Source organism: Phyllobates terribilis, unplaced genomic scaffold, assembly GCF_046119375.1.
Source record: "Phyllobates terribilis strain yellow unplaced genomic scaffold, ASM4611937v1 Scaffold_10__3_contigs__length_209671492, whole genome shotgun sequence".
Classification (NCBI taxonomy): Eukaryota; Metazoa; Chordata; class Amphibia; order Anura; family Dendrobatidae; genus Phyllobates; species Phyllobates terribilis.
In genome coordinates this window covers 200,954,544-201,098,722 of record NW_027362770.1, presented here as the reverse complement: position 1 = coordinate 201,098,722, position 144,179 = coordinate 200,954,544, and the positions used below count along the sequence as shown (strand labels likewise).

The 144,179-nt window shown below is 53.4% G+C and overlaps 1 protein-coding gene across 9 annotated transcripts; it reads right to left on the bottom strand.

Moving 5' to 3' along the window:
- Nucleotides 1-36,557: 36,557 nt before the first annotated feature.
- On the bottom strand, nucleotides 36,558-111,884 carry C2CD5 (C2 calcium dependent domain containing 5). 9 transcript variants are annotated; one of them, XM_073650540.1, is made up of 28 exons: nucleotides 111,774-111,884; nucleotides 111,500-111,607; nucleotides 108,516-108,602; nucleotides 108,270-108,441; nucleotides 104,872-104,967; nucleotides 104,523-104,678; nucleotides 104,131-104,329; nucleotides 100,477-100,628; nucleotides 89,397-89,585; nucleotides 87,614-87,699; nucleotides 77,660-77,768; nucleotides 64,653-64,767; nucleotides 63,737-63,925; nucleotides 62,617-62,811; nucleotides 61,592-61,778; nucleotides 61,123-61,290; nucleotides 60,796-60,936; nucleotides 58,686-58,749; nucleotides 50,560-50,621; nucleotides 50,281-50,379; nucleotides 49,645-49,734; nucleotides 49,490-49,571; nucleotides 48,580-48,666; nucleotides 47,649-47,693; nucleotides 47,416-47,517; nucleotides 38,200-38,390; nucleotides 37,703-37,849; nucleotides 36,558-37,568 (listed from the first exon to the last, which is right to left on the bottom strand). In XM_073650540.1, exons 2-28 carry the CDS (start codon nucleotides 111,587-111,589, stop codon nucleotides 37,449-37,451), a joined length of 3,420 nt encoding a protein of 1,139 aa, XP_073506641.1. In that variant the 5' UTR covers nucleotides 111,590-111,607; nucleotides 111,774-111,884; the 3' UTR covers nucleotides 36,558-37,448. The 9 variants fall into 9 exon arrangements, with proteins under 9 accessions (XP_073506641.1, XP_073506634.1, XP_073506639.1 ...); XM_073650533.1 differs by lacking the exons at nucleotides 89,397-89,585; nucleotides 100,477-100,628 and adding an exon at nucleotides 102,730-102,854; XM_073650534.1 differs by lacking the exon at nucleotides 89,397-89,585 and having other exon boundaries at nucleotides 36,629-37,568; nucleotides 47,416-47,487.
- Nucleotides 111,885-144,179: the final 32,295 nt, after the last annotated feature.

Sequence of the window (144,179 nt, the reverse complement as noted above, 5' to 3'; positions counted from 1 at the left end):
AGTCCAGAACACGAATGTAGTTCAGTAACGGGATAAATGTCCCGGGAGATGAGAGTCCAACAATCCGGCAGACAGAGGATAAAATAGTCCATATGCTTCTCCGAATATATGTATTTCCAAAGTCATCCAGGTTTCTCCCATTCCCAGTGAGCTAATTGAATTGGAAGGTAATTGAGACTCTATACAATATGGGGAATGCACGGAATGATATAGGGCAAGATGGGAACACTATGAAAATCAGTAAAATATAACTATACACCAAATGATACCTACACACCATCACACCACCTATGCGGCTATTAGAGGTCCCCTCAGCGCCCTCGTCTTGGATGAGCCGTTAGCAGCACAGGATAATATATCCTGGACACCAGAGGCCGAGAGCCGTCTGTGAGCTGAAACAGACCGTAGTCAGCTCCTCAGTGCTGGGACTACGCCAAGCCCATTTCTCAGACAGTCGACTGTAAGAACGGGTACATGACATCTGTACTTCTGCAAGAGTGTGGAGGCAAGAACAGGCCACTGGCCTACTATACCTGGACACAGTGGGGAGAGCCCTGCCCCCATGTGTCCAGGCTGTAGTGGCAGCCCTAACCTTAACCCTAATCGTAATCTAATCCTAACCTAACCTTAACCCTAACCTGATCCCTAATCTTAACCCAACCTTAACCTAACCCTAACCTAACCTTAACTCTGACCTTAACCCTAATCCTAACTTAATCCTAACCTTAACCCTAACCTTAACCTGATCCCTAATCTTAACCCAACTTTAACCTAACCCTAACCTAACCTTAACTCTGACCTTAACCCTAACTTAATCCTAACCTAACCTTAACCCTAACCTGATCCCTAATCTTAACCCAACCTTAACCTAACCTTAACTCTGGCCTTAACACTAACCTTAACCCTAATCGTAACCTAATCCTAACCTAACCTTAACCCTAACCTGATCCCTAATCTTAACCCAACCTTAACCTAACCATAACCTAACCTTAATTCTGACCTTAACCCTAATCCTAACTTAATCCAAACCTTAACCCTAACCTTAACCTGATCCCTAATCTTAACCCAACTTTAACCTAACCCTAACCTAACCTTAACTCTGACCTTAACACTAACCTTAACCCTAACTTAATCCTAACCTAACCTTAACCCTAACCTGATCCCTAATCTTAACCCAACCTTAACCTAATCCTAACCTAACCTTAACTCTGGCCTTAACACTAACCTTAACCCTAATCCTAACTTAATCCTAACCTAACCTGATCCCTAATCTTAACCCAACCTTAACCTAATCCTAACCTAACCTCACTAACCTTAACTCTAACCTTAACCCTAACCTTAACCTAACCTTACCCTTAACCCTAACCCTAACCTTAACCCTCATCTTAACCCAACCTTAACCCTAATCTTAACCCAACCTTAACCTAATCCTAACGTAACCTCACTAACCTTAACTCTGACGTTAACCCTAACCTTAACCTAACCTTACCCTTAACCCTAACCTTAACTCTGACCTTAACCCTAACCTAACCCTAACCTAACCCTAACCTTAACCCTAATCTAACTCTAACCTGGCTGTGAAATCAGCCTCACTGGTACTGTTCGCCCCTCTACCCTCAGGGTGCACATGATGTAGCCATCATATATCTACAGAACAAGATTTCATATCTCTCTCCCTCCAGACATCTTCCTTGCATGACTCCGTTACCATCACAGCTGCAACTGGTGATAGAGAGATGCCCCACACGATTGCTTAAGCTTCATCTCGGGAAGGTCCTGCCCAGAGCAGATCTTAAGGATACAACAATTCCAGACAGCAATCTAGTGCTATTTGTAGACGGTGCTTGTGAAAAAAAACCCAGATGGTACAGATGGCCCAGGATACGCAGTAGTGACTCTGGATAAGGTCCCGAGAGCCAAAGCGCTCCGGAAACACCTATCAGAACAAGAACTTGTAGCACTCACAGAGGCTTGTAAAACTGCTAAGGGCTGAATTATGACTACACCGGCTGCTAATACGCCTTTTCTACCACACACTGGAAGACTAGAGGTACTGGTTACCTCCACGGGTAAAGGAATTAATCACAAAAAAACTCATTTTAGGACTATTGAAGGCGATACAGCTTCCCAAGAAGATAGCCACAAGGAAATGTGCAGCATATACACGTAAGGACGACGTAAGGACGACGTAAGGACAACCCCAAGGGGAAAGAAAAGAGGATACAGCAGCAAAACAAGCGGCTACAATGGAACTCTAAATGTTACAAAAATCTAATGACGAGAACATTGAGCTACAGGTTCTCCGGGATATGCAACAAGTATCCCCCAAAATGGAGCAAGCTAAGTGGATAGCTAAAGGAGCTACCCTAACTGATGACTTATATATACAGTATCCTCTGAAAATAAATATATCCTGCTCTCCAATCTCTTCATATATGCTGCAGTATTGAGCCGTGTCTGAACAGGAGGGAAGGAGCAGATCAGATCTCCTGCGGCTTTAAGAACTACTCAAAAAAAAAAAAAATTCTGCTCGACATGTTTAGTGTGAGCCAAAAACAATTCTCACGGCAATAAAAGCCCGAAAATGGGTCATCTGCAACACCCACAGTATCTCTTACAACAGATCTAGATGCACTTTATTGTACTGAATAGATGTGAAGGAAAGAAATCCTGTCTGGTAAGAGTAGATGCATTCAGCAAATGGGTTGAATTGTTCCCATCCACACCCCGACTCAACGATCCACACCCCGACTCAACGATCCACACCCAGATTCAATGACTGTAGCAAAGGCGCTTTTTAAAAAAAATAGCTAGATTTAGTATTCCAGAGAGAACATACAGTTACAATGGTCCACACTTGTGAATCAAGTAATATGCCCGATCTATTGAATTAAAGAACCATTGTGCCTTTAAGCCTCTGTGTGTACTCTGCACTCCTGCCTGTGGGAGTACTGTGCCTTTAAGCCTCTGTGTGTACTCTGCACTCCTGCCTGTGGGAGTACTGTGCCTTTAAGCCTCTGTGTGTACTCTGTACTCCTGCCTGTGGGAGTACTGTGCCTTTAAGCCTCTGTGTGTACTCTGCACTCCTGCCTGTTGGAGTACTGTGCCTTTAAGCCTCTGTGTGTACTCTGCACTCCTGCCTGTGGGAGTACTGTGCCTTTAAGCCTCTGTGTGTACTCTGCACTCCTGCCTGTGGGAGTACTGTGCCTTTAAGCCTCTGTGTGTACTCTGTACTCCTGCCTGTGGGAGTACTGTGCCTTTAAGCCTCTGTGTGTACTCTGCACTCCTGCCTGTGGGAGTACTGTGCCTTTAAGCCTCTGTGTGTACTCTGTACTCCTGCCTGTGGGAGTACTGTGCCTTTAAGCCTCTGTGTGTACTCTGTACTCCTGCCTGTTGGAGTACTGTGCCTTTAAGCCTCTGTGTGTACTCTGCACTCCTGCCTGTGGGAGTACTGTGCCTTTAAGCCTCTGTGTGTACTCTGCACCCCTGCCTGTGGGAGTACTGTGCCTTTAAGCCTCTGTGTGTACTCTGTACTCCTGCCTGTGGGAGTACTGTGCCTTTAAGCCTCTGTGTGTACTCTGCACTCCTGCCTGTGGGAGTACTGTGCCTTTAAGCCTCTGTGTGTACTCTGTACTCCTGCCTGTTGGAGTACTGTGCCTTTAAGCCTCTGTGTGTACTCTGTACTCCTGCCTGTTGGAGTACTATGCCTTTAAGCCTCTGTGTGTACTCTGCACTCCTGCCTGTGGGAGTACTGTGCCTTTAAGCCTCTGTGGTACTCTGCACTCCTGCCTGTGGGAGTACGGTGCCTTTAAGCCTCTGTGTGTACTCTGTACTCCTGCCTGTGGGAGTACTGTGCCTTTAAGCCTCTGTGTGTACTCTGCACTCCTGCCTGTGGGAGTACTGTGCCTTTAAGCCTCTGTGTGTACTCTGTACTCCTGCCTGTTGGAGTACTGTGCCTTTAAGCCTCTGTGTGTACTCTGCACTCCTGCCTGTGGGAGTACTGTGCCTTTAAGCCTCTGTGTGTACTCTGCACTCCTGCCTGTGGGAGTACTGTGCCTTTAAGCCTCTGTGTGTACTCTGCACTCCTGCCTGTGGGAGTACTGTGCCTTTAAGCCTCTGTGTGTACTCTGTACTCCTGCCTGTGGGAGTACTGTGCCTTTAAGCCTCTGTGTGTACTCTGCACTCCTGCCTGTGGGAGTACTGTGCCTTTAAGCCTCTGTGTGTACTCTGTACTCCTGCCTGTTGGAGTACTGTGCCTTTAAGCCTCTGTGTGTACTCTGCACTCCTGCCTGTGGGAGTACTGTGCCTTTAAGCCTCTGTGTGTACTCTGCACTCCTGCCTGTGGGAGTACTGTGCCTTTAAGCCTCTGTGTGTACTCTGTACTCCTGCCTGTGGGAGTACTGTGCCTTTAAGCCTCTGTGTGTACTCTGCACTCCTGCCTGTGGGAGTACTGTGCCTTTAAGCCTCTGTGTGTACTCTGTACTCCTGCCTGTTGGAGTACTGTGCCTTTAAGCCTCTGTGTGTACTCTGCACTCCTGCCTGTGGGAGTACTGTGCCTTTAAGCCTCTGTGTGTACTCTGTACTCCTGCCTGTGGGAGTACTGTGCCTTTAAGCCTCTGTGTGTACTCTGCACTCCTGCCTGTGGGAGTACTGTGCCTTTAAGCCTCTGTGTGTACTCTGCACTCCTGCCTGTGGGAGTACTGTGCCAAAAAAAACTCTGTTCTATGCTCCTATGTGGCGCAAATGGTTCATGGACCCACTGTGCCACAGACCGGACTTACCCTAGAGGGGCGTGACTTAGCAGCTACCTTGGTATTCACTGGAGCCTCTAGTGGTGAGGTCAGGCTTGTGCAGCAGGTACCTGCCAGGTGTCACTCCAGGGCTGCATCCAGCAATAGCTGCAGACCCCAAACAGCAGAGACGTCACTTCAGATTCTCAACAGGGCAGGACGGCCACTGGGACAGGTTCACACTGTGCAGACAGGATGGCAACTGGGACAGGTTCACACAATGCAGACAGGACGGTCACTGGGACAGGTTCACACAATGCAGACAGGACGGTCACTGGGACAGGTTCACGCCGTGCAGACGGGGCAGCCACTGGGACAGGTTCACACTGTGCAGACGGGGCAGCCACTGGGACAGGTTCACGCCGTGCAGATGGGACGGCCACTGGGACAGGTTCACGCCGTGCAGATGGGACGGCCACTGGGACAGGTTCACGCCGTGCAGACGGGACGGCCACTGGGACAGGTTCACGCCGTGCAGGTATATAGAAGACACAGGATGACAAGCTAACCCCCCCAGTGCAGGTATATAGAAGACACAGGATGACAAGCTAACCCCCCCAGTGCAGGTATGTAGAAGACACAGGATGACAAGCTAACCCCCCCCCGGTGCAGGTATATAGAAGACACAGGATGACAAGCTAACCCCCCCCGGTCAGGTATATAGAAGACACAGGATGACAAGCTAACCCCCCCAGTGCAGGTATATAGAAGACACAGGATGACAAGCTAACCCCCCCAGTGCAGGTATATAGAAGACACAGGATGACAAGCTAACCCCCCCCCGGTGCAGGTATGTAGAAGACACAGGATGACAAGCTAACCCCCCAGGTGCAGGTATATAGAAGACACAGGATGACAAGCTAACCCCCCCAGTGCAGGTATATAGAAGACACAGGATGACAAGCTAACCCCCCCAGTGCAGGTATGTAGAAGACACAGGATGACAAGCTAACCCCCCCGATGCAGGTATATAGAAGACACAGGATGACAAGCTAACCCCCCCCCGGTGCAGGTATATAGAAGACACAGGATGACAAGCTAACCCCCCCGATGCAGGTATATAGAAGATACAGGATGACAAGCTAACCCCCCCCGGTGCAGGTATATAGAAGGCACAGGATGACAAGCTAACCCCCCCCGGTGCAGGTATATAGAAGACACAGGATGACAAGCTAACCCCCCCGGTGCAGGTATATAGAAGACACAGGATGACAAGCTAACCCCCCCGGTGCAGGTATATAGAAGACACAGGATGACAAGCTAACCCCCCCCCGGTGCAGGTATATAGAAGACACAGGATGACAAGCTAACCCCCCCGGTGCAGGTATATAGAAGACACAGGATGACAAGCTAACCCCCCCGGTGCAGGTATATAGAAGACACAGGATGACAAGCTAACCCCCCCCCCGGTGCAGGTATATAGAAGACACAGGATGACAAGCTAACCCCCCCAGTGCAAGTATATAGAAGACACAGGATGACAAGCTAACCCCCCCAGTGCAGGTATATAGAAGACACAGGATGACAAGCTAACCCCCCCCGGTGCAGGTATATAGAAGACACAGGATGACAAGCTAACCCCCCCGATGCAGGTATATAGAAGACACAGGATGACAAGCTAACCCCCCCAGTGCAGGTATGTAGAAGACACAGGATGACAAGCTAACCCCCCCAGTGCAGGTATATAGAAGACACAGGATGACAAGCTAACCCCCCAGGTGCAGGTATATAGAAGACACAGGATGACAAGCTAACCCCCCCAGTGCACGTATATAGAAGACACAGGATGACAAGCTAACCCCCCCAGTGCAGGTATGTAGAAGACACAGGATGACAAGCTAACCCCCCCGATGCAGGTATATAGAAGACACAGGATGACAAGCTAACCCCCCCCGGTGCAGGTATATAGAAGACACAGGATGACAAGCTAACCCCCCCGATGCAGGTATATAGAAGACACAGGATGACAAGCTAACCCCCCCGGTGCAGGTATATAGAAGACACAGGATGACAAGCTAACCCCCCCAGTGCAGGTATATAGAACACACAGGATGACAAGCTAACCCCCCCAGTGCAGGTATATAGAAGACACAGGATGACAAGCTAACCCCCCCAGTGCAGGTATATAGAAGACACAGGATGACAAGCTAACCCCCCAGTGCAAGTATATAGAAGACACAGGATGACAAGCTAACCCCCCCAGTGCAGGTATATAGAAGACACAGGATGACAAGCTAACCCCCCCAGTGCAGGTATATAGAAGACACAGGATGACAAGCTAACCCCCCCCGATGCAGGTATATAGAAGACACAGGATGACAAGCTAACCCCCCCAGTGCAGGTATATAGAAGACACAGGATGACAAGCTAACCCCCCCAGTGCAGGTATATAGAAGACACAGGATGACAAGCTAACCCCCCCAGTGCAGGTATATAGAAGACACAGGATGACAAGCTAACCCCCCCAGTGCAGGTATATAGAAGACACAGGATGACAAGCTAACCCCCCCCGGTGCAGGTATATAGAAGACACAGGATGACAAGCTAACCCCCCCGGTGCAGGTATATAGAAGACACAGGATGACAAGCTAACCCCCCCCGATGCAGGTATATAGAAGACACAGGATGACAAGCTAACCCCCCCAGTGCAGGTATATAGAAGACACAGGATGACAAGCTAACCCCCCCGGTGCAGGTATATAGAAGACACAGGATGACAAGCTAACCCCCCCAGTGCAGGTATATAGAAGACACAGGATGACAAGCTAACCCCCCCCGGTGCAGGTATATAGAAGACACAGGATGACAAGCTAACCCCCCCGGTGCAGGTATATAGAAGATACAGGATGACAAGCTAACCCCCCGCGGTGCAGTTATATAGACGATGTTAGGGATAACAGGGATGTGATGCAGATCCCACTGCTGCCACCAATGTGTCAGGAAAACACAGTCGGCTGCCTCCAATCATCAGAACAATTGCACAATTGATTGACAAGTGATTGGATGAGGCCGCGGCTGTTTCCTCTACTAGGCCGGTTATTGGGGAACTCACAGTGAGCGTATGGTGTATACACCTCCGATTCCAACGAATGGAATATTATATATATATATATATATCCACAATAACAAAAAGAACCACTAGCTGCCACCAACAATCGTTTATACAGGCTGATAAGATGCCCGTTACAGGCAGCGTATGGCTTCAGGATGCGGTTTACAGAGCAAGAGGAACAGAGCTATTAAATATTATATATTTATTCCGAAAAATAGTCAGTGTTTATAAAAATCTACAAAAGATTTTACAAAATGGAAAACATAATACAGTACGTACAGTCACATAAAATAAAAATAAACAATAGAACCTGTGCCACGGAAATAGCATGGATTGTAGTGGAAGGAAGCATTCCTTTTTTTAGGGAAGCGGTACAGCACCACAGCGCACTGTGTCTTTCAGGACTGACCATGACAAAATACTCAAACCTCTGATTTTATCAGATAAAAACCACAATCACATACCTTTCCTCAGTGAGATCATTTGGGGGCTGGTCATGGAATGTAGCTAGGGTCCCAAACATTAAGAGATCTCCAACTTTCAGGATATCTTCACCCCTGGAAGTCCCAGGTGGGAGATATTAATGCAATAATTCTCATCATGATTTTAGCTATCTATAGACAGAGAACATGGCATAACTATTGTAATCCGATATTACTTTGGAGGTGCTACCGCGACTGTCCAGTGATGTAAGACAACGCATTACGTTTGCCACTTCGTCACAATGCTGAAAATGTCTTTCAGATCTATGCTGTTCATGTTATAAGACTTTTATGGAATTAATTATATAGTCTTTGAAGGATAACGTTTTGGCTCTATTATCGTTTCATGCTTATACCGAGTCACTTGGATGTGGCTGGGCCTAATGTGATTCATGTATAACTAAAGATTTTTATTTTATCTTATTATTTCAGCATCAAGCAGACAGACTGAGGACACGTAGTCCGGAGGGTGCGGTCCGAGTTTGGGGTGGCCTCTGATGGAGAAATGACTAATATTTGGGGAGGTTGAAAGTGTTGACTATTGAATTGATCTGTAGACTGCGCATAAGTGATTAGAACCCAATGATGACTTTAAAAAAAAATATCTAATCATCCGCAGAGACAGAAAAGATTTTACCGTAACCATAGAGGTACAGTAGTGTTCAAAAGAATAGCAGTGAGTTCACGAACCTGAGTTATCACAATCTTTCTCCTAGTTGTTATTTCCAGCATCGGGGATGTCGCTCGCTGTTTTCTAATTCACAACATGGAGTGAAATGTAGATGATTTTTAACTACTTTACAGAAAATAACAAAAAAATGACCATTGTTCTGTTCTAAAATATAGCAGTGTCTGCATTTGTCTTTACAAACTCACAATATGTTTCTTCTTTTTTGGAGGATTTCACATTCCTGTGAATCACTAACCTAATATTTAGTTGCATACCCACAGTTTTTTAGAGCTGCTTCACATCTATGTTGCATAGAGTTAACCACCTGTTATTCCAGCCCAGGACACTTTCACTACATCACACATTTTTTTGGGGCATTTCTGGGCTTTGCCTCAGAAACGGCATTTTTGATGTCACCCCTCACAAGCGTTAAATCGGATTAATTATTCAAATACACAGACTCAAAATCCTGCAGATTATGTTCTATGCATTCGGTTTAGCAATCAAAACCAATTGAAATATACCGGGAAACTGACGACCTACTGAGATATTGTCAATGTTGTGTCCACAGTGTAGACCATTGTTAGTTATGCTCCCCCCTCTGATGATGAAGCTAAGACCTACTGAGATATTGTCAATGTTGTGTCCACAGCGCAGACCATTGTTAGTTATTCTCCCCACTCTGATGATGAAGCTAAGACCTACTGAGATATTGTCAATGTTGTGTCCACAGTGTAGACCATTGTTAGTTATTCTCCCCACTCTGATGATGAAGCTAAGACCTACTGAGATATTGTCAATGTTGTGTCCACAGTGTAGACCATTGTTAGTTATTCTCCCCACTCTGATGATGAAGCTAAGACCTACTGAGATATTGTCAATGTTGTGTCCACAGTGTAGACCATTGTTAGTTATTATCCCCCCTCTGATGATGAAGCTAAGACCTACTGAGATATTGTCAATGTTGTGTCCACAGTGTAGACCATTGTTAGTTATTCTCCCCCCCTCTGATGATGAAGCTAAGGTTGCTGAAGGCCATATAATCAGATTCATACAGGTGTTGACTCTCTAAGCCGCATACCCTGAATGTGTAAAATAGGTCGCTAAACAGGAGAGGAAGTATGGATTTTCAGGGAAACTCACTTTGAGTTGGTGTGAGATGTTGGTGAAGGAACTTGGAAAGTGCAGTAGTAAGGACGGGCTAGATAGCGCGAAAAAGAGAAAATCAGAATCCAAGGGGTCACGTTTCTCATTGTGGAGAGTGACATTTCAAGCCTGGCATGCCAAGATGAGGAGACTTAAGTCTAGAAAATATGCAAATTGTCTCTTCAGAGAGGAAGAGGAGTAGAACTCTAGAACCACCTGCAGGAAGTAGCAATCCTAAAAGTCAATATCGACTCTCTAACGAGCCTTGTCACATGACTTAGCATAAAAGTCAAAACCAAAATATTGATTTGCAGACACTGTAGTAGCGCCCCTCGCCAGTGGAAAGTGTGAGATCTGGTTTGGCTGAGTGAGAGGTTGGTTTTGGCTTTTACCCTAAGTCATGCGGCAAGGCTCGAGAGAGTCCCATCTTCAGGAACAATGACAAATTTTGATAAATGACTCCTGAACAGTAACAAAAATTTTGGGAATATCCAGATTCCCCATGGTCAATGTGACCAACAGATGTGGGACTAATTAAAGGTACAGAGCCTGTAACCATAACCCACAATTACACCTTTAGGCCCCAAACCAGTCACTAAAAGACAAATTAAGTCCTTTTTAGGTCTGACTCATTTTTGCAGGACCTGTAACGCGGTCCTTCTCCGGTACCACACAATCAACAGAGGAAGAGAAGAGTGAACAATCCCCAAACCTTTATTATAGGCAAAACCGAAAGGTCCATATACAATCCACCACACAGAGGATAATATAGTCCAGAACACGAATGTAGTTCAGTAACGGGATAAATGTCCCGGGAGATGAGAGTCCAACAATCCGGCAGACAGAGGATAAAATAGTCCATATGCTTCTCCGAATATATGTATTTCCAAAGTCATCCAGGTTTCTCCCATTCCCAGTGAGCTAATTGAATTGGAAGGTAATTGAGACTCTATACAATATGGGGAATGCACGGAATGATATAGGGCAAGATGGGAACACTATGAAAATCAGTAAAATATAACTATACACCAAATGATACCTACACACCATCACACCACCTATGCGGCTATTAGAGGTCCCCTCAGCGCCCTCGTCTTGGATGAGCCGTTAGCAGCACAGGATAATATATCCTGGACACCAGAGGCCGAGAGCCGTCTGTGAGCTGAAACAGACCGTAGTCAGCTCCTCAGTGCTGGGACTACGCCAAGCCCGTTTCTCAGACAGTCGACTGTAAGAACGGGTACATGACATCTGTACTTCTGCAAGAGTGTGGAGGCAAGAACAGGCCACTGGCCTACTATACGTGGACACAGTGGGGAGAGCCCTGCCTCCATGTGTCCAGGCTGTAGTGGCAGCCCTAACCTTAACCCTAATCGTAATCTAATCCTAACCTAACCTTAACCCTAACCTGATCCCTAATCTTAACCCAACCTTAACCTAACCCTAACCTAACCTTAACTCTGACCTTAACCCTAATCCTAACTTAATCCTAACCTTAACCCTAACCTTAACCTGATCCCTAATCTTAACCCAACTTTAACCTAACCCTAACCTAACCTTAACTCTGACCTTAACCCTAACTTAATCCTAACCTAACCTTAACCCTAACCTGATCCCTAATCTTAACCCAACCTTAACCTAACCTTAACTCTGGCCTTAACACTAACCTTAACCCTAATCGTAACCTAATCCTAACCTAACCTTAACCCTAACCTGATCCCTAATCTTAACCCAACCTTAACCTAACCATAACCTAACCTTAATTCTGACCTTAACCCTAATCCTAACTTAATCCAAACCTTAACCCTAACCTTAACCTGATCCCTAATCTTAACCCAACTTTAACCTAACCCTAACCTAACCTTAACCCTGACCTTAACACTAACCTTAACCCTAACTTAATCCTAACCTAACCTTAACCCTAACCTGATCCCTAATCTTAACCCAACCTTAACCTAATCCTAACCTAACCTTAACTCTGGCCTTAACACTAACCTTAACCCTAATCCTAACTTAATCCTAACCTAACCTGATCCCTAATCTTAACCCAACCTTAACCTAATCCTAACCTAACCTCACTAACCTTAACTCTAACCTTAACCCTAACCTTAACCTAACCTTACCCTTAACCCTAACCCTAACCTTAACCCTCATCTTAACCCAACCTTAACCCTAATCTTAACCCAACCTTAACCTAATCCTAACGTAACCTCACTAACCTTAACTCTGACGTTAACCCTAACCTTAACCTAACCTTACCCTTAACCCTAACCTTAACTCTGACCTTAACCCTAACCTAACCCTAACCTAACCCTAACCTTAACCCTAATCTAACTCTAACCTGGCTGTGAAATCAGCCTCACTGGTACTGTTCGCCCCTCTACCCTCAGGGTGCACATGATGTAGCCATCATATATCTACAGAACAAGATTTCATATCTCTCTCCCTCCAGACATCTTCCTTGCATGACTCCGTTACCATCACAGCCGCAACTGGTGATAGAGAGATGCCCCACACGATTGCTTAAGCTTCATCTCGGGAAGGTCCTGCCCAGAGCAGATCTTAAGGATACAACAATTCCAGACAGCAATCTAGTGCTATTTGTAGACGGTGCTTGTGAAAAAAAACCCAGATGGTACAGATGGCCCAGGATACGCAGTAGTGACTCTGGATAAGGTCCCGAGAGCCAAAGCGCTCCGGAAACACCTATCAGAACAAGAACTTGTAGCACTCACAGAGGCTTGTAAAACTGCTAAGGGCTGAATTATGACTACACCGGCTGCTAATACGCCTTTTCTACCACACACTGGAAGACTAGAGGTACTGGTTACCTCCACGGGTAAAGGAATTAATCACAAAAAAACTCATTTTAGGACTATTGAAGGCGATACAGCTTCCCAAGAAGATAGCCGCAAGGAAATGTGCAGCATATACACGTAAGGACGACGTAAGGACGACGTAAGGACAACCCCAAGGGGAAAGAAAAGAGGATACAGCAGCAAAACAAGCGGCTACAATGGAACTCTAAATGTTACAAAAATCTAATGACGAGAACATTGAGCTACAGGTTCTCCGGGATATGCAACAAGTATCCCCCAAAATGGAGCAAGCTAAGTGGATAGCTAAAGGAGCTACCCTAACTGATGACTTATATATACAGTATCCTCTGAAAATAAATATATCCTGCTCTCCAATCTCTTCATATATGCTGCAGTATTGAGCCGTGTCTGAACAGGAGGGAAGGAGCAGATCAGATCTCCTGCGGCTTTAAGAACTACTCAAAAAAAAAAAAAATTCTGCTCGACATGTTTAGTGTGAGCCAAAAACAATTCTCACGGCAATAAAAGCCCAAAAATGGGTCATCTGCAACACCCACAGTATCTCTTACAACAGATGTAGATGCACTTTATTGTACTGAATAGATGTGAAGGAAAGAAATCCTGTCTGGTAAGAGTAGATGCATTCAGCAAATGGGTTGAATTGTTCCCATCCACACCCCGACTCAACGATCCACACCCCGACTCAACGATCCACACCCAGATTCAATGACTGTAGCAAAGGCGCTTTTTAAAAAAAATACCTAGATTTAGTATTCCAGAGAGAACATACAGTTACAATGGTCCACACTTGTGAATCAAGTAATATGCCCGATCTATTGAATTAAAGAACCATTGTGCCTTTAAGCCTCTGTGTGTACTCTGCACTCCTGCCTGTGGGAGTACTGTGCCTTTAAGCCTCTGTGTGTACTCTGTACTCCTGCCTGTGGGAGTACTGTGCCTTTAAGCCTCTGTGTGTACTCTGCACTCCTGCCTGTTGGAGTACTGTGCCTTTAAGCCTCTGTGTGTACTCTGCACTCCTGCCTGTGGGAGTACTGTGCCTTTAAGCCTCTGTGTGTACTCTGCACTCCTGCCTGTGGGAGTACTGTGCCTTTAAGCCTCTGTGTGTACTCTGCACTCCTGCCTGTGGGAGTACTGTGCCTTTAAGCCTCTGTGTGTACTCTGCACTCCTGCCTGTGGGAGTACTGTGCCTTTAAGCCTCTGTGTGTACTCTGTACTCCTGCCTGTGGGAGTACTGTGCCTTTAAGCCTCTGTGTGTACTCTGTACTCCTGCCTGTTGGAGTACTGTGCCTTTAAGCCTCTGTGTGTACTCTGCACTCCTGCCTGTGGGAGTACTGTGCCTTTAAGCCTCTGTGTGTACTCTGCACCCCTGCCTGTGGGAGTACTGTGCCTTTAAGCCTCTGTGTGTACTCTGCACTCCTGCCTGTGGGAGTACTGTGCCTTTAAGCCTCTGTGTGTACTCTGAACTCCTTCCTGTGGGAGTACTGTGCCTTTAAGCCTCTGTGTGAACTCTGTACTCCTGCCTGTTGGAGTACTGTGCCTTTAAGCCTCTGTGTGTACTCTGCACTCCTGCCTGTGGGAGTACTGTGCCTTTAAGCCTCTGTGTGTACTCTGCACTCCTGCCTGTGGGAGTACTGTGCCTTTAAGCCTCTGTGTGTACTCTGTACTCCTGCCTGTTGGAGTACTGTGCCTTTAAGCCTCTGTGTGTACTCTGCACTCCTGCCTGTGGGAGTACTGTGCCTTTAAGCCTCTGTGTGTACTCTGCACCCCTGCCTGTGGGAGTACTGTGCCTTTAAGCCTCTGTGTGTACTCTGTACTCCTGCCTGTGGGAGTACTGTGCCTTTAAACCTCTGTGTGTACTCTGCACTCCTGCCTGTGGGAGTACTGTGCCTTTAAGCCTCTGTGTGTACTCTGTACTCCTGCCTGTTGGAGTACTGTGCCTTTAAGCCTCTGTGTGTACTCTGCACTCCTGCCTGTGGGAGTACTGTGCCTTTAAGCCTCTGTGTGTACTCTGCACTCCTGCCTGTGGGAGTACTGTGCCTTTAAGCCTCTGTGTGTACTCTGCACTCCTGCCTGTTGGAGTACTGTGCCTTTAAGCCTCTGTGTGTACTCTGAACTCCTTCCTGTGGGAGTACTGTGCCTTTAAGCCTCTGTGTGAACTCTGTACTCCTGCCTGTTGGAGTACTGTGCCTTTAAGCCTCTGTGTGTACTCTGCACTCCTGCCTGTGGGAGTACTGTGCCTTTAAGCCTCTGTGTGTACTCTGCACTCCTGCCTGTGGGAGTACTGTGCCTTTAAGCCTCTGTGTGTACTCTGTACTCCTGCCTGTTGGAGTACTGTGCCTTTAAGCCTCTGTGTGTACTCTGCACTCCTGCCTGTGGGAGTACTGTGCCTTTAAGCCTCTGTGTGTACTCTGCACCCCTGCCTGTGGGAGTACTGTGCCTTTAAGCCTCTGTGTGTACTCTGTACTCCTGCCTGTGGGAGTACTGTGCCTTTAAGCCTCTGTGTGTACTCTGCACTCCTGCCTGTGGGAGTACTGTGCCTTTAAGCCTCTGTGTGTACTCTGTACTCCTGCCTGTTGGAGTACTGTGCCTTTAAGCCTCTGTGTGTACTCTGCACTCCTGCCTGTGGGAGTACTGTGCCTTTAAGCCTCTGTGTGTACTCTGCACTCCTGCCTGTGGGAGTACTGTGCCTTTAAGCCTCTGTGTGTACTCTGCACTCCTGCCTGTTGGAGTACTGTGCCTTTAAGCCTCTGTGTGTACTCTGCACTCCTGCCTGTGGGAGTACTGTGCCTTTAAGCCTCTGTGTGTACTCTGCACTCCTGCCTGTGGGAGTACTGTGCCTTTAAGCCTCTGTGTGTACTCTGTACTCCTGCCTGTGGGAGTACTGTGCCTTTAAGCCTCTGTGTGTACTCTGCACTCCTGCCTGTGGGAGTACTGTGCCTTTAAGCCTCTGTGTGTACTCTGTACTCCTGCCTGTGGGAGTACTGTGCCTTTAAGCCTCTGTGTGTACTCTGTACTCCTGCCTGTTGGAGTACTGTGCCTTTAAGCCTCTGTGTGTACTCTGCACTCCTGACTGTGGGAGTACTGTGCCTTTAAGCCTCTGTGTGTACTCTGCACTCCTGCCTGTGGGAGTACTGTGCCTTTAAGCCTCTGTGTGTACTCTGCACTCCTGCCTGTGGGAGTACTGTGCCTTTAAGCCTCTGTGTGTACTCTGCACTCCTGCCTGTGGGAGTACTGTGCCTTTAAGCCTCTGTGTGTACTCTGTACTCCTGCCTGTTGGAGTACTGTGCCTTTAAGCCTCTGTGTGTACTCTGCACTCCTGCCTGTGGGAGTACTGTGCCTTTAAGCCTCTGTGTGTACTCTGCACTCCTGCCTGTGGGAGTACTGTGCCTTTAAGCCTCTGTGTGTACTCTGCACTCCTGCCTGTGGGAGTACTGTGCCTTTAAGCCTCTGTGTGTACTCTGTACTCCTGCCTGTTGGAGTACTGTGCCTTTAAGCCTCTGTGTGTACTCTGTACTCCTGCCTGTTGGAGTACTGTGCCTTTAAGCCTCTGTGTGTACTCTGCACTCCTGCCTGTGGGAGTACTGTGCCTTTAACCCTCTGTGGTACTCTGCACTCCTGCCTGTGGGAGTACTGTGCCTTTAAGCCTCTGTGTGTACTCTGTACTCCTGCCTGTGGGAGTACTGTGCCTTTAAGCCTCTGTGTGTACTCTGCACTCCTGCCTGTGGGAGTACTGTGCCTTTAAGCCTCTGTGTGTACTCTGTACTCCTGCCTGTTGGAGTACTGTGCCTTTAAGCCTCTGTGTGTACTCTGCACTCCTGCCTGTGGGAGTACTGTGCCTTTAAGCCTCTGTGTGTACTCTGCACTCCTGCCTGTGGGAGTACTGTGCCTTTAAGCCTCTGTGTGTACTCTGCACTCCTGCCTGTGGGAGTACTGTGCCTTTAAGCCTCTGTGTGTACTCTGCACTCCTGCCTGTGGGAGTACTGTGCCTTTAAGCCTCTGTGTGTACTCTGCACTCCTGCCTGTGGGAGTACTGTGCCTTTAAGCCTCTGTGTGTACTCTGTACTCCTGCCTGTTGGAGTACTGTGCCTTTAAGCCTCTGTGTGTACTCTGCACTCCTGCCTGTGGGAGTACTGTGCCTTTAAGCCTCTGTGTGTACTCTGCACTCCTGCCTGTGGGAGTACTGTGCCTTTAAGCCTCTGTGTGTACTCTGTACTCCTGCCTGTGGGAGTACTGTGCCTTTAAGCCTCTGTGTGTACTCTGCACTCCTGCCTGTGGGAGTACTGTGCCTTTAAGCCTCTGTGTGTACTCTGTACTCCTGCCTGTTGGAGTACTGTGCCTTTAAGCCTCTGTGTGTACTCTGCACTCCTGCCTGTGGGAGTACTGTGCCTTTAAGCCTCTGTGTGTACTCTGTACTCCTGCCTGTGGGAGTACTGTGCCTTTAAGCCTCTGTGTGTACTCTGCACTCCTGCCTGTGGGAGTACTGTGCCTTTAAGCCTCTGTGTGTACTCTGTACTCCTGCCTGTTGGAGTACTGTGCCTTTAAGCCTCTGTGTGTACTCTGCACTCCTGCCTGTGGGAGTACTGTGCCTTTAAGCCTCTGTGTGTACTCTGTACTCCTGCCTGTGGGAGTACTGTGCCTTTAAGCCTCTGTGTGTACTCTGCACTCCTGCCTGTGGGAGTACTGTGCCTTTAAGCCTCTGTGTGAACTCTGCACTCCTGCCTGTGGGAGTACTGTGCCTTTAAGCCTCTGTGTGTACTCTGCACTCCTGCCTGTGGGAGTACTGTGCCTTTAAGCCTCTGTGTGTACTCTGCACTCCTGCCTGTGGGAGTACTGTGCCTTTAAGCCTCTGTGTGTACTCTGCACTCCTGCCTGTGGGAGTACTGTGCCAAAAAAAACTCTGTTCTATGCTCCTATGTGGCGCAAATGGTTCATGGACCCACTGTGCCACAGACCGGACTTACCCTAGAGGGGCGTGACTTAGCAGCTACCTTGGTATTCACTGGAGCCTCTAGTGGTGAGGTCAGGCTTGTGCAGCAGGTACCTGCCAGGTGTCACTCCAGGGCTGCATCCAGCAATAGCTGCAGACCCCAAACAGCAGAGACGTCACTTCAGATTCTCAACAGGGCAGGACGGCCACTGGGACAGGTTCACACTGTGCAGACAGGATGGCAACTGGGACAGGTTCACACAATGCAGACAGGACGGTCACTGGGACAGGTTCACACAATGCAGACAGGACGGTCACTGGGACAGGTTCACGCCGTGCAGACGGGGCAGCCACTGGGACAGGTTCACGCCGTGCAGATGGGACAGCCACTGGGACAGGTTCACACTGTGCAGACGGGGCAGCCACTGGAACAGGTTCACGCCGTGCAGAGAGGACAGCCACTGGGACAGGTTCACGCCGTGCAGATGGGACGGCCACTGGGACAGGTTCACGCCGTGCAGATGGGACGGCCACTGGGACAGGTTCACGCCGTGCAGATGGGACGGCCACTGGGACAGGTTCACGCCGTGCAGACGGGACGGCCACTGGGACAGGTTCACGCCGTGCAGACAGGACGGCCACTGGGACAGGTTCACGCCGTGCAGACGGGGCAGCCACTGGGACAGGTTCACGCCGTGCAGATGGGACAGCCACTGGGACAGGTTCACACTGTGCAGACGGGGCAGCCACTGGGACAGGTTCACGCCGTGCAGATGGGACGGCCACTGGGACAGGTTCACGCCGTGCAGACGGGACGGCCACTGGGACAGGTTCACGCCGTGCAGACGGGACGGCCACTGGGACAGGTTCACGCCGTGCAGACAGGACGGCCACTGGAACAGGTTCACGCCGTGCAGACGGGGCAGCCACTGGGACAGGTTCACGCCGTGCAGACGGGGCAGCCACTGGGACAGGTTCACGCCGTGCAGACGGGACGGCCACTGGGACAGGTTCAGGCCGTGCAGACAGGACGGCCACTGGGACAGGTTCACGCCGTGCAGAGAGGACGGCCACTGGGACAGGTTCACGCCGTGCAGACGGGGCAGCCACTGGGACAGGTTCACAATGTGCAGACACGACGACCACTGGGACAGGTTCACACTGTGCAGACACGACGGCTACTGGGACAGGTTCACACTGTGCAGACACGACGGCAACTGGGACAGGTTCAGACTGTGCAGACACGACGGCCACTGGGACAGGTTCACACTGTGCAGACGGGACAGCCACTGGGACAGGTTCAGACTGTGCAGACACGACGGCCACTGGGACAGGTTCACACTGTGCAGACGGGACAGCCACTGGGACAGGTTCAGACTGTGCAGACGGGACGGCCACTGGGACAGGTTCAGACTGTGCAGACACGACGGCCACTGGGACATGTTCAGACTGTGCAGACGGGACGACCACTGGGACAGGTTCAGACTGTGCAGACGGGACGGCCATTAGGACAGGTTCACACTGTGCAGACAGGACGCCCACTGGAACAGGATCACACTGTGCAGATGGGACGGCCACTGGGACAGGTTCACGCTGTGCAGATGGGACGGCCACTGGGACAGGTTCAGACTGTTCAGACGGGACGGCCACTGGAACAGGATCACACTGTGCAGATGGGACGGCCACTGGGACAGGTTCAGACTGTACAGACGGGACGGCCACTGGGACAGGTTCAGACTGTACAGACGGGACGGCCACTGGGACAGGTTCAGACTGTGCAGACAGGACGGCCACTGGGACAGGTTCAGACTGTGCAGACAGGACGGCCACTGGGACAGGTTCAGACAGTGCAGATGGGACGGCCACTGGGACAGGTTCACACTGTGCAGACGGGACGACCACTGGGACAGGTTCAGACTGTGCAGATGGGACGGCCACTAGGACAGGTTCAGACTGTGCAGATGGGACGGCCACTAGGACAGGTTCAAACTGTGCAGATGGGACGGCCACTAGGACAGGTTCAGACTGTGCAGACGAGACGGCCACTGGGACAGGTTCAGACTGTGCAGAGGGGACGGCAACTGGGACAGGTTCAGACTGTGCAGATGGGACGGCCACTGGGACAGGTTCACACTGTGCAGATGGGACGGCCACTGGGACAGGTTCAGACTGTGCAGATGGGACGGCCACTGGGACAGGTTCACACTGTGCAGACGGGACGGCCACTAGGACAGGTTCAGACTGTGCAGATGGGACGGCCACTAGGACAGGTTCAGACTGTGCAGACGAGACGGCCACTGGGACAGGTTCAGACTGTGCAGAGGGGACGGCAACTGGGACAGGTTCAGACTGTGCAGACACGACGGCCACTGGGACAGGTTCAGACTGTGCAGACAGGATGGCCACTGGGACAGGTTCAGACTGTACAGACGGGACGACCACTGGGACAGGTTCACGCTGTGCAGACAGGACGGCCACTGGGACAGGTTCAGACAGTGCAGATGGGACGGCCACTGGGACAGGTTCAGACTGTGCAGACGGGACGACCACTGGGACAGGTTCACGCTGTGCAGACAGGACGGCCACTGGGACAGGTTCAGACAGTGCAGATGGGACGGCCACTGGGACAGGTTCACGCTGTGTAGACGGGACGACCACTGGGACAGGTTCAGACTGTGCAGACAGGATGGCCACTGGGACAGGTTCAGACTGTACAGACGGGACGACCACTGGGACAGGTTCACGCTGTGCAGACAGGACGGCCACTGGGACAGGTTCAGACAGTGCAGATGGGACGGCCACTGGGACAGGTTCACGCTGTGTAGACGGGACGACCACTGGGACAGGTTCAGACTGTGCAGAGGGGACGGCCACTGGGACAGGTTCAGACTGTGCAGAGGGGACGGCAACTGGGACAGGTTCAGACTGTGCAGAGGGGACGGCCACTGGGACAGGTTCACACTGTGCAGATGGGACGGCCACTGGGACAGGTTCACACTGTGCAGACGGGACGACCACTGGGACAGGTTCAGACTGTGCAGACACGACGGCCACTGGGACAGGTTCACGCTGTGCAGATGGGACGGCCACTGGGACAGGTTCACACTGTGCAGACGGGACGACCACTGGGACAGGTTCAGACTGGGCAGACAGGACGGCCACTGGGACAGGTTCAGACTGTGCAGACAGGACGGCCACTGGGACAGGTTCAGACTGTGCAGATGGGACGACCACTGGGACAGGTTCACGCTGTGCAGGCAAGACGGCCACTGGGACAGGTTCAGACTGTGCAGACAGGACGGCCACTGGGACAGGTTCAGACTGTGCAGATGGGATGACCACTAGGACAGGTTCAGACTGTGCAGACGGGACGACCACTGGGACAGGTTCAGACTGTGCAGATGGGACGACCACTGGGACAGGTTCACGCTGTGCAGACAGGACGACCACTGGGACAGGTTCAGACGGTGCAGACACGACGGCCACTGGGACAGGTTCACGCTGTGTAGACGGGACGACCACTGGGACAGGTTCACACTGTGCAGACGGGACGACCACTGGGACAGGTTCAGACTGTGCAGACAGGACGGCCACTGGGACAGGTTCACACTGTGCAGACAGGATGGCCACTGGGACAGGTTCACGCTGTGCAGAGGAGACGGACACCGGGACAGGTTCACGCTGTGCAGACGGGACGGCCACTGGGACAGGTTCACGCTGTGCAGACAGGACGACCACTGGGACAGGTTCAGACGGTGCAGACACGACAGCCACTGGGACAGGTTCACGCTGTGTAGACGGGACGACCACTGGGACAGGTTAACACTGTGCAGACAGGACGGCCACTGGGACAGGTTATCACTGTGCAGACAGGACGACCACTAGGACAGGTTCAGAGCTCAGACCTGGGTATTCAGCCTTCAGGGTGGCAGATAGCTACCGCCAAAGAATACAGATACCGCAGACGCGGTTTTGGGATTGGGACACTGCCAAAGCTGTCACAGGAACTTGGGCAAACTATACTGGACTAACAGGACACAGGATACGGGAAACAGGATGGTTTAAACAGAATAGGGATGGGGGACCTGGCAGCATACAGTTGCACTCACTAACCACCTAACATAACTATAGAGGTTGCTCGGGCGCCTCCCTATAGGGCAGGGTGCCTTTTATACAAGATGCCTCCCAGCTATTGGCTGGGAGACAGCTTGCAGGTGAACCACACATTAACTAAAAGCCTTCCAGCTGTTAGATGGGGGCATTTACCATGTGCGTACGCTGCCCCTTTAGGGACAGGAGAACACATGCACACCAGAAAGTGACAGGAGGCAGGAGCACGCCGGGGAACCGCGCCAAGGACCGGGGCAGTAAGTAAGCCGGTGTCCCTGCCTGGAGGGAAAAGGGGACACCATGCAGGGGCGCTGGCAACGTCGCTACACTCTGTGTGTACTCTGCACTGCTGCCTGTGGAAGTACTGTGCCATAAAGCCTAAGTGTACTCTGCAGCCGTGTCTGCACGAGTTGTAGCCGTGCCTAAAAAGATGATTATACTAAATATTATATATCTGTGCCTTTAAGCCTCTGTGTGTATTCTGCACCGCTGCCTGTGGGAGTACTGTGCCAAAAAGCCTCTGTGTACTTTGTAGCCGAGTAATGTACCTAAAAAATAATGATACTCTGCCGCCGTGCCTGTACGAGTTGTGGGCTTAAAAAATAGTTGTACTCTGCACCTGTGTTTGTGGGAGTACTGAGCGTAAAAACAAATTTTTCTACTCTGTGTCTGTGGGAATGCTGTGCCAAAAAACCTGTATGTTCTCTGCACGTCTCTATGTGAGTACTCTGAAAAAAGCCTAATTGGGGGTTGTGAAGACACGAGGTCTTCCGTGGGGGGTAACGCTACTCAGACAACACAGGGTGAGGGTAAAACAGCGTGGCAATACTTTATGGAACCACAAAGCGGACAATAAACAGATAGACACACCTTTTCTCTGGGTGTTTGGGTTCTGTTTTCTGGCTGCAGTCTGTCTAGCTTAACATGAGTTTTCCTTTGTCCGCCTATCACCTTTCGGGTGCAGCTTTATATTGTCCCCCAGCATGAGTTTCCTGCTGGTGATGAATTCATTTGGATGTTCTGACATTCTATTGCTGTTTGGAGCCAGTCTGTGAGATTCCAGCTAAGGATTTTCGCCTTGCTGTTTCTTTGCTATACTTTGCCCCTCTCTTCTGTCTATCTTTAGTAAGGAGGCAGTCTATTGGTTAAGAGTAATTGCTTTATTCTTTGTTTGGTATTTTGTTATTTACTTTACTAACATCTTTCCTTTGATCAGCATTTCTCCTCTTGTAGGTAATTCACACTCTGCTCTGCCATCCGGTTCTTTAGGAGGAACATGAAGCAACTTGACGCCCGCTTAGGGAGTTTAGGTCCAAGTTGCCATCTAATAGTTCTTTGGTTAGGGCTATCTCTGTACCCGCAGGCACCACTAGGGACTGCGTGTCAGCTATCTAGTCTGTACAGGAACCAGCAGGCCCATGAAAAGCTTTGAGTGCCACTCGGCTGTGAACACGGTTGTTACTCATCCTCCTCCTCCTCCGCCAAAACTGTCCCCTGGATGGACAGTTATATACCTGATCGCTGTTGGTACAGGAACCCACCCTCCGAACCATGTGTGCATGACTGGCCTGATAATGGCCTGATAATGGTGTGAATGGTTCCCGTTTCCTCCTGTGCTACCACCTAATCTATCATCCCTGGAAGCTTTTCTAGAAGTGGTATAATAACGTTCTCTTCAGCACCGCCTGCTGCTGCTGCTCGCACAGTCTCTCCAGCACCGCCTGCTGCTGCTCGCAGTCTCTCCAGCACCGCCTGCTGCTGCTCGCAGTCTCTCCAGCGTCGCCCGCTGCTGCTCGCACAGTCTCTCCAGCGTCGCCCGCTGCTGCTCGCACAGTCTCTCCAGCGTCGCCCGCTGCTGCTCGCAGTCTCTCCAGCGTCGCCCGCTGCTGCTCGCACAGTCTCTCCAGCGTCGCCCGCTGCTGCTCGCACAGTCTCTCCAGCGTCGCCCGCTGCTGCTCGCACAGTCTCTCCAGCGTCGCCCGCTGCTGCTCGCACAGTCTCTCCAGCGTCGCCCGCTGCTGCTCGCACAGTCTCTCCAGCGTCGCCCGCTGCTGCTCGCACAGTCTCTCCAGCGTCGCCCGCTGCTGCTCGCACAGTCTCTCCAGCGTCGCCCGCTGCTGCTCGCACAGGCTCTCCAGCGTCGCCCGCTGCTGCTCGCACAGGCTCTCCAGCGTCGCCCGCTGCTGCTCGCACAGGCTCTCCAGCGTCGCCCGCTTCTGCTCGCACAGTCTCTCCAGCGTCGCCCGCTGCTGCTCGCACAGTCTCTCCAGCGTCGCCCGCTGCTGCTCGCACAGTCTCTCCAGCGTCGCCCGCTGCTGCTCGCACAGTCTCTCCAGCGTCGCCCGTTGCTGCTCGCACAGTCTCTCCAGCGTCGCCCGTTGCTGCTCGCACAGTCTCTCCAGCGTCGCCCGTTGCTGCTCGCACAGTCTCTCCAGCGTCGCCTGCTGCTGCTCGCACAGTCTCTTCAGCATATGCAGGGTGGAGTTCTACCTTGTTGGTACGTTGCATGAGGCGGTGAACGGGAAGGAAGAAGTGACGCTGCAGCGCAGACAAGTGAGCGGCAGCAAGGTGAGCACACTGCCCGCAATTTCAGCAGCAGCTCTGACATATGTGGGTAGGTTTTCAGGAAGTTCTGCACCACCAAGTTGAGCACATGCGCCAGGCAAAAGATGTGCATCAGACAGGCTAGGCCCAGAGCTCCTATGAGATTTTGTCTGTTGTCGCACACCACCAGGCCGGGCTTGAGGTTCACCGGCACCAACCACTCATGTGTCTGTTTGATCCCTGTCCACAACTCCTGGGTGGTGTGGGATTTGTCCCCAAAGCAGATGAGTTTCCCCCTGGTTGTGCTGTCGTTTCCCCCCGGCTGGAAAAGTAGTGGCGGCTAGGAACCACATACTGCTGTTCCCGTGATCGCAACGTATTGTTAGCTCTTTGGAACTCACTTGTGAGGCCACATGTAAAATATGGGATCCAGTGTTTGGTGGGATATACAGCTGAATGGGCCGGTGTGGAGATGCTCGCTGACACTGGTGGTGGCGCTGTTGCATCCTCTCTTTGCGAGCAGCCTTGTGGCCCTGTTACTCAGAGGGGGGAGGAAGAGCCAGAGACTGCAGCAGAAAAGGGAGCAGGAGGAGGCTCAGATCTTTCCTGGTTTTTCAGGTGTGTACTCCACTGAAGCTCGTGCTTTGCATTCAGATGCCTCGTGATGCAGGTGGTGCTCAGGTTAAGAACATTTATGCCTCGCTTCAGTCTCTGACGGCACAGCGTGCAAGCCACCTATGTATTGTCAGGGAGCTCCTTTGGTGTGGTTACTTTATCGGTGCAGTGGCTAGGGGCCGGACGTGGTGCTTCTGCACCCTGCTCCCTCTTTTGCTGTGCAGCTGGGGCAGCGTGACCACCTCCTTTTGCTCCGCATTGCCCACATCACTCGGATGGCCTGGACTTCATGTGGGATCTAGAACCTCATCATCCCATCCCTCTAGTCTGTCCTTAGCTCTGCTGCCCAACCAATCCACTTCTGTCCTCGCTACTCCTCCGCTTCTCCCCAATGCAAATCCCTTCATTGTCTCCCAATTCCACAACATATCCACTTCAAGCTACTAACACTGTTTTACAAAGCCGTCCATAATCTGTCTCTGAACTAACCTCCCAATATCTTCCACCACGTAGTCTCCACCAATACCTCCTTCTCTCCTCGACAATCGTACGTTCCTCATATAGTCATCTGTAAAACTTCTTCCGAATATCCCCATCTTGTAGAATTCTGTGGCTCAATTGTCCCCTACATTCGGAACTTTCAAGTGGAACTTAAACTCACCTTTCCAGAATGGCTTACAGCCTGCAATGAACCCGCTGGCGCCTCTCCAACGCCAGAGCCGCCGCCTCTCCAACGCCAGAGCCGCCGCCTCTCCAACACCCGAGCCGCCGCCTCTCCAACACCCGAGCCGACGCCTCTCCAACGCCAGAGCCGCCGCCTCTCCAACGCCAGAGCCGCCGCCTCTCCAACACCCGAGCCGACGCCTCTCCAACACCCGAGCCGCCGCCTCTCCAACACCCGAGCCGCCGCCTCTCCAACACCCGAGCCGCCGCCTCACCCCTCTTCCTGTACAGCAGCATGGATTCAATGATGCGCTAAAATTAAATAATAAACCACTGCATGATGTTCCACAAGGTCCTCACCCCTGCCCTCCTTGCCAGTCTGCACACAGAAGAAAGCCGCAGCAGTTGGCACCAGTTTCATCATTAGAGATGTGCTGTGGTGGTCCGTTGACCGTGTGCACTTGCCCTGCTACATACTCACCGTCCAACAGAACACTGCACTCAGTCTCGTCCACTTCTGGGGCAGGGGCAGGGCCAGGTGGATGGGCCACGGAACCCCAGACAGCGGAGTCATCAATAAGCAGAAGTGACTGCTGCATGACTTGGGGCTCAGACTGCTTACCTGATATGCAAGGGGGTGAGGTGGAAGCCGGATGACTATGGGCCGCAGGTACAAACTCTGCACTTTCTGCAAGGAACAGGGTGGAGGACAAACTGAAGGACACACAGCCATCCAATCTAAAACCGCCTCTACTTCTTCTGGCCTCACCAATCATCCAGCGGCACATGGGACTACACAGAATGCCCACAAATTTTCTATAGGATTGAGATCAGGGCTTTGTGATGGCCACTCCAAAACATTGACTTTGTTATCCTTAAGCTACTTTGTTATCATTTTGGCAGTATGCTTCAGGACATTGTCCATTTGGAAGACCCATTTCCGCCCAAGCTTTAACTTCCTGGCTGATGTCTTTTGACATGTTGCTTCAGTATTGCCACATAATCTTCTTTTCTCATGATGCCATCTATTTTGTGAAGTGCACCAGTCCCTCCTGCAGCAAAACAACCCCACAACATGATGCTGCTACCCTCGTGTTTCACAGTTGGGATGGTGTTCTTAGACTTCCAAGCTTCTCCATTTTTTCTCCAAATCTAACGATGGTCATTATGCCCAAAAAGTTCAATGTTAGTTTCATCAGACAACAGGACATGTCTCCAAAAATTAAGGTCTTTGTTCCTGTGTGCATTTGCAAACATTAATCTGGCTTTGTTTCTTTTGGAGTAATGGCTTCTTCCTGGCAGAGTGGCCTTTCAGCCCATGTCGATACTGTACTCGTTTCACTGAGAATATTGACACAATCTTACCAGCTTCCGCCATCATCTTCACAAGGTCTTTTGCTTTTGTCCTTGGGTTGATATGCACATGTCGGCCCAAAGCACGTTCATCTCTGGGAAACAGAACCCGTCTCCTTCCTGAGCGGTATGATGGCTGGACATTCCCATCTGGTTTATAGTTGCGTTTAATTGTTTGTACAGATGAACGAGGCACCATCAGGTATCTTGAAATTGCACCCAAGGATGAGCCAGACATGTGCAAGTCCACAATTCTCTTCCTGATATCTTGGCTGATTTCTTTAGACTTTCCCATGGTGCTACACAAAGAAGCAGTGTGTTTCAGGTGTGCATTAAAAAACATCAACAGGTGTGTCTCTAACTCAGATGTTCCCAAAAAACTATCAGAAGCTTCCAAACACATGACATCATCATATGGGCGGTCCAGAATTGTTTAAAGGCATAGTAATCTTAGTGCATGGAAACTTGTGACTTTGAAGTAAGTAATAAAAATGCCTTAAAACCTTCTCTCTCTCTCATTATTCTGGCATTTGGCAAATATTAAAAATTATGGTAAAATCCTAATTGACCTAAACCGGGAAAGGTTTATTCTGATTTCATGTCAGATATTGAGAAAAACATGTACACTACCGTTCAAAAGTTTGGGGTCACCCAGACAATTGTGTTTTCCTTGATACTTTTATTTATCAAATGAGTTGCAAAATGATTAGAAAATATCGTCCAGACATTGACGAGGTTAGAAATAATGATTTTTATTAGAAAGAATAATTTTCTCCTTCACACTTTGCTTTGGTCACAGAATGCTCCTTTGCAGCAATTCCAGCATTGCAGACCTTTTTCTAGCTGTTAATTTGCTGAGGTCATCTTGAGACATTCCCCCCCCCCCCCATGCTTCCTGAAGCCACTCCCACAAGTTGGATTGGCTTGATGGGCACTTTTTGCACCATACGGTCAAGCTGCTCCCACAACAGCTCAATGGGGCTGAGATCTGGTGACTGCGCTGGCCACTCCATTACAGATAGAATACCAGCCGCCTGCTTCTTCCCTATAGTTCATGTATAATTTGGAGGTGTGCTTTGGGTCATTGTCCTGTTGTAGGATGAAATTGGCTCCAATCAAGCGCTGTCCACAGGGTATGGCATGGCGTTGCAAAATGGAGTGATAGCCTTCCTTATTCAAAATCCCATTTACCTTGTACAAATCTCCCACTTTACCAGCACCAAAGCAACCCCAGACCATCACATTACCTCCACCATGCTTGACAGATGGCGTCAAACACTCTTCCAGCATCTTTTCAGTTGTTCTGCATCTCACAAATGTTCTTCTGTGTGATCCAAACACCTCAAACTTTGATTCGTCTGTCTATAAAACTTTTTTCCAATCTTCCTCTGTCCAATGTCTGTGTTCTTTAGCCCATATTAATCTTTTCCTTTTATTAGCCAGTCTCAGATATGGCTCTCTCTTTGCCACTTTGCTCTGAAGGCCAGCATCCCGGAGTCGCCTCTTCACTGTAGACGTTGACACTGGCGTTTTGCGTGTACTATTTAATGAAGCTGCCAGTTGAGGAGCTGTGAGGCGTCGATTTCTCAAACTAGAGACTCTAATGTCCTTGTCTTGTTGCTCAGTTGTGCAGTGCGGCCTCCCACTTCTCTTTCCTCTCTGGTTAGAGCCAGTTTGTGCTCTCCTCTGAAGGGAGTAGTACACACCGTTGTAGGAAATCTTCAGTTTCTTGGCAATCTCTCGCATGGAATAGCCTTCATTTCTAAGAACAAGAATAGACTGTCGAGTTTCACATGAAAGGTCTCTTTTTCTGGCCATTTTGAGAGTTTCATAGAACAAATAAATGTAATGCTCCAGATTCTCAACTAGCTCAAAGGAAGGTCAATATTATATCTTCTCAAATCAGCCAAACCGTTTTCAGCTGGGCTAACATACTTGTGCAAGGGTTTTCTAAGCATCCATTAGCCTTCTTACACAGTTAGCAAACACAATGTACCATTAAAACACTGGAGTGGTGGTTGTTGGAAATGGGCCTCTATACACCTATGTGGATATTGCAATAAAAACAAGACGTCTGCAGCTAGAATAGTCATTTACCACATTAACAATGTATAGAGTGGATTTCTGATTCATTTAATTTTAGTTTCATTGAAAAAAAATGTGCTTTCTTTCAAAAATAATGAAGTTTCTAAATGACCCCAAACTTTTGAACGGTAGTGTGTGTGTGTGTGTGTGTCTTTTTATATAGTGTATGCAAACTTCCGGTTTCAACTGTAGTCTTTGACTATCCAGCATCTGGCTCAGCCTAATCAGCTGATCAAGATGAGCACTGACCACTCCTCTCTGGTTCACAGATGAATGCATTCTGTTACAAATATATTGTGGGCCAGGAGTCTGTGTCCGACTTTAGTCTGTGTCCATCACCTTAAGTGTGGCCATTAGCTGAAGTATGAGAAATAAGAATTAATCCTGAATTGAACCTGAAGTGAACTGAAGGTAACTGGATACTAAGTCACAGTAAACAATGTTTGTCTTTGTTTTCACTCTCACCCCCTTAATCCTTCATCTTTTCCAACCACCCCTAATCCCTACACCTGGTAAGGAACTCCTTCATCTCTCCCTCCATTCTCCCCACCCATCTCACCTCCTCCTCAGAGCTATTCCTCAACATACAAGCCTTTGTCTCCAAACACAGAGAGCCACCTCATGCTCTCTCCTGCTCCCACCTACTAACGCTTTCTCTGCTCCTCCTCACTGCCGGCGACATCTCTCCACATCCTGGCCCTCCTCCCCACATCCCGACAATCACTTCCACCTCCTACCCACGATCTATCCCAAACTCTCGTAACCCTTCTAACCTTATACCCATCCGCCCAGCCCCCGCTTCCCCAGTCCCCCTAACATGAGCTCTATGGAACGCTCGCTCTGTCTGCAACAAACTTTCCTACATTCACGACCTCTTCATCACTAACAAGCTTTCCTTCCTCGGCATCACTGAAACCTGGCTCACCCCCTCCGACACAGCCTCTCCTGCTGCACTTTCGTACGGGGGATTCCACCTCTCCCATACCCCCCGCCCCACCGGCAAGCACGGTGGAGGAATAGGTTTCCTCCTCTCAGATAACTGCTCCTTCACCCATATCCCACTGCCACCCTCAATTACTCTCCCCTCTTTTGAAGTGCACTGCGTGGGCATCTACTCCCCCTCCAACCTCCAACTGGCTGTCATTTACCGCCCCCCAGGATCAACCACAACTTTCTTTGACCACAAACGTACTTCTCATCTCTCATATCCTCCCTGTCTCACAACCCCAAACAACTATTCAACACCTTCAATTCTCTCCTCCGTCCCCCAGTGCCTCCTCCCTCTCCTCTTATTTCAGCCTAAGACTTTGCCTCATTCTTCAAGCAGAAGATTGACACCATCAGACAAAGCTTTTGCCTAAAGCCCCCACAGCCCCTCCCCACACCTACTCAACTCTCCTCCTCCAAAACCACCTTCTCCACCATTACAGAAGATCAACTTTCCTCTTTACTCTCCAAATCACACCTCACCACCTGTGAACTTGACCCAATCCCATCCCACCTCATCCCAAACCTTACCACTATCTTCATCCCAGCCCTAGCCCACCTCTTCAACCTGTCACTAACCACTGGTGTCTTCCCCTCATGCTTCAAACATGCCTCAATCACACCCATCCTCTGTGTCTAGCTATCGCCCCATATCACTTCTCCCCTATGCCTCAAAACTACTGGAACAACATGTCCATTCTGAGCTGTCCTCCCACCTCTCCTCCTGCTCCCTCTTCGACCGCCTACAATCTGGTTTCCGACCGCACCATTCTACTGAAACTGCACTGACTAAAGTCACCAACGACCTACTAGCCGCCAAATCCAAGCGACACTACTCTGTCCTTCTCCTCCTAGACCTGTCCTCCCTCCTCCTCCTGTCCTCCTCCTCCTTGACCTGTGATCTGCCTTTGACACAGTGGACCATTCCCTCTTACTACAAACTCTCTCATCTCTCGGCATCACAGACTTGGCCCTATCCTGGATCTCCTCATACCTAACAGACCGGACATTCAGCGTCTCCCACTCACACACCACCTCCTCATCTCACCCCCTATCTGTCGGTGTCCCCCAAGGTTCAGTTCTAGGACCCCTGCTCTTCTCCATCTACACCTTCGGCCTAGGACAGCTCATAGAGTCTCACGGCTTTCATTATCACCTCTATGCTGATGACACACAGATCTACCTCTCTGGACCTGATATCTCCTCATTACTAACCAAAATCCCACAATGTCTGTCCGCTATCTCATCCTTCTTCTCTGCCAGATTTCTAAAACTTAACATGGATAAAACAGAATTAATCATCTTTCCGCCATCCCATTCACCCCCCCCCAATTGACCTATCTATCAACGTCAATGGCTGTCCACTCTCCCCAGTCCCTCAAGCTCGCTGCCTCGGGGTAACCCTGGACGCTGATCTCTCCTTCACACCTCATATCCAAGCCCTTTCCACTTCCTGCCGACTCCAACTCAAAAATATCCCCCGGATCCGCACATTCCTCAACCACGAATCTGCAAAAACACCAGTGCACACCCTCATCATCTCCCGCCTCAACTACTGCAACCTCCTGCTCTGTGGCCTCCCCCCTAACACTCTCGCACCCCTCCAATCTGCCCTAAACTCTGCTGCCCGACTAATCCACCTGTCCCCCTGCTATTCCCCGGCCTCTCCTCTCTGTCAATCCCTTCACTGGCTCCCCATTGCTCAGAGACTCCAGTTCAAAACCCTAACCATGGCATACAAAGCCATCCACATGTCTCCTCCAGACATCTGTGACCTAGTCTCCCGGTACATACCTGCACGCAACCTCCGATCCTCACAAGATCTCCTGCTCTACTCCCCTCTAATCTACTCCTCCCACAATCGCATACAAGATTTCTCCCGTGCTTCCCCCCTACTCTGGAAATCTCTAGCCCAACACATCAGACTCTCGTCGACTGTGGAAACCTTCAAAAAGAGCCTGAAGACCCACCTCTTCCAACAAGCCTACAACCTGCAGTAACCACCGCTCCACCATACCGCTGTACGACCAGCTCTACCCTCACCTACTGTATCCTCACCCATCCCCTGTAGATTGTGAGCCCTCGCGGGCAGGGTCCTCGCCCCACCATACCGCTGCACGACCAGCTCTACCCTCACCTACTGTATCCTCACCCATCCCTTGTAGACTGTGAGCCCTCGCGGGCAGGGTCCTCGCCCCACCATACCGCTGCACGACCAGCTCTACCCTCACCTACTGTATCCTCACCCATCCCTTGTAGACTGTGAGCCCTCGCGGGCAGGGTCCTCGCCCCACCATACCGCTGCACGACCAGCTCTACCCTCACCTACTGTATCCTCACCCATCCCCTGTAGATTGTGAGCCCTCGCGGGCAGGGTCCTCGTCCCACCATACCGCTGCACGACCAGCTCTACCCTCACCTACTGTATCCTCACCCATCCCTTGTAGACTGTGAGCCCTCGCGGGCAGGGTCCTCGTTCCACCATACCGCTGCACGACCAGCTCTCCCCTCACCTACTGTATCCTCATCCATCCCCTTGTAGACTGTGAGCCCTCGCGGGCAGGGTCCTTGCTCCACCATACCGCTGCACGACCAGCTCTACCCTCACCTACTATATCCTCACCCATCCCTTGTAGACTGTGAGCCCTCACGGGCAGGGTCCTCGCTCCACCATACCGCTGCACGACCAGCTCTACCCACACCTACTGTATCCTCACCCATCCCCTGTAGACTGTGAGCCCTCGCGGGCAGGGTCCTCGCTCCACCACACCGCTGCACGACCAGCTCTACCCACACCTACTGTATCCTCACCCATCACCTGTAGACTGTGAGCCCTCGCGGGCAGGGTCCTCGCTCCACCATACCGCTGCACGACCAGCTCTACCCACACCTACTGTATCCTCACCCATCCCCTTGTAGACTGTGAGCCCTCGCGGGCAGGGTCCTCGCTCCACCATACCGCTGCACGACCAGCTCTACCCACACCTACTGTATCCTCACCCATCCCTTGTAGATTGTGAGCCCTCGCGGGCAGGGTCCTCGCTCCAGCATACCGCTGTACGACCAGCTCTATCCTCACCTACTGTATCCTCACCCATCCCCTGTAGACTGTGAGCCCTCGCGGGCAGGGTCCTCGCTCCACCATACCGCTGTACGACCAGCTCTATCCTCACCTACTGTATCCTCACCCATCCCCTGTAGACTGTGAGCCCTCGCGGGCAGGGTCCTCGCTCCACCATACCGCTGTACGACCAGCTCTATCCTCACCTACTGTATCCTCACCCATCCCCTGTAGACTGTGAGCCCTCGCGGGCAGGGTCCTCGCTCTTCCTGTACCAGTCGCTGTCACATTGTGTTCAAGATTATTGTACTTGTTTTTGCTATGTATACCCCTTTTCACATGTAAAGCGCCATGGAATAAATGGCGCTATAATAAATAATAATAAAATAGACGACACACGGGATGACGCACTAACCCCCGATGCAGGTATATAGACGACACACAGGGCGACGCACTAACCCCAGATGCAGGTATATAGACGACACAGGACGACGCCCTAACCCCCGATGCAGGTATATAGACGACACAGGACGACGCACTAACCCCCGATGCAGGTATATAGACGACACACAGGACGATATCCTAACCCCCGATGCAGGTATATAGACGACACACAGGACGACGCACTAACCCCCGATGCAGGTATATAGACGACACACAGGACGATATCCTAACCCCCGATGCAGGTATATAGACGACACACAGGACGATATCCTAACCCCCCGATGCAGGTATATAGACGACACACAGGACGACGCACTAACCCCCGATGCAGGTATATAGACGACACACAGGACGATATCCTAACCCCCGATGCAGGTATATAGACGACACACAGGACGATATCCTAACCCCCGATGCAGGTATATAGACGACACACAGGACGACGCACTAACCCCCGATGCAGGTATATAGACGACACACAGGATGACGCACTAACCCCCGATGCAGGTATATAGACGACACAGAGGACGATATCCTAACCCCCGATGCAGGTATATAGACGACACACAGGACGACGCACTAACCCCCGATGCAGGTATATAGACGACACACAGGATGACGCACTAACCCCCGATGCAGGTATATAGACGACACACAGGACGATATCCTAACCCCCCGATGCAGGTATATAGACGACACACAGGACGACGCACTAACCCCCGATGCAGGTATATAGACGACACACAGGACGATATCCTAACCCCCGATGCAGGTATATAGACGACACACAGGACGATATCCTAACCCCCGATGCAGGTATATAGACGACACACAGGACGACGCACTAACCCCCGATGCAGGTATATAGACGACACACAGGATGACGCACTAACCCCCGATGCAGGTATATAGACGACACACAGGACGATATCCTAACCCCCGATGCAGGTATATAGACGACACACAGGACGATATCCTAACCCCCCGATGCAGGTATATAGACGACACACAGGACGATATCCTAACCCCCGATGCAGGTATATAGACGACACACAGGACGATATCCTAACCCCCCGATGCAGGTATATAGACGACACACAGGACGACGCACTAACCCCCGATGCAGGTATATAGACGACACACAGGACGACGCACTAACCCCCGATGCAGGTATATAGACGACACAGGACGATATCCTAACCCCCGATGCAGGTATATAGACGACACACAGGACGACGCACTAACCCCCGATGCAGGTATATAGACGACACACAGGACGACGCACTAACCCCCGATGCAGGTATATAGACGACACACAGGACGACGCACTAACCCCCGATGCACACTTGAGACTGATATATAGATGACATAATATACGCACTGATACACTGTAACAAGCTGAGGCTTTACGATTTTCAGGTGATGTTTATTCCTCTAGAAATCTCTGTCTTCTGGCACAAATTACATATTTACATTCAAGTGCTTCCATCAGGAGATTTTTGCCTCCGGTGACCGTCGCCTTCCTGACCCTGCAGGGCTGATGAGGTGGCGCCCCCTACAGTTCGCTGTAGAATTAGATACACGTGCAATGCATTATGGGTTGGCAGCTGGGGATAATGTTCTGATAGAAAACAGGAAAAAAAAATCCAGCAAAAAGTCCATAAAAGTCACGTTTATAGAAGGTCCATTAGAAATCCACCAAAACGCTGAAGAGAGCGACTGTACTGACGACCGCTTCACATGACGTCTTCCCACCATCTTGGCACGGGGTCTCCGCAGCCCCTTATTGCCCCAATGATCAGGACGGACGGCCGCCATGAGCATCCGCAAGTTATAAAGCGGCAGCTGGAAGATTTATATCAATAAGCCGGTCCGATGTAACAGAGGTCGCTGCTCGAGGGGGGCGCTGCAGACAGTCAGATGGTCTCGGATCGGTCAGTGAGTGTGTGACCACACGTCCTCGTCAGTCAGAAGCATGCTGGGACCAGTGGTCCTTCACATCGGCTATAAGTAATACTGAGGCACGATCTGTCACTTCCGATCAAGCTGAAGCGTGCAGATCTCAGGGGGCCCTCCATGCAAATAAGGGCCACAGGCATAATGTGCACCGTGAGGGTGGGAGGAAAACTGACGGACGAGGGTGGGAGGAAAACTGACGGACGAGGGCGGGAGGAAAACTGACGGACGAGGGCGGGAGGAAAACTGACGGACGAGGGCGGGAGGAAAACTGACGGACGAGGGCGGGAGGAAAACTGACGGACGAGGGCGGGAGGAAAACTGACGGACGAGGGCGGCAGGAAAACTGACGGACGAGGGCGGCAGGAAAACTGACGGACGAGGGCGGCAGGAAAACTGACGGACGAGGGCGGCAGGAAAACTGACGGACGAGGGCGGCAGGAAAACTGACGGACGAGGGCGGCAGGAAAACTGACGGACGAGGGCGGCAGGAAAACTGACGGACGAGGGCGGCAGGAAAACTGACGGACGAGGGCGGCAGGAAAACTGACGGACGAGGGCGGCAGGAAAACTGACGGACGAGGGCGGCAGGAAAACTGACGGACGAGGGCGGCAGGAAAACTGACGGACGAGGGCGGCAGGAAAACTGACGGACGAGGGCGGCAGGAAAACTGACGGACGAGGGCGGCAGGAAAACTGACGGACGAGGGCGGCAGGAAAACTGACGGACGAGGGCGGCAGGAAAACTGACGGACGAGGGCGGCAGGAAAACTGACGGACGAGGGCGGCAGGAAAACTGACGGACGAGGGCGGCAGGAAAACTGACGGACGAGGGCGGCAGGAAAACTGACGGACGAGGGCGGCAGGAAAACTGACGGACGAGGGCGGCAGGAAAACTGACGGACGAGGGCGGCAGGAAAACTGACGGACGAGGGCGGCTGCTGATGGACGAGGGCGGCTGCTGACGGACGAGGGCGGCTGCTGACGGACGAGGGCGGCTGCTGACGGACGAGGGCGGCTGCTGACGGACGAGGGCGGCTGCTGACGGACGAGGGCGGCTGCTGACGGACGAGGGCGGCTGCTGACGGACGAGGGCGGCTGCTGACGGACGAGGGCGGCTGCTGACGGACGAGGGCGGCTGCTGACGGACGAGGGCGGCTGCTGACGGACGAGGGCGGCTGCTGACGGACGAGGGCGGCTGCTGACGGACGAGGGCGGCTGCTGACGGACGAGGGCGGCTGCTGACGGACCTCAGTGGATGAGGACAGACACAAATAGAAGGTGATGTGAAGACTGACCCCTGCGGACGATAACGGATCTCACTAGATGATCTCAGATCCTCATGGATGATGACAGATCCCAATGACGGATATCGGATCCTCGTGGATGATGACGGATCTCAGTGGATGATGACGGATCCTCGTGGATGATGATGGATCTCAGTGGCTGATCTCGGATCCTCGTGGATGACGGATCTCAGTGGCCGATCTCGGATCCTCGTCGATGATGACGGATCTCAGTGGCTGATCGCGGATCCTTGTGGATGATGACTGATCTCGAATCCTTGTGGATGATGACGGATCTCAGTGGCTGACGGATCTAGGGTACTTCTATGTGCTGTGGAATTATCCGGATATGAACCTGTTCCAGACAATGACAGAACAGCGCGGTTTCCTGGATTCGCACCATCCACGTCACCGCGAGCTGAGCGCAGACCCGGCCCTCACGTGGCTTCTCCTGCCGCCTGATTTGTGTGCTGCTGCAATATGGACGACGTCACGTCTGTCTCTGATTCTCGGGTGAAGATGACGGCGTCTCCGCTGACATTGATGAGACATTGAGCCTGAGAGAGAAGAAAAAAATCAACACAAAAGATCAACCCCGCATTAAAGGTCACGTTCAGAATTAAGCATAACAAACAGAAGAATACGGAGCGCAGCTCTGGAGCACGGCATAGATTCTACCCATGGCACTCACCTGGTTTTTATTTGTGTTCTCCATGAAGACGCATTGCTTCATAATGTATGACACGACAGCGTTGCCCCCCAGAGCGGCGACGTGGGCGCGGACCATGGCAAACACTTCACATATGAAGGCGTGGAGGAAGCCACTCACACCTCCTTCCTAACAAAACACAATGAGGAGCTGGTGACGCCCCATCCAAAAAGACGGTCTCCAATCAGCAAGAAAACTACAATCTGTCACATTTTTCAAAACCTCCGCTTGCGGACAGAGAATAAAAGCCGCCATTGTTAACATCCAGACCAGAGAAGAGTCCTGCTCACACAGCTGAGGGCTTGCTACAATGTATCAGTGAAGTGTAATTTCTCCTACTGCAGCAATACACTGTAACAAAGCAATCTGATGTCAGCCATTTATTGTGAACAAGCCGCGCTCTCTGCTTGCTGTCAGTGAGTTGCACGGCGCGGACCTCTGGGGCGCGGACCCCGACGGCGCGGACCCCGGCGGCTCACCTCACGTAACGAGGTCGTTTCTCGGATGAAGAACATGTTGATAATGCCGAGATATTTGGTTATTTTGGCCCCTGGTATAAAGGAGAGCGGTGTCATCTTCACTACGGTGACGGTTGGAAAACCAAGAGCGCCAACGGGGCGGTTCCTCAAGTGACCCTCGCCCAATGGACTCGCCTTATCCATGGAAGTCACTGGAAGAGAAGAGAATTGTGAGAAAGGAGCGACGGAGCGAAGGAGAAGGCGGCGGGAGGTCTGATTGTCAGCGACGGCAGACAGACGCCACAGGGTGAAGCTCAGGCAGAAGTGACAAGAGACATCGATGGCGGAGTCATGCAGATCATGCCAGCGCAGGAGGAATGATGGCGGCGCCAACACAAGAGGCATTCCTGCAAAAGAATCACGGATGGAAGGAACGAAAAGCTGAAAAGAAAGAAACGATGGAGGAAGCGAGGAGCCAATAATAATCATCGTGAAGAAGGAGAAATCACTGGAGGCCGAAGAGTGAAAGCCGAAAGGTAGAGTGTGCTGCTCATATTCTCCAACGTGGGGGGTGGACCCGCTACCGACTCCGGGACCGCCAACACGCTGACTGCAACCCGCTACCGACCCTGGGACCGCCAACACGCAGACTGCAACCCGCTACCGACCCTGGGACCGCCAACACGCAGACTGCAACCCGCTACCGAACCCGGGACCGCCAACACGCAGACTGCAACCCGCTACCGACCCCGGGACCGCCAACACGCAGACTGCAACCCGCTACCGACCCCGGGACCGCCAACACGCAGACTGCAACCCACTACCGACCCTGGGACCGCCAACACGCCGACTGCAAACCGCTACCGACCCCGGGACCGCCAACACGCTGACTGCAACCCGCTACCGACCCTGGGACCGCCAACACGCCGACTGCAAACCGCTACCGACCCTGGGACCGCCAACACGCAGACTGCAACCAGCTACCGAACCCGGGACCGCCAACACGCAGACTGCAACCGGCTACCGACCCTGGGACCGCCAACACGGAGACTACAACCCACTACAGAACCTGGGACCGCCAACACGCAGACTGCAACTCGCTACCGACCCCGGGACCGCCAACACGCTGACTGCAACCCGCTACTGAACCCGGGACCGCCAACACGCTGACTGCAACCCGCTACCGAACCTGGGACCGCCAACACGCAGACTGCAACCAGCTACCGAACCTGGGACCGCCAACACCCTGACTGCAACCGGCTACCGAACCTGGGACCGCCAACACGCTGACAGCAACCCGCTACCGACCCCGGGACCGCCAACACGCTGACTGCAACCCGCTACTGAACCCGGGACCGCCAACACGCTGACTGCAACCTGCTACCGACCCCGGGACCACCAACACGCTGACTGCAACCCGCTACCGACCCCGGGACCACCAACACGCTGACTGCAACCCGCTACCGACCCCGGGACCGCCAACACGCTGACTGCAACCCGCTACCGACCCTGGGACCGCCAACACGCAGACTGCAACCCGCTACCGAACCCGGGACCGCCAATACGCAGACTGCAACCGCTACCGACCCCGGGACCGCCAACACGCTGACTACAAACCGCTACCGACCCTGGGACAGCCAACACGCTGGCTGCAACCCGCGACCGCCAACACGCAGACTGCAACCCGCTACCGAACCTGGGATCGCCAACACGCTGACTGCAACCCGCGTCCGCCAACACGCTGACAGCAACCCGCTACCGACCCCGGGACCGCCAAAACGCTGACTGCAACCCGCTACCGAACCCGGGACCACCAACACGCAGACTGCAACCCGCTACCGACCACGGGACCGCCAAAACGCTGACTGCAACCCACTACCGACCCCGGGCCCGCCAACACGCAGACTGCAACCCGCTACCGACCCCGGGCCCGCCAACACGCAGACTGCAACCCGCTACCAACCCCGGGCCCGCCAACAAGCAGACCGCAAACAGTTACCGACCCTGGGACCACCAACACGCTGACTGCAACCCACTACCGCCACCATGCGGACCGCTACCGACCCCGGGACCGCCAACATGCAGACTGCAACCCACTACCGCCACCATGCTGACCGCTACCGACCCCGGGACCGCCAACACACTGACTGCAAACAATTAAAGACCCTGGGACCGCCAACACGCACACTGCAACCCGCTACCGACCCCGGGACCGCCACCATGCTGATCGCAAAAAGTTACTGACCCTGGGACCGCCAACACGCTGACTGCAACCCGCTACCGACCCCGGAACTGCCAACACGCAGACTGCAACACGAAACCGAACCCGCGAAAGCCAACACGCTAACTGCAACCCGCTACCGACCCCGGGACCGCCAACACGCAGACTGCAACACGAAACCGAACCCGCGAAAGCCAACACGCTAACTGCAACCCGCTACCGACCCCGGGACCGCCAACACGCAGACTGCAACCCGCTACCGACCCCGGGACCGCCAACACGCAGACTGCAACCCGCTACAGACCCCGGGACCGCCAACACGCAAACTGCAATCCGCTACCGACCCCGGGACCACCAGCGCGCTGACCGCAACCTACTACCGACACTGGGACCGCCAACACGCAGACTACAATCCGCTACCGACCCCGGGACCACCAGAGCGCTGACCGCAACCTACTACCGACACTGGGACCGCCAACACGCAGACTACAATCCGCTACCGACCCCGGGACCATCAACGCGCTGACCGCAACCTACTACCGACACTGGGACCGCCAACACGCAGACTACAATCCGCTACCGACCCCGGGACCACCAACGCGCTGACCGCAACCTACTACCGACACTGGGACCGCCAACACGCAGACTACAATCCGCTGCCGACCCCGGGACCACCAACGCGCTGACCGCAACCTACTACCGACACTGGGACCACTACCACGCTGACCGCAAACAAAACAGGAACTCAAACAACGCTGACCACAACCTGCTACCCCAGAATTCAGGAAGGCTGACACCCGTACACCCAACTCGAGGCACCCCATTCATCATACTCCAGAGCTGCACTCACTATTCCGCTGGTGCAGTCACTGTGTACATACATTACTGATCCTGAGTTACCTCCTGTATTATACTCCAGAGCTGCACTCACTATTCTGCTGGTGCAGTCAATGTGTACATACATTACATTACTGATCCTGAGTTACCTCCTGTATTATACTCCAGAGCTGCACTCACTATTCTGCTGGTGCAGTCACTGTGTACATACATTACATTACTGATCCTGAGTTACACCCTGTATTATACTCCAGAGCTGCACTCACTATTCTGCTGGTGCAATCACTGTGTACATACATTACTGATCCTGAGTTACATCCTGTATTATACTCCAGAGCTGCACTCACTACTCTGCTGGTGCAGTCACTGTGTACAAACATTACATTACTGATCATGAGCTACCTCCTGTATTTTACTCCAGAGCTGCACTCACTATTCTGCTGGAGCAGTCACTGTGTACATACATTACATTACTGATCCTGAGTTACATCCTGTATTATACTCCAGAGCTGCGCTCACTATTCTGCTGGAGCAGTCACTGTGTACATACATTACATTACTGATCCTGAATTACATACTGTATTATACCCCAGAGCTGCACTCACTATTCTGCTGGTGCTGTCACTGTGTACATACATTACATTACTGATCCAGAGTTACATCCTGTATTATACTCCAGAGCTGCACTCACTATTCTGCTGGTGGAGTCACTGTGTACATACATTACATTACTGATTCTGGGTTACATCCTGTATTATACTCCAGAGCTGCACTCACTATTCTGCTGGTGCAGTCACTGTGTACCTACATTACATTACTGATCCTGAGTTACATCCTGTATTATACTCCAGAGCTGCATTCACTATTCTGCTGGTGCAGTCACTGTGTACATACATTACATTACTGATCCTGAGTTACATCCTGCATTATACCCCAGAGCTGCACTCACTATTCTGCTGGAGCAGTCACTGTGTACATACATTACTGATCCTGAGTTACCTCCTATATTATCCTCCAGAGCTGCACTCACTATTCTGCTGGTGCAGTCACTGTGTACATACATTACTGATCCTGAGTTACATCCTGTATTATACTCCAGTCCAGAGCTGCACTCACTATTCTGCTGGTGCAGTCACTGTGTACATACATTACTGATCCTGAGTTACCTCCTGTATTATACTCCAGAGCTGCACTCACTATTCTGCTGGTGCAGTCACTGTGTACATACATTACTGATCCTGAGTTACCTCCTGTATTATACTCCAGAACTGCACTCACTATTCTGCTGGTGCAGTCACTGTGTACATACATTACATTACTGATCCTGAGTTACATCCTGTATTATACTCCAGAGCTGCACTCACTATTCTGCTGGTGCAGTCACTGTGTACATACATTACATTACTGATCCTGAGTTACATCCTGTATTATACTCCAGAGCTGCACTCACTATTCTGCTGATGCAGTCACTGTGTACATACATTACATTACTGATCCTGAGTTACATCCTGTATTATACTCCAGAGCTGCACTCACTATTCTGCTGGTGGAGTCACTGTGTACATACATTACATTACTGATCCTGAGTTACATCCTGTATTATACTCCAGTCCAGAGCTGCACTCACTATTCTGCTGGTGCAGTCACTGTGTACATACATTACTGATCCTGAGTTACCTCCTGTATTATACTCCAGAGCTGCACTCACTATTCTGCTGATGCAGTCAGTGTGTACATACATTACATTACTGATCCTGAGTTACATCCTGTATTATACTCCAGAGCTGCACTCACTATTCTGCTGGTGCAGTCACTGTGTTAATACATTACATTACTGATCCTGAGTTACCTACTGTATTATACTCCAGAGCTGCACTCCCTATTCTGCTGGTGCAGTCACTGTGTACATACATTACATTACTGATCCTGAGTTACATCCTGTATTATACCCCAGAGCTGCACTCACTATTCTGCTGGTGCAGTCACTGTGTACATACATTACATTACTGATCCTGAGTTACATCCTGTATTATACCCCAGAGCTGCACTCACTATTCTGCTGGTGCAGTCACTGTGTACATACATTACATTACTGATCCTGAGTTACATCCTGTATTATACTCCAGAGCTGCACTCACTATTCTGCTGGTGCAGTCACTGTGTACATACATTACATTACTGATCCTGAGTTACCTCCTGTATTATACTCCAGAGCTGCACTCACTATTCTGCTGGTGCAGTCACTGTGTACATACATTACATTACTGATCCTGAGTCACATCCTGTATTATACTCCAGAGCTGCACTCACTATTCTGCTGGTGCAGTCACTGTGTACATACATTACATTACTGATCCTGAGTTACCTCCTGTATTATACTCCAGAGCTGCACTCACTATTCTGCTGGTGCAGTCACTGTGTACATACATTACATTACTGATCCTGAGTTACATCCTGTATTATACTCCAGAGCTGCACTCACTATTCTGCTGGTGCAGTCACTGTGTACATACATTACATTACTGATCCCGAGTTACCTCCTGTATTATACTCCAGAGCTGCACTCACTATTCTGCTGGTGCAGTCACTGTGTATATACATTACATTACTGATCCTGAGCTACATCCTGTATTATACTCCAGAGCTGCACTCACTATTCTGCTGGTGCAGTCACTGTGTACATACATTACATTACTGATCCTGAGTTAGATCCTGTATTATACTCCAGAGCTGCACTCACTATTCTGCTGGTGCAGTCACTGTGTACATACATTACATTCTGTTTAACTGTTTGAGCCCTGATAATACAGGTGAGTCGTTCCTTTATGAAAGCTCTGGGCAAACACTAAAGAAGCTGAAACAATTCTGCAACTTCAGAGCAGAAATCTAAGTGCAGCTGTAGAGTCACTAAAAGCGTTTCTCCTTACTGTGCGGCTCGTCATGAGGGGAGGGTGCAAGCCGCTGTGCTGCACTGTGGGAGAAGTAGTGCAATACTGCTCTCTGTAGAGACACTGGAGCAGCAGAGTGCAGCAGTGACATCTGTACATAGGTGGGGGTTGAACGCAGCTCTGGATGTGAGCAGAGTGTAAATACATATTATACCTCACCCGTCAGCTGGTGATTAGAGCCGCAGCTCCGGCAGCTCTATGGTGACCGCCATGTGCGGCTCCTCACCTCTGCAGCTGCAGTGCAGCAATCCCTACATGCAGCATTACACGCATTCTGCTCTGGCGGGAAGGATGTCTGAGTACCACCTCACCATGGTCACATGATATCCAGAGCCCCCCAGAGAGGATCTGATGATCTCCGTAAACCCACCGCACCTCATGTGATCTCTGCAGCTCTGAAGACCCCAAACATCACATGACCTCCGCAGCCCCGCACCCTCCGTAAATCACATGACCTCCGCAGCCCAGAACCCTCCATAAATCACATGATCTCTGCAGCCCAGCACCCTCCATAAATCACATGATGTCCGCAGCCCCGCACCCTCCATAAATCACATGATGTCCGCAGCCCCGCACCCTCCATAAATCACATGACCTCCGCAGCCCCGCACCCTCCATAAATCACATGACCTCCGCAGCCCCGCACCCTCCATAAATCACATGACCTCCGCAGCCCCGCACCCTCCATAAATCACATGATCTCTGCAGCCCAGCACCCTCCATAAATCACATGATCTCTGCAGCCCCGCACCCTCCATAAATCACATGATCTCTGCAGCCCAGCACCCTCCATAAATCACATGATCTCTGCAGCCCAGCACCCTCCATAAATCACATGATCTCTGCAGCCCAGCACCCTCCATAAATCACATGATCTCCACAGCCCCGAACCCTCCATAAATCACATGATCTCCGCAGCCCAGAACCCTCCATAAATCACATGATCTCCGCAGCCCCGAACCCTCCATAAATCACATGATCTCCGCAGCCCCGAACCCTCCATAAATCACATGATCTCCGCAGCCCCGAACCCTCCATAAATCACATGATCTCCGCAGCCCCGAACCCTCCATAAATCACATGATCTCCGCAGCCCCGCACCCACCATAAATCACATGATCTCCGCAGCCCCGCACCCACCATAAATCACATGATCTCCGCAGCCCCGCACCCACCATAAATCACATGATCTCTGCAGCCCAGCACCCTCCGTAAATCACATGATCTCTGCAGCCCCGCACCCTCCATAAATCACATGATCTCTGCAGCCCCGCACCCACCATAAATCACATGATCTCTGCAGCCCCGCACCCACCATAAATCACATGATCTCCGCAGCCCCGCACCCACCGTAAATCACATGATCTCTGCAGCCCAGCACCCTCCGTAAATCACATGACCTCTGCAGCCCCGCACCCTCTATAAATCACATGATCTCTGCAGCCCAGCACCCTCCATAAATCACATGATCTCTGCAGCCCAGCACCCTCCATAAACCACATGATCTCTGCAGCCCAGCACCCTCCATAAATCACATGATCTCTGCAGCCCAGCACCCTCTATAAATCACATGATCTCCGCAGCCCCGCACCCTCCATAAACCACATGATCTCCGCAGCCCAGCACCCTCCATAAATCACATGACCTCCGCAGCCCCGCACCCTCCATAAATCACATGATCTCCGCAGCCCAGCACCCTCTAAAAATCACATGATCTCCGCAGCCCAGCACCCTCCATAAATCACATGACCTCCGCAGCCCCGCACCCTCCATAAATCACATAATCTCCGCAGCCCAGCACCCTCTATAAATCACATGATCTCCGCAGCCCCGCACCCTCTAAAAATCACATGATCTCCGCAGCCCAGCACCCTCCATAAATCACATGACCTCCGCAGCCCCGCACCCTCCATAAATCACATGATCTCCGCAGCCCAGCACCCTCTAAAAATCACATGATCTCCGCAGCCCAGCACCCTCCATAAATCACATGATCTCCGCAGCCCAGCACCCTCCATAAATCACATGACCTCCGCAGCCCCGCACCCTCCATAAATCACATGATCTCTGCAGCCCAGCACCCTCTATAAATCACATGATCTCCGCAGCCCCGCACCCTCCATAAACCACATGATCTCTGCAGCCCAGCACCCTCTAAAAATCACATGATCTCCGCAGCCCCGAACCCTCCATAAATCACATGATCTCCGCAGCCCCGCACCCTCCATAAATCACATGATCTCCGCAGCCCCGCACCCTCCATAAATCACATGATCTCCGCAGCCCCGCACCCACCATAAATCACATGATCTCCGCAGCCCAGCACCCTCCGTAAATCACATGATCTCCGCAGCCCAGCACCCTCCGTAAATCACATGATCTCTGCAGCCCCGCACCCTCCATAAACCACATGATCTCTGCAGCCCAGCACCCTCTATAAATCACATGATCTCTGCAGCCCAGCACCCTCCATAAATCACATGACCTCCGCAGCCCAGCACCCTCTATAAATCACATGATCTCTGCAGCCCAGCACCCTCTATAAATCACATGATCTCTGCAGCCCAGCACCCTCCATAAATCACATGATCTCTGCAGCCCAGCACCCTCCATAAATCACATGATCTCTGCAGCCCAGCACCCTCCATAAACCACATGATCTCTGCAGCCCAGCACCCTCCATAAACCACATGATCTCTGCAGCCCAGCACCCTCCATAAACCACATGATCTCTGCAGCCCAGCACCCTCTATAAATCACATGATCTCCGCAGCCCCGCACCCTCTATAAATCACATGATCTCTGCAGCCTCGCACACTCCATAAATCACATGACGTCCGCAGCCCCGCACCCACCATAAATCACATGATGTCTGCAGCCCCGCACCCTCCATAAATCACATGACCTCCGCAGCCCAGAACCCTCCATAAATCACATGACCTCCGCAGCCCAGAACCCTCCATAAATCACATGATCTCTGCAGCCCCCACCGTGGATCACATGACCTCCGCAGCCCCCACCGTGGATCACATGACCTCCGCAGCCCCCACCGTGGATCACACGACCTCCGCAGCCCCCACTGTGGATCACACGACCTCCGCAGCCCCCACTGTGGATCACACGACCTCCGCAGCCCCCACTGTGGATCACACGACCTCCGCAGCCCCCACCGTGGATCACATGTCTGCTGGGAGAATCAGCACAATGGAGAAGCGCTCGTTGGCGTCCTACTTGTCTTCACTGATCCGCGTCTTATGGTGTGCGCCCTCATTCTAATGTGCTCTATCCAGCTGCTGCATCTGTCTGCAAAGGAACTGAAGTCAGCGGCAGAGGCTGGAGACGGCGGCAGAGACAGGACAAAAAGACAAAGAAAAGATGGATGACGTCTCCAGCCAAGAGGCCTGACCCAGAAATCACCTCCCCGAGAGACGCGTCCCACCCACAGGGGCCACAGGAGGACCTACCTCTGTGCGGAGCGCCGGCCGCTGGGCCCGTCCTGTCCTGGAGATCTGCGGAGACCGACAGGTGTTATACTGCTGACAACCTCCCTGTATGACCAGTGTCAGAGGTGGTCAGCACCGCCCCCTGGTGATGTCATCACTGATCATACAGGAGACCCCACCCCTTATATACAGCCCCGCCTGTATACTGTGTGAGGTTGCCAGCCCCGCCCCCTGGTGATGTCATCACTGATCATACATGAGACCACACCCCTTATATACAGCCCTGCCCCTTATCTATCACTGCTGACAACCTACCTGTATACAGTGTGAGGTTGTCAGCCCCGCCCCCTGGTGGTGACACTGATCCTACAGGAGACCCCGCCCCTTATATACAGCCCCGCCCCTCATCTATCACTGCTGACAACCCGCCCGTATACAGTGTGAGAGGTTGTCAGCCCCGCCCCCTGGTGATGTCATCACTGATCATACATGAGACCACACCCCTTATATACAGCCCTGCCCCTTATCTATCACTGCTGACAACCTACCTGTATACAGTGTGAGAGGTTGTCAGCCCCACCCCCTGGTGATGACATCACTGATCATACAGGAGACCCCACCCCTTAAATTCAGCCCCGCCCCTCATCTATCACTGCTGACAACCTGCCTGTATACAGTGAGAGGTTGTCAGCCCCGCCCCTGGTGATGTCATCACTGATCATACATGAGACCCCACCCCTTATATACAGCCCCGCCCCTCACCTATCACTGCTGACAACCTGCCTGTATACAGTGTGAGAGGTTGTCAGCCCCGCCACTGGTGGTGACATCACTGATATAATATCTGACAACCTCCCTGTATGACCAGTGTCAGCCCCGCCCCTCATCCATCACTGCTGACAACCTGCCTGTATGACCAGTGTCAGAGGTTGTCAGCCCCACCAAGTTTTACCTTTGGCCGGAGAGAAAGTTGTCAGTCCCGGGGATTCCAAGGATAATTCCAGAGGGAACTGCAGCATCTCGTCGGCGTCTGTGGAAACTTGGATAAAATAAGTGAATTTCCATCATCAGACTCAGCGGCAATCACCTTCATTTCCAGACATTTGTACAGGCCCTTTAAATCATCCACTCGACATCTCTAGGTCCCGGGGAACTCCTACGCCCTTGGAGAACTCCCACCCCGGGGACTCCTACGCCCTTGGGGAACTCCCACCCCGGGGACTCCTACGCCCTTGGGGAACTCCCACCCCGGGGACTCCTACGCCCTTGGGGAACTCCCACCCCGGGGACTCCTACGCCCTTGGGGAACTCCCACCCCGGGGACTCCTACGCCCTTGGGGAACTCCCACCCCGGGGACTCCTACGCCCTTGGGGAACTCCCACCCCGGGGACTCCTACGCCCTTGGGGAACTCCCACCCCGGGGACTCCTACGCCCTTGGGGAACTCCCACCCCGGGGACTCCTACGCCCTTGGGGAACTCCCACCCCGGGGACTCCTACGCCCTTGGGGAACTCCCACCCCGGGGACTCCTACGCCCTTGGGGAACTCCCACCCCGGGGACTCCTACGCCCTTGGGGAACTCCCACCCCGGGGACTCCTACGCCCTTGGGGAACTCCCACCCCGGGGACTCCTACGACCTTGGGGAACTCCCACCCCGGGGACTCCTACGCCCTTGGGGAACTCCCACCCCGGGGACTCCTACGCCCTTGGGGAACTCCTACCCTGGGGGGACCCCGGGAACTCCTACCCTGGGGGGACCCCGGGAACTCCTACCCTGGGGGGGCGTATGCTGGGGGACCCCGGGAACTCCGATAGGCCCAAAGCTGGGACATCAACAGTAGGGGTCAGGTGACTCCTCACCTCGCGGCCGCTCCGCTGCACTCTTGCTGCTCTGTAGCGCCTCCTGCTTGTTGTAGGTGATGGCGACCGCGGTGACTGTGACCTGGAAGGAGACGCACAGTTACCACCGCGCCCAGGTAGTTGCGGGGCAGAGACTTCTCACCAGCATCGATCACCTGTATGGACTCATCCTCCGGCACCGCGACCGTAAAATTCACGTGACACAGGCAGCACGGCACCATGGAGCGCAGCTTAAAGTACAGGCTCTGCGGAGAGACAGGAGGAGCAGTGACAGCGCCGCCCAGAGGAGCTACAGAGGAGTCACAAAACAGCTAACACATCCCTGCTGCTCTGAGATCTCTGCTTGCCGTCAGTGGTGGAGGTTCGTTACAATGTATCAGCACGCTGGGCGGCCGGTCACTGACAGCCAGCAGAGATCTACAGAATGAAGCGGCAGTAACGGTAACAGATTCCGCTTTATTACAGGGGGGGGGGCACCATCACTTCATAAACTTGCATCTACTCCTCTGGATGCAGGCTGCAGTGTAAAGAATGGAGGCTTTCATTCCAGTTGGATACATCCTGGCTCCTGTGTATGCAGATATAGGAGGTGCCAAATGGGGGCAGCGTCTGTCTCAGCCCGAGCTCCACACACTGACCCCACGGCAAAAGGTAAAGACCCCGGTACCAGCTGCGCCCCTGGATCAGAACGTACACTGCTCGCTATAGCAGAGCCCCCCAGGATAGGGCAGTACGAGGAGGGGCTCCTCACAGGGAGGGAGGGCGCCCCGGTACAGGGAGGGGGGCCGCACCTTCAGCAGGTTCTCGCACATGTCGCTGAAGCTCTTGTTCAGAGTCTGATTCGTCAGGTTTACACTGGAAAGTCGGATGACGCGGACGGAGGTGAACATCTACAAAGACAGAGGCGAGAAATGGGCGGGAGTATGTATATGTGTATATATATATATATATATATATATATATATATATATATATATATATATATATATATATATATATATATACACACATATATATACATACATACACACACACACAGAGGAGGACGCACAGTATCACACACTGCCCACCTGAATATCCGATGTCCAGTTATTTATCCCAGGCATAATCTCTGTATTACAGCTGTAGAAACCTGCAGAGCAAAAGGCACAAAGCAGCACGAAAGTCACACAACGCTGATCATTAACGACCTGTATTATACTCCAGAGCTGCCCTCACTATTCTGCTGGTGCGATCACTGTGTACATACATTACATTACTGATCCTGAGCTACATCCTGTATTATACCCCAGAGCTGCACTCACTATTCTGCTGGTGCGATCACTGTGTACATACATTACTGATCCTGAGTTACAACCTGTATTATACCCCAGAGCTGCACTCACTATTCTGCTGGTGCAGTCACTGTGTACATACATTACATTACTGATCCTGAGTTACATCCTGTATTATACTCCAGAGCTGCACTCACTATTCTGCTGGTGCAGTCACTGTGTACATACATTACATTTCTGATCCTGAGTTACCTCCTGTATTATACTCCAGAGCTGCACTCACTATTCTGCTGGTGCGGTCACTGTGTACATACATTACATTACTGATCCTGAGTTACATCCTGTATTATCCTCAAGAGCTACACTCACTATTCTGCTGGTGCAGTCACTGTGTACATACATTACATTACTGATCCTGAGTTACATCCTGTATTATACTCCAGAGCTGCACTCACTATTCTGCTGGTGCAGTCACTGTGTACATACATTACATTATTGATCCTGAGTTACATCCTGTATTATACTCCAGAGCTGCACTCACTATTCTGCTGGTGCAGTAGCTGTGTACATACATTACATTACTGATCCCGAGTTACATCCTGTTTTATACTCCAGAGCTGCACTCACTATTCTGCTGGTGCAGTCACTCTGTGCATACATTACATTACTGATCCTGAGTTACCTCCTGTATTATACTCCAGAGCTGCACTCACTATTCTGCTGGTGCAGTCACTGTGTATATACATTACATTACTGATCCTGAGTTACCTCCTGTATTATACTCCAGAGCTGCACTCACTATTCTGCTGGTGGAGTCACTGTGTACATACATTACATTACTGATCCTGAGTTACCTCCTGTATTATACCCCAGAGCTGCACTCACTATTCTGCTGGTGCAGTCACTGTGTACATACATTACATTACTGATCCTGAGTTAAATCCTGTATTATACTCCAGAGCTGCACTCACTACTCTTCTGGCGCAGTCACTGTGTACATACATTACATTACTGATCCTGAGTTACCTCCTGTATTATCCTCCAGAGCGGCACTCACTATTCTGCTGGTGCAGTCACCGTGTACATACAGTACATTACTGATCCTGAGTTACCTCCTGTATTATCCTCCAGAGCTGCACTCACTATTCTGCTGGTGCAGTCACTGTACATACATTACATTACTGATCCTGAGTTACCTCCTGTATTATACTCCAGAGCTGCACTCCCTATTCTGCTGGTGCAGTCACTGTGTACATACATTACATTACTGATCCTGAGTTACATCCTGTATTATACCCCAGAGCTGCACTCACTATTCTGCTGGTGCAGTCACTGTGTACATACATTACTGATCCTGAGTTACATCCTGTATTATACTCCAGAGCTGCATTCAGTATTCTGCTGGTGCAGTCACTGTGTACATACATTACATTACTGATCCTGAGTTACATCCTGTATTATACTCCAGAGCAGCACTCACTATTCTGCTGGTGCAGTCACTGTGTACATACATTACATTACTGATCCTGAGTTACATCCTGTATTATCCTCCAGAGCTGCACTCACTATTCTGCTGGTGCAGTCACTGTGTACATACATTACATTACTGATCCTGAGTTACATCCTGTATTATACTCCAGAGCAGCACTCACTATTCTGCTGGTGCAGTCACTGTGTACATACATTACATTACTGATCCTGAGTTACCTCCTGTATTATACTCCAGAGCTGCAGTCACTATTCTGCTGGTGCAGTCACTGTGTACATACATTACATTACTGATCCTGAGTTACATCCTGTATTATACCCCAGAGCTGCACTCACTATTCTGCTGGTGCAGTCACTGTGTACATACATTACATTACTGATCTGGAGTTACATCCAGTATTATACTCCAGAGCTGCACTCACTCTTCTGCTGGTGCTGTCTGTAACATACCTGGCGGCGTCCTTGCATGGTGGTCCATCTCCCACTGTGCAAGAGCGCGCACTTGATCTCCAGTCCAGAATGTCTCTCTGGCTTCCCTCCATGCTGTCTGTTTGCCTCTGTTTCTGCTGCTTAAGGGCGGCGCCCGATCACTTCCTGCTTTTTGTACCTGCTGTGGGTCACACCCCTTGTGCGTCCTCAGCCTATTGCTGTCTGTCACCTGGTATATAGCTCAGCTGCTCCCATCTATCCCTGCCTGAGCATAGTGTTTCATTCAGAGTGTGCTTGCACTCTGAAGGTGCCAGGTCCCGTTCTGTGTTCTCTTGTCTGCCTATCCTGGAGGCTGTATTTCCAGGCCTGTCTGAACACGCTCCTAGCCTGTTCCTCCTGCCTTCTAGGGGCCGATTACCTAGACCCGTTCCTGTATCTTGTCTGACCTGTCTGAACACGCTCCTAGCCTGTTCCTCCCGCCTTCTAGGGGCCGATTACCTAGACCCGCTCCTGTATCTTGTCTGTCCTGTCTGAACACGCTCCTTGCCTGTTCGTCCTGTCTCTCTGGGGGCCGTATTCCCAGACCCGCTCCTGTATTCCGCTGCAGTGTCGGTCTCCTCCGTACACTCAGTTCCAGTCTGAACTCTCTCCTATCCTTTACCTGTTTTGCCTCTATGTCCGTTCCCTTCCTTTTTCTGCAGAGTCTGAACTCGTACCTAACTCCTGCTTGTTGTCTCTGTACTCCCGTTTGTGAGTTTGTGGTCCACTCGCTACTTCTCTGCAAGTACCCTGTGGGTGTCTGGCTCTGCCTTTCCCTTCCTGTCTGTTCCGTGTGAACAGAGCCCTGTCCCCCCTACTCAGCCTTGCCTGCTCTGACTCCTTTGCTCACTGCTCCGGCGGTTCTAGCCTGCTCTGACTCCTTTGCTCACCGCTCCGGCGGTTCTAGCCTGCTCTGACTCCTTTGCTCACCGCTCCGGCGGTTCTAGCCTGCTCTGACTCCTTTGCCCACCGCTCCGGCGGTTCTAGCCTGCTCTGACTCCTTTGCTCACCGCTCCGGCGGTTCTAGCCTGCTCTGACTCCTTTGCTCACCGCTCCGGCGGTTCTAGCCTGCTCTGACTCCTTTGCTCACCGCTCCGGCGGTTCTAGCCTGCTCTGACTCCTTTGCTCACCGCTCCGGCGGTTCTAGCCTGCTCTGACTCCTTGCTCACTGCTCCGCAGCCTTGCTCCGCTCTGACCCTTTTGCTCACTGCTCCGGCAGCCTTGCTCCGCTCTGACCCTTTTGCTCACTGCTCCGGCAGTCCTGTCCTGCCTTGCTTCTGCCCGCTGCTCCGGCAGTCCTGTCCTGCCCTGCTTCTGCCCGCTGCTCCGGCAGTCCTGTCCTGCCCTGCTTCTGCCCGCTGCTCCGGCAGTCCTGTCCTGCCCTGCTTCTGCCCGCTGCTCCGGCAGTCCTGTCCTGCCCTGCTTCTGCCCGCTGCTCCGGCAGTCCTGTCCTGCCCTGCTTCTGCCCGCTGCTCCGGCAGTCCTGTCCTGCCCTGCTCTGTTCTTGCCCACCGCTTCGGGCGTTCCCTCTCTGCTGTGGTTGTCTACCGCATCTGCGGTTCTGTGACCCAGTCTGTACTGGGTCTTAACCTTTCTGTGCTCCAGCCCGTCCTTTCGGCCAGTACCTCCCTGCCTGCATACTCGCCTGTATCCACCCATCTGCATACCTGCCGTGTTTGCTTACATCCACCAGTCTGTGCCAGCCTAACCTGCCTGTTCCAGTAATCCCAGTGTGGGTCAACCCCCGTGTCCGGAGTTTGACCTGGAGTAGCACCTGGTCCCTCTGCCCGGTTTCTCCCTGGTGCACTGGCGTCGTATGCCGTCGTGCCACCTTGGTCGGATCGGCCAGATACTTAGTCACGCCCCTCCAGGCACTCTCCGGTCCATGGTCCAGTGGAACCACAACACCCGCACACGCCAGTCAGTCCGGGCGTGTGCATAACAGCATGCTCAGGCCATGGTTCCCGTTGAGCCCCACGGCCTTCGCTCTCTGAGAAGTTTTCCAGCGAATACATGCATTAAAAATAAATAAAATTTATTTTTTTTTCTCAGCTGAGTTCCAGGCGAATTACGCACCGTCCAGATGGATCTATCTGCTCTCGTTCCTGCGGATCCGCCACGTTACTATGGGGATCCAAGACAAAGTCGTGCATTTGTGGAGCAATGCATGCTACACTTCAAGTTCTACCCTCTATGTTTTCCCACCGATCGGGTTAAGGTGGCATTCATTATGTCTTACCTGGCGGGTGATGCCTTGGAATGGATCAACCCCCTATATGAAACACAGGATCCGATCCTCCTGGACCTAATGGCCTTCCTGGTGGCCTTTCTAATGGTCTTCGATGATCCTAACCCGGAGGCTCCTGCTGAAGCTTCACCTCCCAATATCCCGGAGCAGCCCCGATGGATAATGTGTGTGGGTAGCGCAATAGTCCTCCAGCCCAATGAGACTACTGCCCACCCAGAATCTTCACAGGGTGACTACGCTCTCCGGAATACTTCTCCCAACCTCAAGAGGCAGTCCAGACGTGCTAGACGTAGAGGCAAGCCGTCACGCCAGGGTCTGTCCTCCCTGAGACCTCCTGACCCCAACCTTGAAGTCCCTACTGAAGCTTCATCTCCCTGTATCCCGGAGAAGCCCCAACGGGTAATGTGCGTGGGTAGTGCACCGGTTCTCCTGCCCGAAGAGACTACTGCCCATCCAGACTCCACACAGGAGAACTTCCTGCACCCGGCATCAGATGCTTCACCCACTTTAACCGGTGTGCATGTCCAAGGATGCTCCAAAGCTGTGGTTACCTCTGAGTCTATGCACCTCTACTACCTGGCGGAGGACCCCCTGTTGCCTCCTGAATCCTCCGGGATACCACTCGATGACAAATGGAGAGAGACTTCTCTACACTCGGTACTCGATACTTTGTCCGCTTCGTCCTGTGAGCCTGACAATCGGTACCCCAAAGTGGTAGTTACCCCCGAGTCTCTACACCCCTCCGACCAGGCGGAGGATCTCCAGTTGTCTCCTGAACCCTTCGGGGTGCTACCTGGTAGCGAAAGGACAGAGACTCTCCTTTACTCTGTACCTGATACCTCGCTCGCTTCGTCCAGTGAGTCCAACCTAGTGTACTCTGAAGCAGAGGTTACCCGTGAGTCTCTACACCCTTCTGACCAGGCGGAGGACCGCCAGTTGTCTCCAGAACCCTTCGGGGTGCCACCTGGTGGTGAATGGACAGAGACTTTCCTATACTCTGTACCTGATACCTCGCCTGCTTCGTCCAGTGAGTCCGACCTAGTGTACTCTGAAGCAGATGTTTTCTCTGAGCCTCTGCACTCTTCTGACCCGGCGGGGGACCTCCAGTTGTTTCCTGAATCCTCCGGGGTACCACCAGATAACAAAGAGACAGTGACTTTTCCTCATTATGTACCTGATAACCCGTCTATTTCTTCCTGTGAGCTTGACAAGATGTACCTCGAAGCAGAGATTACCCCCAAGTCTCTGCACTCCTCCAACCCGGCGGAGGACTTCCAGTTGTCTCCTGTACCCTCTGGGGTGCCACCTGAAAATATGTGGAGAGAGACTTCCTTGTGTGCTGTTCCTGGTTCTCCACCCGTTTCGTCTGTTGCTGAGGATGGCTGGATAGGAGGTAGCATCCTAGCTAACCAGATGAGACCAGTTTTTCCTGTGGACAGTGGAAGTGATCTCCTTGAAGTGAATGACTGGTCCTCAAATTCCCTGCGGAAGATTCTGGCAGGCCTGAAGAAGAGGGGGCGTAAGGGGGGGGGGTACTGTAACATACCTGGCGGCGCCCTTCCATGGTGGTCCATCTCCCACTGTGCAAGAGCGCGCACATGGTCTCCAGTCCAGAGTGTCTCTCTGGCTTCCCTCCATGCTGTCTGTTTGTGTCTGTTTCTGCTGCTTAAGGGCGGCGCCCGATCACTTCCTGCTTTTTGTACCTGCTGTGGGTCACACCCCTTGTGCGTCCTCAGCCTATTGCTGTCTGTCACCTGGTATATAGCTCAGCTGCTCCCATCTATCCCTGCCTGAGCATAGTGTTTCATTCAGTGTGTGCTTGCACTCTGAAGGTGCCAGGTCCCGTTCTGTGTTCTCTTGTCTGCCTATCCTGGAGGCTGTATTTCCAGGCCTGTCTGAACACGCTCCTAGCCTGTTCCTCCTGCCTTCTAGGGGCCGATTACCTAGACCCGTTCCTGTATCTTGTCTGACCTGTCTGAACACGCTCCTTGCCTGTTCGTCCTGCCTCTCTGGGGGCCGTATTCCCAGACCCGCTCCTGTATTCCGCTGCAGTGTCGGTCTCCTCCGTACACTCAGTTCCAGTCTGAACTCTCTCCTATCCTTTACCTGTTTTGCCTCTATGTCCGTTCCCTTCCTTTTTCTGCAGAGTCTGAACTCGTACCTAACTCCTGCTTGTTGTCTCTGTACTCCCGTTTGTGAGTTTGTGGTCCACTCGCTACTTCTCTGCAAGTACCCTGTGGGTGTCTGGCTCTGCCTTTCCCTTCCTGTCTGTTCCGTGTGAACAGAGCCCTGTCCCCCCTACTCAGCCTTGCCTGCTCTGACTCCTTTGCTCACCGCTCCGGCGGTTCTAGCCTGCTCTGACTCCTTTGCCCACCGCTCCGGCGGTTCTAGCCTGCTCTGACTCCTTTGCTCACTGCTCCGGCGGTTCTAGCCTGCTCTGACTCCTTTGCTCACCGCTCCGGCGGTTCTAGCCTGCTCTGACTCCTTTGCTCACCGCTCCGGCGGTTCTAGCCTGCTCTGACTCCTTGCTCACTGCTCCGCAGCCTTGCTCCGCTCTGACCCTTTTGCTCACTGCTCCGGCAGTCCTGTCCTGCCTTGCTTCTGCCCGCTGCTCCGGCAGTCCTGTCCTGCCCTGCTTCTGCCCGCTGCTCCGGCAGTCCTGTCCTGCCCTGCTTCTGCCCGCTGCTCCGGCAGTCCTGTCCTGCCCTGCTTCTGCCCGCTGCTCCGGCAGTCCTGTCCTGCCCTGCTTCTGCCCGCTGCTCCGGCAGTCCTGTCCTGCCCTGCTTCTGCCCGCTGCTCCGGCAGTCCTGTCCTGCCCTGCTTCTGCCCGCTGCTCCGGCAGTCCTGTCCTGCCCTGCTTCTGCCCGCTGCTCCGGCAGTCCCGTCCTGCTCTGTTCTTGCCCACCGCTTCTGCTGTGGTTGTCTACCGCATCTGCGGTTCTGTGACCCAGTCTGTACTGGGTCTTAACCTTTCTGTGCTCCAGCCCGTCCTTTCGGCCAGTACCTCCCTGCCTGCATAATCGCCTGTATCCACCCATCTGCATACCTGCCGTGTTTGCTTATATCCACCAGTCTGTGCCAGCCTAACCTGCCTGTTCCAGTAATCCCAGTGTGGGTCAACCCCTGTGTCCGGAGTTTGACCTGGAGTAGCACTTGGTCCCTCTGCCCGGTTTCTCCCTGGTGCACTGGCGTCGTATGCCGTCGTGCCACCTTGGTCGGATCGGCCAGATACTTAGTCACGCCCCTCCAGGCACTCTCCGGTCCATGGTCCAGTGGAACCACAACACCCGCACACGCCAGTCAGTCCGGGCGTGTGCATAACACTGTCACTGTGTACATACATTACATTACTGATCCTGAGTTACCTCCTGTATTATACTCCCGAGCTGCACTCACTATTCTGCTGGTGCAGTCACTGTGTACATACATTACATTACTGATCCTGAGTTACCTCCTGTATTATACCCCAGAGCTGCACTCACTATTCTGCTGGTGCAGTCACTGTGTACATACATTACTGACCCCGAGTTACATCCTGTATTATACTCCAGAGCTGCACTCACTATTCTGCTGGTGCAGTCACTGTGTACATACATTACATTTGCTCTATTGCACATCAGATCTCAGTTGAACATTGGTCACAAACTTACTAACTGTTTTCAGTACAAACCAGCAGAATAGTGAGTGCAGCTCTGGAGTACTTCCTCCTATAATGCACCTGGGGGTGGAGGGACGTCGGTCAGCAGTGAGTGGACGTCTTCTACAGCGTCAGTGTCATCAATCTGAGAGATAAAAAAAAAAAATCTCTAGTTTTAAGATTTTACTGGAGCATAAAAACGACAGTTTCTACTTATCTGACAATATAGACGCGCCGCGCAGGGTCGGGGGGAGGGCGGCAGACGCGCCGCGCAGGGTCGGGGGGAGGGCGGCAGACGCGCCGCGCAGGGTCGGGGGGAGGGCGGCAGACGCGCCGCGCAGGGTCGGGGGGAGGGCGGCAGACGCGCCGCGCAGGGTCGGGGGGAGGGCGGCAGACGCGCCGCGCAGGGTCGGGGGGAGGGCGGCAGACGCGCCGCGCAGGGTCGGGGGGAGGGCGGCAGACGCGCCGCGCAGGGTCGGGGGGAGGGCGGCAGACGCGCCGCGCAGGGTCGGGGGGAGGGCGGCAGACGCGCCGCGCAGGGTCGGGGGGAGGGCGGCAGACGCGCCGCGCAGGGTCGGGGGGAGGGCGGCAGACGCGCCGCGCAGGGTCGGGGGGAGGGCGGCAGACGCGCCGCGCAGGGTCGGGGGGAGGGCGGCAGACGCGCCGCGCAGGGTCGGGGGGAGGGCGGCAGACGCGCCGCGCAGGGTCGGGGGGAGGGCGGCAGACGCGCCGCGCAGGGTCGGGGGGAGGGCGGCAGACGCGCCGCGCAGGGTCGGGGGGAGGGCGGCAGACGCGCCGCGCAGGGTCGGGGGGAGGGCGGCAGACGCGCCGCGCAGGGTCGGGGGGAGGGCGGCAGACGCGCCGCGCAGGGTCGGGGGGAGGGCGGCAGACGCGCCGCGCAGGGTCGGGGGGAGGGCGGCAGACGCGCCGCGCAGGGTCGGGGGGAGGGCGGCAGACGCGCCGCGCAGGGTCGGGGGGAGGGCAGCAGACGCGCCGCGCAGGGTCGGGGGGAGGGCGGCAGACGCGCCGCGCAGGGTCGGGGGGAGGGCGGCAGACGCGCCGCGCAGGGTCGGGGGGAGGGCGGCAGACGCGCCGCGCAGGGTCGGGGGGAGGGCGGCAGACGCGCCGCGCAGGGTCGGGGGGAGGGCGGCAGACGCGCCGCGCAGGGTCGGGGGGAGGGCGGCAGACGCGCCGCGCAGGGTCGGGGGGAGGGCGGCAGACGCGCCGCGCAGGGTCGGGGGGAGGGCGGCAGACGCGCCGCGCAGGGTCGGGGGGAGGGCGGCAGACGCGCCGCGCAGGGTCGGGGGGAGGGCGGCAGACGCGCCGCGCAGGGTCGGGGGGAGGGCGGCAGACGCGCCGCGCAGGGTCGGGGGGAGGGCGGCAGACGCGCCGCGCAGGGTCGGGGGGAGGGCGGCAGACGCGCCGCGCAGGGTCGGGGGGAGGGCGGCAGACGCGCCGCGCAGGGTCGGGGGGGAGGGCGGCAGACGCGCCGCGCAGGGTCGGGGGGGAGGGCGGCAGACGCGCCGCGCAGGGTCGGGGGGGAGGGCGGCAGACGCGCCGCGCAGGGTCGGGGGGGAGGGCGGCAGACGCGCCGCGCAGGGTCGGGGGGGAGGGCGGCAGACGCGCCGCGCAGGGTCGGGGGGGAGGGCGGCAGACGCGCCGCGCAGGGTCGGGGGGGAGGGCGGCAGACGCGCCGCGCAGGGTCGGGGGGGAGGGCGGCAGACGCGCCGCGCAGGGTCGGGGGGGAGGGCGGCAGACGCGCCGCGCAGGGTCGGGGGGGAGGGCGGCAGACGCGCCGCGCAGGGTCGGGGGGGAGGGCGGCAGACGCGCCGCGCAGGGTCGGGGGGGAGGGCGGCAGACGCGCCGCGCAGGGTCGGGGGGGAGGGCGGCAGACGCGCCGCGCAGGGTCGGGGGGGAGGGCGGCAGACGCGCCGCGCAGGGTCGGGGGGGGAGGGCGGCAGACGCGCCGCGCAGGGTCGGGGGGGGAGGGCGGCAGACGCGCCGCGCAGGGTCGGGGGGGGAGGGCGGCAGACGCGCCGCGCAGGGTCGGGGGGGAGGGCGGCAGACGCGCCGCGCAGGGTCGGGGGGGAGGGCGGCAGACGCGCCGCGCAGGGTCGGGGGGGAGGGCGGCAGACGCGCCGCGCAGGGTCGGGGGGCAGTAGATGTGCTGCGCAGGCTCTGTAGCGCTCACCTCCAGGACGAAGGCGTCCTTCTTCCCGTGAGACAGGTCCAGCTCCACCAGCTCATCGGAGCTCTCAGACTGCGAGCGCAGCAGCCTCGTCCTCTGCCGCGACTCCGGGATGGGAGATCCGAGCGCCTCCTCCGGGATCTCCTGCAGGAGAAGAACAAGCGGCACCGTGAGGACACAAAGTATCACCGACGTCGCCACACCCCCCTCCGCCGCCACACACCCCGCCGCCACCACACACCCAGCAGCCACACACCCAGCAGCCACCACCACACTCCACCACCGCAACACACCCCGCCGCCACCCCCCCCCACCCTCGATGCCGCTCACCGGGGGGGTGATCTCGTACAGCTCCTTGTTCTTGGCGATGGTCTCGTTGATTTTCTTCTGCATGTGGCAGATGTGCTGCTCGTAGGGGCCGTCGCTGCTGGGGGTCTTGCCGGAGATCTGGATGCCCCCGGGGGTGGGGAGTGAGGCCAGGTACACCCCTGTGGCAGACTAAGAGAAGCCCCAGTTACCGCCATGCCACCTGGTATGGGGGGGGCGCGCGCCCTGTACTATGGGGGGAGGGCCGCGCCCTGTACTATGGGGGGTGGGCCGCGCCCTGTACTATGGGGGGTGGGCCGCGCCCTGTACTATGGGGGGAGGGCCGCGCCCTGTACTATGGGGGGAGGGCCGCGCCCTGTACTATGGGGGGTGGGCCGCGCCCTGTACTATGGGGGGTGGGCCGCGCCCTGTACTATGGGGGGAGGGCCGCGCCCTGTACTATGGGGCCGCAGTCGGAGGGTCCGCCGCTCACCGCCAGGCCCAGCAGCATGTTCTCGCCCACGGTGATCTGGATCCGCAGCCCGAACAGCGCGTTCATGGACTTCAGCTTCAGCTTGTTCATCAGCTGCGTGTGCAGCTCGTACTCCAGGAAGGGCAGCAGGTTGCTGATGGCGGTGGCATTGGCCTCCGCCTGCGCCTTCTTCTTCAGACGACACAACCTGAGTGAGAGAGCAGGTGAGACGCCGGCGAGACAGCGCCAGCGGGCGAGGCAGACAGACAGACAGACAGCGCCAGCGGGCGAGGCAGACAGACAGACAGACAGCGCCAGCGGGCGAGGCAGACAGACAGACAGACAGCGCCAGCGGGCGAGGCAGACAGACAGACAGACAGCGCCAGCGGGCGAGGCAGACAGACAGACAGACAGCGCCAGCGGGCGAGGCAGACAGACAGACAGCGCCAGCGGGCGAGGCAGACAGACAGACAGCGCCAGCGGGCGAGGCAGACAGACAGACAGCGCCAGCGGGCGAGGCAGACAGACAGACAGCGCCAGCGGGCGAGGCAGACAGACAGACAGCGCCAGCGAGCGAGGCAGACAGACAGACAGCGCCAGCGAGCGAGGCAGACAGACAGACAGCGCCAGCGAGCGAGGCAGACAGACAGACAGCGCCAGCGAGCGAGGCAGACAGACAGCGCCAGCGAGCGAGGCAGACAGACAGCGCCAGCGAGCGAGGCAGACAGACAGCGCCAGCGAGCGAGGCAGACAGACAGCGCCAGCGAGCGAGGCAGACAGACAGCGCCAGCGAGCGAGGCAGACAGACAGCGCCAGCGAGCGAGGCAGACAGACAGCGCCAGCGAGCGAGGCAGACAGACAGCGCCAGCGAGCGAGGCAGACAGACAGCGCCAGCGAGCGAGGCAGACAGACAGCGCCAGCGAGCGAGGCAGACAGACAGCGCCAGCGAGCGAGGCAGACAGACAGCGCCAGCGAGCGAGGCAGACAGACAGCGCCAGCGAGCGAGGCAGACAGACAGACAGAGCCCCGCCGGGCACGGTCAGTACCTGGCCTGGATCAGGCAGCCCTTCCCCACGATGGGGGTCTCGGCCGGGAGGTCGATGGTGGTGAACAGGACGTCCGGGACCTTCTGCCGGCGGCAGCTGCAGCACAGCGTCAGGTGCGCGGGGAACGGCATGTTCAGCTCGTCGTACGGGATGTGGCAGAAGGCGCAGGGCGGCGACAGCGGGGCGTCCTCAGGCCTGTGCGGGGGAGAGCGCGGGGGAGAGCACGGGTGAGCAGGGAGAGCACCGCCGGGTCGGCTCCACTCACAGCCAAAGCTGCAACCACACAGCGAGATCTGCTCCACTCACAGCCAGAGCTGCAACCACACAGCGAGGTCTGCTCCACTCACAGCAAGAGCTGCAACCACACCACGGATAAAACTGACTACAGCTCTGGAGGTGACTGGAGGATAATACACAATGTAACAGCAGAACAGTGAGTGCAGCTCTGGAGGTGACTGGAGGATAAGACATGATGTAACAGCAGAATAGTGACTGCAGCTCTGGAGGTGACTGGAGGATAAGACACGATGTAACAGCAGAATAGTGACTGCAGCTCTGGAGGTAACTGGAGGACAAAACACCATGTAACAGCAGAATAGTGACTGCAGCTCTGGAGGTGACTGGAGGATAAGACATGATGTAACAGCAGAATAGTGAGTGCAGCTCTGGAGGTGACTGGAGGATAAGACATGATGTAACAGCAGAATAGTGAGTGCAGCTCTGGAGGTGCTGATCATCGCGCTGATCCTTTGGGTTAGTTCATTTTGTGCTTCTTATTTGGCTGTGATATTTAAAGGGGCAGTCGCACCCCAATCATGGGAAACTATGGGTGGATGCAGCGTAGGCCACGCCTCCAGCTGTACTGTAATATAAAACGGATTTATCTGAATTTAAAGGGACAGTACCGATTTAAGCTCCTTATGGAGGAAACAGTAAATAATGAAAATCAAACATGGCGACTCCCCGGGATTCGGGGGTGGGGGGGGGGGGGCGTTGTGGTCAGCTGGAGACTGCCCCTTTAAACGTGCCCTATGTTCTGTCTGCAGAGAGGCGTTACCTCCGGTGATGTTAGTTTTTGGGGTGCTGATCCTGCAGTCGCCCCTATAATGACACCACCTACCCCAGCCGGGCGGCACTATCCTTGCTCTGCAGGAAAACCTCACACTCTCCCTTGTCTGACCCTATAAAGAATCCGGCCTGCGGCGACAACCTTTGATCCAGGCAGCAGTCGGGGGCCGCTGCCTCCTGCAGGAGCCGGGGGTTCAGTACCGCGGCGGTGCCAGAGGCGGACAGGATGCAGAGCTCCTCACTGCAGCGGGGAGAAGAGGCACAGGTCAGCAGCGAGCGACCGCCCACCACCACCACCACCACCACCACCACCACCACCCCCATCCTCCCCCGGTCAGCAGTGAGCGACCGCCCACCACCACCACCCTCCCCCGGTCAGCAGCGAGCGACCGCCCACCACCACCCCCATCCTCCCCCGGTCAGCAGTGAGCGACCGCCCACCACCACCACCCTCCCCCGGTCAGAAGCGAGCGACCGCCCACCACCACCCCCATCCTCCCCCGGTCAGCAGCGAGCGACCGCCCACCACCACCCCCATCCTCCCCCGGTCAGCAGCGAGCGACCGCCCACCACCACCCCCATCCTCCCCCGGTCAGCAGCGAGCGACCGCCCACCACCATCACCCTCCCCCGGTCAGCAGCGAGCGACCGCCCACCCCCACCCCCATCCTCCCCCGGTCAGCAGCGAGCAACCGCCCACCACCACCACCATCCTCCTCCGGTCAGCAGCGAGCGACCGCCCACCACCACCACCCCCATCCTCCCCCGGTCAGCAGCGAGCGACCGCCCACCACCACCACCCCCATCCTCCCCCGGTCAGCAGCAAGTGACCGCCCACCACCACCACCCCCATCCTCCCCCGGTCAGCAGCAAGTGACCGCCCACCACCACCACCCCCATCCTCCCCCGGTGAGTAGCGAGCGACCGCCCACCACCACCACCCCCATCCTCCCCCGGCCGGCCACTCACCAGATGCTGGTGGACTCGCTGTAGCCCACCACGGCGTGGCAGCCCAGCGCCTTGGCGTGAGACTTGATCTCTTGCCGGATCTCGGCCCACCAGGCGTCTCTGGTCTCCGGCTCATCTGGAGGAACAGAAGGGAGAGGTTGGATCCTCCGCTCCGCACGACGACGCATCCTGCAGGGGCCGCCCCACCCCGCGGTGCAGCACGTGGGACAGAGCGCAACGGCCCCCCGCGCCAAATGCTCTGCAGCAATATGGATGAAAGGCCAGCAGCACTGTAAAGCATGGTGTACCATCATCTTCATCAGGCTCTCCTTACCCGTGTGTATGGATCTGCGAGGGGCCCCTGCAGGAATACAGCCGGCACACTATGTCTCCGACGTGCAGTGCAAGCACCAGCCCCCAAACCACAGTAATTGAGCTTTATCCACTGACAGGGGAAGGAAACTGATGCATGCTCTGTGCAGCGCTGCGGAGTATGTGGGTGATATAGGGTCTATAGGATATGTGCAGGGAGAGCAAGAGCAATCACTGCCGAACAGAACCGTATCCCTCCACTAGATGTCAGCGCTTCCTGCAAAGCCATATCCCTCCACTAGATGTCAGCACTTCCTGCAGAGCCGTATCCCTCCACTAGATGTCAGCACTTCCTGCAGAGCCGTATCCCTCCACTAGATGTCAGCACTTCCTGCAGAGCCGTATACCTACACTAGATGTCAGCACTTCCTGCAGAGCCGTATACCTCCACTAGATGTCAGCACTTCCTGCAGAGCCGTATACCTCCACTAGATGTCAGCGCTTCCTTCTGCAGAGCTGTATCCCTCCACTAGATGGCAGCGCTTCCTGCAGAGCCATATCCCTCCACTAGATGTCGTTGCTTCCTGCACAGCCGTATCCCTCCACTAGATGTCAGCGCTTCCTGCAGAGCGGTATCCCTCCACTAGATGTCAGCGTTTCCTTCTGCAGAGCCGTATCCCTCCACTAGATGTCAGCACTTCCTGCAGAACCGTATACCTCCACTAGATGTCAGCACTTCCTGCAGAGCCGTATCCCTCCACTAGATGTCAGCACTTCCTGTAGAGCCGTATCCCTCCACTAGGTGTCAGCGTTTCCTCCTGCAGAGCCGTATCCCTCCACTAGATGTCAGCACTTCCTGCAGAACCGTATACCTCCACTAGATGTCAGCACTTCCTGCAGAGCCGTATCCCTCCACTAGATGTCAGCACTTCCTGTAGAGCCGTATCCCTCCACTAGGTGTCAGCGTTTCCTCCTGCAGAGCCGTATCCCTCCACTAGATGTCAGCGTTTCCTCCTGTAGAGCCGTATCCCTCCACTAGATGTCAGTGTTTCCTCCTGTAGAGCTGTATCCCTCCACTAGATGTCAGCGTTTCCTGCAGAGCTGAACTCCTTTATAATATAATATTACACAGTACTGTTTGCATGGAGCATGCACAGCAGACGGGGTAGAGATGGCGCCATGTGAATCTCTCAGACTGGTGAGTCTTTTACCCCCCAGGGAGACGCCTCCACTCTCTACCAACCACTGGGGCTGCTGTAGAGGGTGCAGGGGTCTGGGAGGTGCCCGGATTTGGGGTAAGACGTATGGGGGTGGTGATTACTTACCTGGGGCAGTGGTGCGGTGACTGCTGGCACTTGTCATGCGATCACATCTGTTGTGCACAAGCAGCTGAATGTAAATACTGTGACACGAGCCGCACAATCCACAAGGGGGCAGCATTAGCCACTGAAGACATACAGACACACAACAGGCTGGGTCCAAGCAAGAGAGGGGGTGATCAGCAGACTACGAGGGTCCCCAGCAGACTACGAGGGTCCCCAGCAGACTACGAGGGTCCCCAGCAGACTACGAGGGTCCCCAGCAGACTACGAGGGTCCCCAGCAGACTACGAGGGTCCCCAGCAGACTACGAGGGACCCCAGCAGACTACGAGGGACCCCAGCAGACTACGAGGGACCCCAGCAGACTACGAGGGACCCCAGCAGACTACGAGGGACCCCAGCAGACTACGAGGGTCCCCGCGGATGCTTTAATGAGCAGCAAGGGTCAGCAGAGCCAGCAGCCAGAGGTGGGGGGAGGGGGTCGCAGCATGCTGGAAATATCACACACAGAAACTATGGCAGCTCAGTGACACGCGACACAGAAACGGCCCTGCCTGCGCCCCGCTGACATACTCTGTGCTGCGGCCCAGGATTACAACACCAGGGCTCAAGGCTCCTGTTTCACATCATTTGGGGATGATTACAAAATGTGTGACCACCATAAAGTACACGGCGAGGCCCCCTGTATGTAATGGAGCGGCTCACTGCACTGTGCAGCAGGAGCACAGAAATACTGCCAAGGGCGGTCCCAGAGTGAGCGGTACTGTGACCGCAGCTTTGGAGGTGACTGGAGGATAAGACATGATGTAACAGCAGAAGAGTGACTGCAGCTCTGGAGGTGACTGGAGGATAAGACACGATGTAACAGCAGAATAGTGACTGCAGCTCTGGAGGTGACTGGAGGATAAGACATGATGTAACAGCAGAGTAGTGACTGCAGCTCTGGAGGTGACTGGAGGATAAGACATGATGTAACAGCAGAATAGTGACTGCAGCTCTGGAGGTGACAGGAGGATAAGACACAATGTAACATCAGAAGAGTGACTGCAGCTCTGGAGGTGACTGGAGGATAAGACACGATGTAACAGCAGAATAGTGACTGCAGCTCTGGAGGTGACTGGAGGATAAGACACGATGTAACAGCAGAATAGTGAGTGCAGCTCTGGAGGTGACTGGAGGATAAGACAATATAAGGGCAGAATAGTGACTGCAGCTCTGGAGGTGACAGGAGGATAAGACACGATGTAACAGCAGAATAGTGAGTGCAGCTCTGGAGGTGACTAGAATAAAACATGATCTAACAGCAGAATAGTGAGTGCAGCTCTGGAGGTGACTGAAGGATAAGATAGGATGTAGCAGCAGAATAGTGAGTGCAGCTCTGGAGGTGACTGGAGGATAAGACACGATGTAACAGCAGAATAGTGACTGCAGCTCTGGAGGTGACAGGAGGAGAAGACACGATGTAACATCAGAAGAGTGACTGCAGCTCTGGAGGTGACTGGAGGACAAGACACGATGTAACAGCAGAATAGTGACTGCAGCTCTGGAGGTGACTGGAGGATAAGACAATGTAACAGCAGAATAGTGACTGCAGCTCTGGAGGTGACAGGAGGATAAGACATGATGTAACAGCAGAATAGTGAGTGCAGCTCTGGAGGTGAGAGGAGTAAGTGACGTGCTGTATCGTGGTGTCGCAGTGGGTTTTGCTGCATCCTGTGGTGGTCTGTTGTGGTCCCCTCACCCCGGTAGCACTGTGGCTGGTGAGCGACTCCGGCAGTGATATGTGAATCCCCCCATTTCTTGCTCGGACCACGCAGAGCAGCTCCGCTCCCCTCCTGTGTCCGCCAGTTCCTGGTAGATTGTGAGCTCCTGTGCTCGGGGTCCGCACTGCTCCTGGTGATGACGGTACATTGTGCCCCCTCTGATGTGTCCAGGCCGCAGTATATCTTGTGTTCAGTCTCTTTCTCAACCGCCCCGGGACGCCGGGTCATGTGATAGCCGCCCCCGGACGCCGGGTCATGTGATAGCCGCCCCCGGACGCAGGGTCATGCGATCGCCGGGTCATGTGATCACAGACGCCGGGTCATGTGATAGCCGCCCCCGGACGCCGGGTCATGTGATAGCTGCCCCCGGACGCCGGGTCATGTGATAGCTGCCCCCGGACGCCGGGTCATGTGATAGCTGCCCCCGGACGCCGGGTCATGTGATCAGATGCGACAATAGAGGAGTTGGGATCTTTGCTGGAGCAGATTCCCGGTAGATCCCTGATCTCCGCACGCGGCTGTGTCTGGACCGTCCTGCCGTCGCCTCGGGGCCCGCAGCGCTGCTTCCGCCTGGATCCACTGCAGCTTCATGGCGGTGAAGCCGCGGCGCAAACCAGCGAAGAACGGACATTTCCGGAAACAGAGATAATGTAACAGTCCGGGGGGCGCAGTACGCCCCATCAGTCAAAGATGGCGGCCGGGCGAGGTCTGCCCCCCTTATGTGGAGCCGTGGACCACGCCCGTCCTGTCCAGGCCCCTGATGAGCTGCCCGGGGCATCCGCTGTCCACCAACCAGGTCCTCTGCGACCCCCATTGGGCACCGGCCGGTGTCGTGCAGAGACCCTCGATTATGCAAGACTCCACCCAGTATGCGGGACCCCACCACCCATAATGCAGGACTCCATCCCCACCCAAAACAATGCAAGACCCCAGCCCCCACCGCCAATAATGAAGGACGCCACCCCCACCGCCAATAATGAAGGACGCCAGCCCCCACCGCCAATAATGAAGGACCCCAGCCCCCACCGCCAATAATGAAGGACGCCAGCCCCCACCGCCAATAATGAAGGACCCCAGCCCCACCGCCAATAATGAAGGACGCCAGCCCCCACCGCCAATAATGAAGGACCCCAGCCCCACCGCCAATAATGAAGGACCCCAGCCCCCACCGCCAATAATGAAGGACCCCAGCCCCCACCGCCAATAATGAAGGACGCCAGCCCCACCGCCAATAATGAAGGACGCCAGCCCCACCGCCAATAATGAAGGACGCCAGCCCCCACCGCCAATAATGAAGGACCCCAGCCCCACTGCCAATAATGAAGGACCCCAGCCCCCACCGCCAATAATGAAGGACGCCAGCCCCACCGCCAATAATGAAGGACGCCAGCCCCACCGCCAATAATGAAGGACGCCAGCCCCCACCGCCAATAATGAAGGACGCCAGCCCCCACCGCCAATAATGAAGGACGCCACCCCCACCGCCAATAATGAAGGACGCCAGCCCCACCGCCAATAATGAAGGACGCCAGCCCCACCGCCAATAATGAAGGACGCCACCCCCACCGCCACCAATGAAGGACCCCAGCCCCACCACCACCAATGAAGGACCCCATCCCCACCGCCAATAATAAAGGACCCCACCCCCACCGCCAATAATAAAGGACCCCACCCCCACCGCCAATAATAAAGGACCCCACCCCCACCGCCAACAATGCAGGACCCCACCCCCACCGCCAATAATGAAGGACGCCAGCCCCACCGCCAATAATGAAGGACGCCAGCCCCCACCGCCAATAATGAAGGACGCCACCACCACCGCCAATAATGAAGGACGCCACCCCCACCGCCAATAATGAAGGACGCCAGCCCCCACCGCCAATAATGAAGGACCCCAGCCCCACCGCCAATAATGAAGGACCCCAGCCCCACCGCCAATAATGAAGGACCCCTCCACCACCCCAATAATGAAGGACGCCAGCCCCCACCGCCAATAATGAAGGACCCCTCCACCACCGCCAATAATGAAGGACGCCAGCCCCCACCGCCAATAATGAAGGACGCCACCCCCACCGCCAATAATGAAGGACGCCAGCCCCCACTGCCAATAATGAAGGACGCCACCCCCACCACCACCAATGAAGGACCCCAGCCCCACCACCACCAATGAAGGACCCCATCCCCACCGCCAATAATAAAGGACCCCACCCCCACCGCCAATAATAAAGGACCCCACCCCCACCGCCAATAATAAAGGACCCCACCCCCACCGCCAACAATGCAGGACCCCACCCCCAACAATGAAGGACACCATCCCCACCGCCAATAATGAAGGACCCCAGCCCCACCGCCAATAATGAAGGACCCCACCCCCACCGCCAACAATGAAGGACCTCAGCCCCACCGCCAATAATGAAGGACCCCACCCCCACCGCCAATAATGAAGGACCCCATCCCCACCGGCAATAATGAAGGACCCCAGCCCCACCGGCAATAATGAAGGACCCCAGCCCCACCGGCAATAATGAAGGACCCCAGCCCCACCGCCAATAATGAAGGACCCCTTCCCCCACCGCCAATAATGAAGGACCCCTCCACCACCCCAATAATGAAGGACGCCAGCCCCACCGCCAATAATGAAGGACCCCAGCCCCACCGCCAATAATGAAGGACGCCACCCCCACCGCCAATAATGAAGGACGCCACCCCCACCGCCAATAATGAAGGACGCCAGCCCCCACCGCCAATAATGAAGGACCCCAGCCCCACCGCCAATAATGAAGGACGCCACCCCCACCGCCAATAATGAAGGACCCCAGCCCCACCGCCAATAATGAAGGACGCCACCCCCACCGCCAATAATGAAGGACGCCACCCCCACCGCCAATAATGAAGGACCCCAGCCCCACCGCCAATAATGAAGGACCCCAGCCCCCACCGCCAATAATGAAGGACCCCAGCCCCCACCGCCAATAATGAAGGACCCCAGCCCCCACCGCCAATAATGAAGGACCCCAGCCCCCACCGCCAATAATGAAGGACCCCAGCCCCCACCGCCAATAATGAAGGACCCCAGCCCCCACCGCCAATAATGAAGGACCCCAGCCCCCACCGCCAATAATGAAGGACCCCAGCCCCCACCGCCAATAATGAAGGACCCCAGCCCCCACCGCCAATAATGAAGGACCCCACCCCCACCGCCAATAATGAAGGACCCCACCCCCACCGCCAATAATGAAGGACCCCACCCCCACCGCCAATAATGAAGGACCCCAGCCCCTACCGCCAATAATGAAGGACCCCAGCCCCTACCGCCAATAATGAAGGACCCCAGGCCCCACCGCCAATAATGAAGGACCCCAGCCCCCACCGCCAATAATGAAGGACCCCACCCCCACCGCCAATAATGAAGGACCCCACCCCCACCGCCAATAATGAAGGACCCCACCCCCACCGCCAATAATGAAGGACCCCAGCCCCTACCGCCAATAATGAAGGACCCCAGGCCCACCGCCAATAAATGAAGGACACCAGCCCCACCGCCAATAATGAAGGACGCCAGCCCCACCGGCAATAATGAAGGACGCCACCCCCACCGGCAATAATGAAGGACCCCAGCCCCACCGCCAATAATGAAGGACCCCAGCTCCACCGCCAATAATGAAGGACCCCTCCCCCCACCGCCAACAATGAAGGACCCAAGCCCCACCGCCAACAATGAAGGACCCAAGCCCCACCGCCAACAATGAAGGACCCAAGCCCCAACGCCAACAATGAAGAACCCCACCCCCAATAATGAAGGACCCCACCCCCACTGCCAATAATAAAGGACCCCACCCCCACCCCCACCGCCACCAATGAAGGACCCCACCCCCACCAATGAAGGACCCCACCCCCACCGCCAACAATGAAGGACCCCACCCCCACCAATGAAGGACCCCACCCCCACCAATGAAGGACCCCACCCCCACCAATGAAGGACGCCACCCCCACCAATGAAGGACGCCACCCCCACCAATGAAGGACGCCACCCCCACCAATGAAGGACGCCACCCCCACTAATGAAGGACGCCACCCCCACTAATGAAGGACGCCACCCCCACTAATGAAGGACGCCACCCCCACTAATGAAGGACGCCACCCCCACTAATGAAGGACGCCACCCCCACTAATGAAGGACGCCACCCCCACTAATGAAGGACGCCACCCCCACTAATGAAGGACGCCACCCCCACTAATGAAGGACGCCACCCCCACAGCCAACAATGCAGGACCCCACCCCCACCGCCAACAATGCAGGACCCCACCCCCAATAATGAAGGACGCCACCGCCAATAATGAAGGACGCCACCCCCACCGCCAACAATGCAGGACCCCACCCCCACCGCCAACAATGCAGGACCCCACCGCCAACAATGCAGGACCCCACCCCCACCGCCAACAATGCAGGACACCATCCCCACCGCCAATAATGAAGGACCCCAGCCCCACTGCCAATAATGAAGGACACCATCCCCACCGCCAACAATGCAGGACCCCACCCCCAATAATGAAGGACGCCACCGCCAATAATGAAGGACCCCACCCCCACCAATGAAGGACCTCAGCCCCACAGCCAATAATGAAGGACCCCAGCCCCACCGCCAATAATGAAGGACGCCAGCCCCACCGCCAATAATGAAGGACGCCAGCCCCACCGCCAATAATGAAGGACGCCAGCCCCACCGCCAATAATGAAGGACGCCAGCCCCACCGCCAATAATGAAGGACCTCAGCCCCACAGCCAATAATGAAGGACCCCAGCCCCACCCCAATAATGAAGGACCCCAGCCCCACCGCCAATAATGAAGGACACCACCCCCACCGCCAATAATGAAGGACACCACCCCCACCGCCAATAATGAAGGACCCCAGCCCCACCGCCAATAATGAAGGACCCCAGCCCCACCACCACCAATGAAGGACCCCAGCCCCACCACCACCAATGAAGGACCCCAGCCCCACCACCACCAATGAAGGACCCCAGCCCCACCACCACCAATGAAGGACCCCATCCCCACCGCCAATAATGAAGGACACCACCCCCACCGCCAATAATGAAGGACACCACCCCCACCGCCAATAATGAAGGACCCCAGCCCCACCACCACCAATGAAGGACCCCATCCCCACCGCCAATAATGAAGGACACCACCCCCACCGCCAATAATGAAGGACACCACCCCCACCGCCAATAATGAAGGACCCCAGCCCCACCACCACCACCACCAATGAAGGACACCACCCCCACCGCCAATAATGGACACCACCCCCACCGCCAATAATGAAGGACACCACCCCCACCGCCAATAATGAAGGACACCACCCCCACCGCCAATAATGAAGGACCCCAGCCCCACCACCACCAATGAAGGACCCCATCCCCACCGCCAATAATGAAGGACACCACCCCCACCGCCAATAATGAAGGACACCACCCCCACCGCCAATAATGAAGGACCCCAGCCCCACCACCACCAATGAAGGACCCCAGCCCCACCACCACCAATGAAGGACCCCAGCCCCACCGCCACCAATGAAGGACCCCATCCCCACCGCCAATAATGAAGGACACCACCCCCACCGCCAATAATGAAGGACACCACCCCCACCGCCAATAATGAAGGACACCACCCCCACCGCCAATAATGAAGGACACCACCCCCACCGCCAATAATGAAGGACACCACCCCCACCGCCAATAATGAAGGACACCACCCCCACCGCCAATAATGAAGGACACCACCCCCACCGCCAATAATGAAGGACCCCATCCCCACCGCCAATAATGAAGGACACCACCCCCACCGCCAATAATGAAGGACACCACCCCCACCGCCAATAATGAAGGACCCCAGCCCCACCACCACCAATGAAGGACACCACCCCCACCGCCAATAATGAAGGACACCACCCCCACCGCCAATAATGAAGGACCCCAGCCCCACCACCACCAATGAAGGACCCCATCCCCACCGCCAATAATGAAGGACCCCATCCCCACCGCCAATAATGAAGGACACCATCCCCACCACCACCAATGAAGGACCCCATCCCCACCGCCAATAATGAAGGACCCCATCCCCACCGCCAATAATGAAGGACACCATCCCCACCCCAATAATGAAGGACACCACCCCCACCGCCAATAATGCAGACCCCTCCCCTACAAACATCCCTAGTGACTGATTGCAGAGATCTTATTTTGCAGACTTGTGATTGGACGAGAACCCCCTTCCCCAGGCCCTGCCCTCACATATGGGAGGAGCTAGGTTTTCACTGAGCAGCCATAATTTTTGCTGGCGTGTATGGGGGTGACGGAGGGTCCGATGTGTCTGATGAGGGGCTGTACCTGCGGTGTAACTACTCCAGTCTAGCAGTTTGTAAGATCTGGTGTTACCCATGATCCCGACAAAGGCTGAGTTCAAAACAGCAAATCAGGAGTTAGAGAAGCATCGACACAAGTCACCACACAGGCTGCAAGAGAAGCATCGACACCAGTCACCCCACAGGCTGCAAGAGAAGCATCGACACCAGTGACCACACAAGCTGCAAGAGAAGCATCGACACCAGTCACCCCACAGGCTGCAAGAGAAGCATCGACACCAGTCACCCCACAGGCTGCAAGAGAAGCATCGACACCAGTCACCCCACAGGCTGCAAGAGAAGCCTCGACACCAGTCACCCCACAGGCTGCAAGAGAAGCCTCGACACCAGTCACCCCACGGGCTGCAAGAGAAGCGTCGACACCAGTCACCCCACGGGCTGCAAGAGAAGCGTCGACACCAGTCACCCCACGGGCTGCAAGAGAAGCGTCGACACCAGTCACCCCACGGGCTGCAAGAGAAGCGTCGACACCAGTCACCCCACGGGCTGCAAGAGAAGCGTCGACACCAGTCACCCCACAGGCTGCAAGAGAAGCGTCGACACCAGTCACCCCACAGGCTGCAAGAGAAGCGTCGACACCAGTCACCCCACAGGCTGCAAGAGAAGCGTCGACACCAGTCACCCCACAGGCTGCAAGAGAAGCGTCGACACCAGTCACCCCACAGGCTGCAAGAGAAGCGTCGACACCAGTCACCCCACAGGCTGCAAGAGAAGCGTCGACACCAGTCACCCCACAGGCTGCAAGAGAAGCGTCGACACCAGTCACCCCACGGGCTGCAAGAGAAGCATCGCCACCAGTCACCCCACAGGCTGCAAGAAAAGCATCGACACCAGTCACCCCACAGGCTGCAAGAGAAGCATCGACACCAGTCACCCCACAGGCTGCAAGAGAAGCATCGACACCAGTCACCCCACAGGCTGCAAGAGAAGCATCGACACCAGTCACCCCACAGGCTGCAAGAGAAGCATCGACACCAGTCACCCCACAGGCTGCAAGAGAAGCATCGACACCAGTCACCCCACAGGCTGCAAGAGAAGCATCGACACCAGTCACCCCACAGGCTGCAAGAGAAGCATCGACACCAGTCACCCCACAGGCTGCAAGAGAAGCATCGACACCAGTCACCCCACAGGCTGCAAGAGAAGCATCGACACCAGTCACCCCACAGGCTGCAAGAGAAGCATCGACACCAGTCACCCCACAGGCTGCAAGAGAAGCATCGACACCAGTCACCCCACACACTGGAAAAACAGACAGCACAGAAAGGTCAGGGCTGGGGGGGCCGCGGGCACAATGTAACACAGTAACCAGAAGAAGCTCCACCCCCTACTCCACTCACATCCAGAGCTGCATGCAAAATCCTGCTGCTTTAGTGTTAGCTCTCAGGGAGCAGTATTTTTCATCTCTCTGCTCTTAGAGAGAATCTGTCACCGCATTTGACCCATGTAAACTATTAATACGGGCAAGCAGGTCATAGACTGCTGAGGACGGCGATCCCTGGATGTCTCATATCAGATGCCTGTTTGTGGATAAATCACCTTTTGTCACTTTATATAAATGACGTCTTCCAGGCGGAACGCTGCCTGGAACATAAGCTCTGGAGGCGGAGTTATTATACATGAAGGAGGAGTCACTAGTGTGATGTGTGATGGTTACCAGTGTGAGTCAAGTAACTAACACAGAACAGGAGAAAAGAACTTGGTCTTCTTGCAAACACATTTGCTGCAGCTCTCACAGCTCTGCTATGTTGCGACAATATTGCAACCCTGTCAGCCTGTGAGGAACCAGCAGATGTGTCAGGTATAATCACACACAACTCACTGGTAACTCCTCCTTCATGTATAATAAGCTCGGGAGGCAGAGTCATCTTCCAGGTTGCATCCTCCCCAGAGCCTGGAAGAGCTCATTTACATAAAGTGATAAAAGAGGATTTCTCCACAACTAGGCATCTTATACCAGACATACAGGGATCGCCGTCCTCAGCAGTCTATGACCTGCATGCACATAATAGTTTACATAGGTCAAATCTGGTGACAGAGGAGCTCTCATGTTTATCTCCAGCATCAGGGGCCAAGTGGAGTTACACATGAAACTGCTTTCACATGTGAGCAGAACTCCCTCGACCGGCGCCATATACCTGATATTTCAGGGATCCGGAGGGGAGGGGCCATTACTACGCAGTGGAGCCACTCATGTGGCGGACTACTATCCTCAGCTGATGATGCTCCTGCAGCTACTCCCAGAGCGCTGACTCCATACTACAAACCTGCTGACCCTGGACCACCCCTGGAGTTTTACCACTCGCTGAGTAGTCACTGTGCTCGCAGCTCTGGATGGGACTGGAGTGAAAGACTGTATGAGCAGAATAGTGATTGCAGCTCTGGAGGACATCACCCCCCCCACCCAGAGCAGCCCGAAAAAACAAAAAACAGTGCTACGAGAGCCGCGGCCCGCCCACTGACAACATGGCGGCCATTCAGGGTAACAATGTATCAGTCTTCAGAAATCTGCTACAATCACCAGGTGTTAAAGGGAAAGAGACCCTATAAAAGGTGTTGATGCTTTTGGAGAGGGGGGGGGGGGGTGTGATAGAGGACCCCAATATTGCTGAAAACCTGCAGTAAACAGGACGACGACTGGAAGGGAGCACAGAAAGCTGGGCACTGACAAACAGGCCTTAATTAAAGGGACGGTGCCCAAATTAAAATTAGACATATTCATCATTTAAAAAAGTTTGCAACATATTGGCTAGCTGACAGTGAACAGAAACAGCTGAGCAGTTGTCACAATGTAACAGTGCAGGTAGAAGCCATCAGTCGGGAGTCTGATGGGAGAGATCTGTGTGATTAGCTCAGAGGATCGTCTGCGCAGATACACAGCGACAAAACATCAGCAAGGAGGATCCCATTCACTGACTGCAAGCAAAGGTTTTATAAATGATGAGGAGCTGAAACATCAGGTGGATGCAGGAGCTTAATGTACAGATGATTGCGCGCCGACCCTTTAATCGTCTCCATAGGGTCAGACAGGGGGAGACACATCAAGTGCTGGAGCCGAAAATCCCAGTGGGGGAGGCGCTGACCGCTGCTGACCAATGAGTGAGATGCTGGAGGGGACCCCACAGCGCCCCATGTGCAGACACTGAAGCCCACCCATCACCGGGTCACAGAGAGCAGCAACAAGTACATGAGACCGGAGGACGTACCCGGGTTATGGATCCGATCCAGAAGCTTCACCGACCGGGCGCTGACCACTCCGCCAACGTGGAAGAGGAAGCCCACCGGGAACGAGGTCAGGGTGAAAAAAGGGAACTCCTGCGGGGAGAGAGAAGAGGCCATCATTCATTGGGCCCATCATTCATGGGGACCATCGGGGCCAATCATTCATGGGGACCATTGGGGCCATCATTCATCAGGACCATCAGGGCCATCATTCATGGGGACCATCGGGGCCATCGTTCATGGGGACCATCGGGGCCATCGTTCATGGGGACCATCGGGGCCATCGTTCATGGGGACCATCGGGGCCATCATTCATGGGGACCATCATGGCCATCATTCGCGGGGAGCATCGTGGCAATCATTCACCGGGACCATTATGGCCATCATTCATGGGGACCATCATTCATGGGGACCATCGTGGCCATCATTCACGGGGACCATTATTCATCAGGACCATCGGGGTCATCATTCATGGGGACCATCGGGACCATTATTCATGGGGACCATCGTTCATGGGGACCATCATGGCCATCATTCATGGGGACCATCGTGGCCATCATTCATGGGGACCATTATTCATGGGGACCATCGGGGCCATCATTCATCAGCACCATATCATTCATGGGGACCATTGGGGCCATCATTCATGGGGACCATTATTCATGGGGACCATTGGGGCCATCATTCATGGGGACCATTATTCATGGGGACCATTGGGGCCATCATTCATGGGGACCATTATTCATGGGGACCATTGGGGCCATCATTCATGGGGACCATCGGGGCCATCATTCATGGGGACCATTGGGGCCATCATTCATGGGGACCATCGGGGCCATCATTCATGGGGACCATCGGGGCCATCATTCATGGGGACCATTGGGGCCATCATTCATGGGGGCCATCGGGGCCATCATCCATGGGGATCATTATTCATGGGCACCATCGGGGCTATTGTTCTATACAGAAATAATATATAAAATTACAACAATAAAATGATTGAAATGTAAGGTGTCGTGGGGTTCAGTAGAATGCTTTGGTTGTCCTGTTTGCAGCAATGCCAGGTAGATCTATTAGAAATTATCATATAATGTTACGTATCACAGACAGAAGATAACGGTGTTCAAATGAAGAGTCCGCCAGGGGACCCATTTTTTTGAGAAATGTCAGCATGTTATTAGCGGAGGGCGTTTTTTCTCCTGATCAGCAGTTTTCAATCCTCAATGTTATGATTTCCGCCAATGACGGCATTCTGGGCTCTTCCAGTAGCCACTATGGTAACTCTTCCTGCAGTGATAAGGTACAATCACACAGGGCAATGTATCCAGTCGGTGGCGTGTAGAGCCGGCTCTATAGTCATCAATACTGGAATACCGCAGGTCTGAGACATGAGACGCCTCCCATAGGCGTCTGCTGTTACTGCAGTTCGTGCAGCTTATCTGGTGTCTCCACATCTCCGGCATGTATCCTATGGATAACCTATATGCGGTGAGATTCCAGCTATACAGTCATTTCCTCGCAGTCTCCAGCTGATTTGTGCATTTAGATTGGTTTCTTTTACATTTTAAAAATGACAAAAAAGATAATGGGCCGAAGCAAAAGTTTGTGCCCCCTGCATGCTTTCATGGTTTGTACATAGTAGCACCAGCACCCCCTTTTGACGCTTGTAAACGCTTTGTAGCCAGACAAGTGGCTTTCCATTCTTGTTTGAGGGATTTTCCTCCGTTCTTCCTTGGAGAATTCCTCCTGTTCTGTGAGATTCCTGGGGAGTCTTCCACGCACTACTATAATGAGGTCTCGCCACAGATTTTCAATGATGTGCAGATCAGGGGACTGTGAGGGCCATTGTAAAACCTTCAGCTTGCACCTTCTGAGGTCATCTATTGTGGATTGTGACGTGTGTTTAGGATCATTATCCATTTGTACAATCATCCTCTTTTCAGCTTCAGCTTTTTTACAGATGGTGTTATGTTTGCATCAAGAATTTGTTGAAATTTCATTGAATCCATTCTTCCCTCTACCCGGGAAATGTTCCCCGTGCCATTGGCTGCAACACAACCAGCAGGATTGATCCTCCCACATGCTTAATGGTTGGCGGGATGTTCTTCTCCGGACATTCTGTGGCTTTTTTCTCCACACATACCTGTGATCATTGTGGTCACAGACTTCTATTTTACCTCATCGGGCCACAGGACTTGTTTCCAGAATGCATCAGGCTTGTTTAGATGTTCTTTTACACTTCTGACGCTGAATTTTATGGTGAGGCTGCAGGAGGGGTTTTCTTCTGATCACTCTTCCATCAAGGCCATATTTGTGCAGGTGTCTCTGAACAGTAGAACAATGGACAACAACTCCAGAGTCGGATACATCTCTCTGAAGGTCTTTTGCAGTCAAGCGGAGGTTCTGATTTGCTTCTCTAGCAATCCTATGAGCAGCTCTCACTGAAATGTTGCTTGGTCTTCCAGACCTTATCTTGATCTCTACTGTTCCTGGTAACTTCTATTTCTTAATAACATTACAGACTGAGGAAAGGGCAACTTGAAGATGCTTTGTTCTCTTCTTGTAGATTCTCCTGCTTTGTGGCCTCCACCATTGTCAGAGCTCGGCGGCTGCTTAGAAGACCCCACGGCTGCTGGTTTTTGGCACAAGGTTAGAGAAGGTTTTTATAAAGCTGGAAATCTGCATCACCGGCCTTTACTAATGATGATGGTGAACAAGACATATCCCTAACAGGCTAATTAATGTCTGACACCTCGGTCAAAGTTATCGGAGCACAAATCTCCAGGGGTGCACAAACTTTTACATGCTACTGTTTCCGCTGAGATTATCTATATGAGATATTAGCTGGATCTCATAGACGTCTTACGTTGTTGCAGTTCCTTCATACGTGAAGCATAAATGCTCTAGTTTCTCCAAATCTCCAGCATATATCTGATGGATACTGTATATAGAGGGAGATATTGGCTATACAGTCATTTCCAGTATATATCTGATGGATACTGTATATAGAGGGAGATATTGGCTATACAGTCATTTCCAGTATATATCTGATGGATACTGTATATAGAGGGAGATATTGGCTATACAGTCATTTCCAGCATATATCCTATGGATACTGTATGTGGAGGGAGATATTGGCTATACAGTCATTTCCAGCATATATCTGATGGATACTGTATATGGAGGGAGATCCCGGCTATACAGACATTTCCAGCATATATCTGATGGATACTGTATATGGAGGGAGATCCCGGCTACACAGTCATTTCCAGCATATATCTGATGGATACTGTATATGGAGGGAGATCCCGGCTATAGTCATTTCCAGCATATATCCTATGGATACTGTATATGGAGGGAGATATTGGCTATACAGTCATTTCCAGCATATATCCTATGGATACTGTATATGGAGGGAGATACCGGCTATACAGTCATTTCCAGCATATATCTGATGGATACTGTATATGGAGGGAGATCCCGGCTATACAGTCATTTCCAGCATATATCTGATGGATACTGTATATGGAGGGAGATACCGGCTATACAGTCATTTCCAGTATATATCTGATGGATACTGTATATAGAGGGAGATATTGGCTATACAGTCATTTCCAGCATATATCCTATGGATACTGTATGTGGAGGGAGATATTGGCTATACAGTCATTTCCAGCATATATCTGATGGATACTGTATATGGAGGGAGATCCCGGCTATACAGACATTTCCAGCATATATCTGATGGATACTGTATATGGAGGGAGATCCCGGCTACACAGTCATTTCCAGCATATATCTGATGGATACTGTATATGGAGGGAGATCCCGGCTATAGTCATTTCCAGCATATATCCTATGGATACTGTATATGGAGGGAGATATTGGCTATACAGTCATTTCCAGCATATATCCTATGGATACTGTATATGGAGGGAGATACCGGCTATACAGTCATTTCCAGCATATATCTGATGGATACTGTATATGGAGGGAGATCCCGGCTATACAGACATTTCCAGCATATATCTGATGGATACTGTATATGGAGGGAGATCCCGGCTACACAGTCATTTCCAGCATATATCTGATGGATACTGTATATGGAGGGAGATCCCGGCTATAGTCATTTCCAGCATATATCCTATGGATACTGTATATGGAGGGAGATATTGGCTATACAGTCATTTCCAGCATATATCCTATGGATACTGTATATGGAGGGAGATACTGGCTATACAGTCATTTCCAGCATATATCTGATGGATACTGTATATGGAGGGAGATCCCGGCTATACAGTCATTTCCAGCATATATCTGATGGATACTGTATATGGAGGGAGATCCCGGCTATACAGTCATTTCCAGCATATATCTGATGGATACTGTATATGGAGGGAGATACCGGCTATACAGTCATTTCCAGAATATATCTGATGGATACTGTATATGGAGGGAGATACCGGCTATACAGTCATTTCCGGTATATATCTGATGGATACTGTATATGGAGGGAGATACCGGCTATACAGTCATTTCCGGTATATATCTGATGGATACTGTATATGGAGGGAGATCCCGGCTATACAGTCATTTCCAGCATATATCTGATGGATACTGTATATGGAGGGAGATCCCGGCTATAGTCATTTCCAGCATATATCCTATGGATACTGTATATGGAGGGAGATATTGGCTATACAGTCATTTCCAGCATATATCCTATGGATACTGTATATGGAGGGAGATACCGGCTATACAGTCATTTCCAGCATATATCCGATGGATACTGTATATGGAGGGAGATCCCGGCTATACAGTCATTTCCAGCATATATCTGATGGATACTGTATATGGAGGGAGATCCCGGCTATATAGTCATTTCCAGCATATATCTGATGGATACTGTATATGGAGGGAGATCCCGGCTATACAGTCATTTCCAGCATATATCTGATGGATACTGTATATGGAGGGAGATACTGGCTATACAGTCATTTCCAGAATATATCTGATGGATACTGTATATGGAGGGAGATACCGGCTATACAGTCATTTCCGGTATATATCTGATGGATACTGTATATGGAGGGAGATACCGGCTATACAGTAATTTCCGGTATATATCTGATGGATACTGTATATGGAGGGAGATACCGGCTATACAGTCATTTCCAGCATATATCCTATGGATAATGTATATGGAGGGACATACCAGCTACCAGGAAGTTGAATAAGGAATCAGTATGTCACCAAGTATAAGCGAACAATAATGTGAAAATAGAAAAAATTGAAGGTTAATAACCGTAACTGAATCAAATCCAAGTCCGGTTCTACATGAACCAGCTGGATACACCTCCCTATCCGGGATTAGTGTGTGTGTGTGGGGGGGGGGCGAGAAAAAAAAAAAATTATTCTCATGTCCTCAGAAACTGCTAGGAAATCAACTGTTTAGTCCGACTTCTTATTAATAAACTTCTTATTAATAAACAGAGCCAGTGATAACAGTCGCTCTGGAGCCCGCTGTAGAAGGTCACTGCGCTTGGCATTGTAGATGCCTTCTTGATTTCCTCATCTGTGTTGTATAGTTTGATCCTTCTTCCTTTAGGACCCAGCAGCGATCCCCACCTTCTGCTGCTGATTGACACACTCTTGCTGGGTAATTAAAACGTCTCAGTTTCTCCAGAGAGTCACCTACTTCTATGTACAGGCTTGGAGCACTAGCAGTCGGCTAGTTTCTTCTCTGGTGCCTTTGGAGGACAGCTGGCGTTACTCCTCTGGTGTCTGCTCAGCATATATCTGCTGGGCTAAGTTCATCCCTTCTTTGTTTACCTTGTTTGTCTTTAGTTTGTAGTGAGGACTGACCAGTGCTCATCCCGTCCGCTCCCTACCTAGGGCCAAGCTCTAGGGTCATCCAGAGCTTAGGGTCCAGCTCGGCAATAGGTGTAGAATATATTTAGGGACGATAGGGTAGGCAGGGTGATATTAGATCAACCTAGGGGTCTCCACTCCCCCTTTCCCTACTGTTTGGGCTTCCTCCCCCTCTTCCCTTTATATTGCACCTAGCCTTTCCCTCACCTTGCGTGACATTATCACTAGCCACAAAATGGAAGGACTCAGCTCTTAGAAGTCAATGTTGTGAGGGTCTTACTGAAAGGTTGAAAGATGCCTTGGTGGTATATGAAACCCCTCAGTCCTTGGAGGCCGCCATGTCGTTGGCTATACGTCTTGATAGACGCCTTCGGGATAGACGGGTGAGACCACCTTCTCGGGGCCTTCTTGTCGGGGTTATGCTCCTTTGTCTGGGGAGTGGTCAGGGGGGTGAACCAGTACGGGGGGAGGTGGAGGAACCTATGCAGTTAGGGGGTTTCTCTACATCGTACGTTTCCCCTCTGCAAAAAAAAAAAGGGCGTGTGGTTTTTTTTGTGGAAAGAAGGGACATTTTAGGAGACTCGATTAACCCTCGGTAGTGTTGAGTTGGATAATCAAGGGGTGTGTTTGTCGTCAACCTGCAGTTCTCGGCTTGTCCTGACAGAGGTGGTGCTAGAGAGCAGGACTGAGAAAATTTCTGTGTTTGTTAGTGGAGCCGGGGTCAGCATGGTTGATGCTGAGTTTCTGAAGACTCATGGTCTCGCTTGCTGTACTTTAGGTAAACTTATTTCCATCTTTGCCATCGACTCGGCACCACTTGAACAGAAAGCATTTACTCAGATTGTACATAATGTAAGACTGAGGGTGGAGTCAGTTCATTGTGAAATAATCCCTTGTTGTGTCCTGGACAATCTTCCCACACCTATTGTTTTGGGTATTCCTTGGCTTGTTAAACATAATCCGTTGATGGATTGGCAAACCAGGGAGATTACTGAATGGGGAGATTACTGCCATGAGTACTGTTTAGATATTTCCCTTGCTACTGTCTCTACAGAAATATTACCTGCTTTTCTGTCTGGTTTTGAGGATGTTTTTTGTGAGAGGGGGTGTCAGGATTTGCCTCCTCATCGTGCTTATGACTGTCCTATTAACCTGACCCCCGGAGCTAAACTACCGAAGTCCAGACTGTATAATCTTTCTGGCATGAAGGATTTCATTGAGGAAAGTCTGGAGAAGGGACATATCGGACCCTCATCTTCGCCCGTGGCGGCAGGGTTCTTCTTCATGAAGAAAAAAGATGGCGGTCTACGTCCCTGTTTAGATTTCCGGGAATTAAATCAAATTACCATCCGAGATCCATACCCTCTTCCTCTGACTCCTGATTTCTTCAGCCAGGTTGTTGGAGGTAAGGTGGTCTCCAAGTTGGATTTAAGGGGGGTCTACAATCTGGTTAGAATCAGAGAAGTGGACGGATAGAAAACAGCGTTCAATACCCCGGAAGGACATTTCGAGAGTCTGGTTATGCCTTTCGGTCTGACCAATGCTCCTGCGGTATTCCAGCATTTCATAAATTATATTTCCCATCATTTGGTGGGGAGGTTTGTGGTGGTCTATCTGGATGATATTTTGGTTTACTCACCTGATTGTGAGACCCATCGGGGGCATGTTAAGCAGGTGCTCCAGATATTAAGGGATAACAAACTATATGCCAAACTAGAGAAATGTGTTTTCACTGTCCCCAAGGTGCAGTTTTTGGGGTACTTGTTGTCCCCTTCGGGTTTACGGATGAATCTGGAGATGATCCGTGCAGTCCATGATTGGAAACATCCTGAGAACATGAAGGCTCTACAGCATTTTCTGGCCTTTACCAATTTTTACCGGAAATTCATCCAAAATTATTTGGTAATTGTGAAACCCCTTACTGACATGATTAAGAAGGGGTCTGATCATTCTAAATGGTCGGATGCTGCCCTCCAGGCTTTTTCCTCCTTAAAGAATCATTTTGCCGCTGCACCTATACTCAGTCACCCCGATGTTTCCCAGCCCTTTATTGTGGAGGTCGATGCGTCGGATGTCGGGGTTGGCGCTGTGTTGTCTCAGGGTCCGTCCCCTGGTAAATGGCGTCCATGCGCCTTCTGTTCCAAGACATTATCTTCAGCTGAGAGAAATTATGACGTGGGTAATAGGGAACTTTGGGCGATCAAATTGACGTTCGAGGAATGGCGACATTGGTTGGAGGGGGCTGTCCATCCTATTACTGTTATTACTGACCATAAGAACCTGTCCTATCTCCAGTCGGCTAAACGTCTCACCCCTAGGCAAGCCAGATGGTCCCCGTTTTTTCCTGAGTTCAATTTTGTTGTCACTTTTCGTCCAGGGGTCAAAAATGTCAAGGCTGAAGCTTTGTCCCGGAGCTTCCGTGGTGGTGGTGACCGTGAGAACCCTGCCCCGATATTACAGAAGGGGGTGGTCATTTCGGCACTGGAGGGCGAGGTGTTGGAGGCTCAGGGGGACGCCCCGGCCTCCTGCCCTTCAGGAAGGTTATTTGTACCATCCAATCTGCGCCGCAAAGTAATTAAGGAACATCATAACTCTGAGCTTGCTGGTCATCCAGGTGGTAAGGCCACCGCGGACCTCCTCTCTCGTTGTTTTTGGTGGCCGGGATGGGATTGAACACGTAGCTGCTTGTAGTATTTGTGCCCGTTCTAAGGTTTCGCATATCCGTCCGTCTGGTCCTCTTCTTCCGCTACCTATCCCTAGCAGGCCATGGACACACTTGTCCATGGATTTTATTACTGACCTACCGGTATCTGCAGGGAAAACGGTGGTTTTGGTGGTTGTAGATGGTTCAGTAAAATGAACCATCTACAACAATCACTGACGCATTACCGGCACTTCCAGATGCCAAGACACTTGCTCAGGTGTTCATAAATGAGATCGTGAAGCTTCACGGGGTTCTCTCCGATGTGGTGTCAGATCGGGGGTCCCAGTTTGTTTCTAAGTTCTGGGGGAGCAGCTGTCCTTTTCCTCTGGCTTCCATCCTCAGTGGTAGGTTCCTTTTTGGAAGCTGGGACCTAGTTTTATTGGTCCCTATAAAATAACCGCCATCATTATCCCAGCAGCGTTTCGTCTTGAGCTTCCTCAGGCTCTTAACATCCACAATGTTTTTCACAGGTCTCTGCTCAAGAAATATGTGGAACCTCTTGAGTCCTCCCCCCTGCCACCGCCGCCCCCAATAATGGTTTCATTCGTTCTCTACAATACTTGGTGCACTGGAAGGGTTATGGTCCGGAGGAGAGGATGTGGGTTTTGGCATCAGAGGTGAATGCCCCCAGGCTGGTTCGTTCGTTCCACACCTCTTATCTTGAGAAACCCGGTCCTGAGTGTCCGGAGGCATCTTGTAGAAGGGAAGTACTGTCACGGGTGTGTCAGAGGTGACAGACAGTAGCTCTGGAGCCCGCTGTAGAAGGTCACTGCGCTTGGCATTTCAGACACCTTCTTGATTCCCTCATCGCTGTAGTATAGTTTTATCCTTCTTCCTTTAGGGCGCAGCGGCAACCTCCACCTTCTGCTGCTGATTGACACACCCTGGCTGGGTAGTTAAAAATTCTCAGTTTCTCCAGAGAGTCGCCGGTGATACTTCTATGTACCTCTGTGTTGGCTTGGAGCACTAGCAGTTGGCTAGTTTCTTCTCTGGTGCCCTTGGAGGACAGTTGGCGTCTTCTCTCTGGTGTCTGCTCAAGCTCAGTGTGTCCCCTTTGTTTGTTTACTTTGTTGTCTTTAGTTTGCAGTGGGGCTTTTTAATGCTCACCCCTCCCCCTCCCTATCTAGGGCCAAGCTCTAGGGACATTCAGGGCTTAGGTTCTGCACCTATCACCAAGCAGGAACCTATATAGGGACACGAGGCCGATCGGACGAGCCGTCGCGGGGCCTTTCAGTGATCAGGACGATCATCACTGTGGTGGTGGGGAGGGGCAGGGAGGGGGGGGGGGGGGGGAGTGGCCTGGCTGCACCACAGGATCGTACACAGCTCCCACGCAGATTGATGTATCACACGCGCTGCTTACCCGCTGCTCCAGTGCTGACTGTGTCTGCTGTCTCAGGAGGGCTTTAAAGGCGCCGCCTTCTCTTCCTGCACTTCCACTGCCCATACCTAGAGGGCGCCACCAAAAAAGACAAAACTGAGAATCACTTGTGCTGAATGCAAGTAAAAAGTGATCAGAACCACCAGTGTGGACCCTGTCCTGCACCCCGGACACAAGCATCGACGCTGAGCAGAAGGATCCAGAGGAAAGATGGGGCTCAGGGTGAGAATCACCGGATGTTATATCCTGGGGTACGGCCGGCCGCGGGTACACGGCTGGTGCACATTATATTTTTCTTACTCCTGCTGCCTTGCTGTCGGCTGTCCTCGCTCACGGCTCCCCCTGCTGGATGTAAGGCCGTGAACCTCCCCTTGTGGACGTTGTCTTTACATCAGGCTCTGACCAGAACTCTATAGCAGAATGTGCTGCGTTGCCGGTACCATCAGACCTTGAGAGGTAAAGACGCCCCAGTAACACCCTGGACGCCATCTTTCCTCCACGATGCAAAGTAATAAATATATTATGGGGGAGGGGGCGAGGCGGCGTCCAGTCTTTTCTATATAGAAGGTTTATGCCTCCGTCTCGTAGACTTTTTTTCCCTCCGTGGTGTAAAGATCTCTGCTTGCTGTCAGTGAGCTGAAGCATTCACAAACAGAGGCCGAGCGGCGGTGTCAACAGGACGAGTCAGGTCAGAAAACCTACAGACTCACCGGCAGCAAGCAGAGCTCACCGGCAGCAAGCAGAGCTCACCGGCAGCAAGCAGAGCTCACCGGCAGCAAGAAATTCCAATTTCGTTGAGGAGGCTTCATCTGCCGCAGACTGGACGCTGGCCCTTTAATAGGAGACCCCCAAGCACTGCAGATTTAGTAGCTGCGATCAGATAAGGAAACGCTGCCAGTATCAGCAGAGTCCTGGAGCCGGTGCCGCTGATCGGACTGGGTGATACCGGTGAGGCGGCACTCACCACAAATATAGAGGCTCCGACTAGACAGGCAGATGAGGAGGTGATGGAGAGGATAGTGGAGGCCGGAGAGTGTCAGCAGGGAGGTGTCACATGATCTCCTGGCCGCATGGCCAATCAGATGCTTCGTGGTGGGACACATGCTATAGAAGGTTGTGCACCGCGCGATCAGTGCAGTCACCGTCCGAGGTCAGTGAATGGGAAGTGTTATACCTAGATATTCAGTGCGGGGTCTGCAGGGTGCGATGTGCTGCACAAACAAAGGAAATGCTGATGGGCCCCACACATGCAAGGACCCCACAGCAAGCAGTGGAAAACCCAAGGGCCGGGAGTGACACCATGGAAGCATCAATCATCTCACAGAGATCAGCGGCGCCATCATTGCAGATGCCTTCATGGTGCGGCTCCCAGAGCGGCTGATGTTAGTGTCACTCTGGATGCTCATGCACACGTCAGCCTGGCGATCAGCGGCGCGCCCACACGCTGGCGATCAGCGGCGCGCCCACACGCTGGCGATCAGCGGCGCGCCCACACGCTGGCGATCAGCGGCGCGCCCACACGCTGGCGATCAGCGGCGCGCCCACACGCTGGCGATCAGCGGCGCGCCCACACGCTGGCGATCAGCGGCGCGCCCACACGCTGGCGATCAGCGGCGCGCCCACACGCTGGCGATCAGCGGCGCGCCCACACGCTGGCGATCAGCGGCGCGCCCACACGCTGGCGATCAGCGGCGCGCCCACACGCTGGCGATCAGCGGCTGCTCGTGAGTACTCGGCACAGCAGACGTGCGGCCATGGATCCTACCAGCCGACAGCAGCAGGTCGTCACTGAAGGACCTGGACCTCCTCAGCCGCGGGCCGGCCGGAGCGGGGAGCGCTGGGGAGACACCGGAGGCCAGGAGGAGGCTACGGGACTGGCTGAGGCTCGGGGGCTCACAGATAAGAGAGGGGGAGCTGGGGGACACGAAAATTCGAGGACCCTTAGAAATGAGAGCTGAAGAAGGACAGAATGAGGATGAGGAGGATGAAGAAAAGAAAATGTGATAGAAAATGAAAGGAAAGCCTTAGAGTACGGGTATATACACCGAGACCGGGGAGTACGGGTATACACACACACCGAGACCGGGGAGTACGGGTATACACACACACCGAGACCGGGGAGTACGGGTATACATACACACACACACACACACACACACACACACCCCCCGAGACTGGGGAGTACGGGTATACACACACACACACAGCGAGACCGGGGAGTACGGGTATACACACACAGCGAGACCGGGGAGTACGGGTATACACACACACACACACACACCGAGACCGGGGAGTATGGGTACACACACACACACACACACACACACACACACACCGAGACCGGGGAGTACGGGTATACACACACACCGAGACCGGGGAGTACGGGTATACACACACACACACAGACCGGGGAGTATGGGTACACACACACACCGAGACCGGGGAGTACGGGTATACATATACACACACACACAGAGACCGGAGAGTATGGGTACACACACACACCGAGATCGGGGAGTACGGGTATACACACACACACAGAGACCGGGGGGGGGGGGGATGTACGGGTATATACACACACACAGAGACCCGGGGGGTCCAGCTACACACACACACACACACACACACACAGACCCGGGGGGTCCAGCTAAACACACACAGACCCGGGGGGTCCAGCTACACACACACACACACAGACCCGGGGGGTCCAGCTACACACACACACACAGACCCGGGGGGTCCAGCTACACACACACACACACACACCCGGGGGGTCCAGCTACACACACACACACACCCGGGGGGTCCAGCTACACACACACACACACACACACACACACACAGACCCGGGGGGTCCAGCTACACACACACAGACCCGGGGGGTCCAGCTACACACACACACACACACACACACACACACACACACAGACCCGGGGGGTCCAGCTACACACACACACAGACCCGGGGGGTCCAGCTACACACACACACAGACCCGGGGGGTCCAGCTACACACACACACAGACCCGGGGGGTCCAGCTACACACACACACAGACCCGGGGGGTCCAGCTACACACACACACACACCCGGGGGGTCCAGCTACACACACACACACACCCGGGGGGTCCAGCTACACACACACACACACACAGACCCGGGGGGTCCAGCTACACACACACACAGACCCGGGGGGTCCAGCTACACACACACACAGACCCGGGGGGTCCAGCTACACACACACACAGACCCGGGGGGTCCAGCTACACACACACACAGACCCGGGGGGTCCAGCTACACACACACACAGACCCGGGGGGTCCAGCTACACACACACACAGACCCGGGGGGTCCAGCTACACACACACACAGACCCGGGGGGTCCAGCTACACACACACACAGACCCGGGGGGTCCAGCTACACACACACACAGACCCGGGGGGTCCAGCTACACACACACACAGACCCGGGGGGTCCAGCTACACACACACACAGACCCGGGGGGTCCAGCTACACACACACACAGACCCGGGGGGTCCAGCTACACACACACACAGACCCGGGGGGTCCAGCTACACACACACACAGACCCGGGGGGTCCAGCTACACACACACACAGACCCGGGGGGTCCAGCTACACACACACACAGACCCGGGGGGTCCAGCTACACACACACACAGACCCGGGGGGTCCAGCTACACACACACACACACACACACACACACACACACACACACACAGACCCGGGAGGTCCAGCTACACACACAGACCGGGGACAGAAGGGAGAGACAAGTATACACACACAGAGATCGGGGAGGGGTACAGTTATAAACCCACCCTGAGACCAGGGGGTATAATCGTACACACCATACACACAGAGACCATGGGGTACAGGTGTATATGCGCGTACACACACCCTGAGAGCTGGGGGTACAGGTATTTAATACTGTGCAAAAGTGTTAAGCAGGAAAGTGTTACGCAATCAGAAGCTTCAGACATAAAACAGTTAATCAATTTTTATCAGTCATGCAAAGTGACTGAAGAAAAATGAAAATCTCGCAGGTATCCGGTGACCGCCCGCCGCCGCCTCCACCATCACCACCCGGTGACCACCCGCCGCCTCCACCATCACCACCCGGTGACCGCCCGCCGCCTCCACCATCACCATCACCATCCGGGGACCGCCCGCCGCCTCCACCACCACCATCCGGGGACCGCCCGCCGTCTCCACCACCACCATCCGGGGATCGCCCGCCGTCTCCACCACCACCATCCGGGGACCGCCCGCCGTCTCCACCACCACCATCCGGGGACCGCCCGCCGTCTCCACCACCACCATCCGGGGACCGCCCGCCGTCTCCACCACCACCACCCGGGGACCGCCCGCCGCCTCCACCATCACCATCCGGGGACCGCCCGCCGCCTCCACCACCACCATAAGGTGACCGCCCGCCGTTTCCACCATCACCATCCGGTGACCGCCCGCCGCTTTTGTGGTGACAGAGAATTCATTCTTAATTAGGCCAGACATATTTTTCAGTAGGTCTGGAGACATAGATCATTATTCATATGAGCCTGAACGTTGACGCTTGAATTAACGTTTAGCTTTGGGAGACATGGACGCACGGTAACTGAAAAAGTGATGTTTGCTAATATATTGATTATCCATTGTATCAGTCCATGCAGCTTGTTGACCTGCAAAACAGTGAATGACAAACTATGCAGATTGATTGAATACTCAAGCAATGAGAGTTGACCTCATCCCACTTTCCCCCTGACCTGTGGATAATGGCCTGAAGGACAGATGTGGGTATAAAAAAAGAGACCTCTATCCTTCTGCAGAGAGACTCTAGATGACCGTAGCCAACACACCATGGCTCCAACCGGAGGAATACAGATTTGAGACACTCCACAGGAAGTCAGCTTAAGGGACCACAGCTCCAGCTGGAGGAATACAGATTTGATCCATTGACTATCACTGAACTCACGGAGATGTTCGGAGAAGCCAGGTTGGGACAATCACGTCACTGTGACAGAGAGGTTCCAGAGAACTGCAGCGTTCTGGCCATAGTTCACACACACTGGGCCGAAGCTCCTCTCCAGTTTATTAACTTATTGCTTTTTGCCAGCAGTGCAGGAGTTAATCTGGGTTGCTGGGTTTTCCTGAGATTCTTGTCTCTCAGCTGATTTGGGTTAACTACTCTTTCCTTCTATACAGACTCTGCTCTGACTTCCTAGGGTGTCCGTAATCAGTTCTTCTGCCTGACTTGGAGAGTGAAGGAGGAGCGTTGTGTATAGGAGTTTGGAGGTTACTTAGCTATGGTGGTTGCTGTATTGCTGCGTGTTTATCTGCTTTCTCTCCTATTTGGTTTCCCCTCCTTAACTCCCTTGTGTTTCCTCTGTGGCTGAGTGAGCATTTAGATCGACTGCTATTTCTGTTTACCCTGTCTGTATTTCCCTGTCTTAGAACAGTATCACTCTATTTGTACTGTCAGGGCCTGCGCAGGAGATAAGGAGACACTCGCGACTCTGGCCTCCTCACCATCAGAGGTACCCCTGAGATAAGGGAAATTCAGGGGCCCCCAAGTGTGGCAGGGACAGGTGCGGGTCCCAACACTCAGCCATTTCCTGGTTTCGCCGTCACAGGCACATACTACAATAGGCTGTCAGCTCCTAAGCTTTGCCGTTACCTCTCCTCTGTGGGTGCCCGCCAAAAGTGGGGTGCCACTGGTGGGGGTAGTCGGCCTGGAAGCCAAGAAGTTACAGCAGCTCTAATTCCAGCAAGTCAGCAGAAGGGTGGGACTCTGTAATTTGTACCATCTTGGGTATTTGATGGGACTGTTCTACATGTCATTGTCTGTTGATGGTTAAATAAAGTATCACCACGCTGTTTTACCCTCACCCTGTGTTGGCTGAGTAGCGTTATGCCACAGGGAAGGAGTGCGGGCATTCAGTGGGATGAGCCCTGGTCCATGCGGTCTTTCTAAAAACAGCCGGCCAGTGGACAACAGCACCCACTGACCACCGTGTCTCCACACTTGGTGGCAGTGGTGGGATACTCTTCAGCCCAGCCGATCCAGGGGAACTGCATAGGACTGGTGTTCGCAGGCACCGTCCAAGGGTTCCACAACCAGGGAGACATAGGCAGACTCAGCGGGTATCAGACACCACTATGTCCAACCCCATGAGCTCAGTCTTGAGAAGAGGACGGGAGTGGATCTACAGCCTCAACAGGAAACGGCAACTACAGGAGTTGTACCAGCTTCGACGGATTGAATATATGGCCACCGACACTCAGTCAGATTGATCCAAGAATTGATCCTTTGGGATGCCCAGAACGTCGTGGAGGACGATGAGTTTCCAAGAGGAATTGAACTGCCTGCAAAATCAAGGATCCAGAGGCATACTGGAATCAAATACACTGTCCCAAGTAGCCCGAATCCAGAAGTTGAGGGTCGCAGGGAGCTTCTAGCAAGGAGCTGGAGGAGTTACCCTACTGGTACAGGCGGATCCGTACTATCGAGCTGAAGAAGCGTGGGGGAGGCAGTGCCACATCGTTCGCCTTCATTAGCTTCCAGAAACCACAGGGCGCGGAAGACGCCATGTGCAGATGCAATGGATACGCGTTCAGTTCTCAACAATTATGTGAGTAGTTACCCAGGTCAAGCAGGGAACCAGGAGAAGGATAATCGGGAGCCTATCACGTCTGGCTAATTAAGATGGGGGAGGAATGTGACGACACAGGATGTATTCTTAATTAGGCCAGATGTATTTTTCAGTAGGTCAGGAGACATAGACCAATGTTCATATGAACCTGAACATTGACTGTTGAATTGATGTGTAGCCTTGGCAGACAGGGACACAGGGTAACTGAACAACTGATGTTTGCCAAAATGTTGATTACCCATTGTATTAGTCCATACAGCTTGTTGACCTGCAAACATTGACGGACAAACTATGCAGATGGATTAAATAATCGAACAATGAGAGTTGACCTCATCCCACCTTCCCCCTGACCAGTGGATGATGGCCTGAAGGACAGATGTGGGTATAAAAAGGGACCTCTATCCTTCTGCAGAGAGACTCTAGATGACCGTAGCCAACACACCATGGCTCCAACCGGAGGAATACAGATTTGAGACACTCCACAGGAAGTCAGCTTAAAGGACCACAGCTCCAGCTGGAGGAATACAGATTTGAGCCATTGACTATCACTGAACTCATGCAGACATTTAGAGAAGCCAGGTTGGTAAAGTCAGGTGCACCTGGCCATATAACTCAATGGACTGTCCGCTTCCTAAGTTTTGCCGTTACCTCCTCTCTGTGGGTGCCCGACAAAAGCGGGGTGCCACTCGTGGGGGTAGTCGGCCCTGGAAGCCCCGAAGTTGCAGCTGCTCTAAACCTAGCGAACCAGGGATCCCAGAAAGACAGGATGATGCGAGATCAGGGCTCCGGGACGGATCACCCCCCCAGGACTCCTCGTTATTAATGATGTTGGCTGGATGTTGGGGGTCGTTGTCCGGATGCAGAATAAATTTGGAATGAGACCCCTCCTGATGGCGTCACATGATGGGTTAGTATGTGTCACGATTTCTAAGCATTTAGGACACCATTAATTCAGACATAACCCACAACTAAGAACATCTGCTAAAATGCAGCCTCAGACCAGCCGGACCCCCACCAGACATCACTGCTCCTGCAGACCCTCATGATTGTGCAGCTCTTCAGGACCAACCTGCTTCTGCTACAGCAGAATATTCCACGGTCCGGAGACCTGCCGCCAAGTTTCTGCACCCGGTTCCGATGTGTTCCTGCACAGTTGGGCCTCTTCCTCTTGTCCCCATGTAGAAGGTTCGGGTGTTTTTGGCCTCAATTCTCCCATGAAGACGACTTCTGACCAGACTTCTCCACAGCAGATGGTGCAGCTGGTCCCACTGGTCGCTGCCAGTCCTGAGCTGATGGCACTGCTGGATATCTGCTGATTTTGGAGGGCAGTACCATGCGGAGTCTCATCTGCCTCCTTGGTTTACCCCCTGCGTCTCCAGTCCTCCTCACTGCCATCTCCAGGTGATCCTTCTGCTTGAGCAGCATCATGACTCCCTGGTAGTTTGAAATTTTTGCCTTCGCCACACCTCGCTGAAGCAGTATAACTACCTGGTGTCTTGTTGCTGCACTCAGTCTTGCCAAGGTGTGTGACCTTTCACATGAGATGGTCTTCCACATCCTCACCTTTCTAGCACAGTTTGGCTGCTCTTCACCCAATTTCCTACACGGCTGTTTCAGTTTCAGGCAATGAGTCGGCACGCGGAGGCGACGGGCAGTCGGCACGCGGAGGCGACGGGCAGTCGGCACGCGGAGGCGACGGGCAGTCGGCACGCGGAGGCGACGGGCAGTCGGCACGCGGAGGCGACGGGCAGTCGGCACGCGGAGGCGACGGGCAGTCGGCACGCGGAGGCGACGGGCAGTCACGAGATACTGATGGGATTTACATTTCTCTTTTCTTCAGTCTCTTTGAATTTTATAAATTGATACAAATAAACTTATCACTTCTACTTGTAACATTTTCCTTTGCAGTATTTATTCTACGTTCCCAATGATACAATCCTACAATTTTAATGAGTAACCCACAAGTACAAAAAGACCGACGTGTGAAGATGAAACACAGGAAGCCGCACGGGCCAGAAGAGGGGCTGCACAGATATACAGGGGGGGCACGCAGAAACATGTAACCTCACCAAACCAGCTGCATCAAGCGTGATCCAAGGCCGACAAGGAAGGCAATGAACAGCGGCGTAAACAGCAGAAAGTGCCCAAATGTAGCAAATATCAGGTTAGATTTTAGCAAAGGTTAGATTTTAGAAAGGCAGATTTTAAGAGACTCAGAAAGAGAATAGGAGGGATCCAATGGCTGGATGTCCTTAAGGACAAAAATGTCCAGGAAGGATGGGAAATTTTTAAAAATGAGATTCTCAAAGCACAATCGTTAACAATCCCGAAAAGTAGAAAGAATGGGAAGCATTTAAGGAAACCAGGATGGATGAACACAGAACTTAAACACATGCTAAAAAGAAAGAAAGAAATGTTTATTAAATGGAAAGAGGGAGGCATATCTAAAAAAGATTATAATGCAGTCTGCAGATCCTGTAGGGCACGTATCAGGTTAGCTAAAGCTGACAATGAATTAAGGCTTGCAAGAGATGTCAAAAGCAATAGAAAAGGATTTTGGGGGTATGTCAAAAGTAAAAGAAAAGTCAAAGATGCTATAGGATTTTTACAGGATGAAAATGGAGAAATGGTAAGAGAGGATGTTGAGAAGGCCGAACTTTTTAATTCCTATTTTGCATCTGTTTTCTCTCAGAAAGAAAATGTAACATCAACTGATCTTCACTGTCCTTTTAAAAGGAATAGAGGAATCCAAGTTATCTGTAAACAGAAAGATTGTGAGGGAATATTTAGCTAACATAAATGAGTTCAAGTCTCCAGGTCCAGATGAATTACACCCCAGAGTACTGAAGGAGATCGTAGAAGAAATTTTAGAACCACTCTCCATAATCTTTGAAAATTCTTGGAGAACAGGAGAAGTCCCAGAAGACTGGAGAAGAGCAAATGTTGTTCCTATCTTCAAAAAGGGGAAGAAGGTGGACCCAGGGAACTATAGGCCGGTGAGTCTGACTTCTATACCAGGAAAGATCTTTGAACAAATTATTAAACATCATGTATGTAAGTACCTGGATAAGAATGAAGTGATTAACCAGAGTCAGCATGGGTTTGTAACTAACAAGTCATGTCAGACTAACTTAATTTCCTTCTATGACAGAATCACTGACTGGGTGGATCAGGGAAATGCTGTAGATATAGTATATCTTGACTTCAGCAAAGCATTTGACAAAGTATCTCACACCATCCTTATTGAAAAAATGACCAAGTATGCAATGGACCAGGCAACTGTTAGGTGGATTCATAACTGGCTTAGTGATCGGACTCAAAGGGTGGTTGTAAATGGCTTCACATCCAGCTGGATGAATGTCTCAAGTGGGGTACCACAGGGCTCCGTCCTGGGACCTGTATTGTTCAACATCTTTACCAATGATTTAGATGAAGGAATTGAGGGTAAACTGATTAAATTTGCTGATGACACAAAGCTAGGAGGGATAGCTAATACTAGAGAAGAGAGAGAGAGGATTCAAAAAGACCTAAATAAACTGGAGCAGTGGGCAGCAACCAACAGAATGGTTTATAACAGGGAAAAATGCAAAGTACTACATCTGGGCAATAAAAATGAAAAAAGCATATACAGAATGGGAGGAATAGAGCTAAGCAACAGCACGTGTGAAAAAGACTTAGGTATACTAATAGATCATAGACTGAACATGAGTCAACAGTGTGATGCAGCAGCAAAAAAGGCAAATACAATTCTGGGATGTATTAACAGAAGCATACAGTCTAGATCACGTGAAGTCATTATCGGACTTTACTCCTCTTTGGTCAGACCTCATCTGGAATACTGTGTACAGTTTTGGGCACCACATTTTAAAAAAGACATCGACAAACTGGAGCAAGTTCAGAGAAGAGCGACCAGAATGGTGACCGGTCTGCAAACCATGTCCTATGAGGAACGGTTGCAGGATTTGGGAATGTTTAGCTTGCAAAAAAGAAGACTGAGAGGAGACTTAATAGCTGTCTACAAATATGTCAAGGGCTGTCACATTGTAGAAGGATCATCTTTATTCTCATTTGCACAAGGAAAGACTAGAAGCAATGGGATGAAACTAAATGGGAGGAGACACAGATTAGATATTAGAAAAAACTTTTTGACAGTTAGGGTGATTAATGAGTGGAACAGGCGGCCACGAGAGGTGGTGAGTTCCCCTTCAATGGACGTCTTCAAACAGAGGCTGGACAGACATCTGTCTGAGATGATCTAGTGAATCCTGCTTTGAGCAGGGGGTTGGACCAGATGACCCAGGAGGTCCCTTCCAACTCTACCATTCTATGATTCTATGATTCTATTCTATGATTCTATGCCGCATGGTGGACTCTGACTGATAAGTGACAATACACAAATGTAGGTAATGTTACCTGGTAACAGGACGGTGTTGTAAAGCAGTTCAGAGACCCACGACGCGCGTTTCGCTGATAAACAGCTTCTTCAGGAGGTGGTTTAGAACTAGCGATATAATGGACGGCCTTGGATCACACTCTTGATGCGCCGTCTTAGGCGATGTTACATTTTTCTTCGTTCGCTTGGTATTCTGTATCACCACCTCGCCCAGCGCTGCACCGCCGGCCCGTCTGCTCCTTTCTTGGCCTATAACTTTTGGCAGCTCCATACATTTCTTATCTGTACACGTCTGTCCTTAGGTACATATATTTGGCTGCTTATTTGCTTAGTTTTGGGTTTTGCACAGATGCCCCGAGACTCACATACAGAGGTGTGTGTGATGTCTAATTTATTTAAGCACCTGCCGAAAACGATTGCACAGACCTGCGCCGCTGCCCGCCGGTACAGAGATCTACCACTATACACCCGGCATGTACACAACTATGCCCAGGAGAATGATGAATGATGGGGGAGTTATCAAAACCATGACTGAGGTGTAGAGGGCGCGAGCTGGGCAGCTCAGGGATTTACAGTCCGGACCTGTATGGAGCAGAGGTGGCGACCCGGGGCTGCCCCCCCCCCCCCGGAGGAGCAGAGGTGGCGACCCGGGGCCGCCCCCCCCTGGAGGAGCAGAGGCGGCGACCCGGGGCCGCAGAGGTGGCGACCCAGGGCCGCCCCCCCCCCCCCCCGGAGGAGCAGAGGCGGCGACCCAGGGCCGCCCCCCCCCACCCCCTGGAGGGGCAGAGGTGGCGACCCGGACACTATCGCTCTCCTTGTGTGGGGGACGCGTTTACACTTACTGGTGAAGGCAGCGGATGGGATTGCAGATGAGATGAGCAGGTGCATATGTGACCGGAAAACCGGGGAAAATCAGTAATGGGGGCACAAAGGACTGTACTCACCGGGGGAAGGGGAAACTGCCGAATAGATCAGTAATCACAAGAGACGGAGGTGGAAGAGGTGTGGGGAACTACAGTAACCAGAAAGACCTGTAAAGTCAAAGGGGCCAAGGGCGGGGGTGGGGGACTGTACACTAGAGAGGGGGCGGCACTGTATCCGAGTATGGGGGGGCGACGGAGGGGACGGCACTGTATCCGAGTGTAGGGGGGGGGGACACGGAGGGGAAGGCACTGTACCCGAGTGTGGGGTGGGCCACGGAAAGGGCGGCACTGTATCCGAGTGTGGGGGGACCACGGAGGGGACGGCACTGTATCCGAGTGTGGGGGGGGACCACGGAGGGGACGGCACTGTATCCGAGTGTGGGGGGGACCACGGAGGGGACGGCACTGTATCCGAGTGTGGGGGGGGGGGGACCACGGAGGGGACGGCACTGTATCCGAGTGTGGGGGGGGGGGGACCACGGAGGGGACGGCACTGTATCCGAGTGTGGGGAGGACCACGGAGGGGACGGCACTGTATCCGAGTGTGGGGAGGACCACGGAGGGGACGGCACTGTACCTGATTATGGGGGGCCATAGAAAGGGCGGCACTGTACCCGAGTATGTGTGTGTGTGTGTGTGGGGGGGGGGTCACGGAGGGGACTGCACTGTACAAGAGAAGGGGGCCATGGGGGGAGGGAAAACGGCACTGTGCACATCGGTGGGAGACGTTTTGGACCCTTCAGACATCTTTTTGATAACTTGCAGCAGTGGAGGAAATAATATAAAAATAAACAAAACACAAAAGCAAAGAAGGACAAATGAGGAGACATAAGAGCGCGTGGACTCGTGGCTGGAGGCGTCTTACCAGTTTTAGGAGTCAAACTCAGATCTGTGTCTGAAGAGGAGGACTGTCGGCTGTACGACTTGGAAGGTGAAAAGGAATAGGTTTGGTTTTTCAGAGGGGTGGAGGGTCCGGATGAGTGAATATTGGGGATTAGCTCTTCATTGAAGGGGGTCCTGTCAGAAGAAGGTGGAGACATATTAAATAACCCCCCAAATAAACCAATCATTGGGGGGCATCTCCCAGTGTGGTTTGGGATGACTGAGGTGACCACGTTCCCGGTGCCTCATTGTCAGTGCCGCTCCTCAGGCCAGCGTCTGCCACCAACGACAAAGATCAGCAAAGAAAAAGTATAAAGAATGAGAAACAAAAGAAGCAGAAGACCCCCGGAGCAAGCAGAAGACCCCGGAGCAAGCAGGAGGCGGGCTCGTCCTGCAGCCGCAGTGTCCTCCTCCCCCGCTGCCCGACTCCTGCATGTTTCCTTATCTACCAGCTGCACTATCATGCATCAGCTACGCGGAGCCAGAACTAACACTACGCCCCCCGGCGGCTGCCGCCGTCACTTACCTGGTGCCCCTCCACTGACTGCCAACCTCCGGACCCCGGACACAGGGAAATCCGAGTGATGGGTCAAGAGATTCTGCCGGGGCTCAGCGAGGACCCCTCATCCCTGACCTCAGCGAGGACCCCTCATCCCTGACGTGTCATTCTCACAAGAACATTGTAAATTAAGTAGTAGCCTTATACTCCAGATACACCCAAATCTGCAGTTACCTCCAGAGCTGAAATTCAAAGCACTGCTGCCAGATGATCAGTCACACAGCACTGCATTATGGGTAGTGTACCATTCACTATTAGTGCAGTATATCACTGTGATGAAGAGTGTACACTGCACTGTAAACAGGACTGTGGAGTTGGTATAAAATGGATTGACTCCTAAAATATATAATAAATTGGGTACAGTCGTTCAATGCAGTTTGTGGGGAATATTTTTTCATAAGAATTTGGGAAAGTTATGAAATGTCCTATTCCGGATCTCAGGGTCTGAACTTTAAGCTGAGATGAATCTGCGCTGCAGTTCATGTACATGATAAGTAGTGAAGCTTCTCCTCTACAGACACAAAGGGAAGGAATGACTGCCCTCATCTCCGAACTGCTAGAGTGAACTTGCTATTATAACTGATAATGCTTCAAACATGATAAGTACAATTAAACTGATGAATGCGAATAACGAAGAGCAATTCCGCCGCAGAAACGCTTAAAAAACGCTTGGTAGAAGGTCTGCCATGTTCCCCAATGATAATCCGCATCTGCCGTGCACATGCTGCGGAGATTTCCGCTGTGGATTATCATTGCGGAAAAATCCGCAACACTACTAATTATTTTGCGGAATCGCGGCGTTTTTGCTGCCATTGACTTGCATTGAATCACATAATATCTGCATGACTACATGGGCACATGCGGATATTAAGCGTTTCAATGCGTGGATGGTACCCGGGTCTGGAGAAGAGGAGACTTTCCTCCGGACCCGGGTACCATAGAACCTGTAAAAAAAAAAAAAAAAAAAAAAAGAATAAAATAAAAAATATACATTATACTCACCTTCCGATGGCCCCCGGTGTCCTTATCCGATCAATACGTCATGGAAGGTCCTTTTAGACCACCGCGAGAGACTGGGGACACTGGACGGATCGGATAAGGACACCGGGGACCATCGGAAGGTAAGTATAATATTTATTTTTTAACATTCTTTTACGGTCACACTATATATGCCGGTTGTTGCATGGATTTATATAGTGTGACCAAGTTGTCAAGCACTTTCCAAGTGATGCTAAAAGCGCTTGATAACCCGCATGCTAAAATGCAAGTGAAGAACGCGTCACATCCGCATGTCCCTGGGAGGAAAAACGTATGTACAGCAGAATAGTGAGTGCAGCTCTGGAGGTGACTGGAAGATAAGCCACGATGGAACAGCAGAATAGTGACTGCAGCTCTGCAGGTAACTGGAGGATAACAGGGAGTGCAGCTCTGGAGGTTACTGCAGGATAAGACATGATCTAACAGCAGAATAGTGACTGCAGCTCTGCAGGTAACTGGAGGATAACAGGGAGTGCAGCTCTGGAGGTGACTGTTTCTCCTAGTGAACGAGAGTGGAGCTGGAAGTCAGTGGAGGGGATTCTGCGCACACCGGAGCACCTGTCCGTTGGTAGTAAGTGGCAGTGCCAGCCTACCCTGCCCGCCTGCTCTCCCCGCTCCTGAGGGAGAGGGGTCTCGTACCAGTGTAGATGAGAGTGGGGACAGACACAGAGAAGTTCTGAGTAAGTCGTGAGCCGGAAGCAGTGTGAATAGGGCTGTTGTGAGTTGAGCGATATCCGTGGCTTGGTGGCTGGACCAGCGGAGACCTGAGAACAGCGGCAGCAACACGTGGAAGAAAAAGAGAACAGGACACAAGTTCTACAGGTTAAGAAAGATCAGGCTAAGAAATGGTTAATGGAAGATCCCATCCGAGAAGCATGCAAGAAGAGAGCGTCATACACTGAGACTAACGGGACACAAGAACAGACACACAGCTCCTCCAGACTGCACCACAGAACTATGTCCCAGAGCTGCACTCACTATTCTGCTGGTGCAGACACTGTGTACATACATTACATTACTGATCCTGAGGTACATCCTGTATTATACCCCAGAGCTGCACTCACTATTCTGCTGGTGCAGACACTGTGTACATACATTACATTACTGATCCTGAGTTACATCCTGTATTATACCCTAGAGCTGCATTCACTATTCTGCTGGTGCAGTCACTGTGTACATACATTACATTACTGATCCTGAGTTACATCCTGTATTATACTCCAGAGCTGCACTCACTATTCTGCTGCTGCAGTCACTGTGTATATACATTACATTACTGATCCTGAGTTACATCCTGTATTATACTCCAGAGCTGCACTCACTATTCTGCTGGTGCAGTCACTGTGTACATACATTACATTACTGATCCTGAGTTACATCCTGTATTATACTCCAGAGCTGCACTCACTATTCTGCTGGTGCAGTCACTGTGTACGTACATTACATTACTGATCCTGAGTTACATCCTGTATTATACTCCAGAGCTGCACTCACTATTCTGCTGGTGCAGTCACTGTGTACATACATTACTGATCCTGAGTTACCTCCTGTATTATACTCCAGAGCTGCACTCACTATTCTGCTGGTGCAGTCACTGTGTACATACATTACATTACTGATCCTGAGTTACATCCTGTATTATACTCCAGAGCTGCACTCACTATTCTGCTGGTGCAGTCACTGTGTACATACATTACATTACTGATCCTGAGTTACCTCCTGTATTATCCTCCAGAGCTGCACTCACTGTGTACATACATTACATTACTGATCCTGAGTTACATCCTGTATTATACTCCGGAGCTGCACTCACTATTCTGCTGGTGGAGGCAGTCTGGGAGGAGCTGGTGTTCTGTGCACTGATGGACGAGGTATATATATATATATATATATATATATATATATATATATATATATATATATATATATATATGTGTATATATATATATATGTGTATATATATATATATATATATATATATATATATATATATATATATCTATATCATGCTCTGTGACCCGGGGGATGGCTGTTACTTACTCCTTCAGCTCTTTACATGGGGAGTGACAGGCCGGCAGGAACGGCGTTGGGTTGGTCAGTTTATCCAGTGTACAGGCGGTACCGATGGCCCGGACCACCAGACCAGACTCGCCCTCCAGATCAAAGCATTGCAGGTAGCCCACCACGGCGTTGCCTCGCATCTCCAGCACTTTCAGGCCGATCTTCCTCTGCAGCTCACCTGGTGAGGACAGTGGTATTATACATACAGGGGTCTCAGGGGTATGAGACGCCAGCGCCTCCCTGAGGTGGGGGGAGAGCGGGGCCACGTGACGGGTCACCCCATGAACGGACGTGATCACTTCCCTCAGCTTCTCCGTATACATTGATGCCACATCTGCACATATACATGTAGCCCGCCCGGACCCCCTCACCTGACATGAGAGAGATCAGCCGCTGCCGCGCCTCATTGGACGCTCTCGGGGTCCGGATCCGGTCAATCCACTGATATTCGGGGTCCTCGTTCACCACCAGTTCCTCTACGAAGCCGTGGATGACGACCGCGCGGTACGACTTAGGGATGGACGTGGCTGCAATGTAAACACACAGGACTGAGGGAAGCACCGTGTGGGGGGTACACCCAACGCAAAAACCCCCCTGAAAAGCTAGAGGGCGCTGCACATATCACCCCAGAAGAGATCACAACCACAGGATCAGTCCAATAAGGACGACTACTCCCATCAGCAGAGCCGCACACAGAGCCGGTGACTACTCATCACTTACTGCAGAAGAACTTCACTCCGCAGGAAGATTGTCGGAAGCGATTCAGATCATTGAAGAGATCCACTTTCACCACCACGCTGATCTCTCCACGAATCCCTACACAAGGGAAAACTGATCAAAAGACAGAAATGGCAGGAGCGCGACAACGAGCTAGCCCCACGAGAGGACGACATTGATACAGACATGAGTGACAACGAGCGAGCGCCAGAAGAGACCACCACTAACACACAGAGGAAAGCAACAACGAGCGAGCGCCAGAAGAGACCACCACTAACACACAGAGGAAAGCAACAACGAGAGAGCGCCAGAAGAGACCACCACTAACACACAGAGGAAAGCAACAACGAGCGAGTGCCAGAAGAGACCACAACTAACAGAGGAAAGCAACAAAGAGCGAGCGCCAGAAGAGACCACCACTAACACACAGAGGAAAGCAACAACGAGCGAGCGCCAGAAGAGAACACCACTAACACACAGAGGAAAGCAACAACGAGCGAGCGCCAGAAGAGACCACCACCAACACACAGAGGAAAGCAACGAGCGAGCGCGAGAAGAGACCACCACCAACACACAGAGGAAAGCAACAACGAGCGAGTGCCAGAAGAGACCACAACTAACAGAGGAAAGCAACAAAGAGCGAGCGCCAGAAGAGACCACCACTAACACACAGAGGAAAGCAACAACGAGCGAGCGCCAGAAGAGACCACCACCAACACACAGAGGAAAGCAACAATGAGCGAGCGCGAGAAGAGACCACCACCAACACACAGAGGAAAGCAACAACGAGCGAGCGCCAGAAGAGACCACCACCAACACACAGAGGAAAGCAACAACGAGCGAGCGCGAGAAGAGACCACCACCAACACACAGAGGAAAGGGACAATGAGCGAGCGCCACAAGAGGACAACATTAACACACAGAGGAAAGAGACAATAAGCGACCGCCACAAGGGCGCAAAATTGATACAGACATGAGTGACAACAAGCAAGCGCCAGAAGAGAACACCACTAACACACAGAGGAAAGGGACAAAAACCGAGCGCCACAAGAGGACAACACTAATACACAGAGGAAAGGGACAACAAGCGAGCGCCACAAGAGGACAACATTAATACAGAGAGGAAAGAGACAACACTAACACACAGGGGAAAGGGACAACGAGCGAGTACCACATCAGGACAACATTATTACTAAGAAGAAAGAAACACAGAGCAAGCGCAACAAGAGGACAACACTAATACAGAGAGGAAGACGATAGAGTGAGCATGACAAGAGGACAATACACAGAGTGAAGAGACAACAAGCGAGCGCCAGAGCTCTATACTCAGACAAAAGGGACAACAAGCGAGAGAAATAAGGGAACTACATTAAAGAAGTCGTCCTCTACTGGTACAACCCCTTCTTGATCTAAATGTTTGGCCCCGATAAAATAGAACAGCCTATATTCACCTCCCGAGCCGGCGCCATTGCAGGGGTGTCGGCACTCGCGGTCCCGGAGCTCTCGTGCGGATATGACGACACAGGAGCTTGGCGCCCAGTCAGCGCTGGCGTCACTGTCCTCGCCTTCGTACGAATTGAACATGAAGAGGAAGTCAGAGATCAGCAGCAGCTCGGACTTCCTCTTGATGTTCGATGGCACGGACAGTGACGGCAGTGATTGAGGGCCGGGGTCATGTGTCACAATAACCGAACGGGAACCCCGGGACCGCGAGTGCCGACACCGCTGGTAGTGAGCAGGCACAGAAGCCCCGGGACAACGAGTGCCGACACCGCTGGTAGTGAGCAGGCACAGAAGCCCCGGGACAACGAGTGCCAGCACCGCTGGTAGTGAGCAGGCACAGAAGCCCCGGGACAACGAGTGCCAGCACCGCTGGTAGTGAGCAGGCACGGAAGCCCCAGGACAAAGAGTGCCAACATCGTTGGTAGTGAGCAGGCACAGGAGCCCCGGGACAACGAGTGCCGATACCGCTGGCAGTGAGCAGGCATGGGAGCCCCGGGACCGCGAGTGCCGATACCGCTGGCAGTGAGCAGGCACGGGAGCCCAGGGACAACGAGTGCCAACACCACTAGTAGTGAGCCGGCACGGGAGCACCGGGACCGCGAGTGCCAACACCACTAGTAGTGAGCAGGCATGGGAGCCCCGGGACCGTGAGTGCCGATACCGCTGGCAGTGAGCCGGCACGGGAGCCCCGGGACCGCGAGTGCCGACACCGCTGGTAGTGAGCAGGCATGGGAGCCCCGGGACCGCGAGTGCCGATACCGCTGGCAGTGAGCAGGCATGGGAGCCCCGGGACCGCGAGTGCCAACACCGATGGTAGTGAGCAGGCATGGGAGCCCCGGGACCGCGAGTGCCAATACCGCTGGCAGTGAGCAGGCATGGGAGCCCCGGGACCGCGAGTGCCGATACCGCTGGCAGTGAGCAGGCATGGTAGCCCAGGGACCGCGAGTGCTGACACCACTAGTAGCAAGCAGGCATGGGAGCCCCGGGACCACGAGTGCCAACACCACTAGTAGTAAGCCAGCACGGGAGCCCCGGGACCACGAGTGCCGACACCGCTGGTAGTGAGCTGGCACGGGAGGCGAGTGTAGGTTCTTTTATTTTATCGGGGCCAAACATATAGATCAAGAGGGGCTATCCTAGTAGTGGAATAGCCCTATAATTCAGACGAGAGCAACAAAGAGCGAGCGGCACAAGAGGACAACACGAATACAGTACTTCTAAAAGCGAGCACCACGAGAGGACGACATTAATACAAAGAGGATCCTGACAGACAGCGAGCGCTACAAAGGAATGCCGTGAGGGTGACAAGAGGACAACGTGAGCAGACAACAAAATGTGACAAAGCGGACGGCCACGATGGCTGCACATGGAGGTGACTTGTCAGACAAGCATTTCTGTGTCTATATTGGTGGGGGCTGTATATGGCCCTCGGGCTGCGGTTTGTGCACCCTGGTACAATACATCTTCATCCTGCAATCATCCTTTAATTGGACCGAGCTGTTAAGAGTCCGACTAATGAGAATATTCTAATGTTCAGCCTTATGGCTACAGTGCTAGACGGCCATAGATCAGGCACAACATGAAATTCAGTGGACACAGAGGGGCCATCGTGGCCCATATACAGAAGGGGAAGAACTGGAACCTCAAGAATTAATGGAGGGCCACAGAATGATAAAAGTGACAGGAAAGGGCAGGGTTAAACGGCTTTGCTTATGCAGAAATAAAACCACAGCCTCCGAAGTAATAGGGATTACAGAGGATTATGAAGGTTGGAAACTTATGCTGGAGGAGCAGACATATTGGTTGTGACTTAGCTTTTCGACGAAACCAAGTCATAAGATTATGTAATCGCACAGGACGGCGGAGCTGGAGACCCCCTACATCCGCCCGCTACTTACCATGTATAGTGTCGTATATAGGAAACCACCCTGAAATGACGGTGGCGGCCTCAGTGTACAGTAACGGGTCGATGTCTATGTACACCTTCCCGATGGCGTCATTGGCGCTGTACGTGTCGTGGTCCAGGACTGTGATCTGTAGCGGCTCATCCTGCAAATCCTCATCATCCACCTGCAGAGAACGAGGGGTTAACATCCAGCAAAGTATCTGAACTCCCAACATCCACTGGAGATATAAAGAGTCACCTCAAACTTAAACCACTCCGAGTTCCACTGTGGATTGAGAGACTTGGGGTACACGTCAGTCTTAAAAGTGGTGTTTGCAAACTTCACCTGAAGACATGGAGAAGAAAGAGTTAATAAGGAGATGATCCAGTCATAAAGAAATAAATATACCTGAGGGAAAACACAAGTATATGACAAAGAGGATAGCCAAAAGTACACAACAGGCAGAGAAAGACAGATACAATGTATCAACTGCAGAAATCGCAGCACAATGGTAACCGCGGCAACCAGGAAGCAAAGAAGTCAGAGACTAGAGACAGAACTGGCTGCCACTAAGGTCAAGGAGGACCAACCACAGGCAGGAGGACCGCAGGAGCCTGCCTGGAGGCGAGCGGAGGACGAGGCACGGCGAGCGCAGCCCTGGAGGCCAGCGGAGGACGAGGCACGGCGAGCGCAGCCCTGGAGGCCAGCGGAGGACGAGGCACGGCGAGCGCAGCCCTGGAGGCCAGCGGAGGACGAGGCACGGCGAGCGCAGCCCTGGAGGCCAGCGGAGGACGAGGCACGGCGAGCGCAGCCCTGGAGGCCAGCGGAGGACGAGGCACGGCGAGCGCAGCCCTGGAGGCCAGCGGAGGACGAGGCACGGCGAGCGCAGCCCTGGAGGCCAGCGGAGGACGAGGCACGGCGAGCGCAGCCCTGGAGGCCAGCGGAGGACGAGGCACGGCGAGCGCAGCCCTGGAGGCCAGCGGAGGACGAGGCACGGCGAGCGCAGCCCTGGAGGCCAGCGGAGGACGAGGCACGGCGAGCGCAGCCCTGGAGGCCAGCGGAGGACGAGGCACGGCGAGCGCAGCCCTGGAGGCCAGCGGAGGACGAGGCACGGCGAGCGCAGCCCTGGAGGCCAGCGGAGGACGAGGCACGGCGAGCGCAGCCCTGGAGGCCAGCGGAGGACGAGGCACGGCGAGCGCAGCCCTGGAGGCCAGCGGAGGACGAGGCACGGCGAGCGCAGCCCTGGAGGCCAGCGGAGGACGAGGCACGGCGAGCGCAGCCCTGGAGGCCAGCGGAGGACGAGGCACGGCGAGCGCAGCCCTGGAGGCCAGCGGAGGACGAGGCACGGCGAGCGCAGCCCTGGAGGCGAGCGGAGGACGTGGCACGGCGAGCGCAGCCCTGGAGGCGAGCGGAGGACGAGGCACGGCGAGCGCAGCCCTGGAGGCGAGCGGAGGACGAGGCACGGCGAGCGCAGCCCTGGAGGCGAGCGGAGGACGAGGCACGGCGAGCGCAGCCCTGGAGGCGAGCGGAGGACGAGGCACGGCGAGCGCAGCCCTGGAGGCGAGCGGAGGACGAGGCACGGCGAGCGCAGCCCTGGAGGCCAGCGGAGGACGAGGCACGGCGAGCGCAGCCCTGGAGGCCAGCGGAGGACGAGGCACGGCGAGCGCAGCCCTGGAGGCCAGCGGAGGACGAGGCACGGCGAGCGCAGCCCTGGAGGCGAGCGGAGGACGAGGCACGGCGAGCGCAGCCCTGGAGGCGAGCGGAGGACGAGGCACGGCGAGCGCAGCCCTGGAGGCGAGCGGAGGACGAGGCACGGCGAGCGCAGCCCTGGAGGCGAGCGGAGGACGAGGCACGGCGAGAGCAGCCCTGGACGCGAGCGGAGGACGAGGCACGGCGAGAGCAGCCCTGGACGCGAGCGGAGGACGAGGCACGGCGAGCGCAGCCCTGGAGGCGAGCGGAGGACGAGGCACGGCGAGCGCAGCCCTGGAGGCGAGCGGAGGACGAGGCACGGCGAGCGCAGCCCTGGAGGCGAGCGGAGGACGAGGCACGGCGAGCGCAGCCCTGGAGGCGAGCGGAGGACGAGGCACGGCGAGCGCAGCCCTGGAGGCGAGCGGAGGACGAGGCACGGCGAGCGCAGCCCTGGAGGCGAGCGGAGGACGAGGCACGGCGAGCGCAGCCCTGGAGGCGAGCGGAGGACGAGGCACGGCGAGCGCAGCCCTGGAGGCGAGCGGAGGACGAGGCACGGCGAGCGCAGCCCTGGAGGCGAGCGGAGGACGAGGCACGGCGAGAGCAACCCTGGAGGCGAGCGGAGGACGAGGCACGGCGAGAGCAACCCTGGAGGCGAGCGGAGGACGAGGCACGGCGAGCGGAGGACGAGGCACGGCGAGCGCAGCCCTGGAGGCGAGCGGAGGATAAGACACGGTGAGCGCAGCTCTGGAGGTGAGTGGAGGATAAGACACGGTGAGCGCAGCTCTGGAGGTGAGTGGAGGATAAGACATGGTGAGCGCAGCCCTGGAGGCGAGTGGAGGACGAGGCATGGTGAGCGCAGCTCTGGAGGTGAGTGGAGGACGAGGCATGGTGAGCGCAGCTCTGGAGGTGAGTGGAGGATAAGACATGGTGAGCGCAGCTCTGGAGGTGAGAGGAGGATAAGACATGGTGAGCGCAGCTCTGGAGGTGAGAGGAGGATAAGACATGGTGAGCGCAGCTCTGGAGGTGAGTGGAGGATAAGACATGGTGAGCGCAGCTCTGGAGGTGACTGGGGGATAAGACATGGTGAGCGCAGCTCTGGAGGTGAGTGGAGGATAAGACATGGTGAGCGCAGCTCTGGAGGTGAGTGGAGGATAAGACATGGTGAGCGCAGCTCTGGAGGTGAGAGGAGGATAAGACATGGTGAGCGCAGCTCTGGAGGTGAGTGGAGGATAAGACATGGTGAGCGCAGCTCTGGAGGTGAGTGGAGGATAAGACATGGTGAGCGCAGCTCTGGAGGTGAGTGGAGGATAAGACATGGTGAGCGCAGCTCTGGAGGTGACTGGGGGATAAGACATGGTGAGCGCAGCTCTGGAGGTGACTGGGGGATAAGACATGGTGAGCGCAGCTCTGGAGGTGACTGGGGGATAAGACATGGTGAGCGCAGCTCCGGAGGTGACTGGAGGATAAGACATGGTGAGCGCAGCTCTGGAGGTGACTGGGGGATAAGACATGGTGAGCGCAGCTCCGGAGGTGACTGGAGGATAAGCTCTCACCTCCACGAAGGCGTCGGTCAGGTCGCTGGCCCGGTCCATCACCGGTAAGTGGCGCCCGGCCACGATCTTCACCTTCAGCTTCCCCGGCATGGCGGCGGCTCCGCTCACCTGCGGAAAACAGCGGAGAGTAATGGAATCCGCTGCCGGGATATGAGGAAAGGTGAGCGGTATATACAGGGGGTGACTGTGTGTATAGCACACCTGAATACGTCACACCCCCAGTATACACCATCTCACACTATGTTTACAGCGTCCGCCCGGTCACATGACTTACTGATGCGGGATATTAGCACTCCAGAGCGCCCGCTCTCCTCTGCCGTCACTACTTCCGGTTCCGATCAGTCACGTGATGAAAAGTACGGAGCGCGGAAAAGACCAAGAAGCCTGAAGTGCGGAGCACAGGGGAAAGCAACAGAGTGACGGACGCTGACAATAATGTACAGAACACATAAAAATACCGACACTGAGTACATACATCACTGATCCTGTATTATCCTCCAGAGCTGCACTCACTATTCTGCTGGTGCAGTCACTGTGTACATACATTACATTACTGATCCTGAGTTACATCCTGTATTATACTCCAGAGCTGCACTCACTATTCTGCTGGTGTAGTCACTGTGTACATACATTACATTACTGATCCTGAGTTACCTCCTGTATTATACTCCAGAGCTGCACTCACTATTCTGCTGGTGCAGTCACTGTGTACATACATTACATTACTGATCCTGAGTTACCTCCTGTATTATACTCCAGAGCAGCACTCACTATTCTGCTGGTGCAGTCACTGTGTACATACATTACATTACTGATCCTGAGTTACATCCTGTATTATTCTCCAGAGCTGCACTCACTATTCTGCTGGTGCAGTCACTGTGTACATACATTACATTACTGATCCTGAGTTACCTCCTGTATTATACTCCAGAGCTGCACTCACTATTCTGCTGGTGCAGTCACTGTGTACATACATTACATTACTGATCCTGAGTTACATCCTGTATTATACCCCAGAGCTGCACTCACTATTCTGCTGGTGCAGTCACTGTGTACATACATTACATTACTGATCCTGAGTTACATCCTGTATTATACTCCAGAGCTGCACTCACTATTCTGCTGGTGCAGTCACTGTGTACATACATTACATTACTGATCCTGAGTTACATCCTGTATTATACTCCAGAGCTGCACTCACTATTCTGCTGGTGCAGTCACTGTGTACATACATTACATTACTGATCCTGAGTTACATCCTGTATTATACTCCAGAGCTGCACTCACTATTCTGCTGGTGCAGTCACTGTGTACATACATTACATTACTGATCCTGAGTTACCTCCTGTATTATACTCCAGAGCTGCACTCACTATTCTGCTGGTGCAGTCACTGTGTACATACATTACATTACTGATCCTGAGTTACATCCTGCATTATTCTCCAGAGCTGCACTCACTATTCTGCTGGTGCAGTCACTGTGTACATACATTACATTACTGATCCTGAGTTACATCCTGTATTATACTCCAGAGCTGCACTCACTATTCTGCTGGTGCAGTCACTGTGTACATACATTACATTACTGATCCTGAGTTACATCCTGTATTATACCCCAGAGCTGCACTCACTATTCTGCTGGTGCAGTCACAGTGTACATACATTACATTACTGATCCTGAGTTACATCCTGTATTATACTCCAGAGCTGCACTCACTATTCTGCTGGTGCAGTCACTGTGTACATACATTACATTACTGATCCTGAGTTACATCCTGTATTATACCCCAGAGCTGCACTCACTATTCTGCTGGTGCAGTCACTGTGTACATACATTACATTACAGACCCTGAGATACATCCTGTATTATACTCCAGAGCTGCACTCACTATTCTGCTGGTGCAGTCACTGTGTACATACATTACATTACTGATCCTGAGTTACATCCTGTATTATACTCCAGAGCTGCACTCACTATTCTGCTGGTGCAGTCACTGTGTACATACATTACATTACTGATCCGGAGTTACCTCCTGTGTTATACTCCAGAGCTGCACTCACTATTCTGCTGGTGCAGTCACTGTGTACATACATTACATTACTGATCCTGAGTTACATCCTGTATTATACTCCAGAGCTGCACTCACTATTCTGCTGTTGCAGTCACTGTGTACATACATTACATTACTGATCCTGAGTTACATCCTGTATTATACTCCAGAGCTGCACTCACTATTCTGCTGGTGCAGTCACTGTGTACATACATTACATTACTGATCCTGAGTTACATCCTGTATTATACTCCGGAGCTGCACTCACTATTCTGCTGGTGCAGTCACTGTGTACATACATTACATTACTGATCCTGAGTTACATCCAGTATTATACTCCAGAGCTGCACTCACTATTCTGCTGGTGCAGTCACTGTGTACATACATTTCATTACTGATCCTGAGTTACATCCTGTATTATACTCCAGAGCTGCGCTCACTATTCTGCTGGTGCAGTCACTGTGTACATACATTACATTACTGATCCTGAGTTACATCCTGTATTATACTCCAGAGCTGCACTCACTATTCTGCTGGTACAGTCACTGTGTACATACATTACATTACTGATCCTGAGTTACATCCTGCATTATACTCCAGAGCTGCACTCACTATTCTGCTGGTGCAGTCACTGTGTACATAAATTACATTACTGATCCTGAGTTACCTCCTATATTATACTCCAGAGCTGCACTCACTATTCTGCTGGTCCAGTCACTGGGTACATACATTACATTACTGATCCTGAGTTACATCCTGTATTATACTCCAGAGCTGCACTCACTATTCTGCTGGTGCAGTCACTGTGTACATACATTACTGATCCTGAGTTACATCCTGTATTATACTCCAGAGCTGCACTCACTATTCTGCTGGTGCAGTCACTGTGTACATACATTACATTACTGATCCTGAGTTACATCCTGTTTTATACTCCAGAGCTGCACTCACTATTCTGCTGGTGCAGTCACTGTGTACATACATTACATTACTGATCCTGAGTTACCTCCTGTATTATACTCCAGAGCTGCACTCACTATTCTGCTGGTGAAGTCACTGTGTACATACATTACTGACCCTGAGTTACATCCTGTATTATACTCCAGAGCTGCACTCACTATTCTGCTGGTGCAGTCACTGTGTACATACATTACATTACTGATCCTGAGTTACCTCCTGTATTATACTCCAGAGCTGTACTCACTATTCTGCTGGTGCAGTCACTGTGTACATACATTACTGATCCTGAGTTACATCCTGTATTATACTCCAGAGCTGCCCTCACTATTCTGCTGGTGCAGTCACTGTGTACATACATTACATTACTGATCCTGAGTTACATCCTGTATTATACTCCAGAGCTGCACTCACTATTCTGCTGGTGCAGTCACTGTGTACATACATTACTGATCCTGAGTTACATCCTGTATTATACTCCAGAGCTGCATTCACTATTCTGCTGGTACAGTCACTGTGTACATACATTACATTACTGATCCTGAGTTACATCCTGCATTATACTCCAGAGCTGCACTCACTATTGTGCTGGTGCAGTCACTGTGTACATACTTTACATTACTGATCCTGAGTTACATCCTGTATTATACTCCAGAGCTGTACTCACTATTCTGCTGGTGCAGTCACTGTGTACATACATTACATTACTGATCCTCAGTTACCTCCTGTATTATACTCCAGAGCTGTACTCACTATTCTGCTGGTGCAGTCACTGTGTACATACATTACATTACTGATCCTGAGTTACATCCTGTATTATACTCCAGAGCTGCACTCACTATTCTGCTGGTGCAGTCACTGTGTACATACATTACATTACTGATCCTGAGTTACATCCTGTGTCACGAAACACTTGGTCAGACCTTGCAGCCCTCTGGCGCCCCCTTATCCTGCTGGTCAAACACGTTATTGACCGAGGACGAAGAGGAACGAAGCGGGTAATTAATAATAATTTACTCCCAAAAGTTGGCAGTGTTTACAAAAGATATACAAGATATTATAAAATAGACAATTTACATATATGCATAAAACAGTTATTAAAATAAAAGGGGTAAATAATAGCAAAACCTGCGCCACGAGGTGATGGTCTCAGATTCTGTGAGGGGGACGGCTCCCCGGAAATTAGGTGTGATTCCTCCACGCAGCGAGGAGTGCTTGCGTCTGATGTCCCTGGGTTGGAATGCGCCAACATGGACGTTCTGGCTTTTAGTAAGGAGGCAAAACACTAGGACACACCCATGTTGTTTACCTGACACGGGGGCTCGGTTTTGTGAACCCACCCAGCTGCACAAGACATAAAAATCCTTCATCTTCCATATCTTGGTATGGGGGGAGCACACATCCAAGATGGATACATCATGTTTGCCATCACCAATATTCACGGAGATTGATATCAAATATGATATTTCTATGACGTTCAGAAGCTCAGAACCCATTTCCTAGGTTTCTGGTGGTTTCCCAGTTATGATAGATACACCATCATAACTGGAAAAAGGTGAGCATCCCAAAAATGTGGTCCACGTGTTTGTGACAGTTATGGGCATTATTAAACTCGACATTAAAAGTTTGTACAGTTACACAATAGGGCTTTGGAGGGGAAATCCAGTGTAGACCAGTATGGTTGCTCTGGGCTGAAGTTTATGGCGGTTATAAAAATTACTTGTTTGAGGGGAAGCAAGAGTAGTTTCTATGGAGGTCTCTTCCAAATGAACAGGGGGCGGAGATTTAAGACATCTCTGGCTGTCCCTTCAACATTTTTAAAACTAGGACAAAAATACATTTTGCCTGACACCTCCCCCTTTTTAGACTGCGCTATGGAGGTAGGACCTTCTGGTACTCCTCCAGGCGTATCTCTGGAGGCTCCCCTCGCCGGGACAACCCATCGGCATTGCCATGCTCGCTGCCTTTGCGGTGTTTAACGGTAAAGTCGTACTGCTGGAGAGTGAGGCTCCAGCGTAACAACATTCCGTTGGCACCGGACATGGTGTGCAGCCAACTCAGGGGGTTGTGGTCAGTCACGACAGTGAAGGGGCGCCCGTACAAGTAAGGCTGTAAGCGGTGCAGGGCCCATACAATGGCCAGGCACTCCTTCTCTATGGTGCAATAGGCCACTTCCCTCGGCAGCAGTTTCCGGCTTAGGTACAACACGGCGTGTTCTTGGTTCCCCGAGTCGACCTGGCTGAGTACAGCACCGAGGCCAAACTCACTGGCGTCGGTCTGTACGAATAGTGGCCGTGTGCCGTCGACCGCCTTTAGCACAGGAGATCTGCTCAGGGCAGTCTTCAAAGCCCGAAAGGCCACCTCGTATTCATCTGTCCATTTGACTGAATGGGGTAGGCACCTCCTGGTGAGGTCTTTCAAGGGCTTCGCAAGGCTACCATAGTCTTGTACAAAGCGTCTATAGTACCCTGTGGTGCCAAAGAAGGACTGCACCTGCTTCTTGGTCCTGGGGGGGGCATCCACCTTCCCAGGCTCTGGCTTCAGAGTACCCACACCTACCCGGTGCCCCAAGTAGTGGACCTCGTTCATGCCCATCTGGCACTTTCCCGGCTTGAAGGTCAAGCCCGCCTGGTGAATGCGCCCGAGCACCTGCTACAGATACTCGAGGTGATCCTCACAGGTGGGACTGAAGACGGCAATGTCATCCACGTACGCCACTGCTTACCTCTCCAGTCCCTGGAGCAGGTGGTTGACCATTCGCTGGAAAGTGGCAGGGGCATTTTTCATGCCAAAAGGCATGACCATGGATTCATACAATCCGAAGGGGGTGATAAAGGCGGACTTCTCCTGGGCCTTGGGGCTCAAGGGAATCTGCCAATATCCCCGACTCAGATCCATAATGGAGAGATAGCTCACGTTGGCTAACCGCTCCAGCAGCTCCTCAATGCGCGGCATTGGTTGTGCATCAGAGGCTGTGATAGCGTTGAGCCCCCTGTAGTCCACACAGAACCGGGTGGTCCGGTCCTTCTTTGGCACCAGGACTACAGGTGAGGCCCACGCGCTCTTGGACCGCTTAATCACCCCCAACTTCAGCATCTCCTCGACCTCCTGGCGCATGACATGCTGCACCTCGTCGGAGATTCGATAGGCTGTCCGCCGGAGTGGGGCATGATTCCCGGTGTCCACTTCATGGACCGCCACCTCAGTCCTGCCAGGCTGGTTGGTGAACACTGCTTGGAAGGGTTTCAGCACTGCTCGCATCTGAGACCTCTGGGGTGCGGATAGCAAGGCGCTTATCTCTACATCCTCTAAGGACCCTCTGGCCTTCTCTTGGGCCAGCTTGTCCATGAGGGGGTTGTCCTCCCCATCCTCGGGCAGGCCGGTAGGACGCAGGATTCACATTCTTGATGAGCCTTCATCATATTAATGTGAAAAGCCTTCCGCCTACCCCGCGCGTGGTCAAGAGTGATCACGTAGGAGACCGGGTTGAGCTGTTGGTTGTTGCATCGGCGTCTCTGCCTCCTGCTAAGCAGAGACGCCGTCCCTCTCACCTTCCTGCCCAGCGCGCGGCGTCCTCCTGCGCTCCTTCCGTCACTGCTGTCGGTGCGCGCTCCTTCCCGGGTACTGTACTTAGGGCGCGCGCTTCCCCTCTCTTAAAGGGACCGCGCGCGCCGTCCTAAGGAGTCCCCGGCCAGTAGCCGGAGGACTTCCCATATATAAGGCACCTCTTCCAAAATGGAGGTGCCCGAGCAAAGTTGTTGCAAAGCCTTCACTCTGCTTCAGCCCTCAGATCCTGTTGCCAGCCTGACTTCCAGTCCTGTGTGCCTGCTTGTCTTCCCTTCTGCCCGACAGTCTGTCTCCTGCATCCGCCAGTCTGTCTATGGGCAAGTCCACCTGCGGAACAGGAAGCACCTGCCAGTTACCTGCCTGCTACCTGCCGTACCTGCTAACCCGCTCACCTAGGAGCGCTCACCTGCTACCCGCCTGCTAGCCTACCTGGAGGCTCCGCCGTCACTTGTCGTGACCACCGGCCTGCCAGCCAAGAGACTCTTACCCGCTCACCTGGGAGCGCTCACCTGCTATCCGCCTGCTAGCCTACCTGGAGGCTCCGCCGTCACTTGCCGTGACCACCGGCCTGCCAGCCAAGAGACTCTTACCCGCTCACCTGGGAGCGCTCACCTGCTACCCACCTGCTAGCCTACCTGGAGGCTCCGCCGTCACTTGCCATGACCACCTGCCTGCCAGCCAAGAGACTCTTACCCGCTCACCTGGGAGCGCTCACCTGCTACCCGCCTGCTAGCCTACCTGGAGGCTCCGATGTCACTTGCCGTGACCACCTGCCTGCCAGCCAAGAGACTCTTACCTGCTCTTCGGTCACTTCCCGTGACCACCCGCCTGCTCACCCAGAGACTGCTACCTACCTGTTGTGTCCACCCGCTACTCTGGTCAGTCCCAGCTATCTGACCCGTGGGAGCCACCTGCTCTAATACAAGGTCGCCTTCAGTATAACACCTGCCCCTCGGGGTCCCTCCTTGTTCCAGGGCACAGAGGTTCCACCACCCGGCCCCGTTACAGTTTGCTCGGGCCATGGAATCCGGTGGCGCCCAAGCTCCCTCGCTCTCTGAACTGTTCCACGAAGTCTCCCGTCAGAGATCCCAACAGGAATCCATCCTGAACCACCTGCGTAATGTCAACTCCCGCCTGGACACACTGACTGCTCCACCTGGACCTGCCTCCAGTCGTACGACTCACGCCCCGGCAGCACCTCTACCCATCAATGCCATGGTACCCGGTCCGGGTCCCCGGCTCTCTGCACCGCCTCGTTTTAGTGGAGATCCCGCCTTGGCTCGAGGCTTCATTAACCAGTGCACCCTGCATTTTGAACTCTTGGCACATCACTTTACCACCGACCGGGCCAAAGTGGCTTTCATCATGTCCCATCTCACTGGGAAAGCACTGGCTTGGCTAAATCCCCTGTGGGAGAGAGGGGATCCCCTGGTATCCAACTTGTCAGCTTTCCTCACTGCTTTCCGGAAAGTCTTTGATGAACCGGGACGAAAGACCTCGTCAGCCTCCTCTCTGCTACGTCTCCGCCAAGGGAGTCTCACCGTAGGCCAATATGCCATACGGTTCCGTACCCTCGCTTCTGAGCTTGCCTGGGATAATGAGGCCCTGCTGTCCATCTTCTGGGAGGGTCTTTCCTGTCGGATTAAAGATGAACTTGCTGGTCGGGACATCCCTACCACCCTAGACGACCTGGTGTCACTTGCTACCCAGATTGACATCCGGTTCCAGGAACGTACCAAGGAGACCACCCGTGAGAGAAGGTTTTCCCGCCTTGCTCCTAACTTCCAGAGACCTGTCTTTTCTTCAGTCACTCCCCGGGCGCACTCACGCGAGCCCATGCTGGTCGACCAGACCAAGTTGGTCAAATCCCGCCAGGAGTCACGCCGGGCCGAGGGGAGCTGTTTCTATTGTGGCAGCAAGGAGCACCTGATCCGTTCCTGCCCGGAGAGGCTGGGAAACGCCGGTGTCTAGGATCACTCGGAGAGGTCGTCCTAGACAAAAGTAAGTCCTCTCCCTCCCTGACTTTGTCTGTCTCTCTCTCCTGGGGAGAGGATCGGCACTTTGAAATCGCCCACCTGGACTCTGGAGCTGCTGGGAACCTCATCTTGCAGTCCTTAGTAGAGAGATACCATATTCCCACCAAGCCTCTCACTGAACCTTTGTCAGTTGCCTCCGTGGATGGTAAACTCCTTCCAGTGCCCATCCTGCTCATCACTGAACCCTTAACTCTGCAGGTGGGAATGCTGCACTCTGAGAAGATCTCCTTCCATGTGCTATCCGGACTCTCTCACTCCTTGTTGCTAGGTCTACCTTGGCTCCAGACACATGAACCCGTATTGAACTGGCGATCCGGTAAAGTACTCCGGTGGGGTTCAGACTGCCATAAAACCTGCCTGGTTCCGGTCCGTCCAGCTCGCCCTCCGCCTACTCCAGCTAATCTACCCGGTCTCCCGGCTCCATACTGGCCCTATGCGGACGTCTTCAGTAAAAAGGAAGCAGAGACGTTGCCACCCCATAGGCCATATGACTGCCTGATCAACCTGGTACCTGGCGCCACTCCTCCCCGTGGGCGTATCTACCCGTTGTCTGCGGCAGAAACCCGGGCAATGTCAGAATACATTGAAGAAAATCTGGCTAGGGGATTTATCCGAAAATCTACCTCCCCGGCTGGAGCCGGATTCTTCTTTGTCAAAAAGAAAGACGGCTCGCTACGTCCCTGTATAGACTACAGAGGACTCAATCTAATCACTGTAAAAAACAAATACCCCTTGCCGCTCATCTCCGAATTGTTTGACCATCTCAAGGGCGCCAGGATCTTCTCCAAGCTGGATTTACGAGGAGCATATAACCTAGTCCGTATCCGTCAAGGAGACGAGTTGAAGACAGCATTCAATACACGGGACGGTTACTATGAGTACCTTGTGATGCCCTTTGGTCTCTGTAACGCCTCCGCTGTCTTTCAAGAGCTGGTCAACGACATCTTCCGTGACCTCCTGTACTCCTGCGTAGTGGTATACCTGGACGATATCTTGGTCTTCTCTCCGGATCTCCCCACACACCGGAGGGATGTTCGTCAGGTCCTGCTTAGGCTTCGGCAGAACCACCTCTATGCCAAATACGAGAAGTGCCTCTTCGACCAGACCTCCCTTCCATTCTTGGGCTACGTTATCTCCCAGACAGGTCTGCAAATGGATCCCGAGAAGCTCTCTTCTGTTCTTAAATGGCCCCATAGAGAAGGTTTGAAGGCGATACAGCGATTCCTGGGCTTCGCCAATTACTATCGTCTTTTCATCCCACACTTCTCGTCCCGGACTGCCCCCATATCTACGCTTACCCGTAAGGGGGCAAATCCCAAGGTATGGTCGCCTGAAGCCGAGGAGGCCTTCCTTTCCTTAAAGAGAGCCTTCGCCTCTGCCCCCGTCCTGCACCGTCCGGACTGTAATAAGCAATTCTACCTGGAGGTTGATGCCTCCTCCTCCGGAGCCGGAGCGGTACTCACCCAAAAATCTTCTACCGGGAGAATGGTAACCTGCGGCTTCTTCTCCAAACTCTTCTCCTCATCTGAGCGCAACTACTCCATAGGAGACCGTGAATTGCTAGCCATCAAATTGGCATTGGGGGAGTGGCGCTATCTGCTTGAAGGGGCTCTTTACCCGGTAATCATCTACACGGATCACAAAAACCTGGCATATCTCCAAAATGCCCAGAGACTCAATCCTCGCCAAGCCCAGTGGTCGTTGTTTTTTGCCCGCTTCGACTTCATTCTTCATTTCTGCCCGGCGGACAAGAACGTCAAAGCTGATGCTTTGTCCCGGTCCTTCCTGTCCTCCGATCAAGAGGAGGAGCCTACGCACATCATTGACTCCTCCAAGGTGATGAATGTGGCCCCCTTGGATCTGACTCGTCTTCCACCCAGTAAGACGTTTGTAGCAGTACCAGATCGGGAGAGGGTTCTTTGCTGGTGACATTCTTCTAAACTAGCTGGCCATGCTGGCCAAAAGAAGACCTTCCAGCTCATTACCCGGCATTACTGGTGGCCTACCCTGCGTAAGGACCTTGTAGACTTCGTCGCGGCCTGTGCATCCTGTGCCCGTAACAAAGTTCCCAGACATCTACCAGCTGGCCATCTCCTGCCCCTGCCCGTACCTGCTGCTCCATGGCAGCACATTGCTATGGACTTTATCACCGATCTTCCTGTTTCTGCCGGTTGTACAGTCATTTGGGTGGTCGCTGACCGCTTTTCTAAAATGGCTCATTTCATTCCCCTGCCTGGTCTCCCATCTGCACCCGAGCTGGCTAAAGACTTTATCCGCCACATCTTCCATCTCCATGGCCTACCCCTCCACATCGTGTCGGATCGTGGGGTTCAGTTCACCTCACGCTTCTGGAGAGCTACGTGTAAGCTGCTAGACGTCACCCTGGATTTCTCCTCCGCTTACCACCCACAGTCCAATGGTCAAGTGGAGCGGATCAATCAGATCCTGACCAACTACCTCCGGCACTTTATTAATGCCCACCATTCGGATTGGGTGGATCTCCTACCATGGGCCGAGTTCTCTTATAATAACCATGAGAGCGAATCCTCTTCCAAATCCCCGTTCTTTATAGTCGGTGGCCAACATCCCCGGATTCCAGTTCCTGTCTCCGCTTCCGTGGACAACCCTGCCGCAGAGTCTCTTGTCAGCGAATTTTCTACTATTTGGGAGAGTACCAGGTCCGCTCTTCTTCTGTCCTCCGAGCTAATGAAGAGATATGCTGATAAGAGACGTCTGGATCCACCTCAATTCCGTCCGGGAGACAAGGTTTGGCTCTCTTCCAAACATCTGCGGCTCAAAGTACCCTCCTTCAAGTTGGGCCCTCGGTTCATCGGACCCTTCGAAGTCCTCAGGCAAATTAACCCAGTGGCCTACAAATTAAAACTCCCGGCCACCCTACGCATTCCCAACTCCTTCCACGTATCTCTCCTCAAACCCGTTGTCCTTAACACTTTTTCCGACAATCCAGGTACTCCTCCTACTCCGGTTTCTGCTGAGGACGTCTTTGAAGTGGAGAGTATCCTGGCCACCAAGAGGGTAAGAGGGAGAACCTTTTTTTCTGGTGGTTTGGAAGGGGTTTGGTCCTGAGGAAAGAACTTGGGAACCCAGGGAGAACATCAACGCTCCTCTTCTCCTTGAGAAATTTCTCTCTGTCCTAAAAAAGGGGGGCCTAAAGGGGGGGTACTGTAGCATCGTCGTCTCTGCCTCCTGCTAAGCAGAGACGCCGTCCCTCTCACCTTGCTGCCCAGCGCGCGGCGTCCTCCTGCGTTCCTTCCCTCGCTGCTGCCAGAGCGCGCTCCTTCCCGGGTACTGTGCTTAGGGCGCGCGCGCGCGCGTGCTCCCCCTCTCTTAAAGGGACCGCGTGCGCCGTCCTGAGGAGTCCCCGGCCAATAGCCGGAGGACTTCCCATATATAAGGCACCTCCTCCAAAATGGAGGTGCCCGAGCAAAGTTGTTGCAAAGCATACTCACCTCTGCTTCAGCCCTCAGGTCCCGTTGCCAGCCTGACTTCCAGTCCTGTCTGCCTGCTTGTCTTCCCTTCTGCCCGACAGTCTGTCTCCTGCATCCGCCAGTCTGTCTATGGGCAAGTCCACCCGCGGAACAGGAAGCACCTGCCAGTTACCTGCCTGCTACCTGCCATACCTGCTAACCCGCTCACCTAGGAGCGCTCACCTGCTACCCGCCTGCTAGCCTACCTGGAGTCTCCGTCGTCACTTGCCGTGAACACCGGCCTGCCAGCCAAGAGACTCTTACCCGCTCACCTGGGAACGCTCACCTGCTACCCGCCTGCTAGCCTACCTGGAGGCTCCGACTTCACTCGCCGTGACCACCGGCCTGCCCGCCAAGAGACTCTTACCTGCTCTTCGGTCACTTCCCGTGACCACCTGCCTGCTCACCCAGAGACTGCTACCAGAGGTTCCACCACCCGGCCCCGTTACATTGGTGAATGACGTACGGGCCTTCCCAGGCCGCCTGAAGCTTGTCCTTTGGTACGGGGACCAGCACCCACACCTTCTGACCCACCTGGTAGGTCCGCTCTCGGGCGTTCTGGTTGTACCAATGCTTCTGGTCAGCCTGGGCTTGCGCCATGTTGTCATGCACCAACTGCGTGAAGGTCTGCATCTTGTCAAGGAAGCGCATGACATACTCCACGATGGACACTCCTGGGGAGCTCGGCTCTTCTTCCCAGAATTCCCTTATCAACCCAAGGGGTCCTCGTACATGCCTGCCATACAGGAGCTCAAAGGGGGAGAACCCCGTCGAGGTCTGTGGAACCTCTCTGTAAGCAAATAGCAGGTGTGGGAGGTAACGCTCCCAGTCGCGTCCCTGGGTCTCAACCAGCATTTTTAACATCTGTTTGAGGGTACCATTGAATCGCTCACACAAGCCATTGGTTTGGGGATGATACGCGCTCGATACCAGATGCTGCACCTGCATTTTCTTACATAGGGTCTCCATTAAGCGAGACATGAACTGGGTCCCCTGGTCGGTAACCATCTCCCTGGGAAAGCCTACTCGCGAAAAGATGGCCAAGAGGGCGTCCGCCACCTTATCCTTGAATTGGTAGGGGACGACCAGCTGTCTTTCCCTCAGCCACTCCTGTTGGGGTGTACAGGGAACTGTCTCCCGGTACAACCTCCCTTGGTCCCACAATACCCTCTCCTTATCAGACTCGGAGGTGGGCTTCTGAGCGAGGCCCATTAACGTCTCTAGGCTAGCATCTGAGTGCAGAGCTGCCTGAAACTCCTGGCTGGAGGAAGCCAGAAGTGAGGTTAAGGCCACGTCCTCACTGGGACCCTCTGGGACCGGCTCTGGGTCCATACCTGATTCTGTTATTCCTCTGTCCGAGGAGGGTCCAGAAGGCAGGGTGTTACTTGCGTTCTGGGCACTCTGACTGCGGGTAACAGTGGCTATATAGGCCGTCTCCCCGGGGAATAACACCGTCCCATCAGCCTGCGCGGCTATGAGTACTACTTCCCCATCCTCCCCCATTACCTCAGGCACAGTGCTACGTATGGGGCAGCCACCATCAGCCAGGTCACCATCTGTTGTGACACTGGTCGCTGGCACAGCACCACCTGCTTCATGGTCCTCGTGCCTCTCCCCATTACCCTTAGCACTGACACTTGCTCCTGCTAGGGGATCCTCAGCAACATCACCCCGCAGAGGGACATGGCTGATTTCTCCTGTACCTTCCCATACATCATCATCATCATCATCATCATCATCATCATCATCATCATCATCATGCAAAGCATTGACATTCCCATTATCAGCATTAACCTTACCAACAGTATCAGATCGAGGAGGGGTGTCAGGGACATAATAAGCAAACATCCTCCCCAAATCAGTTCCCAACAAAACATTTGCAGGTAGGTTTTCAGATACTCCCACTTCCTTCACCCCACTCCCCGCACCCCAATCAATGAAAACCCGCGCCATGGGCAAGGGGCATCGGACGCCCCCAATCCCGGTGACAGTCAGGGTCTTTCCCCGAATAAGCTCTTCAGCGGACACCAGTTCGGGTCGGATGAGGGTTCGTTCGGCCCCAGTGTCCTTGAGGCCTACAGTGAGAGTGTTCCCCACCCTGACAGACTGAAAGTTTTCACAGGCCCTCCCAACTGGCCCACCCACCAAAAGAACTGATGCCTTAGGCCCTGGGGCCTTGGATGGGGGGTTCTTCCTCTGCTTCTCTGGGCAAGTGGCGCTGAGATGACCAGTCTGGTTGCAGAAATAACACCTGCGGGCATCAGATGTAGGCCGGGCATTGGTAACGGGAAAAAGGCCTCTGGAAGGTTGGCTGGCAGGGGCAGAGATGGTGGTTGATGGCTTACCCCCTTTCCCGCTGGCGACGACCATCTTCCGCACCTCTGGTCTCCGGTTGGCCTCGTAGGTGTCTGCTATCTGCGCTGCTTTATTGGCATCTGGTGGCTCCCGATCCATCACGAACTGCCGTACCTCAGTCGGACACAGATGCAGGAACTGGTCTTTCACCATCAGGTCCTTTAGCTGCGCAAAGTTGGCCGCTGACAGTCCTTGGATCCACTGCTCAAAGTTGGTCCGGAGCCCATGCACCACATCGCTGTAACTGTCGTGCGGTCCACTTTGGAGGTTCTGGAACTTTTTACGGTACACCTCAGGAGTCAGTTGGAACCTCTGGATTAGGGCCTGCTTAATGGCATCATAGTTCCCATCGAGGCTTGGAGGAAGAGCCACAAACACATCCAGAGCTTTGCCTCGCAGCCCTGCAGTTAAGTATCGCACCCACTGTTCCTCAGGCAGCTGGTACTGTCTGCAAGTCTTTTCAAAACCCCTCAGAAAGGTGTCAAGGTCGCCGTCCTTTTCCATCACCGGAAAATGCTCTGGACGGGGCTTAAACAGGGTCGCATTGTTGGTCTCACCGTTCCGTGAGGTGGATGCTGGGATCCCGAGTTGGGCCATCTGCAGTTCATGGGCGCTCTGGGCTTGGGCCTGCCGCTCGGCTCGCTGGGCCGCTCGCTCGGCTCGGGCCTCCGCTTGGTCAGACCTTGCAGCCCTCTGGCGCCCCCTTATCCTGCTGGTTAAACACGGTATTGACCGAGGATAAGCAACAGGGCGCAGCTGCTCTCATTTATGTCGACTATTGTGGCACGTGATGTGACAGGACGTATATATACCACCAGTTCCTTCCAGGAACGTATATATACCTCCGTCCAGCCACCCTCAAACCACAATATCACATAAATACTGATATACTGCCACCACCGATCGCTTAACAGGTGGATCGGGTACCCGTTAGGTAGCGTAAATTAGCGAGTGAGGAACGTGTTTGCTCGACATAGGACAAGAAGAACGAAGCTGGTAAATAATAATGATTTACTCCCGAAAGTGGGCACTGTTTACGAAAGATATACAAGATATTATAAAAGAGACAATTTACATATATGCATAAAACAGTTATTAAAATAAAAGGGGTAAATAATAGCAAAACCTGCGCCACGAGGTGATGGTCTCAGATTCTGTGGGGGGGACGGCTCCCCGGAAATTAGGTGTGATTCCTCCACGCAGCGAGGAGTGCTTGCGTCTGACGTCCCCGGGATGGAATGAGCCAACATGGACGTTCTGGTTTTTAGTAAGGAGGCAAAACACTAGGACACACCCATGTTGTTTACCTCACACGGAGGCTCGGTTTTGTGAACCCACCCAGCTGCACAAGACATAAAAATCCTTCATCTTCCATATCTTGGTATGGGGGGGCCCCACATCCAAGATGGATACATCATGTTTGCCGTCACCAATATTCATGGAGATTGATATCAAATATGATATTTCTATGACGTTCAGAAGCTCAGAACCCATTTCCTAGGTTTCTGGTGGTTTCCCAGTTATGAAAGATACACCATCATAACTGGAAAAAGGTGAGCATCCAAAAAATGTGGTCCATGTGTTTGTGACAGTCATGTGTGTTATTAAACTCGACATTAAAAGTTTGTACAGTTACACAATAGGGCTTTGGAGGGGAAATCCAGTGTAGACCAGTATGCTTGCTCTGGGCTGAGGTTTATGGTGGTTATTATTATTATTTATTATTATAGCGCCATTTATTCCATGGCGCTTTACATGTGGTTATAAAAATTCCTTGTTTGGGGGAAGCAAGAGTAGCGTTCTATGGAGGTCCCTTCCAAGTGAACAGGGGGCGGAGATTTAAGACATCTCTGGCTGTCCTTTCAACATTTTTAAAACTAGGACAAAAATACATTTTGCCTGTCAAAAGACATTACTGCGCAAATGCTACAAAGTATCTTGCCTACAATACTCCAAACAGCACAGAGACGAGCCTCAAAACTTCTGGAACAAGGTAATTTGGAGTGATGAGACCAAAATTGAACTTTTTGGCCAAAACCATAAACGTTACATTTGGAGAGAGGTCAACAAGGCCTATGATGAAAGGAACACCATTCCTACAGTAAAGCACGGAGGTGGATCACTGATGTTTTGGGGATGTGTGAGCTACAAAGGCACAGGAAACTTGTTAAAAGTTGAAGGAAAGATGAATGTAGCACGTTATCAGCAAATACTGGAGGCAAATTTGCACTCATTAGCCCGGAAGCTGCGCATGGGACGTACTTGGACGTTCCAACATGACAACGATCCAAAAAACAAGGCCAAGTCGACCTGTCATTGGCTACAGCAGAACAAAGTGAAGGTTCTGGAGGGGCCATCTCAGTCTCCTGACCGCAATATCATTGAACCACTCTGGGGAGATCTCAAGCGCGCAGTTCATGCTAGTCAGCCCAGGAATTTACAGGAACTGGAGACTTTTTGCCAAGAAGAATGGGCAGCTTTACCATCTGAGGAAATAAAGAACCTCATCCACAACTACCACAAAAGACTTCAAGCTGTCATTGATGTTAGAGGGGGCAATACACGGTATTAAGAACTGGGGTATGGGAACTTTTGATCAGGGTCATTTGGATGTTTTTGGTTGTCATTAAGATTTAAAAAGAGAAAACACAGGAGTTGGACAATAAATGGCTTCACCCAACCAATAACCATGAGTGGAGAAGAAGCTTTTTTGCTATCGTTCATATTCTCTGAAACAAGGCCAAGAAAGCAAAAATTCTGCCGGGGTATGTAAACTTTTGAGCACAACTGTATATACACGTAGTGCCCTATCCTATAATCTGCAGTTTGTGCTCGGGTGCAGCGCTCTCTCCACCACATGACATATAACGTTGCAGATGGATTATATTGTAGCATCTTATTCTGCTATTTTCCCTTATGTTTTCTATGTTTGATTGTTTTTTGCTCTTTTTCTATTGCCCTCTGGAGCTGCAGTTCATCCGTCATGTTAGTGACACATAGACAAGTTGTAGGAGGCTGCGGCCGGGGAGGGGTGATGACAACTGGCTGACATGTTTCCAATTTACTGTCAGGGAAACTAATCTCTGACTGTAGGATATTGGCATCAGCTGTGACAGGCGAACACTGAGCGACTGTGATCAGGAAGGAGACACTGCCTGCAGGCTGGGCTCTCTACACACCATCTATTACTCCCTGTTATCAGCCATTACTGGGGGAGGTGACTGTAGGACAGGAGACTACAATCTATTACTCCCTGTTATCAGCCATTACTGGGGGAGGTGACTGTAGGACAGGAGACTACAATCTATTACTCCCTGTTATCAGCCATTACTGCAGGACAATGTGCTGATGTCCTGCTTTGATACATTGTTGCAGACTGTGGGACATGATTATGTTTGGCTCCCTCTGATACGTTGTAGCAGACCCTCAGCTGTGAGCAGTCTTGGTTTCTCCATGCAGAGACCCTGATGATTGTGAGCAGAAAGTTCTTGTTCTTTGCTGCGGTCGATGATCTGGTGACTCTTGGTAATTCCCTGCGGTTCATTAATCTGGGATCCTGGTGGGATGATCCTGGTGGGCTGTGACCGGTGCGGGACGTGGCGATGACTTGTGCTCTGCGGTCGGACGTGTTCCGTCTGATGACAGGCTGAGGACTCTGCAGCATGGTCTCGGGAGTGCCCCCTCCTGGTCACAGCCTTGGTCTCGCAGGACAAGGACAGACCACGTGTCCGGGCCGTGCCGGGTCTTAGGATGCCCCCAGGGTTCTTGACGCTGCTCCAGTGAACTCAGGGCCGGTGAAGCCATAACGATCCGCACCGTCCCAGTATGGAGGTCCGGCTCAGGTAACGTAGAAACCTCCATAAGGGAGCGACGCTTCACCCTCCTGCAACTTCTGTCACTTTCTCCTAAAAAAAATTACTTTTGATACAAGAAAAAAAAAAGCAATAAAAAAGTCAGAACTTTTCATTATCTGACCCATTGGAAAAACTGCAGTATCACACTCCACCAGCAGGTGCAGTAGCGAGCATTTCTTGTTCCTCAGGTTATAACATTGGGCCCTGCCCCAAGCTGTACTTCGAGGGTCCTGCTCATACTACAGGGGGCGTCCACTTTCTCATCCCTATGTCTGCATTGGGTATCAGGTCGCCCCAGGACTATCCGTGTGATCCGATCTTTGTGTGATGAGATGACCTTGCAGGACCCTACAGAATGGCCCATTCTTCCCACCATCCTCTAGTCTTGAATAGGGGCCCGAGGTCAGTGCCGCCTGTGCTCCTTGGTTTATTTCTGGTCCGATATTTCTGCATCTTCCTGGTTACAGTCTCAGGTATCCGGCCCCTCGGGGAGCAGTGGACCAGGAAGCGCAGGGGTCCTGGGAATCTGCATCCAGAAGACACTGCAGCTTCTCACTTTCTGCCACATCTAACAGTCCGTGAACCTGCGACAATGTCCTCTTCCTCTTTGTATGTTCTCTTCCTCCTCCTCTGTCCTCTTCCTTATCTGCATCCTCTTTTTCCTCCCCTGGGATCTGTTCCTTCCTGTCGGATTCTGTAGCGGGATTTTCCATGGCAATTGGCTCTTTCCCTCAAGCTACAAGGACTCTAGGCTATCCCTGGACCCCAGGTAACCCCTGATGGTGGAGATGCTCGGGTCTCATACCATGTTATGCTCCTATACGCACATTGATCTGTTTCCTCCTCCATCCAGGGAGGTATGGAAGTGTATAGGATAACACAAACCTAACAGGTATAAAAGAAAACTTCAATCTTACAAATACACTCACAAAGCAACTGAGTGGAAATCAAGGGAACAGTAGGAGGGGTAAACCAAATGGGGGAAGATTAGGATAACGCACAATACCAAATCCACGCAGAAGTCTCCTGTAAACTACACCAACTGCCTGCTACTAACTTAGAACTCTCCAAACCCGGAAGTTATAATCATCACCTGCAATTCCCTAGTGCAAGAGGTGAGCGTATATACCTGAGAGGAGCGGCCAACACAGAACAGCTGAGACAATTCAAGATGGAGGGCTCCAGGAGACAGAACTGATTAACACTTGCAATAACAGAGCACAGAAGACCTGCACTGCTAATAGGAAGGTGAAGCAGATCTAAAACGTTCAGGGGTTCATGTAATCGCGGTATCCCCATGACACTTCCCTTCTGCATCCTCTTCCTCCTTTTGAGCTCTCAGTCTCTTGGACATCCTGTCATCCCGTCACCTGTGTGAATCACTTTAATATTTACTCCCATGACTGTTACTGTGCAGAGATATGATGGCATGTTTAATACACCACTCCATGGCCGGACCTCAGGGATATAACTATAAGAGCTGCCCTCACCTCAAAATCATTCTGGCTTCGGGCTTCCTACCTTAAATGCACCCCCACTTGATAGGAGTTTTGAGTTACCCTTCTGCTCAGGAAGTCGATAGGTGGACATATTGGTCAGCCTGTGCCTGGGATCTTCCTGCCTGGGTCTATGGTTGCTGGGCCCCTGGATGCTGGGTCTCCGGTTTCTTGGTGTTATCCGGGCTTTGCATTAACAGGATGGTCAGTGGGGCTCGGTGTTATTCGGGGGGGCCGGGGCTTTGCATTATCGGGGCAGCTGGGGCTCGTCGTTTTATTGGTGCGGCCGGGGCTCTGCATTATCGGGGCAGCCAGGGCTCGTCGTTTTATTGGTGCGGCTGGGGCTCTGCATTATCGGGGCAGCCGGGGCTCTGCATTATTGGGGCGGCCGGGGCTCGTCGTTTTATTGGTGCGGCTGGGGCTCTGCATTATCGGGGCGGCCAGGGCTCTGCTTTATCGGGGCAGCCGGGGCTCTGCATTATTGGGGCGGCCGTGGCTCGTCGTTTTATTGGTGCGGCTGGGGCTCTGCATTATCGGGGCAGATGGGGCTCTGCATTATCGGGGCGGCCGGGGCTCGTCGTTTTATTGGTGCTGCCGGGGCTCTGCATTATTGGTGCGGTCGGGGCTCGTCGTTTTATTGGTGCGGCTAGGGCTCTGCATTATCGGGGCAGACGGGGCTCTGCATTATCGGGGCGGCCCGGCACTGCCACTCGGTGACGGAATCCTGAGGTGGAATTTGCTCTTGTTTATTATGATCTGCAGATACAACAGATACGTCTCCACCTGCGCCAGCGTCATGCTGGACCCTCCCTCGTGTCCTCACACCTGATCAAACAAAGTGCAGAGGTCGCACACGTGGAGCCGCCGCACAAGGGTTCTCCTGCCTGATGACACCTGGCCGAGGGCAATGACGGTGATAGGAGAGGAAAGAGTCCAAGAAGAGGGAAGGACAGAGAGAAGAGTTCAAGGGAGAAGAGACAGGTGGGAAGGTCAGAGACAAGAGGAAGAGACTGAGATAAGAGGATGATGAGGGAGAGAAAGGAAGAGAGGGAAAGAGAGAGAAGAAGAGAGAGATGGGAAGGTCAGAGACGAGAGAAACAAATGGAGAGAGGGCGAGCCGCGCAGGCAGAGAGGGCGAGCCGCGCGGGCAGAGAGGGCGAGCCGCGCAGGCAGAGAGGGGGAGCCGCGCGGGAAGAGGGGGAGCCGCGCGAGAAGAGAGGGGGAGCCGCGCGGGAAGAGAGGGCGAGCCGCGCAGGCAGAGAGGGGGAGCCGCGCGGGAAGAGGGGGAGCCGCGCGAGAAGAGAGGGGGAGCCGCGCAGGCAGAGAGGGGGAGCCGCGCGGGAAGAGAGGGCGAGTCGCACGGGCAGAGAGGGCGAGCCGCGCAGGCAGAGAGGGGGAGCTGCGCGGGAAGAGGGCGAGCCGCGCAGGCAGAGAGGGCGAGTCGCGCGGGCATAGAGGGCGAGCCGCGCGGGCAGAGAGGGCGAGTCGCACGGGCAGAGAGGGCGAGCCGCGCGGGAAGAGGGGGAGCCGCGCGGGTAGAGTACACAGCCGCTGTCCGATCATCATTCTATAATGTGACTGATCGTTTACAGCCGCACATTCAGTGTCACGCGAGCGCTGATCCAGAGGGGCCACAGTCCGATGCCCCCTGTACTAAGCCTGCGGAGAATGGAACAAGTAATAAATGCTGATGTGATACCTGACGTGTATACCTGCTCCTCTTAGCCCCTCTATATACAGCCTTCTATTGCAACATATTACTGTGACGCTGAGTCAAATGTGACACTAGTCACTACGCACAGACAAGCCGTGAGACAGGGTAATCAAGAGGTCCGGAGTCAGATACCAAGAGAGCATATCGTAAACTAAGGGGAATGTCACAGAGGTGGAGTCAGGTCACGGTCCGAGGTCAGGATTCCAGGAAGGTAGCGGATCTGTACAAAAGGGCTGGGCAAATGGATGCTCAAAGCCAAGGTTGGCTAGCAATAATCAGAAACAGAGCACTGGTAAACAAGGCAAACACACCACCGAGCTAAGGCTACGACTGGCAATAACTAGACACTGACAACCAGCTAAATAGCCAGGTAATCACCCAGAACGGGAGGAAACCCAGCACGCCCCTGCCCTAAGCGGCGGCTAGACTGTCACTCACAGTACTGACAGATCACCACGACCCTGATTTCTATAGGGCGGGTCAGCTGTCACTCACTGCGTCCAGTACACAGTGAGTGGTGGAATTGTGACAATAAACAGACCCGTCATGCAATATATCACTCCTCAGCCTCTCTGTACAGAGTCCCGTCTTTCCATTTTGTACCCTCTATATACAACCCATCCTGCAGTATATCCCTCCTTTATGTCCCCTTTATATGCAGCCCATCCTGTAGTGTATCTCTTCTGTGTGTTAACTATATACAACCCATCACTAAGTAGATCTCTCCTCTCACCTGCTGTATACTGCTCCTTCCTTCAGTACATTACTCCTCCCAGCCCCTCTATACACAGCCCCATCCTGCAATACATTACTCCTCCCAGCCCCTCTGTACACAGCCCCTTCCTGCAATACATTACTCCTCCCAGCCCCTCTGTACACAGCCCCATCCTGCAATACATTACTCCTCCCAGCCCCTCTGTACACAGCCCCATCCTGCAATACATTACTCCCCCAGCCCCTCTGTACACAGCCCCATCCTGCAATACATTATTCCTCCCAGCCCCTCTGTACAGTCCCATCCTGCAATACATTACTCCTCCCAGCCCCTCTGTACACAGCCCCATCCTGAAATACATTACTCCTCCCAGCCCCTCTGTACACAGCCCCATCCTGCAAGACATTACTCCTCCCAGCCCCTCTGTACACAGTCCAATCCTGCAACACATTACTCCTCCCAGCCCCTCTGTACACAGCCCCATCCTGCAATACATTACTCCCCCAGCCCCTCTGTACACAGCCCCATCCTGCAATACATTACTCCTCCCAGCCCCTCTATACATAGCCCTATCCTGCAAGACATTACTCCTCCCAGCCCCTCTGTACACAGCCCCATCCTGCAATGCATTACTCCTCCCAGCCCCTCTGTACACAGCCCCATCCTGCAATACATTACTCCTCCCAGCCCCTCTGTACAGTCCCATCCTGCAATACATTACTCCTCCCAGCCCCTCTGTACAGTCCCATCCTGCAATACATTACTCCTCCCAGCCCCTCTGTACACAGCCCCATCCTGCAATGCATTACTCCTCCCAGCCCCTCTGTACACAGCCCCATCCTGCAATGCATTACTCCTCCCAGCCCCTCTGTACACAGCCCCATCCTGCAATGCATTACTCCTCCCAGCCCCTCTGTACACAGCCCCATCCTGCAATGCATTACTCCTCCCAGCCCCTCTGTACACAGCCCCATCCTGCAATGCATTACTCCTCCCAGCCCCTCTGTACACAGCCCCATCCTGAAATACATTACTCCTCCCAGCCCCTCTGTACACAGCCCCATCCTGCAAGACATTACTCCTCCCAGCCCCTCTGTACACAGTCCAATCCTGCAACACATTACTCCTCCCAGCCCCTCTGTACACAGCCCCATCCTGCAATGCATTACTCCTCCCAGCCCCTCTGTACACAGCCCCATCCTGCAATGCATTACTCCTCCCAGCCCCTCTATACACAGTCCCATCCTGCAATACATTACTCCTCCCAGCCCCTCTGTACACAGCCCCATCCTGCAATGCATTACTCCTCCCAGCCCCTCTATACACAGCCCCATCCTGCAATACATTACTCCCCCCAGCCCATCTGTACACAGCCCCATCCTGCAATGCATTACTCCTCCCAGCCCCTCTGTACACAGCCCCATCCTGCTTCCCGAGCCCATTTGGGTACTGTGCAACATCGTCCATGAACACAGGAACTACAAGCTGAGAAGAGATGGGTAAATAGAGCCTGATGGGGGATATCCTTAGGGGCTGACGTGTGCAAAACGGGTCAATTTTAAAAATGGGTCACGTTGGCATAAATTATTGTGTTCTTAATTATAAGACCAGATTGTGACTTTGGGAATACCCCTTTCAGGATCCTACAAAACCTAATATTTACGCCTCTGTATAAACTAGAAAGGCAAACAGCTCCAGCAATGTACCGGTACTTCCTGCAGATTATCAAACCGCAGCAGAAGCCGTGAGCGGTGGGGGAAAACGTCTCCTGTGGGATTGTTCTTACGGATATTGTTTGCAGCGATGAGGACGACAGTCGGGAGATGAACCGTCTGCCGTGTACGGACGACAATCGCCAGCAGAAGATTTACCCTGGAATATCTGGACACTTCAGCTCCGACGACAAAGCAAAAAGCGCCACTCCAAATAAAAGAAACTGTTCTACGACTCGGAGCGCCGTTCGGACGTTTCGCTTTTATGCGGCAAAAATGAAAACAGACACCAAAGTTTCTGCACGCGTAGATTTTGCATTACAAAATTTGCAAAATTTATAGGAATCGTAGCAACGAGCAATAATAAGTCACAGAAGAAATGACTGATGGGATCACAATGATCGCTGCCGGCGTTTATGTGACTGTGTGTAAAGTGCACATGATCAGCAAACACTGCCAGGGTCACCACCTATGAGCCCTGATCCCAATGGCCGGACACAGCGATCCCCTATTCTATGGATCATGTAATATTTTCACTTTAACCCTTTAAAAACACCAATAATTTGTCCGACCAATTTGTCAGTCCGTCCTCCCTTTTGACGCCCGCTTTTGTGCCCTGCACCCATGTGCACTTGTTGTGGGGCATGCCATCCTCTGCGTTGGCACCATGAATTTTAAAGCACTAACTATCTATGTGAATAGGTGGATATCCGCTTTGTGCCCAGATTGATGCCAGCTTCTATGCCCAGAACCCATTTGGGCCAGCCTGTAGTAATCCTTTTTTGGTGCAGGGCATCACTTTCTGGATGACTGTCAGTTGTCCAAAGTCGTTTGACCCTTTAAAGACCACCCTTTTTTGCCCGCTTTGATGCCCATACTTTAGCTGCTTTTAGGTCCGGTCACACCAGGGCGCCGCACTGCAATGTGTTAGATCAATGAAACTATTTTTGTTCATTATTAAACTTGTAAAAAAAAAATAATTTTATGAGAATAAGAAACCAACTTCAGCATTCAGTGGAGATTGAGAGGGCAGGGGGTGATGATCTGCGCGGCTCCGTTACCCGCGGCTGCAAAACTTCTGAACTTTCCACTGACTTCTGTGATCTTAGCAATAATCAGAAAAATCTCAGTAATATCTACTGGTAAGGCAGCAGGGGGCCCGGCTGTGGAGTGAAGATAGGAGGTAGCTGACGCCCCCATGGTCCTAGCCTGGCCACAGCATCCACCCCTCCGATCCGCATCCGCCCCTCCGTTAGGCATCCGCCCCTCCGATCGGCATCCACCCCTCTGATCGGCATCCGCCCCTCTGATCGGCATCCGCCCCTCTGATCGGCATCCGCCCCTCTGATCGGCATCCGCCCCTCTGATCGGCATCCGCCCCTCCGATCAGTATCCCCCCTTCTGATCAGTATCCACCCCTCTGATCGGCATCCGCCCCTCCGATCGGCATCCGCCCTTCTGATTAGCATCCACCCTTCTAATTAGCATCCGCCCTTCTGATCAGTATCCGCCCCTCTGATCGGCATCCGCCCCTCTGATCCGCATCCGCCCCTCTGATCGGCATCCTCCCCTCCGATCGGCATCCACCCCACTGATCAGTATCCGCCCCTCTGATCGGCATCCGCCCCTCTGATCCGCATCCGCCCCTCTGACCGGCATCCTCCCTTTCCGATCGGCATCCTCCCCTCCAATCATTATCCACTCCTCTGATCGGCATCCACCCGTCTGATCAGTATCCGCCCCTTTCATCAGTATCCGCACCTCTGATCGGCATCCGCCCCTCTGGTCAGCATCCACCCTTCTGATCGGCATCCGCCCCTCTGATCGGCACCACTCCTCTGATCGGCATCCACCCCACTGATAAGAATCCGCACCTCTGATTGGCATCCACCCAACTGATAAGAATCCGCACCTCTGATCGGCATCCACCCCACTGATCAGCATCCGCCCTTCTGATCAGTATCCGCCCCTTTCATCAGTATCCGCCCCTCTGATCGGCATCCGCCCCTCTGATCGGCATCCGCCTCTCTGATCGGCATCCGCCCGTCCGATCGGCATCCTCCCCTCCCCGATCGGCATCCTCCCCTCCGATCATTATCCACTCCTCTGATCGGCATCCACCCTTCTGATCAGTATCCGCCCCTTTCATCAGTATCCGCCCCTCTGATCGGCATCCGCCCCTCTGATCGGCATCCACCCCACTGATAAGAATCCGCCCCTCTGATCAGCATCCACCCTTCTGATCGGCATCCGCCCCTCTGATCGGCACCACTCCTCTGATCGGCATCCACCCCACTGATAAGAATCCGCACCTCTGATTGGCATCGGCATCCGCCTCTCTGATCGGCACCACTCCAATGATAAGAATCCGCACCTCTGATCAGCATTAGCCCCTCTGATCGGCATTCGCCCCTCTGATCGGCACCACTCCAATGATAAGAATCCGCACCTCTGATCGGCATCCACCACACTGATCAGCATCCGCCCCTCTGTTAAGAATCCACCCCTCTGATCAGCATTTGCCCCTCTGATCAGCATCCGCCCCTCTGATCGGCATCCGCCCCTCTGATAAGAATCCGCACCTCTGATCAGCATCCGCCCCTCTGATAGGCATCTGCCCCTCTGATCGGCATCCTGATCGGCCGGGGTACAAGCACCCCAAATAATGAATAAAACGTCAATCAAATCATTGCTGATGTTACTATAAACTTAGTAATGTCTTATCAGAGAAATGGTCTGCTTTCTCCACTTATGAGCCACTTCCATCTCCATCTGCTGAACTCATCATTCACTCTGAAGAGCTGCTAAAATCTCTCCAGCTCAAGACACAAACAAAAACTGTTACTGCACTGAATTACCAGATTGCAGCTGCCTATTGAAGTTTATGGAGAAGCAAAGAGGAGGGAAAAGTAGAGAGAGAGGCAGAAGGGAAACTGCTTTGTTTTATTTGATCGGCAACCGCCCCTCTGATAAGAATCCACCCCTCTGATCAGCATTTGCCCCTCTGATCAGCATCCACCCCTCTGATCGGCATCCGCCCCTCTGATAAGAATCCGCCTCTCTGATCAGCATCCACCCCACTGATCAGCATCCGCCCATCAGATCGGCATCCATCCCTCTGATCGGCATCCGCCCCTCCGATCAGTATCCACCCTTCTGATCAGTATCTGCCCCTCTGATCAGTATCCGCCCCTCTGATTGGTATCCGCCCCTCCGATCGGCATCCGCCTCTGCGATCGGCATCTGCCCCTCTGATCGGCATGCGCCTGTCTGATCGGCATCCACCCCTCTGATCAGTTTCCACCCCTCTGATCAATTTCCACCCCTCTGATCGGCATCCACCCCTCCGATCGGCATCCGCCCTTCTGATCAGTATCCGCCCCTCTGATCGGCATCCGCCCTTCTGATCGGCATCCGCCCCTCTGATCGGCATCCGCCTCTCTGAATGGCATCCGCCCCTCTGATTGGCATCCGCCCCTCTGATCGGCATCCGCCTCTCTGAACGGCATCCGCCCCTCTGATTGGCATCCGCCTCTCTGAACGGCATCCACCCCTCTGATCGGCATCCACCCCTCTGATCGGCATCCACCCCTCTGATCGGCATCCGCCTCTCTGAACGGCATCCACCCCTCTGATCGGCATCCGCCCCTCCGATCGGCATCCGCCCTTCTGATTAGCATCCGCCCTTCTAATTAGCATCCGCCCTTCTGATCAGTATCCGCCCCTCTGATCGGCATCCGCTCCTCTGATCAGCATCCACCCCTCTGATCGGCATCCGCCCCTCTGATCGGCATCCGCCCCTCTGATCAGTTTCCACCCCTCTGATCAATAGACACTTTCTCTGTGATACATTGTTGCCTTGTTTCGACCTTATCTGCTCGCTGTGTTTGGAATGTGAACTTTACTTTGTGAATTCTATTACAAGAGGGTGAATTGTTTAATATCTGATGGGAGAGTTTGTTTTCAAGGCTTGGAGGCAGAGGAGAAGCCCATGACGTAGCTGGCGAAACACGGGAGAAACTACTGGAAGCAGCATGGCTGCTCTTTAATAGTTGTTGTCAGTTGATTGCATCGCTACAAATATCACCATTACCAAAAATTACCGGGTTATTACCAAGAAATCTGCTGCACTCATAGGCAAGGGATGGAGCGGAGGTCGTGCATGTGTAGTGCCCTGAGGGCTCGGTTGCTACAGGGGTATTGCACCTCTGCCAGAGGTGTGATATTCCACTCCCGGGTAAGGATGGAGGGTGGACCAGGACTCGTTTAGCTGCATGCATCACATACACCCCATTTCCGAGGGACAGGACAACGGTGCTCCCACTAGACAGAAGTGCAGGCACGACCGACCATGTCCCTGGCTGGAGTGGGGAGGGGGAGGAAAACCCAGTGGTGTAGGAGTGTAGCACCCCGAGGGCTCGGCTGTTACAGGGGTATTGCACCTCAGTCCAGAGGTGTGATATTCCACTCCCGGGTAAGGATGGAGTGTGGACCAGGGCTCGGTAGGCTGCATGCACCACACTCACCCCATTTCCGAGGGACGGCTCAACGGTGCTCCCACTAGACAGAAGTGCAGGCACGACAGCATCTGTTCCTGGCTGGAGTGGGTAGGGGGTGGAATACCCAGTAGTGTAGGAGCAGATAGGGGTGGGTCTCTGGGCATAGGTAGGAGCCCATTGGTTGCTAGTCACCTGGGCTCGGGTGTCAGAAGGAGGTATATAAGGTGGGCACCATCTTAGAACAGTGTGCAGTCCAGTCCAGTTCAGTTCAGTGGAGACAGTCTGAGGAGAAGACAGGCAGCAGAGCCTCTGCAGGGGCTCTGCTCCGCAGGCAGGCCTTGTCAGGAGGCTGGAGCCTGAGAGAGGGAGAGAGAAGAAGGAACAGAAAGGAAAGTAAGAAAGGAAGCAAGGAACAGGAACACCGAGAAAGGCCCAGAGACACGAGGACAGAAGGAACCCCATATGCCCAGGAGATACAGGGTGAAGGGTTGGCAGAGCAGGGTACCGGAACCCAAATTGGTGGAGGCGACTAATCCTCAGCCAAAACCGGAGGTTGTGACCACATCTTGGTGCGACCCCTCACTACATCCACCAGAAAGGCATACCGTATAGGGTCAGGGAAACCGGAGAGAGGTTTCGCCAACAGAAGGCCCGAGGAAGCTGGACAAAGGTGGGTCACTGGTGAAGACGGCCAGAGAAAGGAAGAGAAGGGAGTCCTGTGCCACGCTCTGGAATTGCCTGGGAGTTGGCCGAGTCCCTTGCCTGGTGAACGCAGCACGGCTCAGGCGGTCCCTCATGTGCACAAGTGACCAGAATAACAACCGTGAGTAAAGCATTGAAAACTGCAACTGCACGTCTCTGTGATTCCTCGCCGCACCAGCACCATAAGTACTGGGACGCTCACACCATCACTCCCATCATCTCTCTCACATTAGCTGCCCTGAGGCCATACTTCTCCCGTGGGGAGTTATCCCATACTCGGCTGCGCAAACAACATCAGCCTCAGCGGTCGGCAGCGCAGCGGCGGTCCCCACTGACCGCAATCCACAGGTGGCGTAGTCGGACATTTGCTATACATTAAGACTGCCACTGGTTTGACCACCCTGGGCACGGACCGGGTCACCGCCACACGGAGACTACAACCCCCAGCATTCTACAACAGGCCCGGTTCCGGGTTCCCCTGCACAACACAGGCCCAGGGGGCGCGTCAACTTTGGCGTAGTCGGCAGGATCATTACCAACCCGCCACAAGCGGGTATTGCGTGCCTGAAGAAAACTGCACATGTACCTTAAAAAGAAGTCTCCCGCCATTTCCAGAAGTTTCCCGCTGTCCGGAGTCGTTTCCCGCCATCCGGAGCCGATTCCCGCCATCAGACGCCATTTTGGACCGTTTCCCGCCATCTTCATCCGTTTTTCCCGCCCTGGCAGAGCGGACGCCATTATCTGCGCACCAAAGGACAGCAGGAAGCCACCTCCCATCGTGGGCCAGGTCCCAGAGTGGCGCCAAAGAAGGAGCCCGCCCCCACCAGCCATGAATGCAGCAATGGAGATGTCCATCAACGTGGGGGGGCTGCCCCTGGAGGTGATTGTCAGCAGATGCCCCCAAGACCAACCCCCATGGGGGCGGATAGGAAAGAAAACTGAGGGGCTGGGGGCGGCCTGGATCAGTCTGGACCTGCTGCACCCGGAGATGGAGGGAGCAGAAAACTCCACCAGCACCCTGGCCCGCAGCCTGATGCAAGCGGAGCCACCCTGCAGCCTGACGGAACTGCTGGCCCAGCTGCCTAGAGACCCGGATCGTGCGCGCGCAGCGCTGGAAGATCTGAATAGAAGAATGGTCCGGGCGCAGCGGGATGTGTTTGACGGGTGGAGAGAGGAGATGGCCCGGCAGCACGGAGGTGACCAGCAGGGGACCCCGCCGAAACCGGGCAGCGCGCTTACCACTGGGTGCGGAGAAGAGGGACAGGCAGCTGCAGATGACGCCGCGGAGGAGGCCACGGAGACCGAGGCGGGTAATGGGGACGCCACCACCCCAAGCCCGGGGAACACCAGCCTGCCCTCACCCTCCGTTGCGGGACCCGAAGCCCCGGGGACTGTACCTGACACCACGCCTCCACCGCCACCAGCTAGGCCTCAGGCAGCAAGCACCGTCGTCACGCCCCGCCCCGCGCTGTGCCCTCTGAACCCTGGCGCCGTACAGCGTGAGACGTCACGGGCCAGGACGCAAGACCTAGCACACCCGGGCGCCGCTGCCTCACCAGCGCCCCCTACCTTGGCGGTGCCACCCCCGGGCGCGACCAACAAGCGACCACCGGCCTGGTCGCAAGGCCGAGTGCCCCCGGGCGCTGCCACCCGTCCGAAGCCCACAGTGCCACCCTTGGGCGCAGACCTGTATGCCCAATATACCAGCCCGGACGGGCTACCCTTTGAATGGCCGCCGGAGTTCGCCAACCCCCGTCTCCGGAAAGAGTGACCCCTGAGTGAGCCTTTGATCCCGGCCCCGGAGCCCGCCAACAGCGCTCCACCCCTGCCGGAGGATGCCCAGTTTGCATGGGACCCCACTGGCGAGAACCTCATGGGCTTCACCCAGGAGACCCGGGCGGAAGAAGCCCAGCGTCTGGAGTGCTGCCGTCAGCAGCTAGCCAGCTATGAAAGAGAGCGGCGGCAGAGGCGCATCAGGGAGCAGCGACTCCAGGCCAGGAGTGCGGAGCAAAAGAGGAGGGCCCGACAAGACACCCACGCCATCCGCGGTCCCCGAGCCACCGGGACCGTAGTCAAGTTCCAGCTGGAGCATGGCTGGGGCTTCGTCAGAGACCCGGAGGCTGACACCGACGTCTTCGTCACTAGAAGGGACGTTGAAAGCCACCTGCCAGAGGGACATCACGGACGTGACCTGTACCCCAGCGACGTGGTCACCTACACCCGGCACAAGGGCGCAAAGGGACTGTACGCCCTCCACGTTCACCGGCTCACAGAGGAGGAACTGCAGTACCGCCCAGACACGGAATACACTGAGGATCCGGACGGACCAGAAGATTACCCGGAAGAGCGAGAAGGACACCGTTACCAGTAAACGGTAAAATGGAACTGTATATAGTTACCCGTCAGGGTACAAGAACTGTTGCTGAGTGAAGTGTGGTCCCCGTTGGGACTCGTGTGGAATAGTTAAAGGACTGTTACCCGTGTGCAAGTTAACCCCCTCAATCCCTAACCAGGCTGAGGACTGTGAGCAGCCACTCCCTTATCCCCACTGGCCGAGGACTGAGAGCGGCCATCCCTTGTATATAGTTGCGCTTCTTAAAGCGCCCCCTACTGGTTTTATACAAAAACCGCAACGTCTACCTCAAGGCGGATTAAATGGACTGTTGCACCTTTTCCTGGTCGCAAGTTGCACCGCGGCCAGAGCTCAAGAATGTTTCACTTGAAAATGTTTAAAATGAAAAAGTTTTATATGCTGCTAGAGTAATACTGCAAATGTTTTATGTGATGTTTTATATGATAAAAGAGTTCCGGTAGTTTTGACCATAGCTAGTGACAGAAGAATGTTAAAGAAAAGAAAAAAGAGTACCAGTAACGTTAAAAAGAGAAGAATACCTCCCATAAAGGGATGAGTGAAAAGTTATTGTCTTATATACGAATGCATTCTAAAAACTTGTATGTTTAAATTGTCTTTGCTCTTTTCCAGCCCGAGGACGTGCTGTGATTTACCAGGGGGGAATGTAGCACCCCGAGGGCTCGGCTGCTACAGGGGTATTGCACCTCAGTCCAGAGGTGTGATATTCCACTCCCGGGTAAGGATGGAGTGTGGACCAGGGCTCGGTAGGCTGCATGCACCACACACACCCCATTTCCGAGGGACGGCTCAACGGTGCTCCCACTAGACAGAAGTGCAGGCACGACAGCATCTGTTCCTGGCTGGAGTGGGTAGGGGGTGGAATACCCAGTAGTGTAGGAGCAGATAGGGGTGGGTCTCTGGGCATAGGTAGGAGCCCATTGGTTGCTAGTCACCTGGGCTCGGGTGTCAGAAGGAGGTATATAAGGTGGGCACCATCTTAGAACAGTGTGCAGTCCAGTCCAGTTCAGTTCAGTGGAGACAGTCTGAGGAGAAGACAGGCAGCAGAGCCTCTGCATGGGCTCTGCTCTGCAGGCCGGCCTTGTCAGGAGGCCGGAGCCTGAGAGAGAGAAGAAAGAACAGAAAGGAACTGGAACAGAGGAGAAAGGAAGCAAGGAACACAG

Coding starts and splice junctions, on each gene's coding strand:
- C2CD5 (XM_073650540.1), bottom strand. CDS start 111,589: ATGCCGGGGAAGCTGAAGGTGAAGATCGTGGCCGGGCGCCACTTACCG. Junction 108,442..108,515: donor CGGAGTGGTTTAAGTTTGAG/GTGACTCTTTAT, acceptor CGTTCTCTGCAG/GTGGATGATGAGGATTTGCA. Junction 62,812..63,736: donor GATAGTGCCGCCCGGCTGGG/GTAGGTGGTGTC, acceptor TCCCCCGCACAG/GCCTGAGGACGCCCCGCTGT.